At 37.8% G+C, this 144,179-nt stretch overlaps 1 protein-coding gene across 2 annotated transcripts; it reads right to left on the bottom strand.

Annotated features, from left to right (window-relative positions):
* Positions 1-84,449: 84,449 nt before the first annotated feature.
* Positions 84,450-142,858, bottom strand: phf2 (PHD finger protein 2). Of its 2 annotated transcripts, none has more exons than XM_084726818.1 (22): positions 142,429-142,858; positions 120,450-120,535; positions 118,779-118,893; positions 118,212-118,372; positions 115,205-115,346; positions 113,020-113,206; positions 112,652-112,814; positions 110,410-110,497; positions 109,994-110,100; positions 106,280-106,371; positions 106,109-106,198; positions 104,191-104,544; positions 103,084-103,200; positions 100,133-100,248; positions 99,738-99,916; positions 97,557-97,624; positions 95,290-95,456; positions 93,149-93,462; positions 91,504-91,599; positions 91,310-91,419; positions 89,939-90,257; positions 84,450-86,788 (listed from the first exon to the last, which is right to left on the bottom strand). In XM_084726818.1, the coding sequence occupies exons 1-22, from the start codon at positions 142,524-142,526 to the stop codon at positions 86,700-86,702; spliced, it is 3,258 nt and encodes a 1,085-aa protein (XP_084582944.1). In that variant the 5' UTR covers positions 142,527-142,858; the 3' UTR covers positions 84,450-86,699. The 2 variants fall into 2 exon arrangements, with proteins under 2 accessions (XP_084582944.1, XP_084582937.1); XM_084726811.1 differs by having other exon boundaries at positions 93,149-93,483; positions 142,429-142,857.
* Positions 142,859-144,179: the final 1,321 nt, after the last annotated feature.

Raw genomic sequence — 144,179 nt, 5'->3', positions numbered from 1 at the left:
AGGTCCAGTCACAGCTGAAAGTGGTACAACAAAGTTGCCTACATGCTTTTAATATAGGAGTGACCAGCCTGTTCTCATTCCAAACTCATCAAATACTGACTCATACAGATGTGATAGGTACATGTTAGCAGCTGGAAGAGACACACCAAACTTTTGGCATAGTATAAAGTGCAATAAAGTTTGCACAAGGAGGCAGTGCGGTGATTACGTGCATTATGCAGCTTTCATCGTGTGATTTTGTATTACAACTTCTTTCACTGACATCACATGATGTGTGTAACAATGAAATTAAACCCAGAAGAAAACCCATTTTTCTATACCTGCCCAAGTAGTTATTGTCGTATTTGCCCTGATTAAGGCCTTAAACGCTTAAACTACTAAAATAGCCGTGAGTCAACGAATACTTTTTAAATTTAAATTACTTTTAAACTTTGGATCACCTAGCTGAAAAGCATCAGAGAGACATTTTCCTCATCTGAGCAGCACACCATGCTGATTGTTTTGTGACCTACCCAAGCACTTTTTGTGCTTAAACCTACCCAAACTGCAACAGTTTCTTAACGTTAAACACATGTTAAAAAAGCTTTCTGCCAGTGTCTCATACAGCTGGAAAAGGGTACATTACCTTGTGCATTAGTAATAGATGTCAAAGGGCGTAACAAAACCGACTGTGTTTGATGAGCTTGGGTGAGAACAAGTTGGAGCTACTGCGGCTGGCAAGCTAATCGCAAACACTCTAGCCAGCCACTAATGCTAATGTCAACATGCTAACATGACAATAAGTTCTGAAAGCTTATTTGTGAAGCAGTTTATATTTATCCAAAGGAGGGTTTAAAAAATTGTATTAATTCCTAAAGGTCAGTGCCATAATATTGCTAGCAAAGTTCACCAGTTACCACCAGAATTTGCCGCGACTACAACTGAATAAATTGATTTTGCTGCTAAATTTGCAACAAAGAGATGTGATCTCATGCAATAATGTATAAATAGCATGCAACTTTAAAAGACATTTATTTAGGCTTGGGAAGAGATTGTGGTTTTGGCTAAAAGAAGTATGCTACCATATCTACATACATGAAGTTACATGTAAGTTGTATGTTACGTAAGTTAACATGTACTAAAGTCTTCTCCAGTCTTCTCTATGTAAGTCTTGTGTTGACTTGTCCACCCACCCCACCTCATCCACCTCAACAGTCACATGACTGATTTATGTAGCATGAGAACTGAGTACCTCACCATTTTTATTTAATTGTACTCATATTTGCTGTTGCACTAAGTTTTCTATTAATAACTGGTATGTTTCATTTGGTTTTCCACCCCAGTTAAAAAATAAATAAATAAATAAATAACTTCTCACTCTTTAGACTACATCACTATTATCCCCTGTCAGGCATAAGCCTAGAGGGGATCATGCAATTGCTTGTGTGCATGGTGCGTGTGAACAATGAACCTGGAAACTGTCCGCAACTGATCTCACTGATCAGTCTAATTACTTTTGTGAACATTCATGGCTGTTTGCTGAAGGACCTCTGTGATTCACAATTTTTGAAAATCCTTAAAAAAATTTTTTTTTTTTATGGCTCCACACTGGCGACACCTGGGCTACTGATTGAATTCTTCTTGGTTTGCCTGCACACCATTTCTGTACCAGTGGGGATAGTCAGTGACTTTTCGGCTCATTTTAAGTGTTACCTCAAAATAAATCCGAAACTACTGGCCTGTATGATTGTCCAGCCCATCCTCACTAGAAAAATGTGCGTGTTGGTCACATGTGTAAGCAGCTTCTTCAGATTATGTCTGTTCATTGTTAAGAGACACCCCCCCAGTGGACATTGCAAACATGACAGAAGAATTGTAGGAAGCAGCAGGATGGATGGATGGCTCAAAAAACATTGGACTTTCACCCAGAAGACTAGGGTTCGAGTACTGCCTGGAAAAAAGCAAACGTAAAGCTAATTAAGTTTTGAGTAATTTAAAATTTCGTTATGGATGTGACCATTGTATGAGTCATCCATCATGTGACATACAAAACAGTCATTTTAGTCCAAACTAGGACATTTCCTTAACCTTAAACAAGTAGCTTCATGGCCTAAACCTCATCAAACTGCAAACATTTTACAACACAAACCACGTGTAATATCATGTGAGTTATATCACATGACCTACAGAACATAGCTAATATATGCGGTTTTGGGAGTAACTGACATTCAACCTCCTCTGGCGTTCAGGTATGAGGACATGTTGGATTGTCCCACTGCTTGTCTCTCTTGCCTTGTTGGACTTTGTATGCTTGTTTCAACTTGTTTCCAGGTCTCAGTAATTAACTTGGTTAAGTACAGTAGAACTTTTTGTCATAACTCATAAAAAAGATGAACCAAGTAGCAAACCTATAACCCAATTTGTGATGATCTGGAATTCTTTAATACATGTAGACAGCCCACATGATGGTTTGGTATTCTGTATTAATTTCTTTGCTGCTCTAAAGCTCACATTGGTGTCAGATAATCAACTGCCTTTAATGGCTGCATAAATATTTTTAATAGAAACACAAAGACGTGAATGGTTGGATTGAAGACTGAAGCCAGTTAGAGGTTTAGAAAAGCTTTTCTGCTATATGTGAGAACGCTAACTGCTCTTTAATTTAGTGCCGCTGGAGCAACTCCTGCAGAAGCGTAATGTTTTTGCTGCAGGAATGAATGAATGAAAGTCGAACGTCCTGCTGCCAAACCACATTTCAAGAGTTTGAACCTTTCCTCGTGACACTCCACATGAAAAAAAAAAGGAAAAAAAAAGGCGGTTTTGTTCCAAGGCCACCCAAGCCAAAATGACACGTTTCTGTATTATTCAAGAGTTACTTTACTACAGTCGAATCAAAGATGGGTATTCAATCAATAATATCCCCGATCCCTCCCGCCTCCGCCCACAAGATTAACCAAATAACACAGCAGCCGCCAAGAACATCTCACCGAGCCATACACGGACTCATGTCTCTAACAAGGCAGGGGGAAAAAAGCCTGCCTGACAGTGTGGTGCTTAAATTGGCAAAAGATTCATGACCTGTTAACACACTGGGGGGCAGAGGCAGATATGCCAGTGCATCCCATTAAAGCCCGGCACAGTGTGCATTAAGGAGCTGGCTCTCTTAAACATACCGATCAAAATATTAATGGTACGCTATAAACACTGTGCCTTTATCTGACAGTGATTTACTTTACAAAGACCTTAATCCAAGAGCGCCGAGCGGCTCTGCTCATTAACAGTGGCCTTTAGCTCACACTCCGGGGTGACACACACAGGTGGACGCCGAGCCCGGAGTGACTATTGTGTTTATGTTATCTTTTCATAAGCTCTGTTTGAAATTTGTCAAACTGCATCACTGTTTAACTATGTGCCAGTCAGAATTCGCACTGCCAGATGGGTGCCTTTCTGCTAACCTTGCCCAAGGCTGCTCAGACACACGGCGTTTCTTTTCCTCTCCTGCACAGTCAAAATCTGACTACCATGACTCCAATTTCCTTCTAAATGAAAGCGTATGCAGGCTGCGAATAAAAGTTCATGTCCCCCATGATAACTGCAGACATGCGACAACGTAACAGTTTTGTGGTTACGGGCAGCACACACGTCCCATTATGAACCTACTTAGGTAGGTGTTAATGTTTATGGAAACAGTGAGGGAAAACTTTGACAGAAAACAAGCCGGTAATTAGCTGTAATTTAGATTTAGCAATGGGACCCACCACACATACACACACACACACACACACACACACACACACACACACACACACACACACACTGAGTGAAACAGAGCAGCTCACCCTCTGTGTGCACTCCTCACCTCGCCTGCAGGAGGGAAACTTCTCTAAAACATCTCAAATGTTTAAATGAAAATAAAAAGATATTATCTATGATGAAAAATATAAATAACAAACAAATAAAGTTGCTCCGTTACTTGTATTTGTGTTACCATTCCAGGCAGCTGTGGTTTACCACTCATTTAGTATAGTTCCTTTAAAAAAAACATTGATATAATAAATTCATACATTTGCTATAAATGTGTGTGTCATGTGTGCTGTTTAAAACAAAAAAATAAATGACCACTTTTTTCAAAAATCACATGCCTTTAAGAAATGTTAAATTGTAACAAAAAGTATCATTGTCATATCAAATTTTAAAAGTTTGGCATCACTCATCCTCACTTTTTATTTCTGAAAGGGGTGTCTGTCATGTGATTTCCTACCCCTGTTTTTTTTTTTTTTTTTTTTTTTTTAAAGCCATTATTTTGAAAAATCACATACCCATTTAAGAAATGATCAGTATCAGTAAAACTGGTATTGTACTGTATTTCTTGGTAAAGTTATTTAATTGTTGTGCAGAAATGTGATTAAAGAATAGATTGATGTAAAATATCTGTCCCTACCTCACAACAATAATTTAACAGTCATGTTTAATTATCAAGTTAAAGCAATAGTTTGGTGATATTCTTTATTTGTCTTAATGACACCAAACTGTAGAAAAAGACCAAAATCCCACTAACATGTATTTTCTAAAAAGTCTGAAATGCATGAAGACAAAATCAAAAATAAAGAAACAAACAAATAAATGCCTCAATAAAGAAATGAATGACATTAAATGCAAAATAAATAAAAAATAAAAATAAAATTGTCTGAAATCATTAGACATCCTAGCTAATGACCCGTAGTGAGCTTGTCCACTGGTGTGGGAGCAAAGTCAACCAAAACACAAAAACCAACCCCATGACACTCTTCAAATAACAGCCCCCATTTTGCATAATGAAGCAGAAATGCACAAAGACATGTAAAAAGAAAATACATAAATAAATCAGATTAGGGAAATAAATGGGCAGAAATGCAAAGGAAAAATGTTACATAAATAAATTCATTTAAAAATGAATAAATTAATAAATAAAGAGGAAAGTAAATAAAAGGCGAATCAATACAAAAGTAAATACATTCAGAGGCAAATTAAAACAGATATCAATTTATACTACATTTTATAAATTTCATACATTTGTTTAATATTATTTTTAGTGCAATTCTTGGCATACTAATTTATTCTTTGAGTCACTTAGCTATTTACTTTTTATTTAGGCAGTTTTGGTCCTCCATAGTAGAAGAATCTCTGGACCATAAAGGTACACTGAATAAGACTTTTATTCCCTCCTATTCCTGTCATGCTTTCTAAAAACTTTTTTATTTTGACAAAACAACACATTTGTGACTCTTATCCTTTGAGTAGAGTTCAAGACTCTGCTTTTTGATTCCCTTACATACAAAAATGAACAGAAACCAGTGGTGGCTTGAAACACTACAAAAAAATGACTAAAACTAGTCTGTTCATCTCCACATGATTTGTAGTTGCTAAAACATAGAAAACAGTGGTATGGCCCTTTAACAAACATGGTTTTGGTACTGTCAAACAATGACAAAAATGTGTGGTTTCAGATCTGCATTGTTTGGTTAAACTCTTCAGCTATTCATGGCTGATAAATGACTTTAAATACTGGATATCATTAGTAAAGCAAATTCCCTGCTCCATGATTTATTAATAAGCTGAAACATTATTACTCTTTGATCAGGTTCATCATTAGGATCACTCATCGCACTATTATTGAGCATAATGTAGAAATCCCACAATGAAATTAATATGTTAACAGATCAATTATTTTAGAATATAAATAAGGAAAAATGTTGCTGTCATTTTCAGAAAGCTCTCTCAGATTTCACGTGTGATTTGGAAGTGATATTTTTACTTTGCAAATCTGCATTTCTGGATATTTTTTTAGCCATATGACTTAAATAAACAAGCTAATATACAGAAGTAATCCAATAATCTGTAATTTTCCTTGTGTAGAATGTATTTATTTCTATTAAAAACAGCATAAATTTAGGAAGGGAAAGTTTTTTGTTGTCCTCTGCAGCCGTGCAGTTCGGAGGGGGCTGTTTGAGCAGATGTAAGGCAGAGTGAGTCAAGAATCTGTTTTGAACAATCATCCAAAGATTAAGGATGTTAAAAGCAATTGCGCGGCTTTGTTTTGACAAGCTAAAAATGTTCCCCCAACCTAATATTTACAGCAGACAAGCATCTTCGCACTAGACACTAGACTGCTGGATGAGCTCCGTAAGTGCTTTGCATCAATTTAGCCAGCTAATGTCCAAGTTGGATTGTGAGCTGTACTCTTGTCATCAAATGCCATAAATAAGAGGAAATCTAATGTGTTTCTGTGTTGCCTTCTCCTCTGTTATTGTAAGCGTTGTTGGATCTAATGATAGAGAGGCCCAGCTGGCCCTATCAGCCTCGGCTCCCAATCTAAACACAGTGACATAGTGCAGGTGTCGGCCGGCCCTCCTGGCACCTCGGTGGAAAGCATTAGATTGGAGCAGGGCTTCCTTTATAGCTTTTAAATGGAGGCGCAGGTCAAGGGCTCCCATACCGAGACCCCCGATCGATACCATGGCACCCCCCGCCCCCCTTCAGTTAGCCCGCTCCAGCCTGGAACAGAGAGGGAGAGGTGTAAACCAGACGCTGACCGATGACCCTCCTGCCAAACTACCTGCACCTACAAAGGAAGCCTCTGATGGATGGCGGCTGAAGATTGCTCTAGTTGCATGTTTGTATATAAGAATCGTCATTTCCCAGCTGCCTCTCGCCTTCTTAGTACACAGCAACTTCCCGCTGAGGGGTTTAAGGCAGTTTTTCAAAACCTCTACTTCAAACAAATTCCACAATTTGTTCAAATTAATGTGAACACAACCCACGTAGCTTAATCCAAAACTATGAACTAACAGAAATAATGGTGCATCCCGTTAACCTCTGGGCTGGGAACGACATGAAACCCAAGCTGACCATGTTTCAGTCCAACAAGTCAGAAAAAACTTTTTGCACTTGATAAAAACGCATTACACAGCATAAAAACAACGTCCACAGACACTGATGGACTCAAGAGGAGGGCTAAGGGAAGCAATCGTCCCCACTGGTACCCCTGTGTTTGAAAAAACGACGTAAAACTGTCCACTTGGACGTCCAGTTAATGATTAATAATATCCTGTAGAATTTGGCTCAGCAAATATCTGACTTATTTTATTTCTTTAGCTAAAAAGTTAACTAATTCAGTCAGTAATGTTGTTATGGTTTCAAGCAGTTTATCCAAAATCCAAGCACTTTTCAAACCTTGAAAACACCACATTAAAATTCATGTGTTTCCAAGGTTTTCCAGCACCTGTGCGAACGGTGTAATTTATGCTAAAACCTGTGCTTAGGCTTGGGAGGAGCTCAGCTTTCCTTCAGTACAAGAAGGGGGGGCTCCAAGGAAAAAAAGGTTGGAAACCTGCTGCTCCAAACTTGAAAAAATGCCCTCTAGGGTGTCTTCCTAGAGGACAAAATAAACATGTGATAAAACATGATAAAGTCCCATCTTTTAACACTAAATCAGTGTTTCTCAAACTTTTTAAACTGTGCACCATGTCAGAAAATACTGAGCTCCCCCAGGTACCACTTTACTTTTTATTTTGTGCCGTTTCTTGCTAGCAGGTTCTGTCGACACTTCATTTGTGCTTCTTAAGTAGCCACTAGCACGTGTACTTAGCTCGCAGTGTTTTTGAACCATTCATTTTTAGTCTCTTACCAACCAGTCACTATAAACTACTGGTAACCATGGCTGACACATGCACACGCTGCATGCATCATCATGATTACATAGTAGGCTGATATTGAAACAATAATTTAAACATTTGTAGGTTTTTTATGCCTTTAAGTGATGGGACAGCTGAAGATATGACAGGAAATGGCGAGAGAGAGAGTTGGGGAATGATACGCAGCAAAGGGCCACAGGTGGGATTCAAACCCACGGCCACTGCAGAGGACCCATAGCCTCAGTACATGGTGCGAACGCTCTACCAACAGAGTTACCCAGACACCCTAAAAATCTGTAGGATTTTGAAAACATGTCTTTTAAATTAAGTTTTTTAATTTTCAAAAATATATTTCTTGCATTACTCTGTGTACCACTAGAGGGAGTTTGTGTAGATGTACCACAGTTTAAGAATCTAGATTCTACCCAGGACACTCAGTTACAGCCACAACAGTATCTACGCATCTTAAAGAAAACTGATGTTGCACTGTTTAAAACTTCACAGGTTGCACCTGGCAGTTGTAATTAAATTGTGGTAGGTGCTACACCATCTGTTGCCTGATGGAGATCTCCAGTCTTCTTGTTTCCGTCGTGTGCAACCAATAGTATGGTGAGCAACAGCAACAATGCACTGTTTCACATAGACGGTGTACTTCAGGAACAGATCATCATAGATCAGTTACAACATCTTTCCACTATTCAAAGAGTAGGTTTTAGTAAAAAGTGACAGCTGGTTATCAGGCTGATGTCACAGCTCTTTAAAGCAAACATCTCCTCCTGTCATGCTGGAATTAATACCTGCTGATTTGTACGTAATGCTCTGTTGCTTCTCAATTACTGCAGACAGAGCAGTTCAGGTTCGCTTTCCTGAGTAACGGCCTGCTGATACAGCTGAGGTTCACATTTTTGCCAAATGGTGTGACAGATTGCATCTTATTAAGGAAAATCACTGAAAGGTTTTGGAGAGGAAACTGGGAGACATTAGTGAGAAAATGACTTTATTTTTTCATTTAGAAGTTTTCATTAACCCTCTAACGTTTCCACCACAGAGACGAGGCCGTCGTTGCTACAATGCTGAAAGTTGTTAATGTTCATTCAAGATGGCCGAGTAGCATTTCCACATAAACCCAGTCAGGTTTGGTTGTGCGTCATCAGGTTTCACTGAATGGATCGTGGCGTAATTCATCAGAAATTCATACCTTTCACTAAGACATTTGTCGCCATCTGTCAGAGTCATAAACTGAGACATTTTCCACGTCTTCAGCTTGAACACCACAGGGATTAACATCACAGAGACTGCACTTAAATAAAGGAGGCTATTCAACAAGTTGTCATTAATGACACTGACGGAATGTAACTAAGTACATCTACTCAAGTTCTGTATTTTAATTCAACTTTGAAATACTTGTACTTCATTCAAGCACTGTTTTTCAATTATAATTTTTACATTTTAGAGGGAAACATGGTATTATTGAAAGGATACATGAATTCATACATAGTTATGTGCATAAAATAACATGATTTCATGTAGTACTTAATGATCTTTCAGGAATGTACAAGAATTCACAGCATCTAATGCATGACTTACTGCAGGAACAGTATGTTAATTAAAACTGCAAGCAGCATTGAACAGGCCCTCGTACCCATCAGGATGTGCGCCCGCACCAGACCAGAACGGTCAACAAGGCTCTGCATTGTCATGTGTTTTGGACACCGCAGGAAGGAGTTTAATGCCACTTCCTGTCTCCACTAGGTGGCACTACAGAACAGCCACTAATTATATGTTATGTTCCAGTATATTAAGTGTAGACAACACTAAAAATTTCATGTAAATCAGATGATAACTGTCACACGATGTTCGCTTCCTGGTGCTACTAAGTGGCACACTGACAACAACTCCTGATTGGGATGTAAATGTGATCATGAAGGGACTCTTATCAAACATGTGAGGTGGCTGATTGGATCATTTGTACACAAATTGTAGTAACTTCCTGTTTCTTGGGAAGACATTAAAAATCTACACCATGCCACACCCTTCAACAATATCCAAATCTTTTAAGAACTTTTGATCACAAACTAGTCTCGATGGCACAAACCAATTTTGAAGTCAATCTGATTGAATCATTGAAATATTGTAGGGGGTGCAATGGAGCCATTTTGCAACACTGACTAAATATTGTCCTGTAGATGTATTTAAGCTGAGTATCTCATCAAACATGTTAAGATTGGGGTGGATTCCACTATGAAGTGCAAAGTTACAACAACTTGTTTTTATAACTTGATGCTACGCCACAGTGACGTCCTTCAGTGATACCCACATCTTTTAACAGAGGAGTACAGACTGATAGAGAGCTGAACATTAAGATGTCACAGTGAAGTTGACCTTTGACCTTTTGGAAGGTAAAGATTAAAAACCTGCAGTGAGGGGGCACCCAACCCAAGGCACCCTTGAGCTATTTGTTTGGCTCCTTGATTGGCTACATCCAACATGGCGGCCAGGCTCAGTTCATCACTCCAGAATCTTTCAGACCTCTTTCACAGCAACTGACACAAGTTAGGTGATATTTCTGATGTCAGTGAAACAAACAGCATTAGAGACACTTATGTAAATAATTTTGATTACAGTTATATTCTAATTGTTGTGTGAAGGATTTTTTTTTCACTTCCCCTAATTTTCATTTAATTATAAATGATTCAAGACTCAGAAGTGACATTATAAATTTGAGTTAATTTAAATAAAGATAAATTTACAATTTTTAAAGATAACTATTAACAATTTTACATTCACAGCAGCGTCTTTAAAAACAGTTAAATTTGCTGAATCTGCCTCACACATTTACCTCAGTCGACCTAAGTTACTACAGCATTCAAAGGAAAGTAGAAGAAACAAGAGAAATCAGTAGAAGCAGAAAGGAGGACATTTGGTCTCACTGGTTTCAACAGGACATTAATGTAGAAACCTGCTACAGGTGACGTGGACATTGTGGACTACAGGAAATGGTGGAACAAGTCATTTTATATTGGTTGAGACAAACATGAGACACTTAAAACTACACTTCAAATAAACTAAATGACAGTAGACATTAGAGGATGATGAAGTCTGTCTTGTGCAGACTGGACAAAAGCTTTTAATACACATGAGTTCAGACCAGAGAACCAATAACATACACATTTTGGTGAATTAATTAATTAATTATTGAACGTACCTGTGAGTCCAGTGAGAAGCCTCTTTCATGAAGTAGCTGTCTCTGTGGCCAATGAAGGAAGAAACTGTTGTCTTCTTCCTTCTTCTTCTTCTTCTTCTTCTTCAGTTTAAATGGTGGGCTGCACACCAACATTAAGTTTCATGCCGCCACATACTGTATTGGAGTGTGTAACATCATGACTTAAGTTCATTTCAAGAGTCAAAGAAAAAAAAAATCATATTCTGGATGTTAAACCTGTTTCATATATGTATGCCCTCTGAACCTGAGCCCTTTAGTGCTCCATTCCCTTCCCATTTTGACCACACTGTCCTTCAACCAGAAACTGTTGTGGAGGCAGCAGTGAACATATATAGTGACAAACTCAAACCAAATAGCACACAAGGGGAAAACAAGATGGATGCCAACTACAACTAATACAAGGCAAAAAACTAATTAAAGCCTGACCCCCCTCTGACCTGGCAGCACATGGTTTGGTCTGATGAACTGGCTTTCAGATTTAAGAGGCTCCACCCCTCAAACACACCTTTTGTTCAACCAGGAAGTGAACCAATGCCCCCAACAACCACAGCAAGTCAAAGACAAAGGGTGTATTTGACTGCAGATGAAGTGAACCTGTGCAGGTGAGTGGGAATGGCTGTTAGCATGTGTGGCTGTTAGCATGGCTGTTAGCATGTGTGGCTATTCGAATAAAAAAAAAAATCAAATACATTATTTGGTAAAGCACAAATAATGTAATGTAGTTGAAACAGCTATTCCCTTTAACTGAATGATATGTTAATATACATATATATTTTATACATGTATTTTTTTTATTTATAAAACAGTTGCTATACCCCCTAGTTAAAGGTGGTAGTGGTGGTTTCAGACAAGTCATAACATGAAGTTAAGCTAAAAATAAAGAGGAAGATAAATGAAAATTACAGTATGACGATGTGGATATACATATATGGATTCTTTGTGGGCACAATAATTGTGTTGCCATTTTATTAACATTAGGTTAGAAAATACAAAATTTGCCCTCACTAACGTGATTTCCAGTAAAAACCACATCCACCTCCAGTCTTCTATCCAAATACAGATACAGAGACAGATAATTTTGTTAGTTAAATATTTAAAGGTATCTCTGTGCACCTATACTGGTCCTTATTTGAAGAGCCATAAAGAACCAATGGTTAGTTAATCATGATTATAACACTTGGAACTCAACAGCATACATGAACACTGCTGTGATTGGTCAGTTTTTCACCCTGTCACTTAAACTACAGACTAATCTCTGAAGGACACATGAACGTCATCAATGACTCAAATGCTGATGAAACACCTCGGTTGTAGCATTAATAACTTACTGTTCCTGCATTAAGTCATGCATGACATACTGCTAATTTTTGTACATTCCTAATAGTTCATGGTGCACTACATGAATGAATTTATGCTTTTTATGCATAAAGACATGTATGAATTCAGAATAATTCAGGTACCCTTACTGTTGCACTGTAACTCACTCTCTAAAAAGTTAGTGTCCAGGCTGCCTTAAACATTTAAGTTGACTGAATTTGAAAAGGCAAGTTGAGGCAATTTTGTAATGATTCAAAGCAAACTTTTCTAGTCAAATAAACCTGGTATTTAATCAGTTGTATTTGAGAAAACATGTTCAATAAACTTATGATATTAGAGCTACTTCAAAGAACTACAAAAGGCAAGGCAAGGCAAGAAAAACTACTACATTAACTACAAAAACATATTTTGTAGATTTTGGAGGCCCCTATTGACAAAAGCTGTAGTGTTTCCGCTGTAATAACTACAAAATATGACATCAAAAATAAAATTAAACAATGCTCTCCTTCTGTTTTTTAACTGGCTAACATGCTATTCAATCATTAATATTTCACAGTATTAGACCTTTATTAGAATTTATTAGAGGGTAATTAGGGGCACATTACAACAGAACTGCACTGCACTAAATTATATTTAATCATATTATCTGCCTACAGTATTATAATAAGTATGTGCAGTCATCTATAGACAAAATATTCAGCTACCTTGAAAATTTGGCCTTTACTTGGTAGATTTGATTCACATATTGTTTTAAAATGTAAAACGAGCATATATGGGATTTCAGTTTAGTTTAAAGACGTTCTGTTGCAAATCATCCCTAATTACCCTCAAGTAAAGGTCTAATAAAGGGTCTAATATAGTCCAAAAGGAACATATTTCTATTTTTTTGTCTGATTTAATTTCATTTAATACAAATGCCAAAAAGGTTTATGATTAACTGTATACACATCGCAGATCTTCTCATGTATTGTCTTGTTAATTTATGTAGGTCATACAGAGGCATCGGTAATAAATTGAGACTGTTTCATAACCAGTTAAAATTTCCTTGTAGTAGCTTTAAGTAAAGGATCTGACCACTTTTTCCATTGCTGATTAATTATAATTGGGACGCTGCCTTTTTAAACTGAAAAGAAAACATTTCCATGTGTGTTAAGAGCTCCAGTTTAGTCCCATTTAATCACAGCTCTGTTCAGTATTTTGTGCAGAATGTCACTTTGTTAATGACGATGACATTTAGGTAATGGAATAAATATCAGGCTACAGTTTATAAAACACAATAACAGGAGACCACACATGGATACGATGCATACTCTGTGTTTTGTCTTCCATACTAATCACCGCGATCCGCGATGCCTTTGTAATTGTAATTCTGTGCTTTGCAGTCATCAGGAACGAAATGTAATATTTCACAGCGATGTTATGATAGCCTAATTCCTCTGGTCTGCCCTCGGCCTGTGAAACGCAGCATAAACTGACATACAAGTGCAAACAGCAGAGCAAACCGCAGGTGTTAAAACACCATATAGAGCGAGGGGGTAATTTTGACATGTTTTTGTTTCATTAACACTGTATTAATCCAACTGAGCGTCCAGTACACCTGTGCTGTGAACACGGATACCGAAGCATTCCTCAGTGACAGCTCGACCTGTCACGCCTCTCCCTCTCCACGTCCCCACCTGTGGTAGTCACAACAATTTACCCCTCCAGCCCCTCCGTGCTCCGCCTGACTCAACCGTGTTGTTTTGACAGACAGTGTGGAAAAAGCAGCTGCTGGAAGTGTACGGCAAAGCCTCAACCGTCATGTAAAAAGGTCGCCCAAGTGTTGGCTGACACAATCAAAATGCGATCCATTAGGAGCTCCGGGATAATAGCAGCAGCAGTTTGTAACTCATCAGCTTTGTTAATGGCCTGTCTTAATGTTCACTGTTAGCTGATGTCATCGCACGCCAGTTGAGCCTGAATACATAAGTAGGAATGTGTTCTGTCGTGACACGCAGCGATCACGGCAAACAGGATCATTTTATTAGCACGTCCCGATGACTCACTTCAATGTGCCTCATAAGGTTTGAAGTGAGAAGTGACAACTTGGATGAATACACAAACAACTCAAACTGTTTCTACATCTGAAACAAGTTTCTATGTGCAGCTTTTTCTGATAGAAGAACAAGAATCCAAAAATGTAACATGTGTGTGGAAAACAAAAGTAAAAAAAAAAGTTGAAAGAGTTTAAAAGATGCTTAGGCTACCCTGAAAAATCTTAAGAAAAAAAAGCCTAATTAAAAAAACATAATTCTGTCTCCCATTCAAACAGACGAGGCCATGAGGTCGAGTAAAACCGCAGGTGTTGAATGTCATAAACTATTGCTCTGAAATGTAAGTCATTATTCATTCTTTGACATAACAAAACAGAAAATGCCTACAACTCCTAATCAAGGTTTCCATATTGTCATATCTTTTGGGTCGCTAACAGCTACCAAGGTTAGAAACTTGGCTACCTGTAGCTACGCTCCAGGCTACAAGCCATAGATTGTATGAAAGAAATGGATGTGGCCTCTGTGACCTCATCCATCCGTTTTGAAGCCTCAAGTTTTGTATTTTTTGATCTTTTGACACTGTGTTTTTTCAGAGCCAGAAGTGACCATATTTGGACGAGAGGGTGGAGCTGGGGAGGAGCGAGGGTAAGTTATCAGTTAATGCTAGAACTAGGTTGCTAGCTTGGTTAGCCAGGTGCATCTCTTATTGACATTCCCTGTGATATTAATTGCTAATTTTGGCTTGCCTTGCATGAACTTACCAGAAATAAATTAACTCCTATTGACCAAGTTGAATGTCATAAAATGTTGCTCTGAAATGTGTTTTTATTCATTCATGACATGCAGTAACATAAGAACAGAATCAAAGTTTCCATATTGTTATTTCAGTTGCTAGTACCTAACAGCTACCAAAGCTAGAAACTTGGCTACCCATAGCTTCACCCCAGGTTATGAGCCATAGACTGTATGACAGAAGTGTACCAGCCACCGTGACATCATCCATGCTTTTGTGGACTACCATTTTGAACCCTCAAGTTTGGTGTTTTGGCCATTTGCATTGTGTTTTTTCAGAGCCAGAAATGACCCTATTTAGATGAGAGGGTGGAGTTGGGAAGACGCAAGGGTAAGTTATCAGCCAACACTAGAACTAGTTCACTAGCTTGATTAGCAGGGTGACTCTGTTATTCACATTACCTGTGATATTAATTGCTAATTTTGGCTAGTGAAAAGAAGCCTGAAAACAAAATGCACTGCAAAAAATAAACTCCTTTTGAGTAATTGAATGTCGTAAAATGTTGCTCTGAAATATTCATTTTTGACACAACAACACAGAAAATGTCTATGAGTTTCTAGCAAAGTATCGATTTTGTCATTTCTTTTGCAAATAGCCAACAGCTACCAAGGCTAGAAGCTTGGCTATCTGTAGCTATCCTCCAGAATTTGTGTGAGTCATAGACTGAAATAAAATACATGACGTTTATGTAGCCACTGGGACGTCACCCATTGGTTTGATGACTATGTTATGAGGCCTTGAGTGTGGCATTTTGGTCATCGCCATTTTGGGTGTTTTGGAGCCAGAAGTTACCAGTTATGACTAGCTTGGTTAGCAAGATGCACCCATTATTTACGTTACCTATGATATTAATTGCTAATTTTGGCTAGTGAAAAACAGGCTTAAAACAAAATGTCAAAAATGAAAACATGAACTATGATCAAAAGTGTACTATTAACTTTCATGAACTGAAAACGCACTGTGAAAGGATTAAAGTTCAAAGACAACAACGATGTTCATGACTATTTAAATGTACACGGTACTATGGCTACACATGCATGGGTGCACTGCTACACTTCCAAATTAGGACCTCATCAGGAAACTGTTTACTGAGGTCATGAATCAGGTGAGAAGCAGGCTCATTTTCTCAGACTTCTACACAACCTGACTTCTTGCAGGTTTAAGTCACTTCTGCACAGGCTTCACTTTTCAGACCTGGAAGCTCCATCCAACTTTTTTTTTTTCACGCAGTCTGTGATTCAAGCCAGTAATAGGATTTTTTAGATGCTATCTAAGCTAGCAATCCCTGCTACTATTATTTATTAATTAATTGGAGCTTTTAATATCACAGCTGTTACTTTTTTCACTTTTAAACAGAAAAAATTGCCCCATCAGCAGAAATAGCCTACAAAATGCATACAAGTCAAAAGTACTAGTAGAATTATATAATTAAAAAACACCCATTCATGCATATATAGGACAGAACAGATTCTGAACTTTGTATAAAAATATTGTATTTGACACAAAAATATATGAAACTTTTTCTGTTAGTGCCTGTATGAAAATGCGCCTGTGTCTGTAGATTCAAGCTGGGTTTTTCCTCACTACTGTTGTCTTAGTTCTTGCTCGTGGTGGCAGCTATTTGGCCTTTTACAGTGGATTAAATGGACTACAGCTATGACTGGAAAATGATGTACTTTGATCAACTATGATCACTTTTCATATCATAGTTTACCATGTAAAATGTCTTATAAGTCACCCAGCAGAACATAAAGTTGTTAAAATTAGTTCTACCTTGACCAGGTACAATATTAAAATGCTGCTAACCTGTTCATGCATCAATAATGTTAATATTGAAAAAAAAAATACTAATAATACTATTTTACTGATAATACTCCTGTTAAGTACATTTTGAATGCAAATCAGAGTTTTTTTTTTGGTTTTTTTTTACATTGTGGTCTTACTACTTTTTCTTAAGCAAAGGATTTTAGTTCTTCTTTCACCACTGGACGTTTTGCAAGTAAATGAAAAATTTCATAGTTATATTGCAAAACTAGGGTCAACATCTGTTTCCCTGTCAGTCACGGTAATAAGGATGAATGTAGTGTAATTGGTTGTTTCCACCAGTGAAAAGACAGATGCACATTTGTTGGAAATAACCTCTCCCTTTGTGTCAGCGCTGCTCCCTCTCATGTGTTATTGTGTCAGTATCATAGCAATGAGGCTGTATTTGACTTTGGGAGGTTCAGTCGTGGCGGCTGAGTGACGTGAACCCTCACTGGCCCCTCTTAGAGAGGACATGCTGATTAGGTAATCACCTGTGTACACAAAGCCTGCACACTCCTCTCCCTCCATATCCTCTCTGACAGATGTGAGGGGATGACACAGTTCTGCTTTCACACCCCTTTTCATCACGGTGTGGATAACAGCCCTGCTGCAGCCTGCGAGATGGTAAAACATATTTACTGTTTCAACACAGAGTCACCAGGTGAGGTCTGGCCCGCTCTATTGTACAATCAGAGAAGAAAAGGAAATGATGAAAAGTTAATCTTTTAATGCAGGCCAGGTAGAGGCTTATTACCCGCTCAGTTCTGGATCCTCAACCTGAAGTGGCTTGCCACTACAAGACAGGATGTTATTGTAGTTTATTAAACGTTACAAATATTTCACCCATTCTTGAGAACTGGGACAAATCATGTCCGAACAAAACAAAACAAAAAATATTTAAAATTAATCACTACCAATGCTCAAATTCCAGTTTTTGGTGAATATTTATTCTTTAAGGGTTTAGATATATGAAATGAATGGAATTTATGAAATGTTTTGGTTTGCTTCAACATTTCTAATTTCTAAACTTCTTCTGTGCGAGAAAACACTCTTGTCCAAGACAAGAATTCAACTTCAAAACTTCAAACATTTTGAAAATGTGTCAAAAGCCTTCAAATCTAAAATTAAAAATACCTACTGATAATGTAGGTATATAAAAATGTGCAGTTGTGATCATCTTTATTTTAGAATTGATTTTTTATGAAAACGTTGGCACTCTAAATTTGTGTCACCAATTTATTTATTTATTTATTTTTTTTTTACAAAAATGTGATTTAATCAGGCATTAAAAGAGTTATCTATACTCTAAGAATCCTTGTCTCACTTCCTGATCACCTGGTTATCACCAGGAGGTTGGCCCATTGCAGGCCAAGAGTTTTTTCTTAAGGCACATATATGCTCCCTTTACATAAGAAAATAGGTACGTCTGTTTCAAACAATACAACTATCACTGCCCACATACTTCCATGCTTCATTATATTAGCATGGAAGTTAAGCAATACACCCATTAAAAGTTATCCTGAAGAATAAGAAGAGTCAGAAGTTTATGACAACAATAAACATGGTGTCGCTGGAGGAGGCTGTAATAATTAACATTTTGAGAAAGAGTCAGCAGCAGAAGCAGCATTGATGGCGGTGGTCTGTGCACTCAGTAAAGACATTATGACATATGGTCAGAGATTTCTATTTACTAACTAACTGATGATGAATATCATTTCCACAGATTTTTAAATCTTCTTCATTGGGCCCTGTGGTCGTGCTGCACTTGAGCTATTGGCTGCACTGCTTCACCGCCCCCCCAAGTACAGACAGAGGGCTCCATCCATATCTGTGAGTCTGTTATGTTGAGCCCAAATGAGCATTTAATTAGCCATAGGTCATCAGCAACTGCTAGGATAAAAACAAGGCTTACTTAGATTGTTGTGGCTCAAAAAGTGACACAGATAAAAAAAAAAGTTTGGTCTGATCTCAAAGTTGAGTATCTGCAGATTAATTCAATACCTTAAGTTAGATACAATAAGAGATCAACTAATTCCTGTTATTATTTTCATCACCATCTCTCACTATGCTTATGTGTGGTTGCTATAGTGGTGCATTCAAGGTCCTGTAGTACATGAAAGCAATGTGTAAAATTGACTAACTCTCATAAGCCTGAAGCGATTTTCATTAAATTTGGTTTGCTCTAGACGTGAGAAGTTGAACATGATACTTGTTGGAATTAAAGTCAGTCACTGGAGGCGATCTAATCAGCTTAAACAAAATATTAATTTTGTGAATAGCCACAACTTCCACTGGGAGATGCAGCATCAGGTCTATGAATAGACTTTTTTTTTTAGAATTTCAAATTTTGTGAGAAATATGCAGATTTCTATATTGATTATGTTGTTGTGAAGGTACCTTGTTACTTGTAAATAAATAACCATGTTTAAACATAGAAGTTTGGACATATTATCCTGCTTATCCCTTAAATAGGCAGGCACATTAATATTGGGAAATTTTTCAAACCGTGACCCCTATTACCAGTTTACACCCTGCATCTCCTGAGATACATACCCTATTCAGAGTATAAATTGAACATTTTCTCATTAAAAAAGAAAATGAGCCAACTTTTAAAACATTTTATAATCAATTATTTAGCTACTTTCTTTCATGTTTTGAATAAAAAGTTTTAAATCACCGGAACACTAGAAACAAATCTAAATTTCTAATAAACAATGAGTTATTAATGTTTATAATTAAAAACATCTTATCTTGTTTTTATACTACTGTCTTCCCTGTCGTGCTACTAGACTAGTAATATCCTATCAGCAAGCAAAAACATGTGTGCACTGGCCTCAAAACATAAGTATATCTGTTAGTGATTATCACTTTTCAATTCATCCAAAACTTCAAAACTATACTATACCATACAAAAAACTTTCTTCAAAAACTTTGCAAGTCTCTACTGGTTGTGTCTGGCAGTTGTGCTGTCATTGCAGTAGGTGCTTCACCATCTGTTGCCTGTTGGAGGTCTGCACTCTCTTGAGTGCACTGTTGTAGTTTTTCATTGTTGCAACAAACTGCTGTACACAAATGTTATCTCAGGGCACACTGCTGCTGCCTGTGTTGCCATTCATGAAACTCTGTCCTAATTAGCTTAGCGTCGCTAACAGATGAGTTGGCCTGGTAAGAAGAGAAGGGGCCTGGTGGACCGGCTGGCCTCGGAGGCCCAACGTGGCTCGGACCTGTCACTGCTCGGCAAATTGATTCAGTGGCACGCTCCGCGCTGAATAAAGGAGCGGTGGGTGGGGGGTAGTGAGAGACTAGCAGTCCATTCATTAATCACTGAGGTAAACAGGCCATCCAGTGACACCTGGTCGGGTTAATGCCCGGGACCCCAGAGTAATTACCACTCCCCTCCCCAGCCGGCCCCGGCCAGCCACTCACATGAAAGCTTGTGATTATAAAGGAAATGGGAATTAGCAGAAACATTTCAGAGAGGCGGTCCTCAGTTCACTGGTAGCGGAGAGAGCTCGCAGAAGAAGAGGGAGGGGGGGTGGGAGGAAAAAAAAGTTGGTGGAGATGTGGGCTGATTGGAGTTTTCCCCACGGGGCATGGGGGTGGGAGCGGGGGGATGGTGGGTGGAGGGGGTGCAGGGGTCAGGCCCACACCAAATTAGTAGTGTCTGTTATTTGAAACCAAAATAAAGCAGGAGCAGCAGTAAATGATTTCCCCCCCAATGCTGGAGTGCCTTTCTGGGCTCTCTTGTTGAAATTACCGAGAGGCCACGTCGCAATTAGTGGTTTGTTTCTTTTAGACTGAAATATGGCCATAATTCATAGCTTTCAACCCATTTCATTGGGAAGATGTATTGGCTGGCCAAACTGAGGAGGTAATTGTAACACATGATATGGCAATTTGTTACCCAAGCAGCAAGTACACAAGGTATTTGCATGGACATGTATAATACTGTGTTGGTATTCAGGGGAATAAAAGCCATTTGTTTCCAATAGGATGTAATTGAAAACTGCCTGTTGGAGTTATTACACATCTATTCATTAGAGAAGTATGAGGCATAACACTCCAGCGTGTTGCTCAGCTTGTAATGGTTCCAGTTAGTGTCTTTAACGTCAAAATGAGCTAGGACGGAACATAGCTTACATTTCCTCTTAAGTGAATGTTCTCCAGAGTTTTGGCGCAGTCAGAGCGAAGGCCTTCGCCTCGACAACGCTTTGTTTTCTATTAAAAAAAGCAGGTATCGGTTACACTGTGTTTACAATTGCAGGCATGAAACTTTATTTGATAATTCTGGATGTTTTTCTGCATGCTCCGTGTCCTCCAGGCCCCTTTGTTTCCTGGAGATTAACAAGCTAATCTTCTTGCAATGACTCATTACGCTCCGTATGTAATAATTACTGTGTGAAGTAATGATCTAAATACAAGTGTTTCCACTCATAATGACTCTTTCATTTTCCAGAATGTTGACCTGGCTCGGCAGCAGTGCTCAAGTCTTTTTTTGCCAAAGTGGATGCAGAACATTAAACCCCTTTTTCCTCGTTTTTTTTTTTTTTTTCTTCCCCCCTCGCCGGCCGTCACAACATTTACAGTAAAACTTCATACTTCCCCAGTGATTGTACAGAGTTCAGATTTTCACTCCATTCTGGGCAAAGACCACAATGGAAGTGAGTGTGTGGCTTTAATGCAGTTTCATATAAAGATATTATGTTGTAATAACCTGCGGATTAACAAGTAAAGTATAGTATAGTTTGATATTTCCAGTCCCGTGCAGACTGCAGCAGGCGTGGAGCTGGATTCCTCTCCAGCCCTCCACCAGCACCAGAGGGGCTATTACACAAGTCCCTTAATGACACTTAATGATTTAATTGTGTAGAAATCATGGAAACAAAGTGATACATGACTTACTCATGTTGACATTTAGCAGACCCAAATCCATGTGTTCTCTCGCTGAAGGGAGGTTCTACATGCTGCCCCCACCTCCCTCACAAAAGCTGTCCTTCTCACCTATCTTCAGCCACTTCATACCACAGCTGTTTAAAACTATAATATGCAACAGTTCTGCAAATGTCTCAAATCACCAGACATGTTATATTTTGTTGAGTTGTGTATTCACATTATGGTCAAGCCCAGAAGCACTGATTTTTATTCACGTTAACGCAGCGTTTCCTGCTAGCCATTGCTAGCTAGTTGCTATAACTTCCAGTGAAATACGAGATACTGCGGATACATAAAAGAGGCAAGACAAAATGTAACATGAATAAAACATATATTAGCTTGTCCATGATTTCTGCCTGAGCTAAACATATTTTCATCAGCTATGGTCATTGTCTAAATGTTATGACAACTCCCATGATCCTCAGCACTTCACAACATCATCAAACGACTTCTGTTATTGTTTTAATTTGAGAGACCCCTAGCAGCAGAATTGAGCATTTAAATCAAACTTGACAATATTGATTTCTTTGGTAGTGGATGAAGTGTGGGCTCGAGTCATATGACTTGGACTTGAGTCAGACTTGAGTCACAAATTTGATGACTTTAGACTCAATTTGACAAAATCAAAAATGGCTCATAACTCGACGTGGACTTCACTTGGATTAGAGCCAAAACAAGTCTTAAAAAGTGAAGCCACAAATTAGTTCATATACCTTCATTTCCTGGAATAACTAACGCTATTCACTCTCAGTAAGTCCACTCCAAAAAACGAACCGAATGCAAAGTTACAGATAGTGACACAATGACCTCTAACATTAGACATTTGAAGTTGCATGAAGAACGCAAAGTCCTAATATTAACATAATTAGTGAGCGAATGCTGAGCTAACATAGTTTAACAACTACGCGACTTTGTCAATCAATGAGACTGTAAACTCACTGTTACACAGATTGCCGTAGTAATGGCATCCTAAAACCTGGAAATGAGTTGCATATTAGAACTTCTGGTTTCCTTGTCTCAAAGTCAATAAGTTTCTTAAAAGGGTTTTTGGTTAGATGCCTGAAATAAGGTCTATGGAGAGGTTGTCACGGACATTAACTGTCATTAAACTGGACACTAGTCAATGAGTGGGGGTTTTGTGAAGTCAAAGAACTGTGATGTAGCTTGTTTATAGCCTCATGGTAGCTTTTTACTTCCTGGAGAATGCATTTACTTTTCCAAAATCATAAAAGTGGTGTTTGTGAAGATTATCTTGCTGAACAAAACAAGAATCAGAAACTTTTGTTTGCCACAGAGCTTATTTTCTGTACTTATCTGAATTCCAGTGGAAAAATCCTATTGTCTTTTTGTGGAGGGAAGCCGATGCAATGCTAAAATACGTGTTGGCCTACAAAAATGTGTCTTCCCTGCAGCACTCTATTTTGACATGTTTAAGAATCAGTCTTGATTAGGACTTGACGTGGGGCTTGAGTGAAAAGGCTTGAAATATGAGGCTTGCAAAAAAATGACTTGCTCTCACTTCTGGCAGATGATATCTATAATAGGTGTTCCTGGTCTTCATCATACTGGAAAAATGTGGTAATATCCTCTAAAAGTAAAAGCCAAAGCTGTTTAATTAACCCTAATATGATTTTTATTAGAACATTTTATGCCCATTTATGCTGTCACTGTGCTTAGCCTCTTCCTGCATGCTCTCCTGTGGTCCACGGAAGAACTCCGGATCTGTCCGATGAACCGTCCCAAAGAAGAACTGGTAAAAATGGTAAGCAGATTAGCAATTAATCGCATCGTTGAAATTCTTAAGGATGAGAGTGCTCTCTCACTGTGGCACGCTAATGTCTTGAGAGAAAGTCTGCTCTGGCAGGGCCAGATCCTGCGCACATCTGCCTGGCTGCTCCCCAGCCATTGATAAATGGAAAACTACACTTAACATCCTCAATAGACACGCTTTTTTTTCTTCTTCTTCTTTTGGAAATGGGAAAGTTTACAAGTGCTCTGCAATAAATGAGGCCTCAAGTGCACTTAAAGTGACAGCAAGTGTGGATTTAAACGTCTGCGCTACTTTGAGCCCGGGTATACAGCTGCTGAAGAAGAACTACACCCAGCAACTGCAGCCTGTGCTCAGACGGAGCCTTAATGGTGGAGCTAAATCCTCGATCTGGACCAGTATCAACAGTCCAGTATCAACAAATGACTTTTTAATTCAAACGTGGCTGAAAAGCCGGTATGTTTAATGTATTGGAGGGTAAATGTGATCACATGTTAGATAGAACAGCATTTACGGAGATGGAAGTTGATATTTTTAAGCACAGGCCCCAGTTAACACCACCCTAAATTTGGTGGCCAAGGTGTATTTTTGGTGGCCCAAATGTAAACTTATGTAAAAGGAGAAAAAGCAATTATGCAATTATGTTGTTTGTATGTAGTTTTTACTCACAAATTGTGTTTTTTCCTGAAGGCATGTTTTCAATGAAAACAAGCTAACCCTCTCAGATAGTTGAGGAAACTGGCGCCACATACTGCAGTGCAATACTCAGTCCATACGATCTTAAATTTTTTTGCTTCTTTTTTTTTGCCATAGTCCACCTTTTGTGGTTCTGCTTCTTCTATAAGGTTTGTGTTAGCAGCTAGAGTGGGCTTAATAAACCCGCAATTCAGTAGCCTCAACATATCAGTAGCTAGTGGGGTACTGTTTGTCATTTTCGTAGAATGTTGAACTAAAAGTTGAACTAAAATTTGAAATTGTAACGTTGTGTAGGCTGGTAGTATGCGGATAAAACTTGGTGGTCGCTTAAAGCGAACTACATGAAATATTTGGTGGCCACAGACTCACTTTTTGTGGTCACAGGCCATTGGGGCATGGTTTATGTCTAAAGCAGTGTTACAGCAATGTTACTGGGGAAAATGATGCATGTCAAAACATATCTACCCCCAGAGTGCAACAGTGAGGTTCTGAAAGTGAAAATCACGTTCATTTTTTGAATAGAGGATTTAGATTATTAGACATCACATAGTGATGTTCCTGTAGAAGCCACAAATCTGTTGGATATCAACCTTGTTTTTAGAAAAATATGCTTTATTCACAATATCATGGAGTAGTACTACAATACCCACAATCCTAAAGTGGCGATTTATGGGATGAGTAGTTCCTTCACTCTTAAAATAATTATGCAGTCTTGTATGTTTGTCTTTTTTAGTTTTCCAATCTTGTGTTTGCTCTGAATCTAATGTTTTATGGTCACAATTCATCTCCTTGTTGGTTGGTTTGGTTCCAGGCTTGGAAGTCTTTATATCAGAATTTCTGAAACATCAGTGAAATGAATGAATGGGAAATTCATTGTGTGGGGACGGGTGTTGTAACTGAGCTAGCAGCTCAACTATGAGAGGCTGTCCGAGATGTGTTTGTGTGGAGTGTCAGTATAGTCATGGCCATGTTGTTTACTGCGGTGAACGTTACTGTTTGTCAGCTCTAAATATCTTGTTAAGCTCTGAGTACAGCACAGTTATTAGTGGGCTCGTGTGTTGTGTTTACTGCCCAGACAGAGGAATGAATCTCTAAAGATTTATGCTCAGGCTTGCTCATGCTAATGCTAACGCAAACACCACAGTATGTTTGAGAAGTATACATTGGGACAATGGTCAGCCAGTGTTTCACTATTTACACTCGGTGCAGACAACTACAAGGTAATTTTGAGTAGAAAAGGCATGTTTTTCACACAATATGCATTTGTTGGAAAAATCACCAGTCTTAACATTATGCTAAATAGAATCTATGTTCTTATGTAAACAGGTCAAAGAGAAAAAGCATGTGGAGTTCCACTTCAAGAATTTTAATTTGAAATCCACTTGCGTTACAGTTAATGTATCAGTGAGAAAAAAAAAATAATGCTCAATTACTGACACGTAGCTTACCACAAGTTGGGATGGTTAGCTTATTAATGAACACATCTTTTATTTTCAGCCCCAGGCTAACAGCACTTGTGATCTGCTAGCTTATTAGCTATCATTTGCCAAGTTATGAGGAAAACACCCTCCAGAAATTAAAAAGTTGTCTTACCTTGTTTTATGTCTTCTTATCTGACTAGCTTGTCACTGGAAAGTTACACTTAGAATTGAGCTGGGTTGGTTCGGAGTCGTAAAATGGTAAAACTGATGGGAAGGGACCTCTGGAGCTAAGCTAGCAGTCTTGATAAGACAGCTTACAGTAATGACATGAAACAAAGGTCTACAGTTGGAACAGAAAAATGTCATAGTTGTAGTAGTCTACGTCAAAGCTAGGGTTGGTAATGGTAGAGAAACCAGCAAGAGTAAACTAAATTTTTAAAGTAACCAACCGCTACTTCACCAAAATACATGAATGCACACTGCCTGGCTACTCCTGAACAACGAGCCACTAACCAAGCACCTAACAGTATAACAGTATAACACAGCTGTTGTTAGTACTCACAGCTGTCAAGCTAGCATGTTAGTGTTGGCATATTTTGGCTGCACTTTTTCTGCCGTTGTTTTGCGATTAGCTCACTGTAGCTTTAGCAATATAGTGCGGTAGGCAGGTACATAGGTAGACAGGCAGGTAGACCATCCAATCATTTCATTTGAGCTGAATGAAGTGTTTGGCTGGGCATATTACAGATCTACTATGGCTACAGATATATATGATATAACTAAAAGTTCTTCTAAAATATACTATATACCCCAGCTTTAACAGGACCTCAAGGGTGCCCTAAACAAAAGGGAAAAAAGTGTTTCTTTTACAATTACATAATTTGAAACAGTATTTAGATCTACGTGTAACAACATAACATTTTCCAAGACATGTAACATAACAAACAGGAAATTTTGACTCATGACCTTAGTATTGCACAAAATCCTGGCTACAGCCCTGCTGCACATGAATAGCTGTTTTAAAAAAAAATTAATCAGAGATGTACAAAAGCCTTTTCAGACGGTGCTTATTTTTGTTTTTGCAGACAAACCACATAATCAGCATATAAACCCCTGAAAGCTGTGAGGGAAAAACTGGATTTTCATGGCAGACCTTGCAACACAGGGTTTCTTTAGCGCAGTTGCTTTTGGCTAGCTCAACCAGCAAAACAAATGTGGAATTCCCCTATGAGTTGAGACACAGGGGTAGGAGGAGGGCAAAGGCCGGTTGGGACACATGGTCAGAGCAAATCATAGAGTCCAATCTCACACTAATAATATACAAAATCTCCAGTGTAGTTTGATCATTTTTGTAGTATTACTGAGAAAGTTAAAGCTCAGTTTGCACTTATTACAGTCAATTTTGTGCACTCTTAGAAATAAGGGCTCCAAAAGAGGTCTTCTGTAAGGGCCAAGGTTCTACGCAAAACCATTTGCCTTTGAAGAACCTTTTTTTTTTTTTATTAAAAGGGACAAAGAGTTCCATGAAGTACCATTTTCATCTAAAGAATCCTTTCTGGAATAAAGTGTTCTTCAAGGATTGTTGAAGAAAGTTGGAATATAAAAAAAAAAAGTTCTAAAAAAAGTAGGGATTGGTTCTTGTTTGCACCCTGGATAGAGTCTGGATAGAACCCCCAGAGAGGGTTCTGGGTGGAAGCATTACACCATAGAAGACTCCTCTTTGTAAAACTAGGGGTTCCATTAAGAACACTTAAGAAATAGTTCTTTAAGGATTCTTAAAAGCCTTGAAGCCTTTCATAAAGACTTATTTGTTCCATGATATAAAAGGGTTCTCAGTAGAATCTTGGTAAATGAAACGCTTGGAAAATAAAAGTTTTCTTGGTAGAACTCCCTAGTAAGTTTTTTCTACCAGCACACAACCAGCCCTGTTCCAGTACAAGCATCTAATTCAGAACTGTTGTGAGCATTTCCACCAAAAATAAACTGGTTCAGAACTAAAAAGTTGGTTCCCAGCTGGAACCAAACATTAGCAAGTTTTCCTTGGGAACCAAAGTGGGTGTGTCATATTCTACAGGTCGTTGTGCAGCGCCCTCTACTGATGACATTCTTGATTACAAAATGTTCCGCTCAGAACTGCTGGAAAGGCGGGCTGGTTCACTAGATAGCACCAAGGTTCCAAGAATCTTGAATGGAACCTGTTTAAGAACCACAGCTTATTTGGTGGAAAAGGGCCCTGAATGGGTTCTAGATGAAACCCTTGGAAAATAAAACGGTTCATGGTAGAAGTCCCTGGTAGGCCTTTTCTATCAACAGGGAACCAGCCTTTTTCTAGTTCATGTTTGGTTCTACATAAAACCCTTTGAATATGAAAGGTTTCTCAGCAGAACCCCTTCGGTGGGTTCTTGCTAGCACCCTTAGAAGGAGAAAAGAGTCTGGATAGAATCTCCAGAGAGGGTTCTAGGTGGGAAAATTATACCATACAAAGGCTCCTCCTCTTTGTAAGTCTACGGGTTCCATTAAGGGCACTTTTTTGAAGAAAGAGTTCTAAACCCCTGGAATATAAAAGGATTCTCAGTAGAACCATCTGGGTGGGTTCCAGATGAAACGCTTGGAACAGAAAAGGGTTCTTGGTAGAACCCCCTGGTGGGCTTCTTTTTTTTTAACCAACACAGGAAGTGCCAGCCCCAGTTCAAGCATCTAATTTAGAACTGTTCTGAGCATTTCCACCTAAATATACTGGTTCAGAACCTGAAAAAGTTAGTTCCCAGCTACAGGCAGTTTTCCTTGTAACCAAAGTGGGCGTGTCATATTCTACAGGTCATGCAGCGCCCTCTATTGATGACATCCTTGATTACAATGGTTCTACTCAGAACTGGTTTAAATATGGGCTGGTTCACTAGATAGGGCCAAGGTTCCAAAGATCTTGAACTAAACCTGATTTAGAACCAAAGCTTATTTGGTGGGTTCTAGGTAAAACCCTTTGAATATCAAAGATTTCTCAGCAGAACCCCCTGGGTCGGTCATTTTAGCACTTTTAGGAGGTAGAAAGAATAAACACAGAACTCACAGAGGATTCTGGGTGGAACCATTGAATAATTCTTCTATAGAACCTCTCATAGGGGGTTCTGGGTGAATTTTTTCACAGATTGCTCTAGGTATAACCCTTTATGTTGGGTTCTAATGAGAACACTCTGAAAGGGTCTCTGGTTAAAAGCTCTATCAGGGACTAAAAAGATTTCTCCTATTGGGACAAGCCGAAAAACCCTTTACGGTTCTATGTAGCACCTTTATTTCGAGTGTATGCTACTTGTGTTCTCATGATTTAAGAAGAACTGATGATTCTGCTATTTATAAGTGTTTTAACATGCAAAGTCACTTTGGCATCAGGGGGAATTTTCTGTCAGACTTCCATGGCTACACAGCAAAAACAGGTAACTTTACTCCCCCTGTCCCATGGCCTTTACACTCCTCGGTGCCTCATCTCAGTCGAAGTTTGACTTAAGTCATTCATAGTTTAATCGAAGGCATTTCAACGTGTCTGTGCGATTTCCTGCACAGCGTGACAGTTCTCCATTAAGACGAAAATGAGATTTAAGGGCAACTGTTTTCACTTGAGAAAAAGTTAAGCACAAAAGCACGGTGTCGCTGCAGTTTAAATGTTTTGAAATCATCACACTTGGCTCTCGCAGCTCTATTTGAAGATGGATGAAATGGCTTTTAAAGAGTCGGAGTGAAGAAGTGCAGATACCTTGATGAAATATGTCTTGTATACAAAAGAGATTTTATTACTCCATCGTTCAGACAAAGCCATCAGCACAGTGCACTTTTCCACTGGGTGCCTAATGTAAATTCCTGCTCAGTGTTTATAATTTCCACAGCAGGTGATTCACTCAATCAAAGCGGGAGCTCCAGTTTCCACAGACCCCCGGACTAAATCTGGAATTACATGCAACATCAGAAAAATACAAGCTTGACGCTGGAGCGTAAAGAATCATACCTCAAGAGCATGATCATTATTTATTTTAATCCCCAAATAAACTTGATTGAGCAGATGAGGTTAAAGCAGTTATCCAGCTGCAGAGAGCGCGCGGCCTCGTGTGCTGAATTAACAAAGGTTTCTGCATCGATAATCGTCAATCTTCCATGTCAGGAGAGGGTCTTCGGCGCAGGTCAGAGGCTGCCACATGTAATCAGGGAAGATCAGAAAGTCTCCGGGGGAACTGCGCAGATTTACCAATCCCAGATGGGATTGTACTCGCCCTCACCGTGGCACGTGGACGTCAGGCATTACCTCAGCAGCATCATGCTATAGACAGCAGAGCTAACAAACATGCTGCAACGCTCTGCATTGACTTCAGTGCGAAACTGTAGGCTGTAATGCTCCACATGACACAATCAGGTATTTCCTGCCTGATGTCAGAGTTCTGACATTGAAATAGACTGTAGTGACATTTTCAACTTCTCAGAGGAAAAAGAAGTTTTATATATGACAGGGAAGAGTATTAGGGCCAGACATAAAGGGAAAAATGAGAGGAGGAAGTTTTTTTTTAATTTTGTATTTCAAGACTAAAGTTCAACTTTAGGTATTAGTGTCAGGAATAAGAATAAGTAAATCAGAGGAGGAAGTTTAGGTTTTTTTATTTTACATTTTAAGAATAAATGTTGAATGTTGAGAATAAAGTTGAATTAGGATCAATTTTATTCTCAACATTTCAGTGTTATTCTTGACAATTCAACTTTACTCAACCTCTCATTTTTATTACCAACATTTCAACTTTGTTCTGTATTTTGACTTAATTCTCCACATATCAGCTTTATTTTTCAACTTTATTCTCAACATTTTGATTTAATTGTCAATATGACAACTTTATTCTTGACATTTCAACTTTATTTTTCTACTTAATTCTCAATTCTCATTTTCACGTCATTTTTCTACTTTTTTCTCAACATTTTGACTTTATTCTCGACTTTCCAACTTTATTCACATTTCAACTTTATTTTTCAACATTATTCTCAAAGTTTCGACTTTATTCTCAACATTTTGACTGTATGACATTTCAACTTTATTCTGAATTTTTCAACTTTATTTTTCAACATTATTTTCAAAATTTCAACTTTATTCTCAACACGTCATTTTTATTCTCCACATTTTGACTTTATTCTCCAGATACAGGCATTATTCCCCATATATTGGACCTAACAATCTTCCACAGGATGTATTGGAAAGGTAATTTGTTTTTTATATCATTTCTACTTTAATGGGTTTTTTTTTTACATGTCTTTAAAACTACACACCGTCCATTCTTCAAATCTCTAATCAGATAAATGTTCTATAAATTAAGTTACTTCCTTGACTTCATCATATTAAACTCCTGAAACATTATTTCATGATGTGTTTATGTTTCCTTTACATTTTAATATGTTGTACTGTGTATCCTCAGTCCTGCCGCTGTTACTTTTTGCTGTCATTCTTCAAATGATGTCCATGTTTAAGTGGTGAACTGTTTATATGAGCCTCTTTTAAAGTATGAATTTTCTTTCTATATATACTCTGTGTTTCTTTGCTGTATCCTGTTACTACTCCCACTGCAACGGTCCTATTTCCTCATGGGGGTCATTTAAAATGAATCTAAATAGTGTTTTAAAACAGTTTTCTTATTTTAGCAGCAATTAAACTACAGACTGAACTTTTTGTCATCACTGTTACTGATGTGATTTTGTCATGTGAACAGGCAAAAAAAGGCTGTTTCAAAATAAGAGGCAGAAGTAATATTCAGATCTTTTATTTTAGTAAAAGTAGCAATGTAAACATAACTGTACATTACAAGTCCTGCATTTAAAGTTGTGATCTAAGTATCAGAAAATTGTACTCATAATGTAGAATGGCTGCTTTCAGATTATATAATTGTGAACAAAATATTTAGCCCTGAAGTGTTTATAGTTTTTCACAGCTGCTGAAACACTAAACTTCTCTGAACCAAAGGATCAATGCCCTAAAACCATTTATCGAATCATTCACTCTTCTGACAGAACTCTTCATACATTCTCACTCTCTAAAACAGATTTTGCACTGTGATGTAGTTGTGTTGCAAAATGGTAAACACAGACAGCAGAAGCTGAACACAACTGTTATCATGTACACAATACTTTTTTGTAAAAATGTCCTCATAGTTCTCTACAGAGGCACAACATTCAAAATTACAGCTAACTCTTTTCTGTTCCTTTGGAAAGCACCGCCAATCAAAATGACAAGCTTTATTTACAATGGCAACAGCCGCTCCGCACACACACACTCATAACTTACAGTAACTGGTCGACTAGAATAGATTCCAGATACATGAGTGGTTCAACATCAACCAGCGGTTCATGACGGAAACCCCTCTACCAGGAAACATTTTGTACAGGTGACTTGGCCCGCAGTGATTGGCTTACTGTCAAGTCTTGATCTGGCACAGAGGGGTTTCCCCCCTGTTGTCCAGCAAGGAGAGAATGTCCTCTGGCCTGTCCTGCATAAAGACGTGATGCTGAGGCAGAATGAATCTATCGCCTGCATCACCTGTATGTCTTGTACCTATAGTGTACAATATTTTCTGTACAAAGCTGTGAATGTACTTTTTTTTTTACATACAAAAAAGTTTTCCTGTAGCTACATGCTCTGAACACTGTTCTCCACTTTGTGTGTAGTAACTGTTGGTTGTGTCTATGATCTGAAAACATTGTTTGATTTTACCAGAAGAGTCATATTGTTTTTGTGAGGGTAGTTTGAATGTTTGGTTTTGTGTTTAGAGTTATGAGAAAATGGTTGAAGGTTTCAATTTGTCTTAGCAGTTATGAAAAACTGTAAGGAGCATTTTAATGTAGTTGAGTGAAATTTATTTTTTTTTATATAGTTTAATCCATAATAGGAGTGAAATAATTAGTTGATTCACCACACTACATATCAGTCACAGTACTTACAAGTTTTTACAATTGCTGAGGGGCTCATTTTGTCAAAACACTACACATAAATCACAGATCTTTTACAAAATGAAACATTTCATTCAACGTAATGTATGTAATGTACGTAATTCATGTAACGTAATTGTATCCTCATCCAGATGCTGCCTGCTATTATCACCCATAATCGGACACTTCTGGTGCTGCTTGTTTATAGCGAGGACACACGGGTGTCCAAATGGGGACAACAGCTAAAATACCAGCGATTGTCAAGATGTCTTACTGCCAGAAAGGTAAGAAGTTAAACTTCTCTTTATCAGTATTATTTTGGCTGAAAACATTATGTGATTATTTATATTCATAGTCACAGGGAAATTGTTGCAAACAGGTGTCCGGTTGTGGACACAGTTTTATTACAATAATTTGTAAAAACATAACTTTGTCCACTTATGGCACACACAAAGTTAGTCACTAATATGCTCAGTCTAAAACACAATTAACATTTCAACTTTTTAAATGAAATAGTCTGTTTTGTTTTTTTTTTTTAGAGATATTGTTAGGGTATAGTACATGAATATATGGATCAAACAACGACAACAACAAAAAAAAAAAAAAACACTGATGAAATAATTATTTCTCTCCACGTTCTAAAAGTCAATACACCCATGCATTTCAAAAGTTTACATTTGCACTGAAAACGTGTGTGGAGACAAAATAGAAAGCATGAATCACACTCAGGATCTGGGATACATTGTACTGATTTTAGAGTTTTAGAGTTGTTGGTTTTTTTTCACCTGTGCTCATGTGGAAATGTCCAAACAGCAGAGGTTGAGCTGAACTCTGTCCAGCTTCTCTCAGTGTCAACCCAAAGTTTACAACATGGTCAACCAAAGTTGCTCAGATGACATCTGATAAATCTGGTCCTCACCTTCTTTATTCGCATCCTCCATCTGTGCTGAGGACAGGAAAACTCACCTGTTGCCTGTTTGCAGTTCTCACGCCTGATAGGTGAGTTTGCAATTAAGCAGCTGTTACGACCCCCAAGTTGGTCAAGGGGATGAGGGGTGTAACAATAAATAAAGAGAACCGGAAGAAAAAGGAATGAAGGAAAACTGACACAAATAATGCAAAGGTTCTTTTATTAACAAATTGTGTGTAAAATTCAGATAAATTCAGATTAAAATTCAGACAAATTAAATAAAACAAAAGGGTAAACCTACTAACTCAAACTACAAATACACACAAGACAGTGAGTGTCTTTGCTAGCCAGGGTGGCTAACAAAGTTTTTTCCGAACGCTTACACACTAAGATTTTAAATAACACACAGTTAATGAAACCTGACATTGAAGGAGCAAAACCTCAGCTCACATCTGCAAAACTACGAGCACATCATCAGACTCACACTTTTTGCAAAACACTAAACACACTTTTCTACATTAGACACAGAAATCTAACATGATGTCACTTCTTTGCCCGTTCAAAGCTCTGCCTTTAAAAATACCACACAATTCAAACAGTCGATCAAACACGGCGGTCAGGTGCATGATGATAAACTCTCCAACCAGGCATGAGAAATATAAAAAGGAAACAGGTGAGTGTGAAAACAGAAGACAAGCACCAAATTTGTAAGATGTGATTGATTGTCAGATGTTGCAACAGTAGTTTGGAGATTCAACATAAGCACAGATGAAAAAACAACTTTTCTCTCTTCTCTAAGTGTAATTCATACTTTCTTTTTTTCGTCTCCAGAAATGTTGTTGCTGTGTTTATGTACTTTATCCTGTTTACAATGTTCTTTGCTGATTTTCAGTGCAAGATGCAAACTTTGGAAATGGATGGATGTGATGATTGATTTTACAGTGTGGAGAGAAATAAGCGTGCAGCACTGGTTTTTGTGTTGTTTGATCCATATATTGATGTACTTTACCCTGACAATATATCTAAAAAACCCAAACTATTTCATTTAAGTGTGTTTTAGATTGAGCGCAGCAGTGTGTAACTGCTTCAAACAAAACCAGGTGATATGAAGCATGTGTGCGCTGTACGGTGACAAAGTTGGGTTTTTACAAATGATTGTGTATTTTTAAATTAAGTGTTTCATTTAGCAAAAGATCCGAGGTGTTCTGCTATTTGCGTGTGTGTGTGGTTGTGTGAATCCCGTGCAAGTGTTTTGAAAAAAAAAAAGAGCCCTGTTTTCAATATTGTGCTGAAGCAGTCGTAAAAAATAACTGTATTAGATTTGTGTGTCTAATGCAGAAAAGTGTGTTTAATGATTCGAAAAACACTGTGTTTAGTGTTTTGCAAAAAAAAAAGCGTGAGGATGAAAATGTGCTTACAGTCGTGCAGATCTGGGCTGAGGTTTTTGTTTCTTGGGTGTCAGGTTTCCCCAGCTGTGTGTTATTTTTACTTTTAGTGTGTAAGCAATCATAAAAAAAACCTGCAAGAACATCAGCAGATGTTTTATATCTTAGTAGAGTAAAAGTGAGCTATAAAGTTGCTAAAAATTTAAAACCTCAAAATTATACTCCCTGGAATCACAGTTCCTTGAGTAAATGTACTTATTTACTTTTCACCACTGCTTCCTATAAATGTATACTCATTTTGAAACACAAATCATACAGTGTACTATGCAGAGCCTAACAATAATGGAAATTGTACATGAACACACACAATATCCATCTTACCACTTGTATGACACTGTATTTGACATTAGTTGGCTGTATTTGCATTAAGATCTGGACCTGTAAACTGTGTCCTCAGATTTAATGGAAGACTGTTGACAGACATTGGACATTTGGACATGAATTTATCATATTTCTCTATATCTTTTATCAAAACACTTCATCATATTTTCCATTTGGCTGTCATTTAATGCTGTGTAGTCCTATATGTTCTCAGCTATTCATTACACTTAGTGCTTGTTATCTTGAAAAACATTCGATCAAATTCAATATGCTGTAGTTTTCGGTCTGTATGAGATGCAGATTTATGGCATGTTTTGTAATACTATGTCTCAAATGGTTTCAGTGCATGTAAAATACTGTGCGTTTAATTACATTTATCACTGAGCAGCCATTAATTCTTCTCCACTTGCCCTCAGAAATGAAAACAAATGCGCTCGTGCCAACTCTGAAATATGAGGGTTCCACACGGGGTCCCTGTGATGTGGACGTAAACTCACAAACCACGTCCACGCTGTGTTGAAACACAAGCTGATGTTACCGACGCCGGCATCAGGACGGAGACGCAGTTCCCACTTAAACGGGCACCGACAGATGCGGACAGTTTCTGCGCACGTTTCATGAGGTTTTCGTTGACCATAACTCATGTGGCAGTGCTACATGTGCTGCGGTCGAAGTTATGATTTACAATAGCTGAGGAACAAATTCACAGAGACTAAAACAGCACATAAGTCATTTGCACCATAAAAATCCTAAATCTAGGCACTCGTAAGTGTTTTTGAGTAATGTGATGGAAATATTACATCTTTCTCCCTCAGCTTTTTCTTTTTTCTTAACACTTTAACACAACAAAACAAATGAATTGATGGGATTTAGAGCAATTCTTTTTCCAGAAACACTTTAAAGGGATAGTTCACTCAAAAATGAAAATTAAATCATTATCTACTCACCCTTATGCCGATTGAAGGTTGGGTTTACTTTACTTTAGGGAGACTTGGATTATACCAGATGAGCAGTATGGAGACATTTTATGGTTTTCTGTTTTTTTTGTTTTGTTTTTGATTTTGTTCTACAACACCCAAATAAATAATCAGGATAAAATCATGTTTGGAGGCACGGTTCAAGACAAAATGAGGGAATGCACCTTTATGATTCAGCTGACCTACTTGAAAAGTATGTTGGCATTTAGCAGGGTTCAGTTTCAGTTGGCACGTTTTGCTTGCATGACTTTTCTTGCTGTCATCTCACGATCACAAATTAATTACCCTGTTACCTTGATATGGAACTGTAACATATTTGCCTCAACGGCAGCTTTAATCCCAGCGCTGCCTCCTGTTTGAAAGACAGACGTAATAAGGCTGATAATGGAGCTGAGGGCTAAACTGACTCAAGTGGAACTGACAGCCTGAAGAAGAGATAATGAGTGATCAACATCTGCAGACAAGGTCTGACACGGACAGGCGCTACGCTCCCAAAGACATAATTAGGCTCTGATCTGATGAAAAACAAAATCAAAGGAAGGTGCACTTCTTCACTTTAGTTTCCTACTGTAGGCCTACTTGAATCTGTCAAGAATAAAAGTGTTGAGATGTCTTTATCCAGATTAATCAGGACACTGTTAATCAAAACTCATCTTGCTGTCGAAACTTTTAATTGGCCGGTTTGGTGACAGGGAGTACAGTACCAAGGTGGTTTTCTAGCTGGGTTTCGCTCCTAGCACCCAGGGGCTGAGTCAACTAGCTGCACAGCTAAACAAGCTAACAGCAGTTTGAAGTTAGCTGCTTTCACAACAAGAAAAGCTCTCTCCACCAGGAAAGTCCATAAATTACCTCAGTACTGTATTCCCTGACGGTCTGGAGGTTCTTTGATTCCAGACATTGTTCATTGTGGGGCTGTTGTTACCAATTTGCATTGTCTGCTGACAGCAGCCAACATTTACAGTTTAGCAGCCATTAGCAGTTAGCTACTTTACCAACAAGTTAGCTAAAGTGCGGCTAACTGCAGCTAAAGTAGCTAACTATGGCTACCTGTTCATCAGGAAGTTGAAGGTGAGCAGCCAGAGGACACCAGAGGGAAAACCAGAAAATATTTTCTTCACAAAATATGAACCAGTTTCATCCATTTTATTTTGATTCTCTGCAGCTGTTTTCTGTTACTAAATTCCAGTAAAATAACCAAAATTGCATTATCATGTTTTCTGATCTGTGGTTTAATCTTTGTTTTGTTTTTGTTCGCTTATTGGGAATAAACCTGCAGGTTATGATGAGTAAATATGAAAATGTCATCCTCAGCTCAGCGTCCTCCTGTTGTGTGCGTGTGTGTACGTGCGTGTGTGTGTGTGTGTGCGTGTGTGTGTGTGTGAGTGAGTGTGTGTGTGTCTGTGTCACAGGCTTTGTAGCATTTAATCTGTTTATCCAGACCAATGACAGCAGGTTAGAATTTGTGGGCAGATTAAATGCTTGAAGAGGAGGATACACTGGAAAGTGATCTTCTTAAAGTTGAGTGATCCTCTTCTTAAAGGAGAAATATGTAATATATTTACTGTAATAAATAATAAATGATCAGGATGTGTCATCACAGATAAAGGAAACATGCTGAAATGCTCTCTTTGCTTGAAAACACTGCTTTGAAATTCCCATTCCAGACTGGAAAAATTGTTTTGTATGTCCATTTCACATTAATCAGAGTTCAAATTAATGCAGAATTTTCACTGAATCAGTAAATGTCTGTTTATGAGTTGTAAGAAATCATTAATAATCTTATAGCAGGCGTAGATAGTGTACTAAACAGGGTTATAGCCTATTTCATTCATAGTCTATGACTCCACCTCACTGTTTGGACTGCTGTATTCATTTTTGCAGGTGCAATAACTACAAATTGCTCCTTTAATAATGATGAGGATCTTCCTATAAGGCTCTAAACTGCACCTCTTGTATCAGAGTGTGAAGAGTGAATATTTCAATGGCTACAGAAACTGGCGTCACGCTAAATTAACCATCCTGGCAATCACACAGCCTCACGTCTGTCTCAAAGTGTCCACATGATTCTCCAGTTGACTTTTGGCCACGCGTTTAAAAAGGCAGAAAGATTGATGCTGATAAGCCAGCACATGTCAGATGGGCAGCAGCTTGTCTGAAATCGTACGTCCCAGAGCTGAAATCATTGTGTGTGAGGGTTTGTTGAGTGGAGCTGGGTGGAGTTTGAGACGAAGCATTCCACATCGCCAAGGCCTGATGAGACGTTTGCTGGACTTGACATGCTTTCAAAGTGATATCATTCTTTTATTCTTTAGTTTTATATTGATCCTCAGTTTGAGTCTCGATTTTGAAAATCTGGCCTATTAACCCGGCTGAAATGATGATGTCAGATTATGGATGTTCTTCTTCTTCTGTATCTTTGATGAAATCATCACAGACCTGCTGGTTTGATGAGAACAGTCCAGCTGTGTGCAGCAGACAGACAATACCTTCAGTGAAAAGAGGTTCATTATACTTCCTGAAAAATTTGAAGACACCAAAGTGCAGACTTTAGATTTGTTCACATTGTGCATTCACAGCTAACATCTTCTATTTGTATTACATGTATTGTGCAGTTTTTTAAATTAATTTAAAGCAAGACTATGAGCTGCAACTTCTGCTTCCGTTGAGGCCATAAATAGCGATTGCAAACATTTTTTTATCATGGAGGACATTTTGTCTTCTTATAATTGCACATAAATGACTAATAAAAAATAAATACTGGCTAAATATCTTTAAAGTGATAGTTCACCCAAAAATTAAATCCAGTTTACAAAACACTCCTGGAGCTTCAGTGGAAAACAGCGTTGCAGCCAAATCCAGTACAATTGAAGTGAACGGTGACCAGTTTTAAAATATAAAAAAAAATACACACAAAAAAAGCACAAACTGTCTCCACACTGCTCGTGTGGTGTAATCCAAGTGTCCATGAGCTGCGACATTAAAATTTGACCCAAAAAGACGCCATTCACACCATGTTTTTAGCCTAAATGTCAACTGTAGCCTCTCAGACCTGATCCATGTGCACATGTCTGAAGCGAGTACACAAGCTCTCGCCCAAGTGGCGCGGCTGCGAAATGATGTTCCTCTTCTATGTTGAAGTCCTCTGATATTTCTGAGCAGATCTCTCTCTGTTGTCTGAGTTGCTTCCAGGTAGCATGTAAACACAGATGTGAAGGTGTCGCGAGATCTCGTATGTCTCATGTCATGCTGCTTGGGCGAGAGCTTGTGTACTCACTTCAGATGTGTCCATGTGACCAAATGTGATTTTGCACATGTGAAATTCAATTGTTTCACATATAACACCATGAAAATGTTCCCATGTGCCAAGAACATGTTTAACATGTGAAAATCACATGTTCCACATATTTCACATGTGATTTTGGGTTACTTGGGGGTGATTAAGGGTTAGTGCAGTATCTTACATCTTACCTTTCTGCACTCAGACATTTCTCAGTGGTAAAACTTTACCTTTCGCACTAACCTGACACACCAGCTAGTTTGTTTGAATCATCTGGGAAGTCATCCTTAGAAACTGTTTGGAAAAGGGCAGGCACTTTCAAAAAAACATTCTGCGGTGATTGGATGAACCATCTGTTCCACAGAGAGGAGCCTTCAGTGTTGTTGTTTACTATTCTTTCAATGAAGAAATACTCTCCTGTTCTGATATAACTGATGCTATCACAGTATCTACACTAACGTCTACAGGAGCCGCCATTGTTTGTTCCAGATGAGTCATTTTCATGGACATTTCTCACTGTCGTCACACCTAAAACCACACCTATAGTGGCCATTAATCCCTCCTAGAACGCTGATTGGCTGCACCACTTTCAGATAACTTGACCTAGCAAAATGGATTCTATCACAAGGTAACTCTTGCACTGCTGTAAGAATAATTGTTGTCATTATCAGAGCCACATCATCTAATGATGTATCAGGACATTGTTTTCTAGTTGCAGTCTATAGGGTTGTTGGAATTGAATATTTTGTTAATTTAAAGGGATAATGTGTAAATTTTAGGGGTATTTATTGGCACATTATGGCAAAAATGGAATACAATATTGATAAGTATGTTTTCATTTCATAAAGTCACTTGGAAAAAAGAATCATTGCATTGCATTTTCATTAGCATGAAGTCTGCCATGTTGCCCCACCATGATTCTACAGTATCCTGGAATGGACAAACCAATTGCTGCTGTAGGTTGTCTTACATGCTTGGAAGGGGAGTGTGAGGTGAGGGTTTGCTCACCACGAGATGCCATTAAATTCTACACACTAATCCCTTAATGATCACCAGTATATGGACCACATAACTAATGAAAACAATTACCAATACTCGCTGCTGGTGCTCCATGACGAACAATTAAAGGAGGAGGAGGAAGTGTTTGGAGGCGAATCTTTCCTGCAATATTTCTGACCAATGAGAGAACAGCTTGCTTGCATGAGGCATTTATTTACAGCTTTTAAAGCTGTGGTAGGCAACATTTTTTTGGCACCAATGAGCAATAACATGCTTTCAGCATATTGTAAATCATGTGGTCTGGGACAGAACTAGACTCTTGCACCTCCTCTTGACTCTGTTTTCAGGTAGATTTAAACCAATCACAGGTCATTTCAGAGACCAGGCGTTCCTACTGGCCATTCTTACTCATGCAGCTACGTGTGCGCCTTCCTTCAGTGAGACCCTGAATGAATGGCAAAAACTCTTGCAGGAAAAGTCGCTATAAAACTGAATTATCAGGAAGAGAATCTTAAAAAGAATCCAGGTAATGAGCAACTTGCTCAGCCCAGGAATTTGTCAGCTCACTCGGTTACTTTGACTTCACCCTCAGTTGTGTTCATTCACATCTATCCCAGGTCTTTTGCCATCGGCTGAGAGCACCAGGCGGAGCTGAGACACAGAGCCGACCATTTTTAGGCTAATCACAGCAGCTTTAAACGCTCTTGAATTGAATATAAAATATGTATTCATGTTTTTGAAAGTAGTCACTTATGCTCCTCTGAGGCCTTAATAGTCTTAATACCAGATGCTGTTGTGTGTGAGATCAATGAATTCTTACCCTCTGACCTCCATGACAAACACGTTAAAGCATTTTAGTAACAGCCTGTGATTGAAATGTGATTATATCGTCATTCATCATGGCTCTGAAAGGTTTATCCAAGGGGAGGATACGTCTTTTGAACAAGTCCTTTTCACAGGACATGATTCATAAAGACAGACAATGGGCAGTCAGCTCAGGAATGATGGTGCTTGTGTGAAGCAAATGGTCCGTGCTGAAGTTCAAACACTGACGCTGGAATTAAACTAGTTTGTAAATGTGTCATAAATCTCCGAGACACCGTATGCGGTGACACTGTATCCACATTTCACACTTCAGACTTCACGCTGCTAAATAGCTGGTTATCATTCACCCTGTAAAGCAATTAACTCGTTATTGGCTGTGTTTACAGAAGCTCTGGTGTGAAGGAATTCCCCTGGATGTGGTGATTACTGCCTGATCTGGAAGTCATTTGAAGAGGAACCAAAACTTCAGCCATCGGGGTTAAGTTGTCTCATGATGTGATTTTTCTTGCCTATTTGTGATTTTAGCAGCGTGCAAAACATTTCATATGTGGCTTCGGCCTGCGCAGCATCCCACAGGGAGAGCAGTACAAACACAGCAATTAGAACCGTTCTCGAGAATCAACATTGACTGTAGTCCCCACCATGTGAGCAGTGCCAGAGGTTATTGTGTTCCCAGGCTTAATGATCCAAACCGCCGCTAATCTGAGCTGTAAAACATTTTGTCACTAAGACTGCAGCTTAAAAGGAGCCTACAATGTGCTGGTGAAATATAAATGTGATGGTTGCCTCTGGTGTGTTCTTTGTCTCATTACAATAACTCCCGCAGAGCTGAGTGGTGTAATGTGAGGACAATGCTCCCCCCGATTTTTCCCTGAAGGTGCTCTGTGGTTACAAACAGACCCTATTTTGTAATTTCCTTAAATCATCAGATCTTATAACCACAGCTGGAAACCAAAGCTTTTTGTTGAGCCTTTTTAAAAGTGTCTCATCATGTATTACTTTGAATAACTGCACTGTAAAAACAAAGTTAAAAAAGTCAGAATTTCAAGAAAAATTTCAACTAAAGTTTTGAGTTTTCAGTCTCTCCTAAAGGCCCTGTGTGAGATTCACAGGGAAAATTGGTCACAAGTATGTAGCATATAATCACCTGAAAATAAGAATCTTTGTTTTTTGTTACTCTGCAGTCAGCCCTTTATATCTACAGAGGGCGCGGGTCCTCTTCCATGGAGGCTGCCATGTTGAATCGCCATGTTTCTACAGTAGCTCAGAATAGACAAGCCAAACACTGGCTCTAGAAAAGACCAGTGACAAGTTTCGTGGCCACGTCATTGACTGCAAATAAAGATGGACTTTGCCTCTCCACGTCCTTCCACTGTACAAAAATGAGGCCAAAATATCCTGGATATGAGTGCAGAGTCTACTCTTTTATGGTATCAAACTCTCAATTAAAATCAGAAAAACATTTGAATGAACTTCAGCGTGATAAGAACAACCTCAGATGACAAAAACAAATTTATTTAATGTGCAGCTTTATGTTTTAGTTTGACCCATGTGCTGTCCACTACAATTGAGGGGGCAATCTAGATGTTTTGGTTTAACTTTCGGTCAGCTGTCAAGTTATCCATTTATATATATAAATATATATCAATGGTTGTCCTACACTATGGGAAGCGAAAGACGTGGCAGCGTGCTCTATCTGCAAGCTAACTGCTAGATGCGACTAGAGCCCACACACTACATATTTTGAAAGTTGAAGTTTTGAAATAAACTAAATTAAAATTTTGATGACCTGCAATCTTAAGTATGGAAAATTAATTTTTCTTCTTGAGTAAAACCTGAATCTTTCAAAATTGAAAAGCATTATTTGATTTGTTGCTTGAAAATTAAGTGGTTGCAATTTAAAATATTAATTATTAAAAATATTATTCATTTTAGTCACTTTAATGAGCTTTCACAACAGTTTTGAATACATTTTTTTGTACGACTTAAATATTCAAGCTTTTTTTTTTTTTAAAGGAAAGTAAAAAGATAGTATTTTATTTCAAGAGTTTGAGTTTGATTTAAAGGCAAAACATGTAAATTCTGCCACTAGGGGTCCCTCATACATTTAAACAATAACAAAAGATGTAGTTTGACAATGTCATGAAGAGGTGTGGGATAACTGAAGCTGCTTTCTTTACTTTTAAATAACTACAAAAGCTGATGAAAATATATCTGACATGATTCTGACAGAAATAGCGTTCATGGATGAGGTGATGTTTAAGTTTTATTCATATTACATTTAGACACAACTCTCTGACGTATCCTGTGTTGTCCCTGCTGTTATAGCTCCTAGCAACTAGCTAGCAACGACTAGCAAGAAACACACTGTTACCTTGTTAGAAACATTTGGGATAATGTGAGTTATAAAAAAAAAATCAGATTACAGCTTTAAAATAAAAAAAGACTTGAAATGAGTTTTTGACAGTGTGCATGAACATACATGCAATTATTATTATTTTTTTTAGAAAATAGTCTGTGGAGTTCTCCAAAAGAGATGACAGATCCAAACACTTCAGTGTGAGAGAGAACAGCATTTCTCAAGACAAGGTTACAGTCAAGCTTATGAATCGAGGCGGTCGAACATAAAGCTGAGTGAAGCTGTCATTGCAGGCCAATTATTAGCATACAGCGAGCATCTTGCTGCATGTTATTTTCCTGGTGGGTGGTCCCCGCTCTGCTAGATGTGGAAACTGAATTAGCGCCCGGCCAATTTTGCCTGCGATCTGGAAACATTCTTTACCTTCCAGAAATGAGCCTAATATAGAGCTGTAATAAAACACCTCCAGCCTCTGGCGTGTTGTTTTACCAAATAACATCTAACTGGCCATTACTCCCCATTAAGGCTAATGGTCACACTAATTAGGATAATTCCATAAAAGTCTCTGTGTTTAGACCAAACTGTGGACGAGCATTAACTTAATGACAGGACTGACCACTCTCAGACGCTGCCAGGCTGCACTTTTTTCAAGCAGGCTATTAGTCTGCAGCCTTTTGGATATAGCAGTGTTGAGAAGTGCTCTCTCAGCGCTATCGCCTGCAGTTCAGCAGGTTATGAGGTCATGTTACGCTTCATTTCTCTTCATAATATAACGCTCAATTAAATTGGTTTCAAACAGTAATGATGTTCGGGTAAACAGAGGGAATATTTAATGTCAGGATCTGACTGAAGTGATAGACACATGGGAGCTGTTACTCCACTGAGTCAGACCTCTTTAAAGCTGCCCTAACAGATATTTACTATATGAACAATAGGGCTAATTAAGATGAGCAATGTCAAAAGTATTGTGTGCAGTCACAGAGTCACAGAGAATTTCCCTCAGTGACTCATACTAACCCTTTAGCATCTGGATAAGACACAGCAGGCTTTCAAACAACTTTAATGTCATCGTAACAACTGCAACATTACAGTTACAAGTACAGTTGCACAGCACAGCAAAAAAGTCATGTTGTGATTATTTTGACTCTCTATCTCTGCAGCACTACAGTACTTCATTATAATGCTGTTTTCACACATTTTTCATTTTTCAAAAAACATTTGGTTCTGGTTCTGTGATTTGGATATTGCAGCTGCCATGTTGCAGTTTTGATAATATTGCAATTAATTCTGCAGCCCTAGTTTAAGTGCTACCATTGTTACATTGCTGCTACTTTGTAACAAGGTGACAGGTATTCCGTGATAGTTTTTGTTCGTTTGATAGTGTCTGTTCAACATCCTCTGCATGATGTTTTCTGTACTTTACATATTGGCATTGATGCAGTGTTGCTAAAACATCACAACATCTGCAGAAAGTGGTGGAAACACTGGGACAACATACCAGCGGCATTTCAAATAATCTGCTGGCAATGACTGGAATTTCACTTGGTGTGTTGCTACAGTGTCACATGTTGCAAAAGTTACATTGCAGCTACATTCCTGACACAACTTTGTGTTAGAAGGGATGGGCCAAACAACCACAGGACTTTTACCCAGGAGGCTGTGGTTTATGTCCCCCTAAACCAAAAGCCAACATTATCTAAAGTTACATAAAGATACATGCGTCACATGAATTCATGTAACGTAACATACTTATCTCAACCCAAACAATGATCTAAGACTGCAACTAACCATTATTTTCATAGTCGATTAATCAGACGATTATTTTCTTGTTTAATAGTAATAATAATAATAAATAGAGGGTGGCATGGTGGTGCAGTGGTTAGCACTGTCCTCTCACAGCAAGAATATTCTAAGTTTGAATCTCCCAGTCGGCTGGAAGGCTGGGGAGTTTATGACTGGGCCGGGGCAGAGTTTGCATGTTCTCTGTGTTCAGGTGGGTTCTCTCCAGGTACTCCGGCTTTCTCTCACAGTCTAAAGACATGCAGGTTAATTGGGTTAACTTGTGACTCTAAATTGACGATAGGTGTCAGCCCAGCTCTGTCAGCTGTGATAGGCCCCAGCCCTCTGCAACCCTTCAAGGATAAGCGGTTATGAATGATGAATTAATCGGTTAAAAGTTTGTTTTAACATGTCAAAAAATGGTGAAAATTTTCAATCAGTGTCTCCCAAAGCCAAAGATAAAGTCCTACACTGTCTTGTTTTACTCACAAACCAAAAATATTAAGTGAACTGTATGAGAGGAGTAAAGAAACCAAAAAATATTCACACTTAATAAGCTAAAATCAGAGAATTTTGACAATGAATTGATTAAATGTTGCAGCTCTACAATGACCTCTTCCTAAACCTTCTGATGCCTACACCAACCCAAACTGTGATAGTATGTGAGTATTTGTTGACCTGAGATGAGGATATGTTGGCTCTTCAGAGTGTTTTACCATCTTTCAGCTCATTGTTTTGGTTTTATGACCCTCAAATGTGATGTTTTGGTTCATTCTCAAACCTCTCATCCACTTTTTTTTAGCATCAGGATCAGCAGCTCTCATAGAGCCACTCTAGAATACCTGCAGTGGCTTATGATGGACTGTTTAGCAGGTAAACTAGATATTTTTCTCAGGAGACCAAAACAGACATAAAAAAAGAGTGAATATTTAAATTACATTGCATTAGTCACAAACACATCTCCCTTTAATTTTTGCACATTTTTGTTGGATGTGTACTGCTGGTTAGCATGTTAGCCATGACAACTTAACACATCATAATACACCCAGAAATCATTTTGTCCATTGTCAGACTACATTCAAACTAATTCATTTATTTTGCTCCAGGTTTCCACCTGGTTTGGAGCAAATAAAGCCGCCTCTGCATGCTTACTTTTGTCAGAAGTTGACAGTAGAAGAAAAAACAAAACCAGTTGCCTTTACCATCTCTGACAGAAAAACTGAGAGGTCTTCAGGAATTTCTTTCAGTTGGAAAGTTGTAATTATTCTTTCATGGGACAGTCAACGCAGACAAACAACTACTTCTTCTTCTTCTTCGCTCCAGACCAGAAACAGCTGATCAGTCATGTGAGTTAAATGTCGGCGATGTCAGAACTCATTTGGAAAAGGTGTTTCCATCTCCCATTAAGTGCATTAACTATTTTTCCTCTTCGAATGCAATACTTAAAAATGGAAACACGTCTCATGTCTCTGTCTCTTTACCAGATCTCAATTACTTTGGTGAGCATGTTGTCATGATTGATAGAGATGATCCAAAGCTATGAAAATAAGTTGTAATTTAATAACCACAATTATCCTGTAACATCTTCCCTGGCAGCTGAAAGTGAAATGAGCAGTCTACTCATCTCATATTCTTGTTATCCTGGGAATGAATAATTGTGTGAAGCTGTCATCTGTCTCATTACTGATGGTCATGATCAGTCAGGGAATCCTGCGCCTGGAATCCTCCCGAGCGATGTCGAGTGACACCGAACAAATTCCAGAGGACGTGTTTTGTCTGACTGAAACAGAGGAAAATAATTGACTTCAGTGGGGCAAAGAATGCTTTTAAAGCTGCTTGGGTTTTTTTTCTCCCTCTTTCATCTAGTTTCCATGCAAAGTCTTTGAAATCCTTTTAGCAATCAAGACGATTTTCTGTGGATGTACCGCACAGCTTCTCCCTCATGTTTAGAGCAGTTTAACGCTGTAATTTTTTGTTTTCATAAGTGAGGCGGCACGGCCGTGCAGAGAGCCAGCATACCGTATTAATTGTATTCTTGTGGGTACTGCTGATTGCCAGTCTGCGTTGCCGCTGATTAACACCGGCTCTGGAACGGCCGCTGTTGTCCCAGGTGCTCTGTGTTTGGAGAGCGAAAGCTTCCAACATTAAATACTTCACAGAGGAAGTCTCTCCCAGGGCCAAGGCTATGCAGCCAGACCACATTGAAACACTTTCTGTATGCTTTTACTTCCTCCGCTTTGTGTTGTTAAATGTTAGGATTTATGTAACGGTGATCACAGCGAGCGGGGCTGAAGTCACAAAATGAATTTGCAGGCTTACTCAGAGCTGAAATCACCAGGCAAGTCAGAACAATTAGCATTGTTTTCTTTAGCAGGAGCATCCAGGGGTGGTAGGCAAGGCAAAGCCTGCTCCAGACAGTTGTTTGGATCGCTGCTGCGGAGCTTTCAACATACAAGATTAACCTGAATTGTTGTCATCTGAGTGAATGGAAATTGGCGGATTAGTGCCATGTTGTTTAGACTGGAATTGTCATATACAATAGACACAACAGCTGCTGCAGAGTAACAGATCCCGCAGAATAATGTGGCATTTCCCTCTGCTCCTGCATTATCACATTTAGCTTAGTTTTATCTAGGGACAGACTGATACTGGATTTTTGGGGCAGAGTATTATTCAATAAAACTGAATATAGAACATACAGTATAAATGAACACTTTTTTTTTTGCCATGAAAAACTCTTTAAAAGTTTTTAACATTTGCAGATGTGGGAAGAAACTAGCCTACACTTGTACTTTCCAATACTTTCATTTTCAAAAAAGGTTCATTACTGTTGCTTTAATGCATTTTAAGAGGCATTATTGCTTATTTTTCTATTTTGCATCATTGCATGCTGCTTTCCCAACATCAAGACCAATTTCAACCTAAATGGATAGAACAAAAACACATAGAAAATACAATTTCCTGTCATATCCATCAATGCATATCACGCAAGACAGATGTAACAAGACAAAAACCAGCATAAAAGATGAAACAGAGAAGATATACAGTATATACTAAAAAAAAATCGGTACTTCTGCTTTTTAACACAGATATCTGTACTTCTGCTCGAGTACAGAATGTGTGTACTTTTACCATCTTTGAATACGTGACCAAAAAAGCAGTAATCTTTCACTGGTATTTTTAGTAATTATAAATAACTATAAATAAGAAAAAGAAATATAGAGAAAAATATATGTATATATTTTAAAGCTGGATTTAAAATATGCAGAAAATGTTGTCTATAAAGCTAACAAATTAAACCAGTCTACATTATGCTCTGTTAAATAAGTGCATTTCAGACAATATGCCTGATTGATATAGATAGTTAGCTGTGATAGACCCCTTTTATGTTGGTAAACATTATGACATTTTTGTGGGTGGAGCTTAGGTGGAGGCAAAACAATTCAACATGTTAGATACGATAGCTAGCAAGTTTTGCTGGCTTGTTTCTTAACAACAGCTGGAGAAAATACAAGCTCTTCTGACCACAAGCGTTACTTAAAAAAGTTCACAAATGTACACACTCACTCAATTGATGGACCATATTTCTACATATACAGAGTTGTTTTGCTAATTTAATGTTCTGCAGAGTTGCTAATCTGTGATACTGTCAGCAGCACAGTACACACCCACTGAGCTGGACAACAAGTGAGAGGAAAACAACCTGTAGAGTCAGAATATTTTCTATTTTTATCTGATGCAGTGATTTAAGGATTTATTTTGAGTAAACCAGAGTTGGTGATTGTTTGATTGATGCAAGATTTTCTCTTGGTTCTGTGGCCTACTACTCTGAGGTGATTTGTGTTTGTCTCTGTCTTGCCTTCAGCTAAAGCAGAGACACAATCATGATGTCGGCACTACAAGAGTCTGTATCTGACCGATAATATCGGTCAATATCGGTCAGGCTCTAGTTTTGTCTTTTGTTTCTTGCTCCGTTCAGAGCCAGAAATGGTGGACAACTTGTATGCATCTCTAACAGTGCTTTAACTCACTGTTTCCACACCTGCATTCATTTCAGCGTGTGTAAGATTGTTAAACGCTGCTGGCGCGGCTCCAGAAGGTCTAATAAAATAAGTGTTATTATTTCTGACTGGACTTTTGAATGGTGGAACAGCACCCACTCTGTGTGTATGTGTGTGTGTGTGTGTGTGTGTGTGTGTAGGCAGTGTGGTGCAGCCCCTTGCGGGTCGAGGAGCTGCTAAACGGAGTTGATTAGCGCAATTGGAGTATTGAAGAACAGAGCAGCTGCTTTGATTCGGCCTGATTGCTGTTTGAAGGAAATGGCCGAGAGAGGCACTGTTCTGTCAGGAACTGTTTGGCAGACTCCAGATGCCCCTCCCCTGCTCACACACACACACACACACACACACACACCACTCGCAGACCTCCCACTCGCATATTTTCGCTCCTATTCTGCGGCCTCCTCATCTCAGCTCCTGCCATCAGAATATTAGCCGTGTGTCAAACTAACCATGAAATAATGAGAGTAATGCTCCTGACATTAGCGATGTGACTCATGCTGGCTCCGAGCACTCAGCAACCAAAATGGCACCCAGAAAAGTTGAACACACAAGCAGGGCTTTTGGAGCCGAGACGTACTGTACTGTTAGGACGAAACCAAATTGTTTCCGTTTCAGATGGGAAAGGGGATACAAACATTTGGATGCTTGGCTCGGGAGTCTGGCAGTGACCGCTCACTTCTCGGCGTGTTAATGACAGGCTTTGTGTTCTCTCTCTCTCTCTCCCTGAGAGCGATGAGCCGTCCACGCAGAGCTGCAGCGCGACCAGCTGCCTGATGCAGCTGGAACGAATACAGCGGTGGCCCTCTCGGGGCTGCATTTTCCACCCAGGGCCCGAGCAGAGCCGCGTGCCAGCGAGGTTGAGTGATATCAGTCAGGGATACTGATAATGATCACCATCCAGGTCTGCAGGGGCTCTGGCTGCTCACTGGAAAGCTTTCTCACCGCCACTAATTCTGAGGTGATGAATGTTATATCCCCGATTAGCCTTTTCAAAAAAAAACTGCAGTCAAAGAGGTCACTCAGTAGAGTGCAGATCTCCACCAGGCAACAGATGCTGAAGCACCTACTGCAATACCACAACTGCCAGATGCAACTGAAGTTTTGAATAATTTTTTTGTACACTATAAGTTCTCATATCTAAGTCAGGCAGAGGCAGAGTTTTAGTATAGTATAGTGTAGTGTAAGATTTCATATGTAGATGGTGTAAAGTTTTAAATAAAGTTTTTTGTATAGTATAGTGTAAGGTTTCATATCTAGGTCCTGTAAAGTTTTAAATAAAGTTTCTCCGTTTTCTTTAAAGGCAAACTATGCATAATTTTCCCAAACACTTTGCAGTCTAAAAATAGTCCCTGTCAGTCACCACCAACAACCTTTTAGAAGTGTGTGGTGATGCTTGCATCCGCAGAGATCCCGCCCCTTCTTATTTCTTCATTATTTTGCTGAATTTGGGAAACTTAGCGACCCAAAATGTCAGTATTTTACATCCTGCAAATGAGACTCAACAATCAACTATCTTTCTGGTGCATTTCCAAACAGCAAGTGGAAAATCATACCTATTCTACCTTTAAGATGCATAGAATAGTGTATTGGCACTGCAACCAAGTGTCTTGAGTTCACCTACCTATGTAAATTTATCAAGAAAACAATAAACTATAAGATAAGTCCAAACTTCTCAATATAAACAATATCATAATATAGTAGATATAGAACATATAGAAGTAACTGAATTTAATTCCAACGTTTAACCAGTATCATGTTTGCTTTTTCAGGTTCATAATGAACTAAATTTCATGAAAATCAGTGCAGAATCAAAGCTATAATATCTAGCCCCTAGCTGCTATTACTACCAGGAAAACATGAAATATGTCAGCTATGTCAGAGAGTAAGAGAGGACGGCAGTAAACATGACTAACCTTAACAAATAAAACTTTAATATTACCTCGCCAAATAGATTTTCATCAGCTGTGGTGGTTGTTCAACAATGAAGACAACAACTCCCATAATCCCATGTTACTTCATGACATTAACACACAACATGTTTTGTGATTGTTTTAATGTGAGAGAAGATCCCTGGTGGTAGAAATTACACAACGTACGTTTAACAGTCGATTTTGTAATGAAAGCTGAATCTCCCTTTATTTTCTTTTTCTTTTTCTTTGCAGACCTTGAACAGTCAAATATGCAACTGTGCATACACATAGCAGAGATGATGGCAAAGCTAACAAAACAAGGATTTATTCATCTCGTATCGTGCCTAACTTTAGTGGGTCATAACATATTGGCAAGGGAATTAATGTTCAGATGCTCCCACTTAAGATGAAACCGTTGTTTTCTATGGATGTCAGTTTTTGAGTCATGACAAAGGCCAAAGACATAGGAAACAGGCTAGGTAAGCCTTGTTTTTAGCCTAGCAGTTGTTGATGATTTGCAGCCCCTACGAGAGGAGTCAATAAAATATATTTTTTTTTAAATTGTGAATCACTGCAACCATGAGAGGTCCTTGAGCATACAGTCAGAAATGTGCACAAAAAATATTAGGCCGATGAGTCGAGTAGGTTGTGAGATTAGCTGCAGACAAGCTCACACACATGTGAACACACACAACCTATTGCATGCCTGGGAGGGATAATAATCCAAGGCGAAAATGAGCAGAGGCTAAAATAAATCAGATTTTGCCATATTCAGGTGTGGCTGTTTCAAATTCCCACTAACTGTTTTCTTAATCTTTTCAAAACACGCCATCAAAGACAAATTCACATCCTGTGATGATTTTGTCACACTAAACTCCTGCTCGGATGTTTCAGCGACAGCCCTTCCAGGACCAGTGGAGTAGCTGTGGAGCTTCAGTACTGTATGTACTTTGTTCTGGCAGTCGCTCACTGAGCTGAAACACATTATTTCTCCTCCCATGCCAAGTCCGCAGTAATGAATGTACATACATGCTGCTGTTTCCTCTGCCTCCCCCGCTGCTGCTGAAACATGAATGACTCAAAAGAAGTTCAGGACATTTTTCACAAAACTGTCTTCTCCCCTCAGAACCACTCAATCAAATGCCATGTGCGTAGAGGGGTAACATGTGGTGAGGTAAACGCAGTGTTATTGTGTAATTTCGCTCACTTTTATTTGGAAATTACCTCCCCGCCCTTCAGTGAAGAAAATGTCAGGGGAGGAAACAGATTTTATACTGCAGAACTGACACTAATTTGCACTTAATAACAAAATATCCATTATTTCTTTTTCTGTTTTTTAGAAGGTCAAGTAAGAAAAGCCTTCTTGTTCATATAAATTCTTTGTGAAAGGAAAAATACACAAGGAGAAGTTTAAAGGGAGATGAATTCTTGGACTACTACCGTTAATAGGCCTTCCTACTTATTCACTTCTGCCACGACTCCTCTAAATACGAGGCCATTTCCAGCCCATTGCCAACGACAGGCGGTATTGTTGGGTTAAATATGTCTTCCTCTGTGCTCATTACATACATGTCAACCGCCCAGGACCTGCCTCCAATTTACATCATTAGGCCTCAAAATTATGGCTTCCTTCAGTCATGGCGGGAACACGATCTAGCAGCAAAAATGCAATTATCATGCCCAGAATGAGTCCTAGTGGAGAGGAAAAACGGCAGGCATGTTGATATCTTTTCATTGGTTGCTGACAGGAGTTTTTAACTTGATAGAATTGTAGGTTTTTATGGAACATGTTATACACTTGAAAAAAAGTCTTAAAGACAAAAAAAAAAAAAAAAAAGTCATTTTAATTTAAAAAGTTAGTGTTCGGGCTGCCTTGAAATTTTACATTGACTGAACAAGTTGAAGTATCATTGGTATATACGCTTGAGAAAAATCTGGCTCTTTAGCATCTAAATGTTGAGATAAGTTGAAGTAATTTGTATGATTCAAAAAAAGTGCTATCTACATCTTCTCTTCTTCTCTTTTATTTTTGTGAAATCAAGTAACCATAACTTACGTTAATTTAGTCAGTTTTAATTTTGATTTTTATACTAAAATGCTATTTAGTTTTAGTCTTATTTTAGTGATCTGGATTGTATTAATTTAGTTGACTAAGTATCATAAGATTTCAGTTGACTACATCTAAAGTAGATTTAACATATTCAGTTGTGTATCTATCAAAGAAATAGCTATTTGTTTGGGCTTTTAAGTTTTAAGACTGAATTTGAAAAAGTGGCACTGAGAATACTATCACCAAATGACCTTTGTTTATGATAGCAAGTCATCATCCATACACACCTCCAGCAGACAGATCAACATTTATATTCATGTTTCTAGCTACTTTTAGCTCGGTTTTGGTCTCCACCAACTCTTCAAGAAAATATCTTTAGCTCTTTAGCAACTAAATGTTGAGGTAAGTTGAAGTAATTTTTTAATGATTCAGAAAAAGTACTTTCTACTAACCTTCATCATGATTTGCAGTGTTTTCATTATTGTGAAAACAAGTAACCATGACTTATGTTGTATTAAATAATGTCGTAATTGTGATTTTGATACCATTTTGGTCATAATCTTTTGACTAAAAAGCCATTTAGTTTTAGTCATATTTTAGTAATCTGAATTTTATTAGTTTAGTCGACTAAGTAGCGTACAATTGCAGTTGATGGTCTGAATTGTTCTGTTATAAGTTTAATCAACTTGAATAAATAAAACTTGTTTATTTCCGTTCCATTATTAAGAAAAGATTAGTTGATTCCACTTAATTCCTGCATTATTTTTACGGTGTTGATATATGTGTCAGCAGGAATGCAGGGCCAGGGCGTCTAAGGCGGACCAGAGGTAAGTTGGGGCAGGACTGAAAAAGGTGGGGTAGTTGGGGTAGGTTGGTGGGTGGTTGGCTGTGAAGGGGACGGGCGGGGGGGGGGGGCCACATCTGAGAGCAATCGCACCGTGTGACAAAATGCAGACATAACAGTCCGCTCCGACACTTGTTACCAGCACATAAACACTTGCCTTGGTGAGATAGCGGGAGAGGACGGCGGCGGTGGAGGGCTTGTGTGTCGATCTGTCATTTATCAACCGCTAATTAACTGTTAATTTGCCAACCTTTGGGTTCAAGCATGCAGCCAATTCATCACGCCTAACAAACAGCGTGTCCCGCTGCTCCCGAGGGGTGGTCCCACTGCCTGCTCACACCATCCATCTGACGCCCTCGCTGAGCCCCGCGCTGACTGCATGAATCATCTGCTCCCTTTGTTCGGCTGCACCGTGATCTTTCCAAAGATGGAGGTGACCCTTGTAACAGGAAGTTGTAAAGACAGATATTCTTGTGTTTGTTGATTACTGCTACTCAACACATTCAGAGTTAACAATTTTTCTTCAAAGCACATAGCCTGCACCATAACATAAAGTATATACATGAAGTTAGACTGATGTAGCACTTTGCTGATATACAGCATAAAGCTTATGCAGTTGGACTGCATGACACCTAAAGAAAAATATTCATTCACTGCATCTAAATAAACTATGATATGTCTTGAGAATAGGGTTGCAGCAGGACATTGGTTTCATGCTATAGGCTATACTATGGTGTAAAAACTAACAGCTGTAATACTGTATAAATTTAAAAAATATTAGTTTCATTAAAAAAATTCCTACCAAGTTTAATGTCTGTCAGGACAGAATATTTTGCGAAAATATAAGAAAGTGTTTGTTCAACAATAAAAATCTGTTCTGTTGTCATTCCTTTAAGGGTCACTGTATAATCATATTATGTATAATGATAATAAGGTGTATGATACCGTGGCTATACCACTATACCATGAAACCATGATATATTCTGAGATGTTTATTATTCCGTGAACATCTCATACTGTTGCTATCCCACTTCTGTGTTATTTTATAGGCTACAAATTTTCCCAGAATTCTTCTGTGGTCTTGCTAACAGTTAAAATGCTAGCAACTGAATACTGTATACAGTATGTTGACAGTTATGCAAACAGTAGACATGTTACCATACTTGTTAATATGCTCATGTTAAACATGTAGCATTTAGCATATCATACTCTTACTTACAATGCTAACATGTCAGTGTTATGTTTAGCCTGGTAGCTTGTTTGTATATAAATATACTAAACACTTATTGAGTAGCTTTTAGCATGTTTGTCATGTATGCTAACCTGTGTACAACTAGCATGATATTCCAATATTTAGTAGGCATGTCAGTGTAACATACCAGTGTTTAAATGTTTGCATCATATATGTCTTTAATTTGAACATACTCAGATATTTTACTTTGTTGGGTTTTGATGCACCCATACACTAGGATCTATTGTCTTCATGCTATATGATTTGTCTTATATATTTATCAGTTTTTAGAAAACATAAAGGTATTTCGTTATAACCTTTTTTTCTATAGCTGAAATGACAAACAAGCAAATAAACCCATAACATGGCATATTTTAGAATGTTAGCATGGTGATTTTTAGTGTTTTTGGTGGCTCTTGCATTGCTACAGTATCAAATCTGAAGCTGACAGATATTCAGCCATATTTGTCCAAGTCAAGTAGGTGGCACAAATTGAAAAGTCAAGTGATCACCAATTCATAATGGGACGGTGGCATGTATCTGTGCAAAATTCAGTAGTAAGTCATTCAGCTGTGGAGGTTGTTGTCTGGATATGTTGGAAAAAAATGATCAGTCAGACAGATCGAGACCAACTGACAGACATTGTCATCTAAAGCAACGCTGCTAATATGACTAAAACTCATCATTAAACTGTTTCAGTGCAGGCAGTTGTGTCTCACGGTGGTCTGGGCTGTCTTTCCAACCTGGTTAATAACAGCATTTTACAGTAAGGGAAACCTCTTATTATTTGTTATTTAACATGTAAATGTTCTCCTAGCCTCTACAGTAAAGACACTGAACATTCAGCACAACCGACAACTTCAGTCTAACAGCACCCATGTTGGCCTTCAAATACCCGTATCAGTTAAAGCCAAATGTACTGTGCATGGCAGCAAAGACAACACACACTTACCACTTAAAGTGATATGTGATGAAAAATGTCTCAGACTTCAGAGCCAAGTCGTTAAGTTATTCCGGTGAAAAGCTGTCAGCAACTGAAATATTTCTAATCCGGTCCATCCTGATCGTTTTCTTGGCAGTGAGACGACAGGGTTGTGTGTAGGGGATATCTGATAGTGGGTGTTCTCCTGACTGAGTGTGTGTGTGCCCTTGCAAGAGAGTAAAACAAACATGTGTGTCTATGTGTGTGTACTGACAGCAGTGGCTGTTAGCGGGCAGATGGAAGTGTCTACCACACTGAGGTGACAGCACATGTCAGAGCGGCGGAGGAAATGCCCCCATAAAGCATCGCTGTTGACAGCTACGGCTCGGTCTGCCTGACACCCAACATGAAACTCTGCGCCTGGTCGGGGTCACGTCTGCTAACACACACATACACACACACCCAGACACAGCTCACAGATCAAACCACTCCACTGACATGAGAGATACTAGCTGGGAACAACTCAACGGGTCTGCTCTTCACAAGCTCTTCACAAAAGCTCTTCACAAAAGCTCTTCACAAAAGCTCAGCCTTCAGTCCGCACAGTGTGGCTGGTATGAGCTGCAGCTAATACATCATACTTGACAGCCGGCCAATGGTAACATCCTCATTTTCTCCACTGACAACAAGAAAAGGGAGATTACACTCTTGCTTGTTGTGCAAATAGCAAATAATTCCAATAATGAAACCAATTTTCCAACCCAATCTGCTGCCGTGCATGCTCCACTTAAGCACAATTACTCTGAAAGAGAATGCGTGGGGCTAATCCATTTAAAATGAATCACAAATTCAATGATAAATCTCAAGCTAACGTAAATAGAGCAGCCCAATTAGGGCTATTTGAAATCCTAACTTCTCTGGCTAATCACCTCTCGGAGCAAACATGGAGTGGGTTTGATTTCACTCGCAGTTGTTATTAGGGGAAGGTATGCCCAGAGATAGCAAACCCAAAGCTGGGGTCCCCCTCCCGGCCCCCACCTCTCAGCAATTACGCTCACTCAAGCATACAAGTTGAAGCCTTGTGCCAAATGAGGTCGTTTTGCAGCAATTTCACTTCCTTGAGCAAATCTCTGAGGCACTTTTGAGAAAGGACAGACTGTTTACAAACAGTCTCTGATTGCATGTGTTAGTCTGTGAGAGAAGAGCAGCACACCTGTCAGACAGCACACACACGTTACAGCTGATGCACTTTAAAGTCCAGATCAAATGAAAAATTCCCTTTTAACCCTTTTAAATCACATACCCATATTCTGCACCTATTTACGATATATGCTAAAAAAACAAAAAAAAAAAAAAAAAAAATGAATTTCTTTGTAATCTTATATCAAAATCCAATTATGTTTTCTTCCTGTAAAACAAAATATGAAATGCTTACATCAGCTTGAACCAACCAATAATATGACATCCATTTATCAGTCAGCAAAGAGCTAAGATTCATTATTTACGTATCTACCAACAACATGGTATATAGAGTTATGACACACACACTTTTCAACGTTCATATCAAAGTCCTTCTATCATTATATCCCACCTGCCTATAGAGAAGTGAGCTCCCTCCCTTTCCAATGGACCACCATGGGATCTGAATAAAAAAAAAAATCTGAATAATAAGACTACCTTTTTTTAAAATCCCATTAGAGGTATGAGACTGTGAAAATTAGGAAGAAGACTGAAGCTACAGTGCTTGTATGTTTTTGTACCGGTATATAGTAAGATAACATATGAGGGACGTAGTTCACTGAGCGATTTCACACAAAACTAAATTACAATAAACCTACGACAAACTGCGACTTTCTTGAATAAGGTCCATGGGGCACACAAAAGTCGCATACGTGATGTCATGACTTTCTCTCTCCATAAGCTAATATTAGCAGCTGAAGCGACGACACCTGCGTGATTTTGCACAAAACTAACCTACACCAAACCTACCTCAAACTGAGACTTTTTGCTTATAAAACTGACAAAAATCATATGTGTAATTCATGACATAATTCAAACTAGATTTTAAAAAAACTGCACACAAAGTAGTCATGTAGGTGATGTCATTATTTCCCCATTCCACAAGCTAATGTTAGCAGCTGAAGCTACAATGCTTGTGTATTTTCATACCAGTTTGTAGTCACTAATGCAACGGGTCTTGCCTTTTTTGTACCATATATAGTAAGATAACATATGAGGGACGTAGTTCACTGAGCGGTTTCACACAAAACTAAACTACAACAAACCTACCACAAACTGTCAATTAAAAAACAATTTTACAAGTCAATAAAGTCACAAACATCATATGTGTAAGACATGACACAATTCAAACTGGATCAAAAAATTATTTGCCTCTTGTCATGGACCACCTTTCATATTTTTTTTTCAAAATAAGGTCCCATGGGGCACACCGGGAGGGGAGGGACTTAGTCTTCCTATGTTGTTTCAATCGGAAATGAAGCTGGATACTCTTGAAATGCTGTTTCATGTGGACTTTAATAAATTCTCTTAACCATGTGAATGACAGTAAATCCAGCCGTGTGACACTGAATCAAGAGCAGCTCATAAAAAGGCAGCTTTATCCGCTCCATCTGTCAGCTCCCAGATGAAGGCGGTGGGTCTTTTCCGCACCTTATTTGCTCCTGCCTCACATTGCTATTTGATGATTAACGTCTGCATAAGTAATTAATCCTCGTTACATAGAATATTTGTGAAATAGGTAAATGAGGCCTCTTTTTCCAATTTGGCTAACATATTTATATTAGGATTAAAGCAGCAGCGTTTAGTGAAATACTGCCTCAGTGTGCTCTGCCTGCAGCTGCGTGCTCCTCAGCCGGGGCCTGCTCAGTCTTAATGTGCTCTGATAGTCCCACCAGAGGATTTCCTTACACCAACTCCCGGCCGCCGCTCGCTTGATCAGGCCCAGGCCTCAGTGCGCTCATTCATCCCGCGGCCCCCTGAGCATGTGTGTGTGTCAGTGTGTGTGTGGGTCAGCGTGTGAGAGCTCACCTCGGCGGTAATGACAGCCCACTGAAAGGGGACCTGTGGTGAGCCTGGGCCAGCCAGATCTTTTCAAGATGCCTGCAATCAGGCGCTCAGGACCGTGTCATTGCTCTGCCCTTCGCGCTCGCACACACACCGGTTCGAGCCCGCTGATGAGACTCCAGCTTGTGCCACGGTGAAAATATACGAGTGTGTGGCCTGGGCTGATTCAAAGCGAACATGTCCTCAGTCCACTCCTAGATGCTTTTTGGCCTCTTTGCAGAACTCCCACTTCGCAAACTGCTCACATTCAGCTTAATCGTAACTGAGAGCTGCTGGATATTGCTTTTCTGAGCGTTCAAAGCTTCAAATGCTAACTGCGGTATAAACATCAAACCCATTAAATCTGCTTTACATAATCTCAGGGCAACGGTGAGGCGTATCTCTCTGAAGTTTATTTCCTGTAACACATCATTTAGGTCCAAGTGTTCCCAACAGGTCATTAAAATCCCTATAAAAGGACAAAACTGCAAATGTTTGTGCCACAGGCTGGAAAAACAGCATTCAATCAAAGCACTTTAATTTTAATCATTCGTGTTTCCTTTGCAGTTTGGTGCCCACACTTTGAAACCGAAGAAACAAAAAATAAACACGCCGCTCCTGGTAAAGAAAACACGGACGAATTCAGCCCGCTTTGTCTTTCTGTCTGGGTTTGTCCCACATTTTCCCCCTGCAGAAACTCACTCACACCCACGCATGCACATCAGGTATGGGGAAAAAAACAGTCCACAGTTTTATTTACACGTTTTACAAGATTTACTTCTACATTAAATAGAAAAAACACATGCAAAAATCTTATTTATGCTTCTAAGTCTTGCAAAAATACAAGTTCATAATATATGCACTATTTTCTGTCTGTAGTCTGGTGTGCCATGTGAGGTGTTGCTGCAGACTCTGGCCCTGTGTGGACACTGTGCAGGCCAGTCTGCGGCCCAGTCACTCTCTGTATTATTACAGCTGTAAGTGTGCCAGCCGGGGGAAATTTGTCTGCAATTCACCTGAATTAGAAGCGCTAACCCAGCTCTCCCGCGGCACGGCCTAATGGTTTGTTTATTTTTGAGGTTTTGCTTTTAGCAAATCATTCCTTATCTGTCATTTGCTTATTGTCCCACTGAGTAGCTCCAAAAAGGGGCTTGTGGGGAGGAGGTCGCTGCCATATGGCCGTGGAAAGCCCCACCTTTACGCTCCTTAGTTAAACAGTCCAACTTTGTGCAGGTGAAATAGTCCATGGGCTCAGACCCAAAAGTTAATGTGCCGGTACCATCTGGGTGGGCAAATTCTGGTTGCGTTCTTTAAAATTCCTATACATCCCTAGATTATCTTTTAATATGACAGACCTCGTTCAGTGGCAGTTTATTAATGGTTGTTACAAACTTTTTTGCATTAGATTAGAATCAGATCTTTTTTGGATTGGATAGAGGAAGTAGCGTGGATTCATAAGACTTGGACTTGTGTCAACCTCGGTTGTGACTTCATTTGGACTCGGAGCCTCTTGACTTAATACCTTCCCTGAAGGCCAAAGATATATTATTCATAAAGTGTGCCAGGAATCAATTAATTTCCCATTTCCTGAACCAGCTAAAGTTAAAGCTATTCATTCTCAGCAAGTCGACACATAATTTTCCAGATTTCGTTTGAACCAACCCAACAGCATCAAATCAAGTTGCAAAATTTTATAGGCCTGCTAAAGATGATTTTGTTTGCATACAAAAACTACAGACAAATGCAACAATGAACAATTAACTTTTCTGAAGTCCCACCCCTTTTTAAATCTGCTTCAGTGACAGTTAAGTAAGCTTAGTACTCAGCGGAACCTTGGTCAACTTTTTCCTTTCCTGTTTCCTATCTGTGCAAGGCTTGTCTATGTTGAAAGGAAAACCAGATTTTAGTTTAATTTGGGTTAATCATATCTTATGTTAGCCAATGTTATATATATATATGTATATGTACGATCTATAATAGCTAGCCAATCTACAGCAATCTTTCGGTAGTTACACCTGATAGCTAAAATAAGCAAAATGCTTGCTTACTAGCTAGCTAATCTACATCAGTTTTTGGTTGTTACATGTGATAGCAAAAGATTAGCAAAATGCTTCTAGCTAGCTTATTTACATCCATAATTCATTATTACTTAGTATTTAGCTAACATTAGCACTTTTATGGTTTTTTCAGTAATGTCTTTTCAGCATCTTAAAAATTTGGTTATTCAACATAAACAAGCCTAACATATAGAATATCTAAATATAGCAAACGGGAAAAGAGAAGCTTGCTCAACTGTTCCTGGGGCACAGTGTGAAAAGGGGTGGGACTAAGGAAGGGTCAATCACAATATGTGAAACATAATGGAAGAAACATTTGACCAACAGTAAGCTGAGCTTCTGTTGTTAAAATGGCATCACATTTGATGAAGATTATGACTTGCTTGGGATTTGAAGCTCAAAGTACAAGACTTGAGACTTGACTTGGGACTTGCCTGTCTTGACTCAGTACTTTAGTTGGGAGTTAGACTTACTTGTGCCTTGCAAAACAATGCCTCGGTCCCACCTCTGGCCTTGTGTTTATCTGTCTTGTTTCAGATTTCCAGCAAAGAGAGCCTTTGAACAAATGCCACAGTTATTCTAAATGAAAGATTCAAAATGTCTAAAAATAGTTTGTGATTATAAAGAGTTTCTGTGTGCTCATGCTGACTGCAGCACACATTGTTTTAGCAGCACAGCTTGCTCTGTAATCAGCGAGGCGGGCTCTGCAAATCCTTCTCAGCAACCCACATGAATGAGGCCATCAAGATGTAAATTATCACATGATTGTCTATAAATCATGTCATATGGTGCACAAATATGGTAATGTGGTGAACATCTCGAGTCACCCAAAATGCTAAATTTTCTTCAGACGGCTCAAGCGAGCATGGGATAATGTTATGCTTATCAATTTTTCCATTACGCGCTTTATTTTTTCTCGTCAGTCAGAGTTTGCTTGTTTCTGTAAACAACTTTAAAGCACTCAGAGGGTCGAGGGCAAAGAAAAAAACAAGACGGAGATGTCTAAAATGGACCAAAGGGGAAAAGATAATTAACAGACAAACAAATTTCCATTCTGGGGGAAGTTTAGCAGGAGTGGCGCAGCGGCCAAGTGTTCCTTGATGTGCGGCTAAGTGTGTGTAATGGCCCTGCAGATGTCTTTAGCGTTCCTCCTCATTGAGATGTGGTCGGTGTGGGATGTGGAGTGGAGTTTTTTCGTTGCTGGGGTTGAGGGTTTACACAGAGCCGAGCGGGCAGCCTTACCGTCCTAAATCAGCCCGTCACACACCACTGCCTCGCTGTCAGAGGCCTATCTGCTACCACTTACTCAGAAATGCAACAAATTTACTTATAATTACTTAAAATTTTGTCGTGCTTGTAAACACTTGTGCTCTGACAGTTCATTTATTTTGTTTGATTGCTGCCGACTATTTATAGTGGAGGGCAGCCTGCATGCAGATTCCATGTGTCATCTAGATTCTGCAATAAGACAAAAGTGGCTGTGATGATTATGCACTAGTTTCAGGGTGTTTATTTACTCACTGAGGTTGAGGCCAATGTGGCTGTAATTGACGTGCATTCAGGCTTAGGATGGCAATCCTCAGACTCTGTAGGGGCGTGTCTGACAGCAGTAGAAGGCTCATTATCTGAGAAAGCTGTGTTCTCTGCAGAATGATTGCTTCCCATCGGAGTTTTGATGTCTCATGTGTGCAGGTTTTCGGGGAGCTGGTGCATGAACCCAAACCATGCAGCGGAACATTTCAGAGCCAGAGGAGGTGTTAACCACTCAGCAGTGACCAACAGCATCAAGATACAAGTTCATGGAAAGAGTCTAATAACACTTTTGTAACCTTGTAGCAACTTCACACCGTAGGAATGGTTTAATATAAAAGTTTTAACAGCTCATTGAGTCCATTTGTTTCCATCATTTTTTTCTAGCAAGCCCTTAAATACAAAGCCATGTCTGGTGTACTTGTGACCATTTGTCACAGGTTGTATGTCTATGAATTTAATTAAAGCTGCACTATCCAATAGTTTAATATTAACTGATGATGATGTGTAATGTGAGGGGTCACTTTATTTCACTTTAGTGTCTTTCAGCTCATTGTTTTGTCTTATTAACCTCATTTCCAGCTGCAGCTAGCAGCTGTTTTCAAAAGGCCAGGTAAACCAGTTGTATACTATGTATACTAGGTAATGGCTGTGTTCCCATTCAAATATATCTATATAACTGAATTCTGAATGAATCAGCAAAAGAAAATGTGAATGAATTCTTTTGATAGTAGTGTTATGTTATTATTAGGAGTTGGTTCTTCAAGATAAGCCACCAAGTACCCAATGTCATTTCAGTGTTGTCTTTTGGGCTAAATTGGGTCGGTCCGTTGTGGCGTTTATTTAGCACAAAAATAGACGTTGAAAATTGGGCCACATTTAGTCTGTCCGATTTGGTCCAAATCTAGTCCAAAAATAGATGTTTAAATTGACGGTGAAATTTGGGTCGTGTTTAGCCCATCTGATTTGCTTCAAATATAGCTGTGTTTAGTCTGTCTGTCTTTTCAACAACGACTTTTCACCTTTCCTTTTTAACTAAAACCGGACGTAGATGGTCGTCCTAAAATAGTCATCTTTTCACCGACACGAAAAAGACATCTTTTCTCTCCTCCTTCACTTTCAACCAAAATAAATTGTTTCTTAGATGATTGGCTGGGTGAGAAGCAGGAAGTGGCGCCATTCAGAAAATCATCATACCACTGCAGAAGAAGAGGGCGCAACAAGATGACTTAATTAAAAGAACACCAGTCGCAAATCAAATGGTGAAAAACAACGTAGAAAAAAGGTTGTAAATGTGACATTTCTGTTCATTTTCATTTTTTAATGTGAGGATGGTTCCCTCAGATCTGTGTGGAGCCATCATGGATATATTATAGAGACTATCCAAGCTCGTTTTTCAGAAAAAGTGTTAACTCCACCTCAAGCAAGTATAAAAACATTTTGCAAAACTGGGGAAGTCTTTTAGAATTTTGTGGTTTCCATCAAACTTTACTGATGCGATTTTTCAAAAAGCGCATAAAAACATGTTGATGGCAACACAGCTGCTGGTAGCGACTCACTAGTAGAGCATAGCTGCTAAAGAGCCAGATATTTTCCTCAAGAGTTGGTGGAGACCCAAACAGAGCTTAAAGTGACCAGAAATATGATTCTGAATGAATGTTAATACTGTTCTGTGTCTGCTGGAGGTTTGCTAACACGCTTTCCAGAATAAAGTTTAATCTTTAATAAAGTTTATGTGGTGGTGATATATCAGTGATATGTTCCTTTTAAGAACCTGTTAGATCATTTGATTTGAGTACATTTAAAGATTTTTAAACAAAAATACACAGTAAGATCAAACTCTTCCTTCCAGTCATGACCTCTGATAGATTTATTCTAACATTAGGTCAAAAAATTACAAAAAAGTGAGAATGTGCTAATGGGATGAGATTATTTTACCAGTTTTCAATGAAAACAAAAGTTGTTTCACAAGTTTTCAGAATTTGTAATTTTCCTGATACTCTGTTCTGTACTCAAACAGGAGAAACTGCACTGGGATCACATGGTATTTTATTTATCTACTGGCAGAGTACAAGTAAAGACAAATCTGAGGCTAATTGACTTGTTGGCAACACAAAAAGAACACCTTCGTCCCTCTTTGTCTGCTCTCTGACACCTCTCATCAACCTCTGGCCCACCAGTGACGATAACTGCCGCCTCATCCCTCACATCTCCGCTCCTCCAGCACATGCACAATTAAGCACAAAGGGGTGACAATGTGGCTGCCGTCCATCTCCTGCGAGCCTCCAGCGGCTGCCACGCTCCATTTGAGCTCCACAAACACACAGCGATGTTTTGCTGATTAAAGGCCTGATAGCGCGGCTGTGGATGAACGGCGGTTGCTCAGCAGTCAGACGGGGTCACTGATACTGTGGGAGTCATGAAGGCACGATTTGCTTTGACTGGATAACTTCCAATTTAATTGTCACAATCAGAAATATTAAAAGACGCTTCAATGATTGCACTTTATTGCGATTTCAGAGCCGCAATTTTCTTTGAAAAGGCCGACTTGTCAGAGAGATTGCACACCAGCTAGTTGTAATTTGTCATGAGTGATTTTGGCGTGTATTCCAGTTTGGATCAGTTCTGCTCATACGGGACACAAACACAGCTGCTAAACGGAGGCTGATAAAGCAGTGTTAATTTCACTGAACAATAATTTTTGTCACAGTTTTTGCTGACAAAAACAATAAATAAATAAATGAAAACTAATTTCGGATGACAAAACTATTACACTTTCATCAATAAATAAAACAAGATGAAAATGTCGTAAGGCGGTTACATGCATAACTAAATTGACTGCGCACTGTAAAAATCATACATGAACTTAGCATAAATACACAAGCTTTATTTATTTAAGTTGTTTGAACTTTTCTAGTATTCGTTTTCAGAAAAGTCGAAAACTTATAAACATGAGTTCTTTTAACTTGAAGAACTTGAAAACATGAGTTGAATGACTTCACGGTAAAAAGTTCAATCAAAGTTCAATTAAGTTCCTACAGAAACATGATCAGAGTATTAGCAGGCTTCCCAGCATGCAATTGTGTGAGAGTTAAGCCTCCCCCCGTGACCCTTCTTTTTATAGTTTGAAGAAAACATATACAATGACAACTTGCTGTGCTTCTCTGATTCATCTTAAATAAGTCATGGTTATTTTTCACAGCAATGAAAACATTGTGAAAAATGAAGGTTACTATTGAATTCTGAAAATTTATCAAAATCAATGTGAAATGAAAAACTGACTCTTCAAACTGAGAAAATGTAGTTGGTGCAACTCAATACCTTAAGCTTACTGAACATGTTTTCTCAAGAATAGCTGAATTAATATCAAGTTAATGTGAGTGAAAAGGTTTATTTGTTTTGAATCAGCACAAAATTATCTCAACTTGTACATGTAGGGCCAGATATTTTCCTCAAAAGTTGGTGGTGACCCAAACAGAGCTAAAAGTGGACAGAAACATGACTCCAAATAAATGTTACTGGTGTTCTGTCTGCTTGAGGTGTAAAGGCAAGATTATTTGGCGGTATTATGTCAGATACTTCAACTTGTCTTTTCATATTTAGTTAACTTCAACACATTTTAAGGCAGTCCAGACACTATTTATTTATTTATTTATTTATTTTTGTGTGTGTGTGTGTGTGTGTGTGTGTGTGTGTGTGTGTGTGTGTGTGTATGTGTGTGTGTGTGAGACCAATAATTTTCATCTTAGTTTTTTTGGACCACATTTGTCACTGACGAAAACAAGATGAAATGATAAAATGACAAACTGTATTGACACTTTTTTCAACAAATTAAAAAGATACCAGGGTGTTAGGGGAGGGACAAGTTGGGAAGACATCCAATCAGAACAAATCTCTTCATATGGTGGGGTGATTAGATGCTTGACTAAATCAACTAAATCTACTGTACACTGTAAAAAAATCATACTTTTCTAAATAACAACATAAATACACAAATTTTATTTATTCATAGAGTTTAAGTTAAAACTTAAAATTTCCATTATTTGTTTTCAGAAAAGTCTTACTTATAAACATGACTTCAGTCAACTTTAAGTTCAATCAACACATTAAATAGCATTTTAGCAGACTTCCCAGCATGCATCATGTGAGAGTTAACACTCAAATCAAATTTGTTTGTAATGTTTGTCAGTGTGACTGAACAGTTGTTGGTTCATTTTTACAGTGAGTTGAATGTGATAAAATGATATTTAGTCGACTAAACTAGACTAAAGTAAAAAAAAAAAAAAACTAAAGAAAAGAATCAGTTGACTAAAATATGACTAGAACTAAGTGGCATTTTAGTGACCAAAATGGTCTAAAAATTTGCTGTCAAAATCAACACTGTAATAATGAACACAACATAGATTTGAAGAGAGAAAAAGTCTCTCACCACAGTCTAATCATTTCCAGTTTAAAGGCAGCAGAATCACGCAGACCTCTTTGAAAAATCATTTGAATATTTTATCACTGATGATTTGGATTAGCCTCATGTGCAGAGGTTGCACGGTAAATACCTCCTTCACCACGGTGGCCTTTAAACTTCACTCTGTCTCGTATTAAAGCCCAGAGTCTGCGAGATAACTGCGCGGCATTCATCTTCATAATGGAGCCTGGCTGGATTTGTCCCCCCGTAAGGAGCCCAACTTAGCTGGTTTAAAGGAAAGCATTACAGCCAGCAGGCATGTGACCGCATAATTTCAGCCAGAGAGGCCTACGCTTCCTCTGTTTGCTGTCATTATGCCCTCAGTAAGCCACATAAAGGCCCAGCCATCCTGTGGAGATCACTGCACTCCTCGCCGCTCCGCCTGATTGGCTATTATCTAAATGAACCAATGTTCTATATCAGGGCTTTTGACTGCATAACTACCCTGTTAATATTCAGAGGAAGTGCTGGAGGTCAGGGAGCTCTCAGCCGCTTGACCTCGGGGTCGCAGGAACCTGAGCCGCAGAGTGGCACATGGCAATGAATGAGGCCTAATGATTTAGATGGTATCTGTTACACAGCCCGGAGAAAGCCAATCTCTGCGGGCAATCTGGCCGTGGAGAAAAAGCAGAGGTTCAAAAATAAACCCCACTTGTTTCAGAGAGGGGTAACGCTGCCTCACCGGCGCAGCACGTCATTGGAATTCCCATGTAGAGATGATGAATAATTACACACAGATGACCACACGGCAGCGCCGGATCGGACGCCGCGAGATGCATTGTGCGTGCAGTTGTTTGGGGGAACAGAGTCCAGGAAATGCAGCGAATGATTTGGATTGTTTGTTTGTTTACTCGGTGCTTAAGTGACTTCAGCACCTTGTTAAAGAGGCCCTTTGACGGCGGGGGCCCGTCACAGGAGCCCTCTCCAGAGGATTAGGTGAGCGTTCGCTTCAGTCGGCCTTAAAAACGGGCCCTTTGTGTAGCCGTTTAAGACACTTGTTGATGCGTGGCGCGGCTTTGAGTTTCCTTAAAATACTCGGGTAAACATTGGGCTTATGCACAGCAACAAAACCATGACCTTAAAGAGCGCTTTCAAAAGCAATTTCCCTCCCCTACTACTGCGTGTAAACAGAGTAATTGTACTTGGGAGACTCCCAGTGCCAGCTGAGTGTAATTTATTTCCACGTCATACACAATGAAATCAGAACCACTATGATAACTGTTATGACAGCAATGCAAATGACATTTCTCTTCAATACTCTTTATTATTACTGCTAACACCACCGCTTAGGATATTTTTATTACAGCCAAACCCACTTTACAGGCTGATACTGGTATTTGAAAGTTTGTACAAGCTAGATAAAAGGTAGCTTAGGTTGATAAAAATCAAGACAAAGGGGAAGTTCACCCCAAAATCAAAACAAAATACTAGAAAAGTTCAAACAACTTAAATAAATAAAGCTTGTGTATTTATGCTAAGTTCATGTATGATTTTTACAGTGCGCAGTCAATTTAGTTATGCATGTAACCGCCTTACAACATTTTCATCTTGTTTTATTCACCTGTGGTGCTGTTTATCCATTTAATTTTTTTAATGTGAGTTGCAGAATTTTGGAGATAGCAGCTATAGAGATGTCTGCATTCACTTCAATATATTGGGAATAAATGGCACTCGGCTTGTGGTGCTTAAAGCAACAAAAAAAAAAAAAAAAAAGATTTCAAAAATTCTAAATCGTGGCCTGATTACTCTAGACAAGCCACAGACCTGTTTGTGATCAATTCCATGTAAGAAAATAGTAAAAAGAAAAAAAGTACTTCTGGTAGATTCTAAAGTAGTCCTAATAGATTCTACTGCAGAGAGAAAAGAGTTCTTACATGAAACTGCTCACAACAAGGTCTGTGGATTATCAACAGTAACTGGGTTATGATTTTTTAAAATTTATTATCGTTATTATTATTATTTTGGCACTTTGAGCATTACAAGCCAGGTGCCATCTAGTTCCATTATATTGGAGAGATGACAGACATCTCTACAGCTGATGTCTCCAAAATGCTGCAACTTACAAAAAAAAAAAAAAAAAAAAAAAATCTAGATGAATAAACGTGTAAGAGGAAAGATGCATACTTTTGATTTTGGGGTGAACTGTTCCTTTAAATGTGGTTATTAGAGTTCAGATCCATATGATGTGCTTTTAGCATTTTACAGTTACAAAAAAAGATTTGTCAAAAACTATAACACTAACAGCAAATATAACCATACATTTCAAAGCGTAAACTACACTACACAATCTATTATAAACTATGAATAGCAGCACAAATAGGGGAGACCAGGGGTAATTGTAACATGGGACAATTGCAATAACTCAATTACTCCAGTCAGAAAAAAGCTAGAGTGATGACACTTGCTCTGCTCATGCCCAATAGCTCACTGTTTAATAGAAATAAGAGTTACTTTTTGGATGTACAGTATTTTTCTTCTGCTGACTAAGGTTTCAGTGACTGTGAATTTAAACTTACATCAAAGTCTTTTATTTATCTTTGGGTTATTGGTTAAAGAATAACACGAACAAACTATGTTCATTTATTTATTATTAATTTGTTAAATGCTCAATTCTGATTGGTCAATTACAACATTATAAAGTATGTTATTTTCTTATAGTATACCATATGCAGTTCTTATCATAGACTCTGGAGGAGCAATAAGATGATTTTTAAATCCATAAAATAATTTTAATATTAATACTTTGTGTCAAAATATTGATTCTTTAAGTCGGTTACCATTTAATAAGCGGGATAATGTACAGTGAGCAGGTCATTATTATGAAATAAACCCCTCAGGGTGATCCAAGATGCATCAACCTGTCTGGGTTTATTTCACAGTAATGACCTGCTGAGTGTACATTATCACTTACATATGTATTGTTAGCTGGCAAACAAGATTTTAACATGGCTGTAGGATTGGGGGCAACTATAGCTCAATGTTGTCACATGGCCCAATGTAAGCAGCTTGTTTGTCTGTGTTGACATACTTTTCTATGAGAAAATGAACATATTTCAGTAAATTTAAATACTTAAACCCAATTCAAATAATTAAAATTACCACTAGAATAGTCACCAAGTCTTCTGCAAAAACAGAAATTGACTCTTGCTTTGAATGCATACAATGCCTGACATCTGAAAGAATTTGAACCTTATACAAAAAGTATTATCAGATACTACAACAGTAATGCGATACTTTAAGTATTTAAGTTTGCATTTGCCCCCACCCAGTTACAATTACCCCTAATTGTTACATTCTTTTGCACTAAATTTAATATCATAGTCTTGTCCTTATTACTGAAAACATATCAACTGTATTATTAATTAGTGGTATATATATTTTAAGTGGTCTGTGAGATATGAAGGAAAAGTTGTAATGGCCCCAGGTCTCCCCTAAAACAACAATATATTATTGATTTATCCCTCTTTCACAGATCCTCAGTTTCTGTTTATGATGCAAACTACAGGAAAGCTTTTCCAGCCTTTATTAATGTCAGCAGGTTGAACTCCAGTCAGAAAATGTACCATGTACCAAAAACTTTGACATTTCTGTCCTGCAGTTTCTTGTCAGTGATTGGCTGATGTATGCAGATGTTGATATAAACATCACTAACACTATGAGCTTCTTCAAACTGCAATAATACATCTGAAATTTAATGTCACCATAAACACAACACCTCTATCACTGTTACTTGTGCTATCATTAAGGATGATAATAATAATGTCAGCACTAACATTTTATTGGTACCATTTTACTGTATGCTGCCTGAGCTGGTTCTCATAAACAAAAAGCCTCTAAAAATAACTGCTCAGCTATGCTAACAGATGTTTGCATTCGTGTGTTGCCGAGTTAAATATGTTGCATCTGTTGTTTGGCTTCTCTGTTTACAGAGCTCTATCACAAAGTGCAGATCATAGATGTTTATGTCAGGAGGCCTTGGTGCAATGACAGTGTAAAACACTTCACTCACTCATTTGCTCTTTCCCCTCAGCAACACACACGCTCTCTGGAAAAGAGAGAGAGAAAAAAAAATGCATCCAGCTCTGAAGCGATCACATCTATTTACTGTGTGCAGCATACACGTGTCCCGGGGTCGAGCCAGCGGGTTGGAGTTTGATACGAAAATACAAATCATGTGAAATGAAAAAGATGCAGGAGGTCTGTTAATTAGAAAAGGGCAGGAAATGAAAGAGTAATTTACTCTCAAGGTTCTGTGGAGAGATGTTAATGTGCTGCAGCTACAAAAATATGTGTAACAAAACACATGGTGAAAACAAGACAAATGGTCAATGTTCAGAGAACGCTACAAATGTGGTCTTACTGCTCACTTTGTCCTTTTGAACAACTTAGTTGATTAAATGTCCTCCTACTGTTAATAGATATAATTAATTAATCTTTCAGTTTATTACATTCAAATATACATTCAAAGAGTCAGAGGATGAGTTTGCAGTTGCTGCCACTAGCAAGCTAACAGGACTCTTGTAGCTAGCTTACATAAGTCCATACATCAAACTGGGCCTGTGTGATACAGCTGAAAAACTTAGTCAGTATCAAAAATTATTGATCATGTAGGTTGTGACTGACAACAGAGTGGACGCAGCGAAGGCTAAGGTGAAAATAAGTTTGTTGTATTTTTGATGGATGATACGGCCAAAAATCAACTATCAATGTTACAGCCGTTCAATATTAGGACCCAAAAAACAAGCACAGCCTGGAGACTGAGAGAGGTTTAAGCAGTTTATTGTGGATAGTTGAGGGCGGTCTGAAGGCTTGGCTGAAATGGACTGGATGCAGGCTGCAAAGTATGGCTGAGCAGGGCGGGGAAAGGAGCCGATGGTTGAATAATCCAAACTGGTGGCAGAAGACGGAGACAAGACTGGTTGGAACTGGTGTTCTGGTGGAGTTGGTGTGGAGGATCTGAAGCACAGAGAAAAATTGAGTTAACTGACATCCAGGAAAACACCTAAAAAAATTACAACGAGCAAACTCCTCTGAAAAAGGGCCTAGGTGTCTATACCACAAGGAGACTGAACGATCTGGCAGAGTCTGGATGTCTGAGCCGGGGTTATATACTGCAGTGGCTTCATTAGTGGATTGGGTCCAGGTTAGCAGGACAGCAGCTGCAGGGGATCAGATGGACAGGCAGGAGGAGGGAACCAGGCGTCCACACCCAGCAACACAGAGACAGACTGAGACAAAAATGACACACTAGAGAGGGAAAACAGGACACACGAGGGAAGGGAGAGGCAAAGCCCCAAAGTCTAACAATCACAATATTTTTCACCAAAAATTGTGATAATATTGTAGAGAAGTGAATGATGTGCTTTCACTAAATATTAACACAATGAGATTTTTTGATAAACAATCATCAGTAATGTGGATATAATTATGTGTAACATAATTTTAATGTAATGCAGCCTTTAAAATCAGCAGAAGACAACACTTACACCATATCACGATATAACGATATCCAAAATCTATCATGATATGTAGTCTCATATCACGATATGATATAATATTGGTATATTGTCCAGCCCTACAGCTTGGGCTTTTTGCCTCTATTGGGATAGGACAGCTGAAGATATGACAGGAAAGGGGGTAGAGGGAGAGAGAGTGGATGACATGCAACAAATGGGCTGCAGACGGGAATTGAACCAGCAGCTGCTACAGAGGACTGACAACCTCAATACTGGGTGTGTATGCTCTACCAACTGAGCTATGGGGCACCCTACTACAAGGACTTTAACAAGTTATAAAACAGTCTCAATTAACTGGCCTATGTCTTGAGACCATCAGCGTGAGGACAACTGTTCTCCTCTCCTCTCTTTACAGGGATTGTTCACCCAAAAAATTAAAATTCATTTAATTATCTACTCACCTTCATGCCGTTTGAAGGTCAGGTTTAGTTTTTTAGTCCACAAAACACTGCTGGAGTTTCACAGGAAAACAGTGTTGCAGAATCTCCCAAACAATGGAAGTGAATGGTGACCAGTTTTCAAACGGAAAAAACAACTGGAAAAAAAAAACTGTTTCCATACTGCTTGTCTGGTGTAATCCAAGTCTCATAAAGCCCCAGCATGCCTAGCTGATTTAAAAGACGCCATTTACACCATGTATTTAACCTGAATTTTCACTGTAGATCTTTGGCTTGGAACCACGTTCAACATGTGCATGCACAAGTGAATAACATGTCAAGGCTTTATTCGAGACTGTCGAGGCTTGGATTACAGCAGATGAGCAGCATGGAGGCATTTTCTGTTTCTTTTTTTCTCTGTTTTTTTCCTATTTGAAGACTGGTCACCATTCACTTCAACTGTTTGAGAGATTCTGCAGCCCTGTTTTCCTGTGAAGCTCCAGCAGTGTTTTGTGGATTAAAAACCTAAACCTGACCTTCAATTAGCATGAGTAGATAACTGAATTTTCATTTTTGTGAGAATTATCCCTTTAAGTGACTTCAGCTAACAGTTGCTGTGGCTATTTCTCAAGCTAATTATCTTGTTAACTAGTTAGCTATCTCTTGGCAGGGATTATGACATGTGAATGTCATATCATTCAGACAGCAGCCGACAGGGAAAGAAACATTCATGTCTGCCACCTAATTGAAATTCCAAAGAAACATCAGGTATTAACTGTTCATGTCAGACCTGGTCAAAAGAACTAGAGAAGTCTCAACAAACTGGCAGCAAAGTAGCTGCAAAGCTAGTGTCACTGGTATTTACTTCAAACTATAACACGAAACAAACTCTTATTCACTCAATTCAGCCACTGCAACAAAACTCCAGTTATTTGTATCTGGTAGAAGATGTTAACAATCTACTAGATATATGTAACACAATAAAATGTCCAAATCAGGCTGTTTATAAGGAGCGAGTTAAAGGATGACAAACAACTAATGCTGAACTCAAAAGCACAGTATGGCATTTCTGCCAACACGGGTCTCTCCCACATCTAAACAAGACAAACAAAACACAACAGTTTGAAGGCATGGTGAAGCAGCATGGGATCATGGGAGCTGTCTTCATTGTTAACGAGAAATCTGTAATATATTTACTGTAGTAAATCATAAAAGGACCATGATGTGTCATGAGAGATCAAAGAAACGTTAACTTGAAATACACTACCCCTTTGAAATTTCCACTCCGGAACACAATAACTGTATCTGTTTCACGTTAATTAGAGTCCAAATTAATGCCAAATTTTTGCAGAATGAGTAAGCATCTGTTTATGAGTCATAAGAAATCCTTAATAATCTTGTAGAAGATGTAGATGTTTATAACTGTTAAATTGAGCAAAATGTTAATGGAGTTTGACAGGCAGTGAGAGATGGTCACATAACTGATCATCCATTGTGTGTTATTTCAGAGCAGTGGGCTTTTGTTTTCAGGATAACCGGATTAACTTCACATTGATCACAACCGGCATTTATAAACAGCTGATCAACTTACGGTGGAGGACTCGTTGTTGCTTGTTATTGTCATTTTACAATGTTGCAAGCGTCCAGCACTCCTGCAGTGTTCCTGCAGTGTTCCTGCAGCCTGCCTGAGCTTCCTCAAGTCTGTGGAGGAGGCAGTGGGGTGAAACAACTTGCTTTAACCAGAGATCATATACTCAACATAATTTCAACCTATTTAATATACAATCTATGGCTCCAACTTGGTATTTGGACTGCTGTAACCATTTTTGCACGCACAATGGCTACATATTGCTTCTTTAAACAACTACCATTGCTGATGAAAATCTGATGTGTTGATGTAAGGTTGTATTCACATTTTGTTTAGTCACTTCCTTTCTGACTCTCCCATTTCCTTGGAAGCTATAGCAATAGGCGACCAAATTAAACGCGCCATTACCTTGGGTTTGAACATTGTTGGAAACATTTGGGGTAATGTAAGAACACATCTCAACAAAACATAACACAGACCTAGCAGTAGACATTCTGATGTGGAAATATTTCATATTATAGCTTTACGTTGGATTAATATGAAGTTTTCCCACTCTGTTAACATCATGTGAATGCAGCATCACAAAGCCAAGATGCAGGAACTGTGGTCGGGCTTAGTTTGTATTTCCACCTTGCAGTTACTGGAAATTTTGCATGTTGTTTTTCATGGAAATTATACATTTTTATGGTTTCATATTTTGATACGGTATAACAAATATCAGAAAAGTGACATTCTGATCACATTGGATCAAAACGTATTTGAACATGATATATTTCCAACATAGTTCAATATGTAGATGGTGTGTTTTAGTATTGTAAGGAAGAACCGTCGAGAATACTCTTTACCATGATGTACATCTTATATTTTAATGAATGCATAACAAAACTTTGGGGTGCAACTGACATATAAATGAAGTAAAAATCCTGTCTGCTGTTCTGTGTCTGTTGCTACTGCAGCTGTCCCTGTGAGCAGTCAGTCAGAGAATAAAACAAGCTTTGCACCGGGGCCTCGATCACGCTCACATTAATAATACTCTCGTTTGGGTGGGCTCCGCTTCACTCGTGACACTCGTTTCCTTGATGGGCGTCAAAAATTAACGATGAAGTGTTGTTTTCCAGTTCCAAAATTTCAGGCCTGCCAAAGGTTAAGGAAACACGCCACCATAAAACAGAGCCTCTGTGTTTGTCTTGAAACCGGGCAGCGTTTACTTGCACTTCTCAAGCTGTCGGACGCTCGTTTTTATGCTGAGGCAACGGCGTGTTTTGTTTGACAACGGTTTTTAAGTTTTAGCTTCCTCTCACTCCATTACTGAGGGATCTTTAAGCCCTCAAACAGAAGACTTTCACAATATTAACCCTTTGTACGCTCGCTGGAGCAGTCCTGGAAGTTAAAGAGGCCAAAAAAGTCTCAACTTTGAGCCGAGTACAAATCCTACCTGCTGACTCCAGTGCAAATATGCAGCATGATAATAAGCTGTCACTCATTCTTGAGAATTGGAACAAAACTGTATTTTGAGGGCCTTTTAATTTTTAATCTTCAATTATGCTTCAAATATTTTGAAAGATCAAACTCTTGGCTAATCACAAGACACATTTTAAAACCACCATTTAAAGGGGCTGTGGAGTTGATCTTGTCAATCATTTGTTTAAGTAAGTTTACCAGAGCTTGAGCAATATTCCCACCTTTTTTAAACCAGGAAGTGAGACAGGGGTCCTTAGTGTATAAGCTAACCCTTTTTATGCCTGATTAAACTGTTTTTGTAAAAATCTGACGGAGTTGACAGAATTTTAATTTTCTTCATTTCACAGCAGAGTCATAGTGAGCAGTCATTTTCTTTTTTAAAGTGTCTCAGAGTTCTCTTAATGTTTATCAAAATACACATAAAATAACCATAATTCTTATTTAGCTTTGATTTAGAAGGGTTACAGAGTTGACATGTTATGGTTGAGACACACCTGATGGCAATATTATCTAATGAATTTGCTGAAAAATAGAAAGCTTATTACTGCTTGAGCAGTATTCCCGCCTTTTTAAAACCAGGAAGTGAGACAAGGGTCCTTAATGTATGGCTAACCATTTTTATGCCTGATTAAAATATGTTTTTGTAAAAATCTGACGGAGTTGATGGAAATCTGGGACACAACTTTAAGGGACAACCTTTTCATTAAAAAACTATTTTAAAACAAAGACAATTATAATAGCACATTTTTATACCTCTGTTATCAGTAGGTGTCATTAATTTTAGATTTTGAAGGTTTTTGACACATTTTTAAAACAAGGACAAGGCTGTTTTCTGTCACAGAGGAAGTTTAGATATTTAAAAAATCAAACAAACCAAAACATTTCAGAAAATACATATATTTCATGTATATAAATCCTTAAAGAATAAATTTTCACCAAAAAAAACTGGAAGTGTTAGCATGTGTATGTTTTATTTAAATCAAGAACAGGCGCTGTCAAAAATTTTTAAGAGTAATTTCACTGATACTTTTTGGGCATCAAACCAAAACACACAGGACATGGAGTGCGTCTCCGTGTGTGTCGGCAGAAGCCAAACGTCTCTCTGCACTTTTGAGTTCCTGGTGAAACACCAGCAGAGGAGTTCCTGTTGGCTGACAGAGCAGTTAATCCACGCAGAGGGGAGCAGCTCCAAACAACTGCACAGAAACACCAGTCTGCCACTTTTCATCACCGCCACAAAAACAGGCAACCTAAGACTCTTTGTGAGGAGGAGATGGCTCCGGGGCCCCTGCGCACAGTTGCAGATCTCTATAGCTTTACCAATCTGTTGGCAGAGGAATCAGCCCGCATTATTACTAATGACAGCCCTGAACTCAGGAGAACGGGACGAATAAAAGGCAGAGCGATGGAGGGGAAGAAAGAAAAAAGTTCCTCCTGCAACTTGCATCATTGCTCGGCCACACAAAGGCAAAGCTTAACCTGACATTCCTGTGTAATTAAGACATCTCTCACATGGCACGTTTCTCTTGACCACTGGGGACTCCGGTGCGGGACCGGAGGGTTTTCAAAGCAGCCGAGGGCAACTCATTCACATCTGTGATCACTAAGAGAGCGCGGTGTGGCCATGAATGCAGTTAGACTGTAACACTCTGCAGGCATTGTTTTTAATACACTGACATTTAAATTGTGATCCCACTTGCCCTTTCCCGGAGACCAAGTGCACCGGAGGAGCTGACAAAGAACCAGGAAGGAGGGCAGAGAGTGTTCACGGACCAGAACTTTGAAAAGTCAGTCAGATATGAAGCGAATTGTTTTACATTTTCAGTGTTACGTTTTCTCTATTTTGAGTCAACTATGCACACAAATCTCCTTGAATAAATGAATAAATAAAACATTTTTCCTCCTGATTCCCAACACTGCGTATTGGCCAGTACCATTGGCAAGTACCTATTCAAACTGCATTATAAAAAAAATATATATATATATATATTTATTTCATTTTAAGAGCTGTGTACCACTAAGCCTGTATGGATGTGATAAGATTGCTATCATCTTTGTATGGCCTGGCTCAGCTTTAAAAGATCTGGTATTTTGGGGCCAATCAGATCAGTGCGTGGACTCGGGTATTCGCCAATATCCGATCCAGAACTTTAGTCTTTCCGATAGAGTTCTTCCGATACTAATACCAACATTGGAAAGACCTTTAATACAGCCTAAAATGCTGGATCAGGTGGTGGCAAGTAAACTAGTCTATGCACTGATCTGATATCACATAATTTATTTGCCTCAAAAGGAGACCCTTCTGCATCTCACCAGTGTCCCGTACACCAAATGTTTTTAACCAGAGCCAGGCCATACAACAATAACAGCAATCATATCATACGGATCATATGAATACATAGCTGTATATAGCTGTTAATAAGTACTAAAATATTTTTTACACAGTTATTGGATAAGTGCTTTGTAGTGACTGATACACAAATATACTGGAATCGGTTTAAGGATGGACAAATGGTATTTAAACATCTCAACTGGAATAACCCTACTCAAAACTTTTTTTTTTTTTTCACATTAACATTATGTCATTATTATTATCATTATTATTGTTCAAAATAATATGTTGCATCTGGTCCAGGAGCTGATAAACACAGTCTCAGGAGAATAAAATAAGAATCTTTCTATCATACCTATAGTTCAGGGCAAAAAGACACATAAACACGAGTTAAAAGTTCAAGTTTGCAGTAAAATGGGTCATTATACATTACTAAAGACATACAAATTCTATAAGTTTTATATAAGCTCTCTCAATTTACCATCTTTGTGGAAAGTCTTCTCCCTGTTAGAGCAAAAATGACATTTACTCTACTTCCTGTTAAGGTAAGTAAGTTTTAATTTCAGTTCTGTTCCTGTAAATTGTTGTACAAGTGAAAAAAATATCCAGTGCAGTAACTACTTTCAAATGTAATACAGTTTGAATCAACTTGTTTCAGGTATTTTCTAAAATTCCATGTAACTTTTTTTTCATTCTGGTGCAGCAGTTTGCCTAATTTCCACAATGTTTTTTAAACAAATTCATTTATATTGGAAAGAAATGAAAATATTCTTCCTGGTCACTTTGTTCACTTGTTTTGAATCAACAAGGCAGCGATGCATGATTAAAATCAGGCCCAATAAATCATGGACCAATACTGGGTCATTTATATTTATTATTTTGTTTATTAAATTATAGTTGGCTATAATAATACGCTGTTTGTCAGATTATGTCAAAGCCTTTAATTTGGATTAAATGCCCAATAAAAACCAAAGCGTATTTGTGAAGTTTTTTTGATGAACTTTACTAGAAAAACATTTGAAGAATCAGAACCGTTCTTTGTTTTTCTTGTATTAGTGATGTCAGTCAGTCAGATTTGTTTCGGTCTGAGCTGTGGAACATTAAATCATCTACTACTGCACTCACTACATCGGAGTCTTTCTTTTCCTCAGGTGTACATAAACTATGAACTTCTTTTTAAAACACAAAACCTAGTAGTTGTCTTATCTGTATCCGCTGTGAGAAGCAGCTAATTTTCCATTTGTGATGCCCTTAAAATAAGATTTTTTTAGACCTCCGATATGGACAGAAATTACTGGATGAGATGGGGATTTCTTTGTTTGCACTAAATTGACTTTGAGTTTACTTTTGTATGTTACACTCACATTTTGTCCAAATAATCTTAATCTTAGCTGTTTATATTATTAAGTAAACTACACAAAACGCATCAGAAGTTAATAATCTTTAAGAAATACAATTTTAAATGAGAATTCCATTTTTTGCTCCAGCTTATATCACTGCATGACGACTTTGCAAAAGTTATTTTATTCTTTAAAGTTATGTGGATCCCCTGTAGTTTTGGCTCCCTGTCATTTTATCTTCCCTGTAACGTCATTGTGCGGTGCTTTTGTGTGAGCTTTGTTTCGTGTCAGTGTGTGAAAATGATCCTGAGAGGACAAATTATGTGATTGTTTCATTTGCTGATGTCGGAGCACTTCACGTTCTTGTGTTAACAATTAGCTAACAATAACAACTCACTTTGATGCTAACCAGGGTGGAAACGGGGTCACGACCTTTAACAGCCGTGCCGCTTCACCGCTGCACCCCCACATTTCTCTCTCTCTCTCTCACACACACACAAAGATCTGACTGAGAAATTAAATCAAACATCAGTGTGGGGATAAATGCAGATTCCCATGAAGATCACCGCACACACATTTTATTTTTGTCAGATCAATTGTGTCCAGATGTGTTATTAGGCCCGGATTAAAACAAAGGAAAACAAGCAGTATAATGTATGAAGCCTTCACATAACTTCCCTATTTATCTAATCAGCCTTTAATTACACTAAGTAAAAGTTAATTGACTTATTTTTGTTGGAGACATTAATTTTAAATGTGCTGTAACTAATTTTTGTATAATCTCCTCATTGATGTTCACATCCCTTCTTCAAAACTAATTCTCCTTTGTTTTGTGTAATTGCGCTGATAAAATCTGGATGTAATTGAGATAAAACTCTGGACAGAATCAAACCGTGTATTAAAAACCTGAGGAAAATAATCTAAATATGTCGGTCGTAATGAAACAAAACTGCTCCTCAACAGCTCAATCCTGAATTTGTGGTCTGCCTGAACATTATTGCGTTAAGTTGAGGTAAAAACGTTAAATTCATGTACTTTTTAACTCCATCTACACTGTAAAAACATAAAACGTTGGATCAGCTCAAAAAAAAATTGAAATAATCAATCTCACAAAATATTTGAGATTGAGATAATGGACATAATTAGCTTAATTTTTTTTTTTTTTTTTTTTTTTTACTCCATGCAAACTATTTTCTGAAGTTGGAGCAAAGCAATTATTTCAACTTGTCCTAAAAAAAAAAAAAAAAAAAAAGATGCCTTTATTGTCTTAGTGTAAATAATTCATTCAGTTTAACTTGAAACTCCAACTCCATGCAAACTATTTTCTGAAGAAAACTTTCTTCTTTGTCATTATGCTCATAAAATCTAGATGTAATTGAGATGAAAACTTTGGACAGAATCAAAATGTGCATTAAAGCTTATTGAACGGTCAAACCTCAAAGGAAAATAATCTGAATATGCAAATCATAATAAAACACAGCTGCTTCTCAACAGCTGAATCTCGCACTTGTGGTCTGCTTGAATATTATTGCATTACATATCAGTTGTTATGTTCATATTTTTTAAGTCCATCTACACTGTAAAAACAACAAAACTCTGAATTAACTTAAAAAAATAAAGGCATCAGTCACACAGAATATTCAGTGCTCACTAAGTGAATAAAGTTTGCTTAGTTAACCTGTATTTTTAACTCCATGCAAACTATTTTCTGAAGGTGGAGCAAACAGATTATTCCAAGTTGTGCTAAAGTTAAAAAAAAAAAAAAAAAAGTTTGAGAATTGAGAAAAAACTCTGGACTGAATCAAACTGTGTATTAAACGCTTACTGAATGGTCAGATTTGAGGAAAAAGAGTTTAAATGCAGATCATACAGCTGATCCTCCACAGCTGAATCCTGCATTTGTGGTCTGTTTGGACATTATTGCATTAGGCTGATTTAAAAACATGCATTGCTTCTTACATTCATATTTTTTTGACTCCAGCTACACTGAAAAAAATGGATCAACTTAAAAATACTAAAGTAATCTATCACAAATATATTATGTTGACACAATGATTAGAATTTATTCAGTTAAACCTGTATTTTTTTTTTACTCCATGCAAACCAAGTAAACCAACTATTTCAAGTCATCCTGAATTTAAAATAATAATAATCATTCTTATTATATTAAATGAACTTAATGTAAATAATCCAGTAAAAAAAAAAATCATGTTTTACTTTATATTTTTAACTCCATGAAAACCATCTCCTGAAGGTTCTTCAGCACTTTCTTCTTTGTAATTATGCTGATAAAATCTAGATGTAATGGAGATTTAAAAAAATAATAAAAATCTGTATAGAATCAAAATGAGCATTAAAGCTCACTGAATGGTTGAAGGAAAATAGTCTAAATAGAAACGTGTTTGTGGTTTGCTTTAACACCAATGCATTAAGTTAATGTAAAAACATGTATCAGTATATTTCTGTTTTTGGACTCCATCTACACTGAAAAAAATAAAACGTTGGTTCAAATTAAAAAACTGATGTTATCAGTCACATGAAATATTTGATGTTGATTCAGTGTAAATAATTAACTTAGTTTAACCTACAGTTTTTACTTATCACAAACTTTTTTCTGAAGGTAGAGCAAACCAAAAGTTTTCTTGAATTAAAAAAAAAAAAGTCATCTTTATTGACTTAATAATCCTGACCTGGACATTTTAAACTCTATGCAGACGTTTTCTGAATGCTCTTTCCTTTTTGTCATGCTAATAAGATGTGGATGTAATTAAAATAAAACCTCTGGACACAACCAAACTGTGTATTACAGCTCACTGAATGGTCAAAGCTTTGAGGGAAAGAGTTTAAATGCAGATCACACTAAAACACAACTGCTCCTCAACAGCTGAATTTATGGTGTGCTTGAACATTATTGCACTGCGCTGATTTAAAAACATGCATCAGTTGTTACTGTCATGTATTTTTTTGACTCCATCTAGTGGTGCAGACCTGCTGTTGCTGAAGAGCTGAGCACAAACCCTCGGCTGTCTGAGCTCAGATTTAAGAGCCGCATCAGATCCAGAGAGGCAGCAAACAGGAGGAACTATTCTGTCTTTATCCTGCATGAATTTGTGTGCACAGTGTTTAGAAGCTGCAGCACCTGCTCAGGATTCTGGAAGTGAATCCTCCAGTGAAAAAGAGTCAGCGCTTTAACGTTAATACAGTTTTAATGGTGTTGACTTTGGCTTGGTTTTAATTAATGACTTGGCTAAAGCAGCTGCTTAAAGCTCCGGGAGTCCAGACGCTGAAAACTTGAGATGTTTTTTTAAGTTAAAAAAAAAAAAATCTTGGGATGCTTGATAAATATACATTTTGTCTGATATACACTGATATGAACGTTTTCTTTCTAAATAGAACATAATGTAGATTGGTTTAATTTTTTGTTTAATATTCAGCACATTATCTATATGTGATGCTTTTATTCAAATTCAATTCAAGTTTAATCTCTTTACATATTTTATACAGATATATTAAACATATATTTGTGTTTTTTTGCTTATAGTTATGTAGCCAATAAATATTAGCCATAATAATATCTGATTTCATTATTTCAAAGGATTTCATTTGAATTCTTCGGCAAAATGCTCTATTAAAGTCAAAATCTTCTTCTGATTTACTTCTTAGTAATAATAACTAAACATCTGAACAGTCAGAACTGTTGTTTGTTTTTGTTGTCATAGCGATGTCTGCTAGATTTGGTTCAGTCTGAGTTGTGGAATATTAAATCATCCGTCTTTGCTCACCACATCTGAGTTTTTCTTACCTTCAGCGATGCAGAAACTACAGATTATATGAACTAGAGGCTGACGTTTTTTCCCCACAGGATGGGAGTCAATTTCACTGCTATTCACAGGACCAGGATGAGATAAGAAAGAAAGTCAAAGGGAGCGGAAATTATAATAATAATACTAGGGCTAGTGTAATGTAATGTGTGGACTGTGGAGTGACGAGAAGGCGATGGAGTGGGAATCATTGTTCCTGGATTGGGAACGGACCAGAATTAAAATCCACTCCTCTGATATGAACTTCTTTTTAAAATATTAAAATGTGAAATTATCAGTTATCTTATCAGTATCTGCCACGAGAGGCAGCTAATTATCAGCTGAAAAAACAAACCCCGATGAAACACAAAGCTGGATCAGTTTGTGATCAGTGTGGTTTTGGTGCGACTACAAAGCATGGACAATGTGAAGCAGGAAAAAACATGTTTTTAGTCGTCACCACAGAAGCCGTCACATTGCAAGTGGGAGAGGAACACATTACAAAGGAGGTTTTCCACAGTAACTGTATTGCAAAAGTAAACAAGGCTGACAATCATATCATTCAACAACAATATGCTTGTTCCTCGGAATCTGCCATTTCTCCATGTCTTTAAAAAAGTGAGCCATGATCTCAAACAGAATCGTCTAAATACAGAAAAATATAGATTCAGGTCAAAAAGGATTGTAAATACTTACTAGTACTGTAAAGAACAGTAAGGGAAGACAGCTACAACAGGTATCATTCACTGTCCTGGCACAGTGGATGCATTTAATAAGTCGGACATACAAAAATAAACCACAACAAAGCAACACACATATTGTACAAATAAAAACCTGAAAATATGTCCCACTGACAGAGTTTGATCGGAGCGCATGTCATACTGGATCTGAGAAGTGGACGCATGTTTACATCTGTGACTAAAACACTGCTGCTATAGATTATAGCACATTGGACTGTGTCCGAAAATGTCCTGACCAAAAGAAAACCGTGTGATGGAGGCGTGGACGCTTATGATTTTCATATTAACAATAATAATAATAATAATATGTCACATTGAAAATGTTGACCATGATATCATGATAACATTGACATTGAGTGGAGACAGGATGGAGATTAAAAAATGCTAATTCTAGTGTGTAAAATGTCCGTGATGCCCCCCAAACACACACACGCACACACATCCGGAAAAAAAAACAAAAAAACAAAAAAGAAAAGAAAAAAAAATCTGCTAAGGGTCATTTCACAAGTCGATGAAATATTCAAAAACAAAAAAAAAACTCTTAAGAATTGTACAAGTATAAAAAAGCTACAAACATTAATAAATTACATCACTGACACATAAACACTTCACAAGGTGCTAGTAAAATAATTCCGAAACCCTTCAGGATACTAGAACTCGAACAAGAGGCTGGTCATAGAAACTTTAAGTATGTTTTTTTTTTTTTTTTGTCCTTTTGTCGTATAATTTTTCCTCAAAGCTTCGTCTCTTGTTCAAACAGAATCACAATACAATTAGCTTTGTGTATGTAAGGCCATATGACAATAAAATGTATTATTTCTTCAGTTGTTTTCCAGGCAACACCTTTAAATCTAACAAAAACAAAAAGTTAAAAATGAATCTCTGCCTTTAAAAAACAAAACAAAATAAAAGTTCAAAAAAATTAGGACTATACTGTATATCCATATATATATTTTTATTCATTTATTCATAATTAGCAAAACCGGTAAAAATGTAGAATTAAGCCTTAAGGGGAAAGGATACAAAAAGTAGGAATTTAAAAGGCTATGTACAAGCTACATTCTATATACTGTACTGTGTGAAGCCGTAAAAATGCAGAGATGAGTCTAAAAGTTGTCGGTGCTGCCTGAGAAAGCAAAAGAAGAGAGAAAGTATCCCCATGTAACTGCAGACCGGACATGGATGAGGCTTATCATCAGCTACAGGTCCCACGTAGTGTCAGAAATCCTATGATTTACACGCCCAAACGCGCCATTTGTAGTCCTATGTTAGCCTGACACCGCCGCCGCTGTTTGATACACTTTGTGCTTTACAGTTGTCCCACTTCCTGTCTATGACCCGACACAAATAAATAAATACCGCCGCTGATAGTGCTCTGCAAAATTAAGTGTTAAAGTAAAGAGATAAATGCTCGACTTGACTCTAATCAAAACACGGAGGATCTCTGTGGGAAGAAGAGAGGAGGTGGATGTTTTTTTTCCCGCTCCTACCCGTCGATCGTCGGTGGCAATGATAAGCTGCATCCATATCGTAGGAATTAATGTGTAAAATCCCCCAAACCCCTGACCCAAGCGCACATGCAACTGAATACATGCAAGGGATACTTTCAAAAATCTTGGAATGACTGCAATGTACTTCTACTTCATGTTTTTTAGCAACCCCTGATAAACTGACAGCTGTAGTAAAATGAGACATGTTCTCTTAAAAAATATTTATAGTAGGTTCTGTACACTTTAATATCTGAAAGTTATAAAGTATAAGTAGAGGCAAAAACCTATTTGAGTGATGTTCTTCTTAGAAATTGAAAAATGCATGATCTTCTTTTTTTTTTTTTTTTTTTTTCTTCTTCTGTCGTTGGCTTTACTCAGTGAACAGGGGGTGAGGTTGGGATGGGACCCAGCTCATGAATTCCCAGTCCGACAGCAGTCTGCTGCGTGCTACAGGAGGAGCTTTCCATTTCGATGGATCTTTAAAATCTTTCCGAGTCTCTGTTTGGCCGTTGCCATGCCTTTCTTTAGCCGCTTCGCTGTGAAAAGGAAGAGAAAAGACAGAAGATAAGAGAGAATGTCCAGCTCCTGCTGCAGAAATAACTTCTATCGGAATCAAGTCAATACAGAAAATCTTTACTCCTTCATGAAATAAGAAAACAATATATAGTAAAAACTGCCTGTATGTTTGCTAGCTAGCAACAACCCATGTTATGTCGCCAGCTGATAACAGATATCTGTATATCTGGATAGCAGATAACAGATATTCGGGCCAAGACTTTGTCTTCTGTGTGCTGTCATTGTTTACAGTCTGATGAGCAGGAGCTGAGACACCGTCAACCACTAAACTGTTTCACAAGTATGAATGCAAACAAATTTTAACACACAATGTGTGCATTCCAGAGATGAAGTAACTAAGTACAGATTTTTCAGATATCTGTACTTTACTTGAGTATTTCTTTTTATTTTCACCCCTACGTTTGAACACAAATATCTGCACTCTCTGCTCCATACATCAAAACAGGCTCAACAGTTTAGTTTTAATGCCAGACGGAACAACATAAGCAGACAAAAATGAGGTAAAAGACATAACAAGACAAAAACAACATATAAGGTGTCACAAGACTTAATAAGACAAATTCAGTGTAACAATGAAAATGATGCAGAAGACAAAAATGACATAGGAAGACATAAGAATATGAAAAAGACATAATAAGATGTAACAAGAAAAAATGATAAATTAAGACATTAAGCCAAAAACAACGTAAAAAACGTAACGACAAAAATCACGTAAAAGGCGTAATAAGGCAAAAACGACGTAAGAAGAAGACATAACAACATGAAAATGACGTAAAAGACATAACAAGAAAAAAAATGTAAAAGACGTAACAGGGCTAAAATGCCGTAAAAGACATAAGACAAAAGTGATGTAAAAGATGTAATAAGACAAAAATGACGTAAAAGACGTAATAAAATAAAAACGATGTGAGGAGAAGACATAACAAGACAAAAACATTGTGACAAGATGCAACAGAAAAGATGCAACAAAATGTAACCAGAGGCAAACGACATAGCAAGACGAAAAAGATGTAACGACGAAAACAACACGACAAGATGAAAACAACTTAACAAGACGAAAATGACGTGAAAGACGGAAAAACTACATAACAAGACAAAAACAAGATAAAAGAAAGGACAGGATGTAAAAGAACGAAAACGATGTAAAAGGCGTAACGTGACAAAAAAAAAAAAAAACTAAACATAACAAGATGAAACAGACAGAACACTCAGCTGCAGAGAAAAAGTGAGGTTCAGTTAGCTTTTAACATTAATGGTCTTGTTGCTTGTCTGCATTGAGTTATCTGTTTTTTTAGAGATTAGCTAACTAGCTAGGAGTCGTCTTTGCTGCCTTCATGCAGGAGAACTGATGTGATTATTGACCCATTATTTCCACTACCTGTTGATCGGTGGAATATTGTGAAAATATTGGCAGGAATGTGTACAGAATGTGCGACCTGTGTGTTCCTATGGGAAACACTCATAAAAACATGGTTCCATAGTGCAACTGGTGGTCAAAAGCTCCACACGGTACTTTTAAGATAAAACATAATGACAGTCATTTGTGTTCCTCTCTGCTGCCAGTAGGGGTCCATCATTCTCACAGATGTGTTAACCTTCCTTTAATCTCTACAAACAGATTGTGCATAAGAATGCAGAATCTGTAGTCAAGGGACAAGTTGTTGCAGATATGTTTATAGAGATTAGGCACAACTCCATTCTCTGCTCTCAAGCTGCTAATTGGAGTGTAAACAGTGACCGACACACAGAAGAGGAAGTGCTGGCCTGGATATCTGTTATCTGGATATTCACTGACTGCTCCAGAAGCCACGAAACCCAGAGGCTGAATCATTGTCAGATGATCACCTATTGGATCCTAGACTGAGATTCCAAGATTAAAAGAACAGTTGGAGTTATTTGAGGTCATCTGATTATAAAAACTGATCATCACATGTAAATTAAAGTTGGATGGCCGTGCTTTAACCACAGTGAGTTCATCCTGGTCTGTCCACGCACACGTCTCAAAGGCCTTTCTCAGAGTACCTTGACAACAGTGAGGGAGTAGAACTGCGTTGCACTGAAGAGCGGCCATGTCTGCATCCATCTGCAGCACCGATCACTTACCCGACAACAAAATCTACAGCTCATATGACTGTCTGACCAGATTCATACAATTAAGACATTAGCTGCCAAACCAAACTGTTAACTGCTAATCAGTATTCATTCCACTCCAGTAGTACTTTATTTCCTAAACATTTCATAAAGGTTTCTGAAAAAGAACTGTGATTTTATACTGATTATAGGGCACATATTAACTTCTCTGAATAAACTGCTCCAAGTAAACTACAGATGTTCTGATACCATTTTTTCCCTTTCCCTGATACAGATCGGCCGATACTGAGTATCTACTCATTCAATGTCTTTTCTTTATTTTAATTAATTTATTTAATTATTTTATTTATTTTTTAAATTATTTTTCTACATTGTAGATTAATGTCAGAGACATCAAAACTATGAACTAAGGAAATATAAGGCCTTATGTAGTGAGCAAAAAATGTGAAAACAGGGCAAGGCAGTCACAACAGGCCTTATCAATTCTGTGAAGGTTCCTGATCATTCTTAACGCCATTTTCACATCATCCTATATTATCTTAACACTTTGTTGAAAACATACACACGTTAAAACTTTACAAATGAGAAAAATATTCATTTAGGCTGAGTTAACAGGTCGTCTTTGTTTTTATTTCCTCTTATCACAAAAGAACACAGGACATTTTGGCCTCTTTTATAAATGTTCACATTTAAATGCTTTATGAAAGCTGTACTGCAGATATAAACCTTAAATCTGCACAATTTCCTCGATAGTCTTCTATTTATTTGGGGACCCAAATAAAGTCTCCTGTGACCCACCTGTGGGTCCCGACCCAGTCTTTGGGAATGACTGATCTAAAATACTTCTGCACTTGTAATCAAATACAAGTGTGCACAAGTTTTTTGCTCGTTGGTATTTTAGATTCTGCAAACTGTCGGAACAACCCTAAATTAAACCAAAGTAAATATTACTTGAATATTCAATTCTGTATACATATATATAATTGTACATAGATTCTGAAGCTTGTTGTACGACTGACCTTTGGCGTCTGCTGAGCCCACGCGGTCCCCCTTCGCCATGCTGCTGCTGCTGTTGGTGCTCGTGGAGTTGGTGCTGTTGTTGGGAGAGGACATGGACGGTCGCCTCTGGCTGAGGAAGACCCCCGGCGCCATGGGCTGCGGGCCCCCCGGCGACTTCACCGTCCCAGTGTTGAACTCATGGTCTGTCAGGCTGCCATCTTGGGAGTCCAGATTGTGCTCCGGCGAGCTACTGTCCTGAGAGAGTTTCGGGGGCTCCTCGATTACTATTGCCTTCTTTTTGGTGCTTTTCTTCTTCTTCTTTGTTTTCTGCTGCTCCTCCTATTGACACACGGTTGTTGTTGATCAATATTTGCAGGAAAAGTTACTATAATTACAAGGGGTCGACTGATTACTGACCTAGCCAACTTCTGGATCAGAATTTTTACGATTGTCTTTTTTTTTTTGTTTTTTTTAAATCTGAAAGTGCAATATTTTATAATAATGTTGAAAACTTCTGCTACAATTAAACATTTGCCTTCATATAATTTCAGGACAAATTTCAATGTACCTTTTGTTTTAAGATAATTTTGAAAATATCTCTTTAAATTAAACATATTTTTAACAGAAATGGGAAGTAATTAAGTACCAGTACTGTACTTAAGTAGATCTTTAAGGTATCTGTACTTTACTTGAGTATTTCTTTTTCTGACAACTTTTCACTTTTACTCCCTACATTTAAACACAAGTATCTGTACTTTCTACTCTTTACATTTTCAAAACAGGCTTGTTATTTTAGTTTTAATGCCAGACGAAAACAACGTAAAAAGAAGAAAATGAAGCAAAAGACATAACAAGACAAAAGAACATGTAAGGTGTAACAAGACAAATACGATGTACCAAGACTTAACAAGACCACAGTGATGTAAAAGACAAAGACATATGAATATGAACAAGATGTAACAATACCAAAATTATGACATAAAAGATGTAACAAGACAAAAACAATGTAAAAGACATAAGACGAAAATGGCGTAAAAGACACAACAACAAAGAGAAGGTAAAAGACATGACAGGACATAATAAGACAAAAACAAGACAGTTTAAAATAAGACAGATGAAACGGGAAGAGAGGGTCACAAAGTGGACAAAAGGTGAGGTTCAGTTAGATTTGTACAGAAACATCTGGTAGAGATGTCCTTCAAGGGACGACTTTTTACTTTTATACCCTGACTACACTTCAGAGCCTGTACTTTTTCACTGGTACTCTAAGTGTTGACACCAAGAATTTTCCCATCAAATCTATATCAGTTATCGGTTTCCCTAATGACTAATAATTCGTAACATTACAGTCAACCCCTAATCATGATGTTTAACACACTGTCATGTCGTACCTGATGAGAAAGCTTCGCTGCAGCTGCAGCCAGTCCCGTCTCTATGGAGGCCACTCGAGCTCCGTCTCTCGCCGGCCGCTCCTGTCGTGGAACTGAGGGCCCTACCCGGGCTGTGATGACATCCACGTAAAGGTTTACAACACATTCGCTTCATAGAACTTCATAAAACTTTCATTAGTCATGCCAGTATTTACCTGTCGGGCTGTATGGAGTGTCGTCACTGCTTTTCCGTTTTTTCGATCTGGATTTGAAGACGGGATTATCCTCTTCAGACTCCAGCGAGGGGTAAACTGAAATCAGAAGATGTAACAGATTATGAACACGTCATGCATGTAAACTTCTCAATGAGCGGATGAAGAAAATTAAACTTCACCAGCCAATTATTGTCACATATGTAAAGCATAGAATGTGACTTAAGTGCACTTATTTCTACTTTCCATGCATCTAAAATGGAAGTTTCCAGTGACAGCATGCAGGCCAGCTGTGAGACAGCTGTGGACGGCCTCCTCCTCTCCTCCTGCTCGCAGCACAGCCATTCCAATCGAGACTTTCTAATATCTGATAATTGGATGATCAAGATAAAAAACGGCCTGTTTACAGAGGGAGAGTGCCCAGTGTGTGAAAAAACCTTCATGAAGATTTCAGAGCGAGAACGTTCGTGCTACGAACATCTAATTAGACATTAATTAGAAGTTCAAAAAGCATGTAAAATAACAATTGGGAACTCGTGTTAATGGCTTATTAACAAGCTGGGAGGGTCCAAACAGCTGTGTTTGGACACGGTTCACAAAGAAAATGTTTCAGAGGAAAAAAAAAGACACAAATTGGAGCGACACGAAAGGGCGGCTCTGGAAAGGATGCATGAAAAATAAACATAAAGCCTATCATCTACTCCTAATGAAAAGTCCCAGGCCAAATTTAGATTTAAAGAGCCACATGTTGATCCATCAGGGCTCAATGTGTTTCTAACAGCACCTGTTAGCAGCACAGACAATCAGCCGTGGCAGATAATTATTTTCTCATTTGTTTGCTCAAAAAATAACCCCGTAACACCGGCCTGACCTCAGAGGCTGCAGGCAGCTGGAGTGATTTTAAAATTCACAATAAACTGGAAGAAGGGGACAGAGCCCGACAGATATATCGACGTTGTTGGACCGATATTTTCCAATCACAGCAATATATATCTGTATCACTATCTGTCTTTTTTTTTTTAAAATCACATAAAACAAGAACAAGGGGAATGAGCCAGACAGATATATCATTATGATCAGACCGATACTGGCCTATCACAGCAATATCAGTCTATATCAGTATCTGTCTGTTTTTAAAATTCAAATAGAACGGGGACAATGGGATAGAACCAGACAAATATATCTTAGAGTCCAACTGATATATCAGTCGGCTCAATATTGGCCTATATCAGTCTATATCAGTATTGCTATATATGCTGTTTCACATGTGCCTATATGATTTTTTTTTTTACAGAATATAATGCAGATTGTTTTTATTTCATAGATTAATAAGCAGCATTGTATGTATATTTGATTGTTTTTCTTAATTAAGGTGCAATATATGCTTATATTTTCTTTGATTTGTTTTGTTATTATTTATAGTTATTTATAATTATTTAAAATATTGGTGAAAGTTTAAATAAAGTCTTAACCACTTTTGAGGAGTCACTTCAAAAAATGTGTTTTTATTTATCCAGTATCGTACATACATTATATGCATGAACAGAATATCAGCCTATATATTGATATAAGAATGTTTAATATCGGTTTTGGTATTGGCCCCAAATATTCAGTATCTGTCGGGGATGATTTGCCCATTGATGCTCACCATAATCTGAGTCTTTGAAACAGGCGTCCATGTGGTCCTGGTCGTCGTCGTAGTCCAGACTCTCAATACTGCTGCTTTTCCTGGGTTTCTTCGGGAGCCGTTTGGTGGGCCGCTTGCTGCCGTTGTTGCTGCCGCCGCCTCCTCCTCCCCCTCCTCCTCCTCCTCCGCTGGCCTTCTTGGCGGCCTGCGTGCTGTGCGAGTTGCTCTTCGACTGGCTATTGTTTTTGGACTGGCTGTTGCTCCACGGCTGCTGCAAGCTGTCTGAAGACGACAGGTTGGCCATGGACAGCATGCCCTGAATGGCCTCCTGTGTGCTGGGAGATGCAGGTGGCTGACTGTAAGTACGTCAATAAAAAATACACAACAACACAGCCATTACACAGCAGTCAACACGCTGGCAGAGGAGAAGAGAGACTGAGAGAAATCATTGAAAATCTCCATGTAAATGTCACCACTTGTACTATTAAGCATCATTAGCATCTCACACCTGCAAAATATTATAAATTGTACTGGACCTGGAAAGAGCACAGGAAAACTGTCAAAACTGTCATTTTCCACAGTACAGAAGCCCCGAGAAGCAAAGAAGGAAAAACTCTGGATCTAAATAGTTTTCTCTCCTGAGGTCATGACTGAAGAACAGGTGGGAAAAAAGTTTTGCCAGGATAAAAGTTACTTTTTTTTTTTTCATCTGGGAAACGGGTGAACAGGTGCAAATTTTTTGGCACAGATAAAAATACTATTATCTATTTGCTGGCCAAAAAAAAGTCATGACAGTAATGTTTCATAACTAGCACACAATATATGTATGTAAACATTCACTTGCTATTTTTTTTTCACCTGTTTCAAAGATGAAAAAGAAAAATTAAGGAACTGGGATGCACCAACAAAGATTAGATTAATTAAATCTAAGATTAGATAAGCATTACGTTATTTGTTAGCTAGCTAAAAGGTTAACAAAAGGTTGCACTGTTTGCTAGCTAGCCAAAAAGTTGGTGAAGCATTACATTGTTTGCTAGCTAGCTAAAAAGCTACACAAAATCTTACATTGTTTACTAGCTAGCTAAAAAGTTGGCAAAACATTACACTGTTTGCTAGCTAGCTAAAGAGTTAACAAAACAGTACACTGTTTGATAGCTAGCTAAAAAGTTAGCAAAACATTACATGGTTTACTAGCTAGCTAAAGAGTTAACTAAATGCCAGCAAACAGGCTGGCTAACTAAAACATTAGTTAGCCTTGTTAGCCTACTCATGATGGCTCTGCAGAGAAGCCCTAATTTCTCCTTTGAGATAAACCTGCTAGCTGAATTAATGAAGCAGTATGGCTAAATAAACAAAACTGGAGTGAAGGGAAGAGGAGATGCATCATAAAACTTAATTAGGTTGAGTCTTTCCTATTCAGTTTAGACTTAGAAAATGGATCACCAGAATTTTTTCCCTCTCTTGCCTCTCAGGGTTTTCATACTGCAGACCTGTGATCACTTTAAGAAGCAGCGATGAAAACACTTCCATACACCTATTAAGCTATTAGCTGCTGCGCAGAGCGACTATCAAACACAGCTAGAATGAACTGTGTTCTTCATTCCCTGCACTCACCCTGCTCCCTCTTCAAAGCACCAAAACAATTTGAGAAATTAACATATTTCAGCCCATGTTTTCATTCTTTCTTTCATTGCTCATTTGTAGCTTTCAATGTGGTGGAAATAGACCATCAAGAGCCGACCAAAACAGCAAACAGCAACAGGCGAGGGGAAGAGCCTGCAGCCACGCGGAGTTTGATAGATGAAGGCGGGATGAAACAAACTCTGACTTAACACAAACTGCTGACAGAATCTGCGTAAATTGTTGCTCCAGTCGCTAGTTGATTTTTCAGCTCGAAGCGAAGTTATAAAATTCAGCTTTTTCATCCAATTAAATCGTCGTAGAGCGGGTCGTTTGTTTGTCAGTGGGTTGCCCCATTAAGGAACGTTAGACCTAAAATTCATTTAGTGAGAGGAAAAAAAGGTCCAGTGGGAGCCATTAGGGCGTAACACTGCCTGTGTATGTACTGTAACCAGAGTGTGTTTAGATGTAAAAGTTTCATTGGTGTTGAAGGAAATGGAGTGAAGAGCCAGAGAACAGTGACATCAGGGAGGTCCGTCTACCTGTTGGTGCTGTAGTCTATCCCACCCACTTGCTTGCTCGCCTGCAGCAGGTCAAGAATCCCCGCAGCGCTGCCGCCCTTTTTCTTGACCTTAGAGTTGCGGCTCTTGACCTCAGGCTTGGCCTCTGTGTCTATGTGCAGCGTCTCCTCGTCTGAGGAGTCGACACTCTGATTCAGGACAAAGAGGACACAAAGAAAGAGACATGAGAGACCCAGCAACAGCATGTGCATTTGTTTTCTCCAGATTTGAGCTATTTTGTTCTCCATTTTAACTTGTTATTCGTCATGACTGTTTTCCCTGCAGTCTCATTGTCTATTTTCTGAAATGTTTTGCTTTGCTTTATTTTTTTTAATTTCTAATCTTACTCTGTGCCAGAAAACAACCCTGTCCCTGACAACTTACAACAATTTAAAAATGTGTAAAAAAAATACAAAATATAAAACTAACAACACCTACTGATACTGATACTTATTTTTTTTATTTGTAGTTATTTATAATTATTTAAAACACAAGTTAAAGTTACTGTTTCAATGCCCTGATACCAGTTTGGACATTAAAGTTTATTGTTAAACTGTAAAATATGCTCCAGATTTGAGCTATTTTGGTTCTCATGTTTTAACTTTTTATTCATAATGACTTTTTTCTGACAGTTTCATCGTCTATTATAGAAGTGTTTTTCAAACTTTCTGTAGATTAATCTGTTGATTATTTTCTCAATTAATTGATTGATTGTTTGGTCAATACATTTTTTAAGTTCAGTGTTTCCCAAATGATGTTCTCAAAAGTCATGTATCCACAATGTCATTAATAGTAAAAGAAACCAGAAAATATTCACATTTAAGAAACTGAAATCATAAAGTTTTGACTTTTCTCCAAAAAAAAAAAAAAAATGCTCAAACCAATTACTCATTGATCAAAACAGTTGGTGACTAATTTAATAATTGATTACCTGATTAATTGTTGCAAGTCTAATTCATATCAATGCAAAATGATCATCCTAACCAACAAAGGCAATCAGTTGCCGACTAACCAATCAGAGCGTTCAAGTGTTTTATGTTTAACACAACCACCATCCCAGCATTTGTTTAGAGATACACATCATGTGTTGAAGAATTAATGAGTAAAGGCAACTTTCAACAACTTTTGACAACTTTAATTCCTGCTGCACAACTGAGCCTAAAGTGTAGATGAGAGGCCTCAGTGCTTTCAGATTAGAATGTGTTCTGTTTTGTCTGAGGAGTGTCAGCCTGTCTGCTACACAGAGAAACTCCTAACAGCTTTTATGACACTGACATTGTTGCTTTCGTAATGTAGCATCCTCCTGTCTAGCGTCCTGATGATACATGATTCTATACGACGTGAGACATGCTGTCTAAAACTGAGCCTTTCTATTGTATTTTTAAGCTTTTGGTGTGAGCTGTCCTCATGTGTGCATGTTGTCCCAAGATCTTCTCTGTGCACAGACATGAATTTCTATTCAAGAGCAGCTTAGGCTCCTCAAGTTTATTCTTTTGTTCATCAAAGTGTAATCTGATCACAACTATAAGTTTTTCTTCTGACACATGTAAACAAAACATGTAATAATACAGACCTGCCTTTGGGTCTTTGTAGTTTCATTTGATAATCCAAAACTAATTTGGATTTAATAAAATTACCACAAAACAAGAGACACAAAATCAAACTGGATCCGGGGGCAGTCACCCACTTTACCCATTTAGTCATCCAGCCGTGGATCTGACTGAAGTTAACCGTTAAGACTACAGTATGTGATGTTACAGTTCGGTTTCCAGCGACCTCTCATCAGTAAACACACCAGCATCTGGCAGAAGGCGGTTTCTTCCTCTTCCGCCCTTCGCGCCACAGCTATTTCCCTCATCAGTGTGTGGTGGTCCACAGCTTAGGGAGCTGCTTCTTCTCATTTACCCAGAACATTGAACGTTTAACCCAAATTATTATTATTTTTTACATTCTCTCTTTTATTTTTTTCTTATTAAATCGAGCTTTACAGGAGCATTGCAGCATGTTCTCATGCATGAAATCCCCCAGAACATGATTGGCTTTTAAATAATTCAGCTGAAAAATATCAGCGCTCGTGGGAGGAGGTAGTTGGCTGAGTCCAGTGTTTCAACAACTATCAGTCACTGTCTCTTCATGTACATACAGTAGTATAATAAGATTACAACAGCTGGAATATTAGCCTCTTAATGTCACAACATTTGATTATCATCAGCTCATTGGTCAGAGGTCATGTGACATGTGAAACGTACCTTGGTCACCAAGGGTTGGAACTTTGGTTTCTTGGCTGGCTGGATGGGTTCTCTGATGTCCGACAAAACTGGAAAAACAGAAATTCATCATTGAGCAACAGCTAAAATATGCATGTTTTTTTTTTTTTATAACAGTAGACAGTAGGCCTGGTGTCAATCTAAAATCTGTTGGTATATTTAAACATGTTGTAATCCAGCCTGATAATTAGACTGAAGTGCAGTTTCATTCTATTCATTTAGTTGTAGGGACAGTATAGTACAAAAATATCACTTTCACAGTATCACGGTATGTGGTATTGCACTATTATTACTCTTATTATTGTTATTATTATTATGGTCAGTTACAATTCCTTTGAAAGGAATTTTTTTTAGCTTAACAAATGTTTTAATATAATTTCATGAAATATTATGACTTATATTTTATTAATAACACTACTATGGTAGAATTCATTGCCATAGAGAAGCAAATGTACATAGTATGATAAACATATTCATTGACTCTGGAGGAACAATAAAATCATTGTTAAATCACTAAAAATCATTTTAAAATGAATATTTTGTGTCAAACTATTGATTATTTGGAACATAACCATGTAACAAGCAGGATAACGTACAGTGAGCAGGTCACTGTTGTGAAATAAAACCATAAAATCATTTTAACATTAATATTTTGAGTCACATAAATGTGCGCCAAAGATTTTTTGAGGTAAATAACCATGTAATAAGAAAAATTTTTCACAGCTGTCAGTTATTAATCCCATCTACAGAACTTTGATTGGTCAATTGTTTTTCTAGCCAAGGAAATCTGTGGTCAGTGAACACAACAGTGATCTATTTTTATCACTGAACAAGTCAGACGCTGGAACAGGGCAGGTTGTTTTATATTCAAACATATGCCAAACTATGGAAGCCCATTTCTGCCAATAAGATGAAAAAATCTGTAAGTCATTCTAATGAGAAACTCTCTCAACTTTCAACTTTCAACTTTGTTGAAATAACGACTAGGTAACTCAAACCAGCAGCTCTGGAGCTGCATGTGGCTCTTTTGCTCCTCTCCAGTGGCTCCCTGTGACTTTGACAAAAGTTATAAGGAAATTAATTTTAACATTTCATTTTTATTTACCATTGTTGAAAGACTAAAGTGATTCTTAGATCCTTCAGCTGTAAAAATGTGCAGCCTACACTGTAAAAAAAAAAAAAACTCATCGTTTTAAGGCTCCTACCTCCACAGAATTTTGAGTTTTTAATCAAACTTATGTTTTGAAATAAACCAAACAAATGTTTGCTATCCTATAATCTATAATAAGTGTTGAGATCATTTAGTTTTCTTTACTTTTCTTTACATAAACTTAAACTTGGAGTAAAACACTGCATTTCAAAAATTGTGATTTGTCATTATTTGGGCACTTAAAAATTAAATTCAGTGCAGTTGAAAATATTAAATTATTAACCATCATCTACTTTCACTTCAATTAATTTACGCAACAATTTCTGATATACAATTTTTGGTGGGTTTTCAAAACTTAAGAGTTTGCGTTGGACCCCAAACTTCTAAAAAAGTTGCCTTGAAATTTTGAGTTTTCTCAACTTTTTAATTTGACTTAAAAAAAAAAGTTTTAATATTTTGTCAACTAAAATGTGTGTCATAGCATCTTCTGCTTGGTGCCTTTTCCACTAAATATTGACTACTCTTGAGTCTCCTGAGGCTAGATACAGAAGCCAAATCCAAAAAATGAAACTTAAGAAGAATTTAAGAATTAATTTAATAGTTGCAGCGGCAGACAGATTTTTTTTCTCTTATTGGCCAAGAGTGGTTCTTTAGGGAGTAGGGAGGGTTACAGACCTCTGACTTAGAGGTCATCACATCACATAAGGTTCTCCTTATAATGACTTATGAGTTTTTTTGTTTTTTTTTAAATCACCTTGGCAGTAATGGGCTTCTATACAAAACTGCTTAATGCATCAGTACTAAAAATTAAAAATTCCCTGATTTAGACCAAAAAATAATAGATGAAAAAATAAGTGAAAATAATAATTTGACCAATGCCAATTCTCTTTCGATACCTAATGCCAGGGACACATTTAAGTTAACACTCACTAAATGTTGAGGTTTGATACCCAGCCCTGGTTGATAGTTTATATAAAGTGAAACACTACACGATTTAAGTCCCAGATACTCACAGGAGTGATCTCTCTTAACGGTGTTCTTTTTCCGCCTGATGGGGAACTCGTCAATCTTCAGCTCCCCCTCGTCTGAGACGTACTCGTACTCGTCTCTCACTGGCTTGGCTTTGTCCTCTTTTAGGTTTTGTAATGATCCAAAAACACTTGAGTTGGTCTGAGGTTTCAGCGTCTTGGAGCTGAAAAGGAAACCACAGGACAATAAGGCGGTGATGCGGGGCTCAGCCAGGCACTCACAGTGAGAAGTCCTTGAATTAGCTCTAATGGATCTGGTGCTGATAGCCACATAGCTCTATAATCATCATAATACACCACATGAGAGGGTTAACGTGCTCGCCTCTCCAAAGACCTTTCATGAAACGTTTATGTGGCAATCACAGCCATTCCATACATACCCGAGCATTTTCTTGTGAGACATAGTAAAGCTGAATTTGTCTTTATTGCTTGACAGCGGTGTTCTGTCAAATTTACACTCCTCCTCCATTTTCAGCAGGGAGTCTGGTTTACTGTTCTGTGAAGTGAAAAAGGAAAATAATGTCTCACAGCACATAAACAACACATCACCATGATGTTAAATGACACACACATAGGTTTTTATATTGACAGATATTAGCATATTACCAATATATTGGTATCTGCATTTAAGTGACAAGACTGAAATATTAAAGTTTAAAAATGAATTTAAAGTTGCAGTTATTAATATTTACATAATAACAATTCAAGCCTAACCCACACTGGATTTTTAGGGCTCATGCCGATATTTGAGAGTAAAAACTTATATCTTATATCATTCGGTTATGTAAAAAAAAACAAAAAAAACAACAACAACAAAGTTTTAATATTGGACAACATATTCACAGACATCAATATATCTGTGACAAACCAATATCAGCTCCCCTCAGCTCTGCAGAGCATTTTAGCCTTTTAGCTCTTTAATTTTTGGGGCCCATGCAGGTTAGGGTTAGGACCACTATCAGCTGACCAATATATCAGTCGTGCTCTATGTAAAATGACTTAAATGACTGAGTGTAATGTAAAAGAGATTAACAACAGAGAACTATGTTTGCCAAACATGACTCCAAATAAGCATTAATGTTGCCCCACTGCTGTGTATATATGCACGTTATTTTTTGCAAACATACTGGCCACAAGAGTTTTATAAGGTGATAATGTATCACAGTTGTGTTTACAGCTTTTTTCATTGCACCCCAGTGGAAAATAAATAACTAATTGCAGCTTTAACAGTCAGAATACAGGCCTGCCAACACTACACATTAATTCATTTATGTTTATTATAGTTTGGCAAAGTTTATTTAATAGTTAAGTTTATAGAGTTTATAGTTCAGATTTTAGTCTAAGATTTACAGGTAATTTTTTCTTCTATCTGACATACATGCTGGTGTATTTGTTGTCTTATATGGTTGTTATTAGTACTAATTTAGTTGTGAAGTTAAGACTGTACTGTTTATTTTTCTCTAAAAATGTTCAGTACATATCTGTGTCAGAACCAAATTTAAAGAAACCTGGTCAAAAGTGATCAAAACAAACATGGGATCAGATTTTTTAAATTCTATCTAATATCGATATTGCTAATGGCTTCAAAAATCCCCAATTTTTCACGCTCTAATAAGGATCACAATTTCATTCCTGCAGGCTTATTTGAATATGCCCTTAACTTGTATCTGCTTTCTTTCAGAACTGTGCATCTGGTTGCGTAGAAGTCACAGTCTCCTTCATAACAATTATTTTTTGCCCAAAATGAATAAAATTCTGTCTTTTTGTCTGTATGTCAGATTTTATTGTCTTTTGCCAACCATTTAAATTTAACCAATAGTACATTCAGGATCTGCATGAATTACATATTAATACACATTAATAAACATTGTTACATTGTAATAACACATTGTTATCTTATTCCCTTTTTCTTGTAATAACTTCCTTTCTTTTTATATATGTAATACCTTTTTATCTTATATGTTTTTGTCATGTATGATTTTCTTTTTTATTTTGAATCATATTGAGTCTAGGCCTGTCTACATTGTATTAGATGTTCTATATAAATAAACTTCAGCATGTTGACGCCTTGAATGGGATACGGAAAAATACTGTAGCTGTCACCAAATGGATACTGCAATTATCTGAAATCCAAGCGCTTAAATTTTCAGATGTTAACATATCAAGTGAACACACCCAGCTCATTTTGTTTGGATTTAACGTCTGTTATTTGACTCCAAAATGAAACGACTCAAACTAGAGAACGTATTATCACCACTTATCTAAATACAACACAGTTACTGTTCTGTAAAATAGTAGAGGGGAGTAATTTGATTTAAATAATTTTAAGGAACGGTTAAGAAGACTGAAGTCATCTTGATGTTAATCTTAGATCTTATTCACTTATGACATTTTCTGACCCAACTTAAACTGAACCAAATCGACAGAGAGGAATGCAAAACTGCTGCCATCAAAATCACCACCGAGCAGACTATGTAATTAACTGAAATCCAAGAATATACATTTTCAAATATTCACCCCTCAACAATTTTGACTCCTAAATTAAAGGCATGTGACGAGGCGGTGCAACCTGAAACTGACATTTCAACTTGTCTAATGTGCGTCTTTTAATTGACAATAACATATACAGTATGGGCTTAATTGCCCCGTGCACACAGAGGAGCTGCGGACTTCTCCATGAATCAGCGGCGATCACGCTGAAGATGCGGTCTCCAGTGACCTTGGTAAACATCTAACAGGGTCTCTGCTCCATCTGCAAGTGTTTGGCCTGATGTGGAGGAGCACTTGGATGGAGATCCTTGGAGGGACGGCAAACATTCCACAGCAGTTTGGCATTGAATTTTCCATGAAACTAAAGCCCTTGAACGTCTTCCGTTCAACAAAATTACACTTTTGCTCCCCTGTTGTTCAGTAATGACACAACAAACTTTTTTTTTTGTTAAAAGATGAGGGCATATGTAAATACTTAGATGGAACACAGTGGATATGGACGTGGCGTAATTCCATTAGGTAAACTGTGGGAGGGTGGATGTTTCTGGAGCAGCTCTGATGAGCTGCAGGCCTCAAATGTGCGACTTAGGCCACATCATTATTTTTACTGATTGCTTTGAAGTGAAGTGTGCAAATCACTTTTGGATGATCCTGCATTTTTTTTTTTTGTTCAGCTGCTCAGCTTGTAACCTTCACAATTGCTCGAGTCTTCTTTTCTAAAAGGCGCCAAGCCTTCAGTTTATTTGAACTTTGAAAGGTCTGTGATATTATTTGCTTTGGCCTGTAACAGACAGGCATTAGTTTAAATCATGGCAAAACATGTCAGCTGAAATATTCTTACCTTATACTTCCATTTTGCCTCAGTCTTGTTTTTATTCTGCTCTCTTATTTCAAACTTCTCCACATTGTTCTGCTTCGATATTTCCTTCTCTGACATACTCAGGACGTTCTTAACAGCCTGTGAAATGGACAGATTTATACAAAAAAACAATTATTAACAGAAAAAAATCCATCCATCCAACAATAATTATGGGTTGCTTTCGTTCCCCTGCATATATGATTAAATTTGACAAGCAGGGGGTGTCTATTTGCACCCAGGTGAGAAAAGGCATGCAGCAGCCACTCAGCTATTCACCCCCATAAAAAGTAAAAAACTCTTTATGAATTAGAGGTTGCCAATGGTAGCCGAAGTGGCTATTTACACTATGGGTGTAACATTGTTGGCTCTGTATCCGGGTGCATGTATTTGCCGTGTCAGGCTATATACATGCGGGAGCAACCAGGGTGCAAATAGTACACCTCAGATGCAAATAGCACTGTTGGATACAGACCCCTGGGTGCTTGTCTCTGCCATACTAGGCTGTATACAACCGTGTATAAATAGCCACACTGGCTATTCCACCTTGCATGCAAATAGCACTGTTGGCTATGGACACAAGGGTGTGTCTCTCTGCCATGCTAGGCTATATACACGCAGGTGAAAATAGCTACATTGGCTATTCCACCCCAAGTGAAACCCTGCATGAAAATAGCATTGTTAGCAACCACCACCTGGGTGCGTCTCTATGCCATGCTAAGCTATATACACCCTGATGCAAACAGCCACATTAGTTATTCCTCCTGGGTGCAAACAGCATCTGTCATTTTTAAATTACTCTGGCATTACCACCTGCTCACTTTTGTCTCCTTGGTTAGATTTAAGAAACAGAACTACTTGGTTAGGTTTAGGAAAACATTGCTGCTTGTCTCTGCCATGCAGGTGTAAATAGTCACATTGGATATTTACACTGCAGGTGCAAATAGCACTTTTGATAGAGACACCTGGGTGCTTGTCTGTGTCATGCTAGGCTATATAAACTCAGGTGTAAATAGTCATGTTGGCTATTCCACCCTGGGTGCAAATAGCATCTGTCATTTTCATATTACACTAACATTAAAATCTGCTCACCTTCGTCTTTTTCGGCTGGTCCATTTTACTCAAGATGTCTTTTGCGTGGGACTCTAGAGCTGCGAAGCTGGAGGGTTTAGGAGGCGGCGACGACTCCTTCGCCTTCTTTGCCTTCTTCTTCCCTCCTTCCTTGACCTTTGGCACCTTTGGAGGCTTGGGGGCCTTGGGCATCTTTGGGGGTTTGGGAGGCTTGGGAGGTTTGGGGGGTTTCGAAGCTTTCTTTCTGGCCTTCTCTCTGCTGGGCGAGGGGACGTGGGCTGGGGAGACGGGCTCTTCGGGCTCGGAGTGGGTGGATGGTGGCTCCTCCACTGGTACCTTGATGCTGGGCTCACTCTTAATGGCTTTTGTTGCATTCTAGACATAAAGGCAGGGAATTGTGAAGTGAACTATTAGTAGATCAACTGAAAAAAAATCTCTGACAATTTCAATAGTTAAATTAGGCATTATTTATTTATTAATTAATTAAAAAATACTGATCCAATGACTGTTTTAAGGCATCAGTCATGCCACACTGGTACATTGTGATGACCATTTGTCATGATCTGTCATGCCATTTTAGTTTCATTTATTTTCCAAATTTAAGTTCCTCATCTCGCGGGACCTGGGATCTGTGAGCACACATGAAGAGAGTAGACACTACAATGAGGTACATCTCCACAATAATTCAGATTATTCACCATAATTCAGATTATTATGCTTGTGTGAGATACTTATCCATAGTCAGTATTTAACCTACAGTAGATGGCAGTCCAAACGCTCCCAATTTGGAGAAGCAGAAAGGTGTACCAACACAGACGCTAAGCAAAGAACTGACACTGTTTTAACTTGCCATCAGACAGTGTTTTTTGATGGGAAACTGCTGTTATATAAGTCAAACATGCCCCCCTTTAAACCAACCAAATTCCATTGGTGAAATCAGTCATTTTACCCACAGAACATGAGAGTTGCTGGTCTACCGCTAACTTGTTTGGTTAGCTTGTTTGTTATTGTGTGACTCTGGTGAATCTGAATTAACCTTTTAAAACACCAAAGTCGCACCAACAAACTAAAAGATCGAGGCAGCAGTAGATGAGTAATTCCAGTGTTCTGTGAGGTAAAATGACTGATTTTGCCAATGGAGTTTGGTTGTTTTGGAGAGAGTGGTATTTGCCTTATATAACAGTTCCAGTAGTTTCCTGCCTAAAAAGTCTGTCTGACAGCAGTGTAAAGCAGTGAAAACATTCTAAATATAGCGTACAGTTCTGATATTGATTTTTTTATGTGTCACTGCTGAACCTGTCCACAGCAGTACATTGATTAGCTTCCTACACTGGTACTCCTGTTGCCTCTGCATGTCTGGGCCCATGTCAGCTACCATCTACTGTAGTAAGTGTAATACACTGAGTAAACTCCTCATTCAGCCCCACTTCGAATAATCTGAACTATCCCTTTAATGTAATTCTAGGACTATAAAGTCATGTCTCAGATATTATACAATACAACTGTAATATATCCTCTGGAATAAAACTGAAAATATAAAGCTTTCTAGTGATGTTGATGCCAGCGTTTGATTTTTGTGAACTTCCCTTTGCGCAAAAACTCAAACTGCCTTCAAAGCTAATACAAAAGGTACAAAAAAATCTATTATTTTTTTCCCTTATATAATATCAGAGAATTCCTTTCCACTCAGCATGAGAAGAAAACAGTAACATTTAATGTTAGCATGAAATTGGATTAAATTGCAGTCTAAACAGTAGTGACTGAGATATCTTTGGACAAAGACTCTCAGATCGCACATCAACAACATAATTTTCTTGATGTAAAAATTGAAACCGTTGTCTCCCACAGCCACATGGGGCCACCGAAGTGTAAAACTAGCTGGAACTTTGAGAGAATGGTTTGATCACATCAGGTTTATGCTGAAATAAAATCCAAGTACCTCTGACAGCCTGATCTCTTTTGCAAGATCTTTGATGAGCTGTGATGGTTTCATGTTCTCTGGAAGCTCATCTTCATGTTCCAGCAGGGCCTGTGGGGACGGAAACACTGTCAGTCCTGCTCACAAAATCTTAGATGGACATCTGACACACACATACTCATGTGTCCTTACCTGTTTTTTAGTCCAAGCTCTGAAGGCTCCATTAATGATTTTGGCACCATGGATCAGGTACGGGGCTGGCTGCTTATTTGCTTTATGTAAACCTGAAGAGGGAAAAAAAAAAACATGCAAATGTTATCGTGAATGAATGATGACTTTGAAACATACAGAGATTTACAGGATGTAAGTGAAGAAGCCGCTCACAAACACAAGAACAGATGAGCTGACACTTCAGTGTTATTGCACAGGGGAGGGATTCTGGTGACTGTGTTTAGACAAACTGTTCTGTTACCAGAATGAACCAGAGCTGAGCCCCAGGACAAGTCCACCTCCCTGCTCACTCGCCCTGGATCACTGTGCATCTGCTAAATCACCAGAGTGTCAAATGGAACTACTGTCTGTACATTCTGTGGCTGGTGATTCTTAACATAAAGCTCAATATTCTGTGTCACCTCTTCAAGTGCAGTGAAATAAAGCTTATTTAAAGTACTACACAGAGTGTACTGCTACTGTTTTATGAGTGTTTGATGTCAAAGTTACACTGTAAAGCCGTGCTTACTGCCTTACAACATGATCATAATGTCCCTTTATGTTCAGTGTGATGTATCGCACAATTTAAGCCAGTTTCAAGTGTTTACTACAAGATATTTGCACCTTACAAAACAAATGGAAACCAGTGGCTGCCTGAATCTGCAGGAACAAGATACACTTTGTCTCTGTATTTCAGTTTTTGTGACATGTTCTGGCGTACATACTTGCACCTTAGAAGCTAGAAGCTACAATAGTGAACTACAAGTCCTAGTAGTATACAAGTATACTTGCATGAACAAGCTCCAGTGTGCCCTGTAATATGAGCTGAGATTCCCTTTTGTCAAAGCTTTTTTCTTTTAGCAAAATCAGCAAAAATATAAAGAAAACATAATTTGTAGTTGAACTGTTAAAGTGACAGCTCACCACAGAATCAATAATACCTATTTTACCCTGCCCTGTAGTGCTATTTATCCATTTATCCGTTTTTACTGTGAGTTGCAGAGTTTTGTAGATACTGGCTGTAGAGATGTCTGCTTTCTCTCCAGTGGGACTAAATGGCACTCGGCTTGTAGTGATCAAAGTGAAAAAAATGAGAAAAATTAAAAACCTGTGTCTCTTATCCAAAAATCACGATCCCTCTAGTAGAAAAGAAAGTAGTCCCAGTAGATTCTAAAGCAGAAAGAAAGTAGTTCCTACATGAAACTGCCCACAACAAGGTCTGTGGATTATCTTGAGTAACTGGGTCATGATTTTTGGAACATTTCTGCAACTCACACCAAAACTATCGAGCTGGATAAACAGCACTACAGACCAGGGGAAAAATATGTATTTTTGATTTGGGGGGTGAACTGTCCCTTTAAAACTACCAGACTATGTATGCGTATAGTACAGTATATCACAATATACCTGCCAATATTTATCTTTTACACCACACGACCCGCTGGCAGGTTTGAAAGGCATATTTTCTTTTAAAAAAAAAAGCCAAGATTGCAGCATATCATAATAAAAAATAGAAATAATTGTTAGATTTTCACATTTTTGACAATCCTCGAACAACTTTTGCCAGTTTTTGCCACTTTTGCCCTAACCTGATCCTATAAAAACTGTCAAACTATTCCTGGGAAGACTTGGATAACTAGGCTGCCAGGCTGAGGCTGACATGCTTAACTTGACTAAATTGGTTCTAACTTTTGCCAACTAGTCTAGATATTCATCAGTCTAGAGCTGCAACTATTAATTGATTACCTCATTGTTAAATCATGGATAATCAATTAATTGGTTTGAGCTAATTTTTTAGAAAAAAGGTAGAAAATCTCTGATCACAGCTTCTTAAATGTGAACATTTTCTGGTTTCTTCACTCCTCTCTGACAGGACAGAATATCTGTTGGGTTGTGGAAAAAACAAGATATTTGAGAACGTTTGATGGCTGTAAGAATCACTAATCGACATTTTTCATAACTTTATAGACTAAACAACTAAACAATTGATTGAGAAAATAATCGACAGATTCATCTACAATGAAAATAAATGATTGCTGCAGCTCTGCACCAGTCTAGATTAAACCGTGACAGATACAACCTTGATTTATGTGAACTTATGGAAATTAAGCTTTTATGTTGATTCCTGTTTAATTTCAGTTTAAAGCGTAAAGTTTTGGAACTGGTCCAGTAGATCACCTCAGCCAGCAGCTGCAAAACAGGCTGCAATGTAATCCACTGGGGCAAAAGCTCCTGTACGTCCACTGAAAGCGCTTGATTTTGGCCCTTACAGGCTCAGATTGTTATTCTAATTGTCTGACAAAATTATGGAGAGGATCCCTGCAGAGACAGGCCTTTTTGATAAAGAGTAAGATATATTTTGCTTAACCAGAAACAGATGTTACATCACTCTGTTTAAAGCCTCAAACTCCACTGACAAAAACATTTTCATTTGCAAACTTTGCTGCCTAAGTAAGTTTGTTTGTGTTATTGTGTGACTTTGGTGCACGTTAACATGTGTTAAAACTCCAAAGTCACACATTAATACAAACAAAATGTTTTGCCCCAGAATGTAAAAACAGAGCCTAGGTTTAAAGGGACAGTTCACCCAAAAAGTCTAAATTACATAGTTTTCTCATGAATGTGCTGTTTATCCATGTAGATTTTTTGGGTGAGAGTTGCAAAGTTTTGGAAATATCAGCTGTAGAGATGTCTGCCTTCTCTCCATTATAATGGGACTAAATGGCACTCAGCTTGTGGTGCTCAAAGAGCCAAAAAAATATATTTGAAAAATTCAAAACCAGCATCTCTTTCCAAAAATCATGACCCGGTTACTTGAGATAATTTACAGACCTTGTTATGAGCAGTTTCATGTAGGAACTACTTTCTCTTTTTCAGTAAAAAGATAGAAAGCAACATTGCTGTTGGACTAGTGCCATTTAGTTCCACTATATTGGAGAGAAGGTAGACTTCTCTTTGGCTGATATCTCCAAAACTCTGCAACTCACACCAAAACAGTATAGAGGGATAAACAGCACTACAGGCCAGAAGAAGAATGTGTATTTCTTAATTTTGGGGTGAAGTGTCCCTTTAAAAACACCAGAATTATCCTTTAATGGCAGAAAAGCACCATTTGAATATCTAAGTAGCTCTATTAACAGAAGTGGATTTTACAGGCAAAACAGGAACTTATCAATAACATTAAGGCAAAACAGCAGCAGCAGTGAAGTGAGTCTTTTCCTGCTCTCAAAGAGCTGACCTTGAAGTTAAAAAGAATAATGGCGTATTAATGGCAAAGCCTTGTGGGTAAGAAGCAGTGCGCTGCACACACACAATACACACATACACAGAAAATGGTGGAAACATAAACAGTTGGCCCAGGCCAGCTGAGGGGAGTTTAAACACAGGCTTGTAATGGAGCAAGTGATTCTAGCTGGGCCAAACCTTTTGAAGCTAATCATCTGTGAACTCTGCGATTCACCGATTTAATGACTGAAATAATATTAGAGCATCCAGCTCCTCATCTGTGCAGCAGACACACAGCCATACGGCGAGCGTGCGGCTCGGAAAAAAGGCCTTTCTGACAGTGTTTGTGTTTTCTCTGCTTTCATGCATTCTTCTGCAGGAACGGCCGCTTAAATGAGGATGTAAGTTTACATTTGAATCCCACATATTGGAGCAAAAAATTACGTCTATAAATGCATCAAGCTGATTTACCTTTGAATCGCTCAAGGAGATGTCGTCCCACATACCAGCACGCCGTCTCAAAGTTGGGGAAGGGGGTGAGAGTTTTGACCTTTAGCCGCTTCTCGATTTCATACGCTCTGCGGAGAATAAACCGACATGTTTCAGCTAAACATCGCCGTGCATTACCAACAGGTTTGTTGTTGCAGGTTAATGTGGGGAATTCATAAACAGACTAGTGGAATGTGGAGCTAAAACCATGTCCTAAATGAGGACCCAGCGGAAACTAGTGTGTCAGATCAGCCAAGGTCTTCACGTCAGACTAAATCCCCCCCAAATGAGGACATGACTGCCTGCAGGAGGCACGGCAGATCACAGCAATTAAAACAAAACAAAACAAAAAAATAAGATAGCTTAAAGGCTGGATATAATAAGACAAGTGTCCAAACCTCATCTGCATCTCCACACTCAGGTTGTGGACAAAGTGTCCAGAGAACGCCAGGCAGTCGACCGGAGTCAGTATTGCATTGATCCAACCTGAGGAGGAAAAACATCCAGTGGTTGTAAATCATATAAAATATTCTTGTTTCTACTCAAAGAATGCAGAAAAATCATTACTATATATTATTACCTGTTTCAATTAACTATTTAATCCACCTCCCATCATCTACTACATTATTTTACAACTGTATCCATCATTATCTTTTACCATAGTTATTATTATTAGATTTATTTAAGTTTCTGCAACTTTTCAAGATGTTTTTGATTGATTATTGCTGCACCACATGTGTAAGGCTTACCAAACACCTTACAGCAACAAGAGTCAGTATGATTATGTAACTGTTAAATGATCATATTGATTCTCAAAGTGGCGTCTATGGCACACAAGGTGTTGGATTTAAAGGAGCAATATGTAGCCACTGCATGTGCAAAAATGAGCACAGCAGTTCAAATAATGAGTCGGAGTCATAGACTGTATATTAAATAGGTTGTAATCATGTTTAATATGATATACGGTTGACTCGAGTCGTTTCTACCTGCTCCTTCTGACAGGCGAGCTGCAGGAGCTCTGCAGGAGCACAGGATGCATACAACCTTGTAAAGTGACAATAACAAGCAAGGATGAGTCCTCCGCTGTAAGCTGATCAGCTGTTTACTGTCAGTTGTCTGTCAATGTAAAGTTAAGCCTGTTCTCCTGAAAACAAAAGCCCACTGCTCTGAAAATACACACTCTGGATGAGACTGGATGGATTAAGTGGCTGCCTGTCTCACTGCTGCCAAACTCCATTAACATTTTGCTCAATTTAACAGTTATAAACATCCACTAATTCTACAAGATTATAAATGATTTCGTACAAGTCATGAACAAACATTTAATCATTTGGCAAAGATTCTGCATTAATTTGAACTCTGATTAATGTTATTCCGGTGTAAAATGGAAATTTCAAAGGAGCTGTATCGTTCATGTCAAATGAAGCGAGGATTTCAACTTAACATGTTTCCTTGATCTCTGATAACACATTGTCCTCATTTTATGACTTATTACAGTAAATATGTTACAAGTTCCTCCTTTAAATTGATATCTTTATTTAGCTTAATACTTAAACAAATATTATTTTAATTTTAAAATTAAAATAGTTCATAGATTATGTTCAAGACTATAACTCTAGGAATCTTTATTCCTTCCAGCAAAGCAGACATCACCCAAACAGAGATTTTTTAACAACTGTCTACGGTAACAAATAAAGTGAATGAATGGAAATATGATGACGAGCATCTCAAATATGACTTTACTGAATTAAAGGGACAGACAAAATGTCTCACATGCCTGCAGTGCCATGTCAGTAAGGTGATACAGCTTCCAAACTGCATTTTATTTAGGCATTAAGAGTAAAACACTTTCTCTAAATGTGTATATATTTTAATTAAACACACACACTCAGTATTTTCATCTCTTGATTTCTTGAGTTAAGTAGATTTAAATTTTAAGAACTACCACTATTAATTTGTCAATACTTATTTAAAATAACGGATTACTCTCTTAAAGCAAAAAAAAAGAAATCCCAGAATCCTACTGTCTTTAAATTCATTGTCCTGCCCAACTAAAACTCCAGCTGCTGTATTTTCTTATGAAAATATGTCAAACATCTTTGATTCCAGCTTTTTAAATGTGAAGATTTTCTGCATTCTTTCCTCTTCTGTGACAGTAATTGGAATATTTTTGGCTCGCAGAGGAAACAAGACATTTGAGGACATCATCTTGGGCTTTGGGAAACACTGATCAACATTTTTCACAACTATTAATCGAGAAAATAATCAACCGATTAATCGACTATGAAAATAATAATTAGTTGCAGCCCCATCTAAAATCTAGAGATAGTCACTTTACGGTTATACAAAAACTGAAAAGAAGCGGAAACCAGAGTCAGTTCAGCATTTTTGCTTGGAAAAATACTTATTTCAGTACGAAACATTATTTAACATAAACTATAAACATTCCACATGTTTTCTCCTACACACATGGTTCATCTCTGGAACCTCAATTAGAATTTAAAATAAAGTTCTGTATGTCTAAACATGCTTGGAAAGCTTTTCAGTCTTGCAGGTTTTATGTAGCAAGTGAACATAAAACCCAGATGAAGCAGTATGATTCAGACTCAGTTATACTGATGACCCGAGTGCGGCTCTGACCTGATGGGATGAACAGAGTCTGGCCTTGCTTCAGAGTACATTTGTAACATTTGTCCACCTGGTCGGCGAAGAACATTTCGCTGTGATTGGACGACGATCTCCAGCGCTCGTACAGAGACAGGTTGGCAGAGGTGGGCTTGATGAGGAAGAAGATCTTTTCTCCCTGCAAACACAAACACAATCATATTTTCTGGCATCATCATAGTCTAATGTTTTCCACATTTCCTCTTGAGAGGATAAATTCAGAGCGGCAGAAAATCAGCGCAGCAGAAACTGATTCTCATCACATCATCGACTGCCTCCTATCTATTTTGTTACAAGGCCAGTTCTGACTCAACATTGCTGGTCTAACCATCAGTGTGACAGACCTTTAGGACGTGGTACCAGACGGAGGCGCCACCGCACTCGATGTGGAAGTCTGTGTAGCTGTCTTTGACACAGATGAGACAGTATTTGGTGACTTTTGGCTTCCCGAGCAGAGCGTCATCAGGCCAGTAGTTTTCTACCCAAGACAACCGCCGCACAATCTGTGGACTCTCCACGATGCTGTTCATCCTGTCCCAGAAAAACACACAGAAATTAGTCCCAGCAGTTTTCCAGACTGGCATCTTTATGAGCCAGATCTCACTTTAGACTCTTCACTTCAAACAGGGCTGGTGCAGCTTTTTGAGAGTCAGATTCAAGCACTTTTCAAGCACTTTCAAGGTACCTAAACCTCAAACTTCTCTGGAAGACTTTATTGTCTAATTGTTACAATAAAAAGTTCCTGGACACCCACAGCAATCAATTCATGTTGTCACTTTGTTTATTTGACCAGCTGTTCATATTGACTGGGGATGAAACGATAATCAGGTTCATGATAAACCATGAGAAACTTCCTGACAATCAGTATGACCATTTCAGATTTGAATTTTAATTCATTGTGATAATAGTATTTGATCACCATTACCAGACGCAGGTGGAGCAACAGTATGGGTTTGTTTTGTATCATATAAACACTGACAACACAAATTGTTGACAGATTTTCAAAATAAAACTCTGTACTTTTTAAATCATTTCAGAACATTTAAAACAAGACCACAACACTACTGATTACCACAATAATTTTGGTCACTATAATTGTGACATGAAATTGTCACACAGTTTCATCCCTAATATTAACTCGTTTGTTTTAATCAGAATTATTTAATACTCACTAATTTCCAGATAAAGGGATCAACAGAGGATTTTTCTAGTTACGAATGACAAATACGATTTTTCATTTACTTGTATTGAAGTTCAAGTGTATTCCTTTAGCTTGAAAACATAACTGTTAAAATTAAGTATTTCCAAAACTTTCAAAGACTTTTCATTTTTGTGATATGTCCGTTTTGGATGTTGTTGTTTGTTTTTGTTTTGTTTTTCCAGCATTCCTTATCTTTTCTTACATATTTGTACCTTCAGATGTTAGCCTATGTCAATGTCTTCTCTGATAAATGGAAAAAAAATCTCTGTAAAGTCAGAATAAAGTGGAAAAAATGTCCCCAGAGTCCAAAGTGGTGTCTTTAAATTCATTGCAATCCAAAGATTTCCAGACTCTCAAAGCCTTGATATCACATCTAAAATGCTAAAATAAATGCAGTTGCAAATTCCTTTAAACCCACAGAAATCAAAGTATAGTTTTTGTTTACCAGCTGTTCATATTAAGTTTGCTTTTATATTTTGATCCTGATTATTTAACGCTCACTTCACTCACTTCCAGAAAAAGATCCACACAGGACTTGTCTATCTATAAATGATGACGGGATCATTTCATCTCGGATATTAAAATATTTTTGGTTTACATGAGTGACTCTGTTGATGAAACACCAGACTTTGTGGTGACTCAAGCATTTTTGAAGGAATATATTATTATTATAAATTTAAGTATATTCTTAACCTTGAAAACATAATGTTGAAAGTGAAGCAGTTTCCAAACTTTATTTGTTCTGTGATCTGACTGTTTTAAATACTGCTGATGGTTTTGAGCCTTGAGATGTTAGCCTCTGCTACTGCCTTCTCAGATAAATGGAGGAAATCTTTGGAATAAAGTGAAAAAAAGTCCATCATAAGTCTCCAGATTCAAAAGCATTGTCTTAAAATAAAAACTGGAAATGTTGCAGATGTTTTTCCATCATTTTATACACATGTGCTGTCTCTGGAATTCAATTCAGCTCTTTCCCAGCACTTTCAGTGTACCTAAATCAAAAACGTCTATCATCCCATCTAAATTATTACTATAAATGCAACTGCAGGTTCCTTTACACCCACAGCAATCAATTTATACTGTCACTTTTGTTTATTTTACCAGCTGTTCAGATTAACTTTGATTGCATTTTGATCAGGATTATTTGATGGTTACTAATTTCCAGATGGATTGTTTCATTTCACAAATGAAAAGATCTGGTTTACTTGAGTGATTGAGTCGATAAAACACCAGATTATGCTAAAAATCTGGTGTTTCTCAAGGAATATATTCTAATCCAAATATATTCCTAAATATAATGATGAATGAACCTTGTACGCTGTTTGTACCTCGTGTCAGAGAATTCCAGGTTGATGACATTTAACACTTTCTTTCTGTTTGTGCTGTAGTAATAATCGACAAACTCTTTGAGCTTCATCTTGCAGTCGGTCTGTTTGGTGACGTCCACGACGTCCACGCCGACATCAGGACCTGAGACAATAACAGAGGACACAGACAGAAGACGTGATTAAAACAAGCCAAGGAAAAAAAACAAAACCGCCTACAAGCTAAACATTTTCTTTAAACAGGAAACTGGTTTACAAAATATGTCTGGAGCAAGTACACTGTTGAGATGTAACAAGTGAGCTCATCACTGAGCTCCAGAGAACAGAGCAAATGAAGAACAACTGCGCCCCCTATTGGAATTTCACTGCAGGTCACCCAGGTCAACACAATTAAAGGGACGACTGTTACTTTGAATAAAGACTCTCAGGATGTGTGTGAAAACTGAACACAAACTGTATATGTTCCCTCTACTACTGCTCATGCTCTTATTTTGAAAGCACTGCCTAAAAAATGATCTGCTGAGTAAATGAAGATACTCTGAGATATTTATAGTACTACAGAAGTTGTGTATTTTATAGTAGTAATAGATGCACTGGAGTAGTGGTAAAGCAGTACAAGTTATTGTAGTAATACAGGGATGCTAATATTACTGCAAATAATACTGTGAGTGTAGCAGTGATAGTTGTAGTAGAAGAAGTGATAGAATGAATTAAAGCAGTGCTACAGTCGATCAGTTGTAGTACTTGTCAGTGATGGAGTGGAACTAAGTACATTTACTCAAGCAAGATAAGATAAGATAAGATTTTCCTTCATTAGTCCCACAACAGGGAACGTAACAGTGCTACAGCAGCAAAGTTGATAGCAAAAATATAAAGAAGCATCAATAAAAAAAATATATATATATATATATAAAAATAAAATATAAAAATATACTATATATAATACAACAAATATGAACAATTTAAACAGAGGAAATATACCAATAAAAGTAGTAATAATATAAACAGGGGAAACCACCACTGCACAGAGGGAATATTCATATTACACATAGACTGATGATAATACACCTGATTACTGCACACTGGAATGAAAAATTCACCTGAGTATAATACTGATGTAAGTACTGGAAGTACTGTACAAAAGTGACATGCATATACTTTACTTGATCTAGTATAACACGCTACTTTGTACTTCTACTCCACTACATTTCAGAAGTAAATGCTGTACTTTTTACTTCACAGCAGTTATCTGACACTTGTAGCTACTGGTTACTTTTTTACTGAAAAAAAAAAAAACATGAGATGATATACAGTACTACAGTATAGTACTAATCTTCCCAGCAGTATACAAAGTATCTAAAACTGGCTGCACATTGATGAACTACATTGAAATGCCCTTACATGTATTTGTTAGTGATGAAAACAGAATAATAAAGTAGACTATAATAAAACACTGTGAGAGGAACCATTCTGCATGAGGACTTTTACTTTTGAAACTTTTAGAGCATTTTGCTGATAATATTTCTGTGCTTTTACTTTGGTGATTTTTTTTACTTTTTTTTACTTGCAATGGAGTATTTTTTTTACTTGCTGATTGAATGTTAAAAGAAAAGCTGTATCACAGTGATAAACACGCTCCTGTCACAAATGTTTTGGAACATGTTGCAGACATCAAATTCAGGATGAGTGTATATATTATAAAAAATAATCAAGTTAATCAGTTTGAACATTAAATATCTTGTATTTGTACTGCATTAAACTGAATATAAGTTGGATAGTTTTTGCTTATCACTGCATTCTGTTTTAATTTACATTTTCCACAACATCCCAATGTTTTTTTAGAATTGGGGTTGTGCTAGTTGTAGTAGTGATAGTATTAGTTAAAGCAGTACTACATTTATACTACATTTATAATTAAAAACAGTAGCAGCAGTGGTACAAAAGCAGTAGTATCAGCAGCAGGCATAATTATAATAGTATTATAATAGCAATAGTTGCTGTAGGATATAATATATACCATGTAAAAACTTTAAATTTCAAGGCAATGGAGTGCAATAGATTTTTGAGTTTTGAGCCCAGCTCAATTTCATAAAGGGATAGTTCACCCAAAAATGACAATTCAGTCATTATCTACTCGCCCTCATGCTGCTTGAGGGTCGGGTTTATTTTGTTCATCCACAAAACACTGCTGGAGTTTCACAGGAAAACTGCTGTTAAAAACAACTGGGGAAAAATGACTCCATACTGCTCATCTGGTATAATCCAAGTCTCCTAAAGTCCTGACATGCCGCCTGCACACTGTCACCACACACACACAGTTCAGACAGTGTGCATGTGAACGTGGCTCCAAGGATCTTCTCAGGATCTACAGTGAAGATTCAGGCTAAAAACATGTTGGAAATAACATTTTTTAGTCAATTTAGCATGTTGGGGCTTCAGGAGACTTGGATTACACCAGACGAGCAGCATGGAGGCATTTTATGTTTTTATTTTCTTCTTTTGTTCCATTTAAAAACTTAAAAACTTAAAAACTTTTAATTTTCATTTTTGGATGAACTATCCCTTTAAGTTTTGAAAAAGTTTTACCAACTACTGATCTTTTGTTGAGATAATTTACTTTTCTTCTTTAGATAAACTTACAGCTTGGAATTTTAGAAACTCAAAATATTGTATTTAAATAAATATTGAGTAAATTCACTGAAGTGAAAGAAAATGTTCCAATTTTAATATTTTCAATTAAAACTATTTAATTTTTCAGACACCAAAAAAAGACAAAAGGTTCGCAAAGTTTATTTCAAAATTTAAGTTGAGTTGGCCTCAAAACTCAAAAATCTATTGCAGTGCATTATCCTGAAATTTTAAGTAGCCTCAACTTTTTTCTTTTTTTTTTACAGTGTATAAGAGTAGCAGTAGTTGCAGTACAAACAATGACTGCAGGAGTAGTAACCAGTAGTAGTAAGACCAGTAGTAGTAGTAACAGCAGCGACGTGAGAGTCAGTGAGCTCCTTACCGACGTAGTTCTCCACATCACTGATGTAGAAGGTGGGGGCGGGCATGGACATGCCCAGGCCGTCCTTCTTCTGAGCCAGGATTGGCTCGTTGAAGCCGTTCTCCTCCAGGTACTCCATGGTCAGCTGACTGCCGCTGAGCTTCACCACCACATCGTCAGCACTGAACACACACACACACACACACACACACACACACAGGCAGAGGGAGAGAGGGAGCAGTGTGTGACGTGTGTGTGTGTTGAAGTGTTTTCAGAATCTATCTGTAGGCAGATCTTGAACAGTAATCAGACAGTGCCCTCTAGTGGGATTATTAATATGAGGAATGATATTGACAGGATCATAATATTTAATAGCCCCTGATGACATTTCACGAGGTCTAATCAATATGAGGAATCATTTCATTTCATTATAATTGAATTCATTAAATTAAATGTGATCCCAATTAGAGTGTGATATTTCAATTGTTTAGCAGATTTAATTGTCACCACTTTATCTCTCATTATTAGCCCGCCTGTGCTGTTAGCAGTAGTTATGTTACACTTCAATAATGAGAAAAAAGGATTTACCTGGGAAACGTCCGACTGCGGAGCTCCTTGATGAAAACCTGACTGCCGTTCTGAACAGCTTTGATATCTGTGCTTTGCCCCGTGTCATGTTTGCTCCAGTTCTTTTTCTTTTTCACTGGAGAAGAGGGAAACGAACATCGAGAATTCAGAACCGCACGGCAGAAAATGACTCGAGCAAATAATTTAATTCTATATTCAGACAGACAGTTTCGTTTTCTTGAAAAAAAAACACAACAGTTGTTCAGACAGTTTGATCTGTTCTGAGAGCGACAGGAAGCTGAGGAGTGAAATGATCACATCACTGAGGCAGTTTTGCTTTTCCTTTGTTGAGAGGAATAACATTTCAGTCAGCAACAGTCAATCAGTGTCAGTGTCACTGATGAACAATGTTTGTCATTTGCAACACTTTTTTTCTTTGATGAGACAATAGCAAAATAGAAACCAATTTAGAATGACAATCTAATCTAATAAAAATGAGACAAAAATATTAGGGAGGAACAAGTTGGGGAGACAGCCAATCAGAAGTGATCTTTCTGTGTGGTACAGAGGTTGGATCTACCTGGGAGGTCAACTAGCATGCACCTGCTGCACTTGTCCCATAAACTTGAAGAAATGAAAACTTTCAGGAGAAAGAGAAGCACAGAGGTGTGGATACAGAGCTGTTATTTCATCAGCTAACCTGAGATGGTGTGTTTTCTAGGGCTGACACCGTCGACTGGTTGGTCGTTATGCTTATATATGCAGAGCTCGAAATAAACTTTTTTCCTCAGTGTCCTGCAATTGTCCTGAATTCTACTTTCAGCTGTCCCTGGCCTAATAACCATTGTCCAAAATTGTCCCAAAAAGTTTTTTAAAATATGTATTAAGAAAAAAAGAAAAAAAATGTTCTGAAGTCTGCTTTCAATTGTACATAACCTAACAACCACTGTCCAAAATTGTCCCAACAATCTATTCAGAAGAAAGAAAAATCATCCCCAACTGTACTTTCAGTTGTTTCTGAACCAACAACCATTGTCCCAAGTTGTCCCAAGATGTTTTAAAAAACATATATTAAGAAAAAAATATTTTCTCTTAATACATATAGTTTAATAATTTTCTTTCAGTAACTTGCATCTCTTCATTGACTCACTCTGGTCTGATCTATCTGTGACCTGACTTCACACTTTAAAACAAAAAAAAAAGTTTTGTCCTGATTTATGTTTGCATTAGCATGTTGCTAATGTGGCTACTCTCACAGGCTGGAGCGACATTGGACTAATGTTGTAACATTAAGGGACAGTTAAGGGAAACTGTGTGAACAAAACAACAAAAACTTGAAACGTTTACGTTACTGATTAAAGAAGTTTCTCTTAACTGTCCCTCAATATTACAACAATAGTCCAACATGGCTCCAGCCTGTGAAAATAGCCACATTAGCGACATGCTAACACCAAATTCCACAGGATAACCTACAAATTAAAAACTAAAACAACATAAAACAGGACAAAACTTTATTACTTTATTAAAGAAGTGAATGACCCAGATGAAATCAATTGCATTTTTTAATATATTTAGTCAACTAAAATGAGACTAAAACTACAACGGTTCAGATGACTGAAATCTGACTAATACTAAATGGCATTTTATTCACAAGACTATGACTACAACTAAATGAAGTCCCCTGCTACTCACATGTGGATTTGCCGTGGGTCTTCTCGCAGTTCGGACAGTGATATATGTCGATATCTGGAGCGTCATCTTCATCAACCCCAACACAGCTGAAACGACACAAGAAACACTTTTTAATATTTAGGAATGTCACGTTCTTGCAAAGCATGTAGCGGGTTGTAAAGCCTTGTTTGGTTTCTCTCTGTTTCCTGCAGTGTAACAACAGTCAGCCTGCCTGAAAGAGACATGAAACTTGGCTGAGTTTCATAATCAGTCACAGCGACACTATGCATGCTTTTATTTTGGTCAAACTTACAAAGCTGTCACTGCAGTGACAGCAGGGCAGCAAATAATATTTTAAAAATAGGTATTTTCATGATCAGTTTTTCCCACAATTATTTTCTCAGTTAATCAGATGATAAATGAAAAATCAGACAATTGAAAAAAAAAATACCTATCACACTTAAACCCTAAAACCAAAGATCCAAACAGTCCAAAACATGAAACACAGAAAAACTTCAAATCTTCTCATTTGAGAAGCTACAACCTGAGAATATTTTAGAGTTGTAGCTTGAACTGTAATAAAACAATTGATTATTAAAATAGATGATTAATTTTCTGTTAATTGACAAATTTATTTATTGACTGATTTTTCAGCTGAAAATCAAAGTGCTAATTTATCAAAAACTTTAAAAAACTTAAAAAAAAAAGTTTCTAAAAACAAAAAATATTGTTCTTGCGTTGTAGTGACATGAACAGAAACCAGTGTCAGTCAGGAAGAAAAAACATACTTCAAATCTAAAACACATCCTGGCTTTGAGCAACTTTCAGTGTTTGTTGTAATTTTTAGTAAAATGAAACATTAACCATTAAAAAAAAACACCAGAACAGTCCTTTAAAATGATTTATGGTGCACAGCAGAAGGGCATCAGGTCCTAACATACAGTACACTTCAGGACAAAGGAACAGTGGAGGACGGCACAATGTGTACGTATCAGACAGTGGAGCTATAAATACCTCTACACATTGTATATGCATTCTATATTTTCACTGTGAAGTTCACAGGAAAAGGAAGTGTTGGTTGAATTAGCATGAGACAGTTTTTACCTCCATTTGTGCATTAATCCTTTCTACACTTGACAGTTAACACTTCTGTCGTGACATGAGAAACATTTTAAAAAGTTTTACTACTATTCAGAAAACTTTGTTTTGACTCAAATGCAGCGTATGACACTTACTATCTATGGTATTGAACTCCCCCATATTTCCGTACTTCAATTTTAAAAAGTGGTTTCAAGTTTCATGTCTGTTAGTATATTCCCTGAAATTATAATTAAGTTTTTGTATAGTAAAGTGATTGTTCAACCCCCCAAAAAATTCCGTTTTTTTGTTCTTTTGTGGGTCATTGTAACTGAGAATAATAATAATGCTAATAATAATTATAATAATAATGATGTAAAGTGTGATACTATAATATCTAGAGTTGGGTAAAGGAACTAGGTGTCATTATGGCATCAGTTCCTATAAAATCAGTGCCTACTAGACGCTGAAATTTTTTGTCCCGTGTCCTGCAGGATGGGAGACAATTTCATTACTCATCATGAAACTGGTATGGGACAGGAAAAAATTTTTGACGTGAGCCAGCAAGAGCAGGAAGCATAATAACAACAGGTCAGTTTTTCATATATAGAAATATGGATATTGGTACTACTACTAATGGACTACTTTTGCAGGAGTCCACTCCTGTGTCACCCTCGACCGAATCACAACACAGATTACGGTGCCTCATTTTGGTGCCACACACCTGAGCTTCTAATTTGAACAGTCGGCCTCTGGTGGCGACGTTACGGACACATCACCAAACTGCGAGTTAACATTACAGCAATGCTCTCTCTACACTGTGGCAGCAGGTCACGAGACATACAATAAATGTTAGAAACAACTGCGTGTCACATCCTTGAAAGCAGAAGGACACACCATGCTCCACTATTAAAGTCAACTTTAAACTGTCAACAGTTAATATATATTGTTCAATCTCAAGCAGCAACAAAAGAAGTTGTTTTATTAATGTTGTCGATGATTATTGTGTGTTTCTTTTTTTACAAGTATTGGTTCAGGCACTGCTTAGGCACCGCTACCATTTTAAAAGTTTAATTTTAGCACCAGTATTGGTGAGAAACCACAAAATACCCAACCCTAATGATATTATACTGTACGTTTCAACCGGACTCAAATATAATCATCAATGCACAAGTCTCTTATGGGAAAAATTAAATGGCAAGAGAGATACGAACTTGAGGCTAGAGGTCCTCGAGTGAAGAGAAAGTATCAATATATGACCACAAGGTGGGGGTAAGTCACACGTGTGCAAGTCAAACACAATCAAATCAATTAAAAGCCAATGGTCATGAAAGGAAGTTTATTTCCATCATTAACTGAAACTGTTGCAGCGTTTTGTGGCGATCACTAACAATCCTCCACATGGGGGCATTATTTATCATGGTGACTCACTACTGCTAATAATATTACTATTTCAAGTCCTGAATACCAAGTCAAGGTCAAGTTCAGTCTTGCAGCAACGTTCACGCAAGTCTCCAGTCCTCAAATTTGCGACTTAAGTCTCCCCACCTTTGCCACAATGTAACACATGTAGTGCCTCAGGTGGTTAAGTTGAATCTCATACAAAGTTGTCATTTTAAACATCATTATTTATTTATGAGAATTGGGAGAAAACTTGTATATAGAAGGGGCAATTATGCTGGAAAAATATAAATAATTAAAGCTTGTGACAGGCCAAACTCCTAGTGATGTATTTATTTTGTTAATGTAGACATTGGATGGAAAACTTAAGTCTTCCAGCGTTGACAAAATGTTCACAGCAGAGTCGTAGTGAGCAGCCATTTTATTTTTTAAAGTGTGTCAGAGTTCTCTTAATGTTAATCAAAATACACATTTTTAAACCATAATTCTTATTTAGCTTTGATTTAGAAGGACTACAGAGTTGACATGTTATGGTTGAAACACAACTGATAGCAATATTCTTGAATGAATTTGTCAAAAAATAGAAAGTTTACCAGCGCTTGAGCAGTATTCCCACCTGTTTCAAACCAGGAAGTGAGACAGGGGTCCTTAAAGTATAGCTGACGGCTTTTACTCCTGATTTAATTCATGTTTTTGTAAAAATCTGACAGAGACATTTTCATTTAAAAATCTATGTTGTTACTTTTAGAATTGTATTTTTTTTAAATTTGTGAATTCTTGTCTGGGACATATCTGTTTTCTGGCACAGAGCAAGTTCAGAAATGTCAAAAATTAAAGCAAACCGATTTAAAAAGTTGAAATATATTTCTTATATATAAATCCTTAAAGAATAAATGTTCACCAAATGGAATTGGAGTGTTGTATTAATATTTTTATTTTTCTTAGGTGAGAGATGATTTGTCTCAGGGTGATATAATACTAAAATACAACTACACTCAATACCTCTTTTGCCATGGCAAAAAAGAAAAAAAAAGTCCTGGGAAAAATATGATCATCTGTTTGTTTTTTGTAACAACCAGCACACGGTGCTGGTACAGAAAAAGTCAATGAACACTGTCTGGTTTTGATACACTGCAGCCAAATATGAGGCAGGACAATAAAGGCTGAACTGAACTGAGGCCTTGAATGAGCACTGAGATCATTCTTTTAAATAGCTCTGAAACTTTGGATACTATCGAATGTGTAATCAACAGAGATTGTGTTGTTTTAAGCATGTGGTATCAAAAAACTACTGACAACTACAACACAAAGGCTCCAGCAGTGATGAAGAACTGCAGATGAGAGATAAAAAGACAAAGAGTGAAGCCCAGCTCCTCTCAGTGTTTCAGACAGAAGCGGTCATGCTCTTCTGCACAAGCAAATTCCACCCATTTGGAGCCGCTGCTCCCAAACTCAAACGAACTGGGAGTTTCCCAGAATGTTTCCTTTTTTCCCCCGTGAACTCCACAGCTTTACTACACCGCCCACTCGCTTTCACTGAAGGCAAAATACAATGTGGGTGGGTGTGCTGTGGACGCAGTGGAAATGCCTCTTCATGACATCCTCAACTCGGTGGCTTGGAGGAGAAACTGCGACAAACAGATGTTTAGACACTTTCACTGGCAGCTTTCTGTGGTATCAAATAATGCATCAAGAATTCATGGTGTGTGTTTTTCCAGTTTTTAGTAGTAGAACATTTCACATCAGGGCTGTTAAATTGAGAAGACTTGTGATCTACTGGTGTAAATCTCAAAGCACTTGGTTGAGACATGTTTTTACCAACTTAAGAGCAGGCTTGAGGCTGGTTTTGTGTTTCAGTATCACTGAGAATTACATAAACATCTCACCTTGACTGCAGTGAAGCTGTGGCACAGCTCCAGGTTTGTGTCTGAGACTAAACGCACGTCAAAGAATCAGGTTACCTCCACTTTAACTTCTCAGCAATGTTGCTGTGTTGGTTTCAGAATTGATTTTATGACTATAGGATTATAGGATTTATTTTTAAACCTAGACCAGACGTAAACCACATCCGACTTCTGTCACCAGCCAACTTCATGAGCTGCGGCGTCCTTGAACACTTCTGTAACTGCTCACGACCCTTTAACTTCCTCTGTGGGGTGCAAGAGAAAGGACGACTACTAAACACAGACTAACAGAGTATCATACAATACGTTTCTATGCTTTAAAAAATGTATGTTTATTAGGGCTGAATGATTTTGAAAAAATATTTAATTATGATTATTTTGACTGATATTGCAATTGCTATTTGATTTGCGATATTAGAGGTAATGACATCATTATTCTTATTTTGATTGAAAAATATGTTAAAATGACTGTGGTGTGATTTTTGGCAGGAATCTGGACCACATGTAGATGTTTTTTTAAGTCTGCAGAACCTGACACACATTTTGCATTTAACAAATATTGCACCTCCTGTGATTTGAAAATTGCTGAAAGCCGTATTGTGATTTCGATAAAAAAAAATTTGATTAGTTGTGCAGCCCTAATGTTTATCACTTTAATGTCACTAAGATCTACTAGGACTTCATGTCATACACTCTGAAACACTGTTTTGTCATAATACAGCTCACTGTAGAGATATCGCTTTTTCAAAAAAATCTAATTTTAACAAATTTTAAGAAAAACCCATTTTTTTCAAAATGAATTCCACTGTGCTCTCATAGCCAGTGCATTCTAAATTATGTTACAGTGCTGATGTCTAACAGGGGTGTAAAAAAATATTGATACCATTGAGTATCGCAATATTAAATTTTGTGATACTGTATTGTTTCTTAAAGCTGTATCATGATAGATGCAATTTTCTTGGCAGCTGTTAATTTTGCGTTGTGTGTAAACCCCCGACTGCTAGATGGCAGTTTTGTTCTTGATCTTCACTGTTCTGATTCCATAAAGTGGAAGTAAACTTCTTTCTTAAATCAGATTTTTTGCATATGGTGGTGTGGTGGTTTTCCTAAAATCTGATTTTAAAAAAGCAATATATCACCTTGCTTAAAGTATCGCAATATATCACGATATATTGAATTGTAACCCCTGTATCGTGATTCGTATCATAGCGCCAGGTTCTTGCCAATAACTGTCTAATGGTGTCTCCGCTGACTCACTTCAATAATCAAGCTAGCTTTACATTAAAGACGGTATTACACTTTCTGTGTCCATGTGATGTAAATGTCTTCATCAGAGGGTGTACGCAAAGGTTCTGTGTGGACATCCGCATACCTTAGGGATGTAACGATAATAAAAACTCAAGGTACGATACTACCACGATAAAAAGCCCATGATACCATATATATCGCGATATATATAAAAAAAAGAACAAGGCCGACTTGAAAAAAATGTACTGAAAAAAAAAAATATTTGGATGTGTACATTTTTTGTTTGTGTAAAATTTGTTTTTCCTTATAACTTCTGCTTTCTTTCTTTAATGAAATAAAAATGAAAGTAGCCAGCCATGACCTAAGCATGTGCTTAAACCCTGGCATTAACTGTCTTTGGCGATGAATGTTTGAATTATACATGTACAAGTGCAAAACAAAAAACTATGCAACAGTCAGTAGCAGCAGTTGTATGAAGTAAAATAAAATAATATAATAAAATAATTAACCAGTGTAATGTCACGGTATGTATTGTCACAGTCTGGTACAGTATTGAGGCATTTTATTATTGCAGTACTGCAATATTCAATGTATTGTTACATTAGTGTACCAGCACTTTGTTGTTACTGCACAGACTTGTCCACAGACTCACCCATGCGGCCTACTGCGCGTGTGTGGAACGTGTCCTCCTACCGCGTCCGTTCAGGACACGTGTTCAGGACAATCATAAAGCCCTGTGGGCAGGAGCAAGCTGACAAACAGTATAACCATAATTCACAATTTTTCAATCTATGTTGTCAAATCTGAAATGCCTCCTCACATTACTTCTCAGATGGATCAGACTCACTGTTATCCATTCAAAACAGGAACTTTCCTGTCCTTTTTGTGTTAGCGAAATATACATATATATACGTAACAATGGCTCAGATTAAGCAAGGAATTTGAAAGACATTAGTGTTCACCAAGCAGGGAGGGAGGATTCTGAGAAAAAGACATGGGTAGGATCGATGAATTTTTTAGCTTGATCCATACAAGAGTCGGATGGACGAGGAAGAGGCGGGTAAAAAAAATAAATACTGTTTTTAAGTTCACAACAAACAAGTGGAAATATGAGGAAGCATACAGTAATGATAGGGCTATGTATTGGCAAGAATTGGCAGTACGATACGTATCATGATACAGGGGTTACAATTCAATATATCACTAAAAGCAAGGTGATATATTGCTATTCTTTTAATCTGATTTTAGGAAAACTCATAATAAAAACTGCACACTTTTATATGCATAACATGTCTCATTTGTCACTTAAAAAGTTTTGAATGCAGTCAGAACAGCTTCATAAGAACGCTGCTATTTAGTGGTTGTGGGTTTAAACACAGCACAAAATTAACTACTGCCAGGCATCTACATGATTTAGAATCAGTACAGTATCACAAAACACAGTATTGTGATACTCGATATTTTCAATATTTTCCTAGTAATGGATGATGTTGATCAACTGAAACCGATCAACTGAAGTAATAGGGGGGGTGGTGGAACAAAGCAACAGAGATCTATCTATCTATCTGTAGATTAAAGCAATTAGGACAATAAATAATAAAATTTCATTTAATCCCACGTTTTTGAAGTTAAATTAAGCAAAGAGTCCACCTGATACCAACAGGGAGTGAGCAGAGAGAGCAAGACCATCAATTAACGTCTGAGAAGTAAAAACGTGAAAGAAAGTGTTTTGGATTTGGGAGACTTTCATTACTCACACGCTACAACCACATATCTGTGGACAGCGTGGTCACTATAATTACACTGTCATGAACACAATGACGACATTGACTGCGCACACTACATAGTTCTGTGTGTATAAACACTTTGTGTGTGCAATGTGTTTACACTTCATACCAGCGTGTGAAATTAAATTAAATGGATGCTCACAGCTGATAAAATTAAAACATTATGAGGATTCAACTCCCATTGGGGCTGGGAAAAGATTTTCAATACCAGTACTGATACAATACTTTCTTCAAGACCAAATACATTTTAACAGAAAAAATAAAGAAATATATAAAATTTAAAAATTCCACATTACAGTACAGTTAGTCACTTTTTTTTTACTCTGAACATGTTATGCAACCTGCATAACTCACAAAACTCCTTAGGTATTGAAATTCGGTTTTGAATGTCAAAGTAATTTTCAATACTGGATAGAACTGAAGCAATTTGGTCGGTGCCATGAAAGAATTGAAGTTCAGTAGCTTCCTCACAATGGTGATCTAACTAATTATAGCTTTCGTTGGTGTTTACACAACGGCAACGGAACAGAATACCGCCTCTGAGACCAAGTGTTGCCAGTTTGAGGACAGGGATTAGTACAGAGGAGACAGGACAGGAGAGGTATGAAGCATGGAGGACCGAGAGGGGAGGTCGGTCATCAGAGAGGTGGCGGGGAGCGAGTATTTTCACATCTAACACAGTAGATTAAGGAACTATTTCAACCAGTCCAGAGTTAGTGATTGTTGAACAGTGGAAAGACTAACTGAGACTTTTTTGGTGGGTTTTAATTTTTTTTCTGATGATGGTGCGCAGTTGTATTTTTCTAATAGAGATGTAGCAAATATATAAAATTTTGTGATACTCCATAATATTACAAGGCTAATTATTCTATTTTATTATTTTTACGTAATTTTATAAAAATACAACTAGTGACTTCTGTATTGCTTTTGTTTTCCAATTTGCACATACTGTACATAATTTTTTGCAGTTTGTACATACCTAATTAAAGCATTCCTTGCCAAAGACAATTAATGTTTAGGTCAAGACTGCCACTTTTATTTTATTTAATTAAAGAATAAAAGCAGAAGTGCTTTAAATTAAAAGAAGCATTGCAAATTATGGGCATTTTCTTTAACTGATACTTTTAACTAGTTATAATTGTGTTTTTTTTTCTTTTTTTCATTTTGAAGTTTCCTGTTTCAATAATTGGCTCTGCTGACAAAACGATGTCACAAGAGTCAAGTCTCAAGACTAATACCTGTCGAGGTACAACATGATATTAGGAAACAGGATGGGCTGGGGCTAGCTGGTTAGCATGCTAACTTCAGTAGATATCTCTGTAACACTAGATGCCTTTAACATAGAGTCAAAACAGTTCAGATCCTGTTGATAATGTATATTTTTCAAAGGTTTTAAGATAAAATTCTGGCCATATCTTACACATCGCCACATTAAATGTGAGAAAAACCAGTGGCCTTTGATTTACCTGCGTTGTATTGGTGTGGTAAGAGAAATCTCAGACAGATGTCTCAACCGCTCAGCCGTGACCATTAACACAGTAGCTGAAAAACAGCCAGACCCAAAACGGTGTGATGTCAGTGTGGTGAAAGAAAGCCAGGAGCTAATCCACTGACAGTCAGGCTTTGTGGACTTAAAGTCAAGTCAAGACAGATTCATAAGTGCTTTTGACAAACTAGAAAAACAGATAGAATTAGTGTTTAAAATATGTATGCGAGTATCTCGAGCGCCTGTCTTTGTATCAATCGCCAAGATGGTCCACAGAGGTGAGTCACAGACTGCAGTGAAGTAGAAAACTGACAGTGGGAGAGTGGAACAGTGGGAGAAAAGGCAGATCTTCAGCTACACTGAACACATTACATTACAACAGGAGAGAAACAGGAGGACTGAGCAGTAAGAAGCTTTTTTCAGAGGGGACGGTTCCTCGAGGACGAGGCCAAAGGTACAAAGATGATCAAAGATGATAATCTCTGATACGATCCAACAAATTATAACTAAGATAAAATTGACACGCATCTCCATTTTTGTGTTTATACATGGATGCACATGGAGTCCAGTCATAAATCAGCAGTGTTACATCATCCTCAACAGTGTGTCCACTGACCGTCAGAAGAGAAAAGTCAAGATCCTGTTTTCTCTTTGCCTGAAGGCAGATCTGACACCAGCCTGCTTCTATAGGAGGTCATGTTTACAGTACCAGCGCTTCATGATATTGACTGCTGAGGATTACAGAACTGATGATGATGTCATTAGGGTTCATTAATTTAGTTTCGGGGTTTTTCTAAAAACAATATCTGTGAATTTATTGGTGATTTTTTTCTTTTTTTTTTTAAAGTTGTAACTTCTCACAGCAGCATCCACTGCAGCTCATTTTTAAAAATGTGAGTAATCACCAGCAAAAATCTGTAAAGATGTTAACACTGAACCTTAAATTTAATGCAACGCAATGTGTCTTTAACAGATATTTATGTTGGCCAGTCCCTGGCATCACAGCTTGTCTTTTGAATAATTATTTTAACATTTATTGATTTATATTAATAGATTGAAAAGCATTATGTGTTGTTACCATAGGTCAATCTGGAAGAAAGATTTTTTTTATGTTTTTAAAATGTGTTAATCCTGAAGATGTGTTTTAAGGGACAGTTCCCCAAAATCAAAAATACAGAGTTTCCCCCTGGCCTGTAGTGCTATTTATGCATTTAGTCTGAAAACTTTAAAACCACAGTCTCTTTCCAGAAATCATGACCCGATTACTCAATCCACAGACCGTGTTGTGAGCAGTTTCATGTAGGAACTACTTTCTGTTTTCTTTCTGTTAGAAAGAAAGTTCCAGTAGATTCTACTGCAGAGAAAAAGTACTTCCTTCATGAAACTGCTCATAACAAGGTGTCTGGATTGTTGGTCAACCAGGTTATTAGTTTTTCAATTGTATTTTTTGGCAATTTGAGCACCAGAAACCGAGTGACATTTAGTCCCATTATATTGGAGAGAAGGCAGACATTTCTTCAGCTCTCCAAAACTCTGCAACTTACACCAAAAAAATCTAGAAGGATAACCAGCACCACAGGTAAGATTTTGGAGGTGAACTGTCCCATTAATGCTGTTAGGGAGTCTTCACCAAGACCAAACAGCGATGTTAACTGACCAAAACAGAGCTGTGTTGAAATCATGGTGGACTGATTGGTTCATTAGATGGTGGTGCAAGTAACTAAAAAGAAAGTGCAAAATTCATACGTTCATCTTTCAGTAGTTTTGTACCTCTTGTGGAGTCGGTTAACGCTGGTTGAAGGTTCCACTCCTCCTCTATTCTTTCTGCATTAACTGACTGTTTAGTGATCAGCTCTTCTGTTCTGTGCTGCAAGAGCTGTACTGAAGTCTCAGGTACTTTCACAGCAGAAAGTCTGAACCCAGGTGTGAGCCAAGGTTCATGGTTTTCTTCTACAGTATACATTTGCTACGGTTACTTTTGGTATACTACATCCTGTACCTACATCTATATACTATACGTACATCCTGTTGTCAGCACCTATGTGAGCTTCACTTACTTGTAACTGATTGGTTGGTGTCAGTTCAACTCCTCTCCCTCATCCTCTTTGAAAAAAAGCCAGAATTTTTGTGAATTTTTTCCAGTTGACTCCTCTAAAAGTCGCCAAACCAAATGTGAATTAAACATTCGTTCTCCTCCTCCTCTCCCTATGTGCTACTGCAGTTCATTTTGTTTTGTTTTTCCTTTGTCTGGTTCTGAAGCCTGCCAGAACTTCCTGTGATTGGTCCAAAAGTACAACCATCCAATAAAAATGTTACTAGAAATGAACTTAACCATGGTTCAGTTTGATTCGGACTGAGACCACTTCTTTCAGTCACCAGCCAAATGGTTAGTGAATATTCACCATTGTGTTTCTCTTTTGTTTTTTTGTTTCTTTTGCTGGTGAGTGAAGCAACTCTACCATCCGCTCGCATATTTTACCAGCAGTTGGCTGGTAGCTGCTGCTAATTTCGTACCCTGCGCCCACAACCAAGTGTGGTCAGAAAGGGCTTCCCCCTGTGGCAGTGTGGGAAAACACCAACTGCAGCTGAGGTTCTACGTAATCGCCAGAGCCAACCGTGGTCACAGTAAGAGTTTTCCTTGATCAACCACAGGGGGCAGTAATGAATCCATTTTGACAAAGAAGATGTCATGTCAAGATGTAAACATACCTGGACAAGCTTGGACAGAAGACCAAAACAGAGATAAATGAAATGTGAATATTGAAATTTCATTTCTCTGGTGGTCAGAGTCATGATTTCAACGGGATGATAATCTTGCTCAGATTAATCGTTTCTAGTCATATTTTAATAATAAATGTACAAATTCTCTGATTTTAGTTTCTCAAATGTTAATACTTTATGATTTCTTTAGTTCTGTCGGACAGTAAACTGAATATCTTTGTGTTTTGGATAAAACAAGACATTTGAGGACGTCATCTTGGGCTTTGGAAAACACTGATCAACAGTTAACACCATTTTCTTACATTCTACAGACCAAACGACTATCAATTAATAATCGATTAATTGAGAAAATAATTGTCAGATTAACCGATGATGAAAATAATTGTTAGCTGCAGCCCTAATAAGAACTCAACTCTGCTAACATGTTAGCCGATGCAAGATATTACAGAGAGCCTAAGACCTTCCCTGGGTTTACTATTCATATTCTACAATCCAGTACAGCAAATCAGGGCTGGGCAATATATCAATATTGTATGAACATAGAATTGAATTTATATAGCACCTTTCTAGTCTTCCAAACGCTAAAAGTGACGTACAAGACACATCACATTCACCCACACACTTCAGATTAGTGGACAACACACTATACCACTAAGCCACAGCCACCTAATACCAGTATAGTGATATGAGACTAGATATCATCTTAGACTTTGGATATTGTTACATGGTGAAGTGACAAAAGTGTTGCTTACTGGTTTTAAAGGCTGCATTACAATAAAGTGATGTCAGTGTCTGAACTTACCAAATTGTTGTAGCTGTTCTATTATTTGTCTTTACCCTCTTAGTCATTAAATCCATATTCCTGATGGCTATTTATCAAACATCTCATTGTGTAAATATTTTGTAAAAGCATCATCATCCCTACAATATTGTCACAATATCAACAGTGAGGTATTTGGTCAAGAATATTGAGATCTTCCCAGCTGTTTAGCCAGGGAAAAACTGACTTTTACTGACAAGGTTAAAGTTCAGAGATTTGTCATAGGTAGGTGGCAGGTGACTTCAAATTTTTAACCTTGTTAACACGTCCATGTGGTGTTTTTTATGTGTTACAAGACATGTCAGGAGTGGAATAAGCAGTAAACGTCACATCTGAGTATTTCTTGCTTTGAAAGTGCAGTGAGCTAGGGCAGTCTAAAAAAAAAAAAACGATTCAATCAGAGTGGATGTATGATGTCATAAACCTAAGGAACCAATCCTGTTAATTGAGGGGGTGGTGCTATACATATCATTAGTTGGGGGGCAGGATGAAGCTAGTTACTGTGATTAGCTAGCAGACAGAAGAGAAGCCAGGTGCGACTACTTAGGGGTAGGGTGAGGGGTTGGGGGGTGTGGAGAGGGTGGGGACTATTTGCATATTTATGATTCCTTTACTTCTAAATAAAGGTAAGGTGTACAGTTATATGGAAGCCATTTTAACAAGGTGTTTAAACTTACTTTAATGTTTTAAAACAATTGATTACTTCTTGCAGATACTTTTATATCATTTAAAACATGAGTGGAGGGGGGTTTTGAATATCTTGAAAGTCACCTACCAAAATATTTGCTGAGTACTTGAAAAAAATTTTTTTGTTTGTTTGTTTGTTTTTGCTTTCTTATTTGTATGTAGACTTTTACATTTGTCTGTTGTGTTAATTTTGAAAACCCAATAAATATATTTAAAAAAATAACAATACCCAGCCCCAATTTACATTATTATATTTTAAAGAAAATGTGTACGACTATATAGAGCCGTAGACTGTATATCATGAAACCGCCTAATAATCCTGTATTATTTTTAAGTCCTACCACCCAGTCTTACAGCAAAGTTATTCAAAATTGAGCCATCACGATTTTAACAAAGTTAAATGACGATTAATTTTTTAGTATTCAAAAAACTACAGCTGCAATGACATTTTTCCAGTGAAGTTAATTTATATAAACTAGAAGCACAGCAGGTAGGGCAGAACAAAGTTTTAAAGTTAATAAAACATTGACAAGTAAATGCAGTGACATTATATTGCATATACTACATAATTTTAAATACCTAAAAGCACACTTACTATTTACAACCATGTATATTTTCAGACACTTGGGTATGTGACATTACCTAATAGGCTGAACAAACTCTGATTGTCTCTACAGATAAGTGACAGCAAACTGCTGCAGGGCAGGTATGATATTTAAGTCAGACAAAGCTCAAAGTGAGTGGTGAGACCTGCTTTCACTCTGGGGACTGCTTATCTCTCAGACAAAAACTACTGATGTTTAAAGAAAGACAGACTGATCTTTGGTGGATTGGTGGTCTTTGAAAAGTCCGGTGTGTGACAGTGGTGTTTAAATCATCAAATACAGAACAATAATTATTTGCTAAGAAGGAAATAATTATTTTGGGAAATCGTCAAGTAATTGCTTGCAATTAATATACTGAATACTAAAAGGAAAACAGACAATTGTGGTTATAATATAGTAATAATATCAAATTGTAGTGTAATGAAAACCAGTGTGTATAAGTGCTGGTTTAATATTTAAGATGTTCATGGCAAAATAATTGTAGACCAGTGTGAGCACATCTATGGTACGTGACTTTGTGGTACGAACAAACAAGGCAGCACTAAAAACAATCCTGAATTTTAAAAATGGCATAAATACTGTACTTCACAATGGTACTAAGACAGAGATTATAATATCAAGCAGTCAAGAAACGTTGTAATGCGGTTAAATTTGTAATCATTATTTCCAGTGTTGGAAGCTTCAGGCCACTGATGCTCGCTGACACTATAATGTGTCACCATTGTATTTTAGTCACTGCTGCAGACATCAAAGGAACAGCATAACATGTGCTGAGACTGATGACAAGACGATCTTAATCAGTGTGTTCAGTACAAAGTTATGTTTGGGATGTGTTAGCCAAGTGTTTAGCGCTGACTTAGACTAGACGCTGCCAACTGCTGGCTCCATTGATCACTTTTTCACCACTAGGGGGCAAATGAACCCCAAAACTAACTGAAAGACATGTCCTAACTAATTAAGTTGTTATTGCTGACAAAGAATTGTGACCAAGATATGTATGCCATGGGACACTTTAGAGAACAGTAAAATACAAAATAGACTTTGTAACCATGCCACAGTGACAGCCTTTCAAAATTTTGTTGTTGCAGCAAACATATTTCTGTACCGCAATTTTTTTCACTCATCAGTCAGCATGTGTGCCCATATCAATATAGGGGATGTGCTTGATTTGTCGACTCAAAGTTAAACAATGCTACCCTCGCTAGTCGGCACCAGAAATACTAGTCGGTTACACTAAATAATGATACTTTAATAATGTACAATGCCAGTTAACTAATGCATCTAAGATGTTACACTACTTGAGGCTGCAGCCCCTGCAGACAGCAGCTCCCCGTGCTAAAGCTCAGACGTTGTAAACCAGTAAGGTTGAGGGTTTGACAGAGGTAGGCTATATCAGAGGAAACTGTCATGTAACCACTCGACCAGAGCAATGCACAACCACATTTAGCACTGGCATGTCACGTGGACGTTAACGTGCAAGGAGAGCAGGCTGCTGGTGTTAGCAGTGCTAACATTAGCCACACTCGGCAAACCAATAGTAAGGTGAAGTCTCTCCCTTTTCGGTGGACCACCATGGGACCTTTTTTCAGAAAAAAAATTTAAAGAAATTAACTGTAGTCAAGAGAGACGGATTTTTTATTCTGTTTGAATTGTGCCATATCTCAAAAATGTTTGTCAGATTAAAATATAATTTTACATGTCAAGAAAGTCAATGTTTGTTGTAAACCTGCAGAAGTATGAGACTGAGTTAGAATGCAATGTTAGCCACTGAAGCTACGATTCCTGTGTTTTCATACGTAGTTGAGGATGTAGTCACATGAGCAACGGATCTTGCTTGTTCTTTTATTTCACTGATAAAAGGACCAGGAATCACTGGATAAAAGATAACATTACAAGGGACAGCAATGTTGGTGTTGCTGACGTATATTTTGCAAGACGAGTGACATCAAATTGTGACTTAATTATCTTGTAAAATTATGTTTTAAATTGACATTATCATCATCATATGTGCAATTAATACACAATTCCCATGGAACAAAATATTATTTGTGTATGCAATCAGGAACCGCCCATGTTATATTTCAAAGTAAGATCCCATGGGGCATGCTGGGAAGAGGGGGGACTTCGCCTAACATTGTTTACCCACAAACCCTCTGATACCACTCAGTCCGGAAAGACAATATAGCTTATCATGGAAATGACTTAGCAAGATATACTTCCACTCAACTTCCGAAAGTTAATGAAACACATTGAGCTTGAAAACATGGTTGCAGGGCGCAAAATGATCACATTGACCATTAAAAATATGATTTAGGCTAGTTATTAAAGAATCTGACTAAATGTTTCAAACAGCTCTTAAATCATGCAATATTTCTTTAGACAAAGTCTTAAATAACAATTGATAAATTGTGCTTGAGTGTTTTATTATTAGACTAATTGACTAGTCTAAATTAACATTTCCCTTAAATCAACAGGAAAATTAGTCAGTGGGTATCAATCTGTGCTGATCTGTTTTGGTCTCCACCAACTCCTGAGAAGCTAGCTAGCTCTTGAACTGCAAGATGTCTGACTTTCTTCACCAGCTAGCCTAGTCGCTGACTGCACATAGTAGGTTGATCAGAGCTGATCTGTTAAAACAGCTTCTTTTCTTACTGCTTTTGTACAAATTGTTGATGAGATTGGTGTGACTGAACCCTGCAAGTAATCGGAGGTACATTCAATCAAAAATAATGAGCTAAAAGGGCCCAAAAGCTCAGTGGAGCTGCAGAGTTGGGCAATATTTCCCTATGGGTTTACCACATTTATTACAATGTTCATATAAAAAATAGGGACTAATGCAACTTTAGAAATCCAACAACTCCAAAGCTGACTTTTGTGCACATGTGGTCAACATGGGACCAAACAGAAATGTTCAGTGAAAACGAGACATTGCGGTTTTGGGGAGCTGTTAGCGTTTGAACTATTTCCTGATCAACAACAGCTGGTCATAATAACTGCAAGCAGCATCTCAAAAGCCCTCTCCCTGTCACCGCTGTGACTCAAACACGGACGATACCAAGATGACTCCTGGATGTGTAGTAAGTAAGACAGATAAGAAGCTGTAGGAAAGTGTTGTTTTTCAGTTTTGATGGAGCTGGGCAGGAGTCCCCCCCTGCTGTGTGTCTCTGTGAAGCTTAACACACCTCAGACCAGCACTGGACAAACTGATACTGAACCAGTCGTCCTATCCGACTCTATGACACCAAATAAGCATTTCATGTTCAATACTACATATCTGTGCTGTTACTAGTACTATTACATATTCTTACAACTAGTGTAATCTTAATTCCACACCACAAAAACTATCCACATGGTTCTTTTATAGCTTGACAATATAATTACCAATTATTACCTCCTCTTGCCACTACATGTCAGATAACAGTGTACAATAAAGTGCCACCCTTTTCCACCTCCAAGGCAAATATACTGTATCTCCAGCTCATCACTACACAGTGTTCAGATATCCGAGCTCAGCTGCAGTATACTGTATTATTACAACTATACAATTAACAATACAATTATTGCTTTCACTGCTTTTCAGTTTGCTCATTTTGCACCATATGGAGACACTGGGTATCATAATTACGCTCATGACACACAAGATTAAGACCATAACATCCACTATAACTGTATAACTGCATCTCAAAACTGATTACTGATTACTGTTAGAACATAATATAACATAGGTGCATAAAATATAACTCTAAATTCACACAATTATTATAGTGCTGTTTTTTTTTATCATCTATTTATTAATCAGCTCTATACATTGCTTACTTTGGTATAAAGTTTAATTTGATGACACACTATCTTGGTTCTGTAAATAGTATTTTTTGTGGTTTTGAGAATTGTAATTTGATTTAAATAAACTTATGGATCCCTTAAAGGGATAGTTTGAATTATCTGAAATGAAGTATGAGGTATTTAGGCTAATTATAGTCAGAGCAGTAACTACAGTAGATGGTGGTCAACACACAAGTGAGAAGCGGAGAGGAGTACTGGTAAGGAAGCTAAGCAATGTACTGCTGTGGACAGGGTCAGCAGCAAAATGTATTTTAGCCACCTAAAAAAATCAATGAGTTTAAGTGTACACTATATTTAGAATATTTCACTGCTAAACTTTGCTGTCAGACAGACTTTTCCACTGGGAAACCATTGTTATATAAGCCAAACACTGCTTTTTCTCGCTCAACCAGAGTTCTTTGACGGAAACGGTCATTTTACCTCGCAGAATATGGGAGTTCTACCACCGTTTCGATCATTAAGTTTGTTGGTGCTATCATGTGACTTTAAACTAATCTTCTAAAACACAGAGGTTACATAATAACACCAACAAACTAAACGATTGAGGCAGCGGTAGAACAGCAACTCTGGTATACTGTGAGGTAAAATTACTGTTTTTGCCAGTGGAGTTTGGTTGGTTTGGAGAATCTGATATTTAAGGACTGCCCCCTCATAGTCAACTAAACTGTGAGTCAGTGAGAAGAATCATAGGCAGCAACGTCTTTATTTATCAGTTAGTTGCAGGAAAAAATGCAAATATAAGAAAATTCAAATTCCATCTGGGAGCTGTGCCTCGCCTGGGGGATTGTTGAGACATGTGCCTTTTCTCTTTTAACGCTGTAGTCTCTGGTGCACTGCTGCTAACTGTGCTGTAGCTGCCATTAGCTAGTTAGCTCAGTTAGCGGTCCTAGACTGGGACACAGAATGAACATACTATATAAAGGAGAACTGGTTATCGTGTTGGACGCAGGCCTCCGTTCATTCCTACGAGAGCTGCTCAGTGGTGCGTAAAGCCAACTTCCATACCGGAGCTTTTGCATGTGTTTCCACATCTATCGCCTATGGCATTAAAAGAGAGGCTGCCTATCACGCGGCTCTTCTAGACTTTCCAAACATTAATGGACCTGACGATATGATATTGAAACGAGTTAACAGGGTTTGTGATCCTCAAAAATTTTTTGCCACTGTTTTACAGCTGCTTAGTTCACAATGTACGTTTATGGGGACTAGTCTTTTTGGACCGCAGAGCATCACACGACATTGTCATTAAATGGTTTGACCACTACGTCAAATTGGCTTCAATACCTGATACTCTTCCTAGAGGGCATAGGACACAGCCTCCGAGGCCGACAGCGACCATGATGATGTACAGTGACTCACACTCCAGAGACGATGAAGACACAGCGTGTTCAGGTGGAGACAGGAGGCATGAAGCATCTCAGAAGCAAATTTGTAGCAAGTTAATTAGTAAGTCTACAGCATCCATCATGTTGATAAGTATTTGTCTTTGTGAAGATGGAAGTAATTTAGTTAATTTTTGTGTTTTAAACAAGACTTACAATTAGGGCTGTGTATTGGCAAGAATCTGGCAATACAATACCTATGATGATACAAGGGTTATGGTTCAATATATTGGGCTATATTGTGATACTGTATGCAATGTAATATATTGCTGTTTCTAAATTAAATTTTAGGAAAACTTGTAGAAAGGAGACACCGCCATATGCATAAAATCTGAGTTAAAAAGTTAACATTTTTATGTAACCAGAACAGTGAAGATAGATAACAACACTGACAACACAACACAACACGAACTACTGCCATGCACCTTTGCATGTATAGTGATATACTATACAGTATCACAAAACATAACATATAGTATTGTCTTACACCCCTGGTTATACTGTGTTGAAATAAATGAAAAAGTCAGTCTTGTTGATGGTTGTTCTGACACATTTACAATCATTAGCTTACCACTTTTGCTGTTGGCATTTAACAAGAAGCTAGCTTCATGCCACAAAATATATATTTAAAAAATTACATAATTTAAAAAAATAAGCTAATAAACATGCAACTACTATTCAACTATCTGCTTTAACTAACAACTACTAGTTGACAAGAAAAATCTTTAGTCAGGTGCAGTCCTAGATATTTGACTTGTATAATGATGGTTTGCCGTAGGAAAAGGCTGCCTGATGGCAAGATAAAACGTTGAGAATATTCTAAATATACTATACACTTACACTAATATTGACTTTTTTAGGTGGCTAAAATATGTTTTCCTGCTGACCCTGTCCACAGCAGTACATTGTGTCACTTCCTACAGCGGTATTCCTGCTGCTTCTACAAACTGTAGGCGTGTCAACCACCGTCAACTGTAGCTAATTATTTTTTGATCCCATTTGAATTGTGCCATGAATTACACTGAATTTCAATTTAAAAGCTAAAATTATAAATAAAGAAAGTTGCCGTTTGTTGTGAAACTGTTGAAGAATAAAATTATAAAGGTACACAATTAGAGAGACTAATAATAGTTATGCAAGTGACGTCATGACTTTCTCTCTCCAAAACCGCTAACCGTTAAAACTGTAAAACCGTTAACCGCTAAAGCTATGATGCCTGTGTGTTTTCGTACTGGGATGTGGTTCTCAAACAACGGATCTCGCTCATTCTTTTGCCTCCCGGCTGATAAAAGGACAAGGAGTTGCTGGATAAATGTAAGACAACACTAGAAGGGACAGCTATATTCGTGTTGATGACATATATTGTGTGAGACAAGGTATGTAGTTCACTGAACTGTTTTACATAACATTAAACTAAACTACAACAAACCTACCACAAACTGTGACTTTCTTGTCTTATACAATTAGGTCTACATTTTTTAAAACACCAAAAAATAATTTGTCTCTCACTCTTGACTAGTGTTCAAATTTCTTTCCAAAGTATGTTTCCATGGTGGTCCATCATAAGGGCCGTGACTTCACCTCTCTGTGCTCTGACTATAGGTAAGTATCTCATAAAACCCCACTTTAAATAATCCAACCTATCCCTTTATGGAGGTCAAACTCAAGAGCCTTGATAACTGTATTTTTTATAAGCAGGAGGAAAACACTGCAACACACCTTCTTTTGTTCACAAAATACAGATTCTCTCTTTTTAACCAGGACATAAACCTTTAGGACTTAAACAGAACTCCCTCCTGTGTATAATGTATGTGACATAGTAAGCAGCAATCTGGTGTAAGGCATGTAGTTAAATATGAAAATTGTATGCTTTTCAAGGTGAAAAAGGTCTTTTTTCATTATACTGGCCATTGGCTTATGCTGATGCGTGACTGGAGGTCATGGCTTATTTATCCCCAGCACTTAATTCACCACTACTATATAATGTGATAAAGCTTCATACAGCGCAGGCAGCAGCAGCAGCGGCGGCAGCAGCCAGGGGGAGCATTAAAGGGTTAACGTTCAGGCGCGTAAATACTGTTCATTGCTCTCTGAAGGGCTTGTTCACCAAACGAAACACGATTAACAAATGTCCTATTCCTTAAAAGACACCCAGAGTGTAGCCGAACAGCGTGAAACATGCCGAAACAAAGGACAGCGCAGGGACAGAGTCGTGCAACAACAACTAGGACGACAAGAGGGAAATATAACATGATGAGAACAGGGTTTGGCGGAGGGATCATTACAGCTTATGTACGGCGGGGAAAGTGATGAGCGGCGGAGACGATACGTCTCCGTGTAATGTCAGCGAAACAATACAGCAGTTAGCTTTAGCTCAAAGTAGTGACAAAGCAGCTGTGTGAATGTTGAAAATGTAGTTGTATTCCCCCGCTTAAAGCTTAAGGGCATGTAATACGGGCTATTGTCAGCCATAGCTGCTGCCTGGCAGGAAGGCTGTACGGGGCTGAGCTCCGACTCGGGTCGTGATTTCCAGCCGTGTTCTGTGAAAACAGTCGGTTAAAGCTGGGAGGACGGTTCTAATGTAGCAACATTATAGATAATATGAGCGAAATGTCGGCTACGAAGAGAGGCAGAGGGGGGAGGAATGAGCGGCGAGTCTGCCGAGGCTTCCCCCGCTGCCTCTGCCTCAGCCGCCCGCTCATTACAGCGGGGACGCTTCAGTTCGAGGCGCTGCGGGGATGTTAAATCCCCATTAAGTGCAGTTATTAGACGAAGCCCACACCGAAATGACTCTATAAAGCACCGTAACTTTTTATAAGGGGATTCTGTTAAGTGTTATTCGCGAAAAAATGTCACAACCCCGGTCGGCTATATTTAACTCCGCCTTCTTCTTCTTCTCCAAGCGGCCTCTCTTCAGATGTAGACGGGCGACTGAGAGCCACAAAGCTGTCAAACGCACCGAGACCTCGCCATTTTTGTTTGTTTTCCACAAATGCAAACGGCCACAAAAACACAGCAAGGTGAACAATCCGGCCTTACCTGCCGTGGAACCAGTCCTTGCAAGCATCGCACTCGATCATAAACTGGGTCACGTCGTAAGGTAATCTGCAGATGCAATATACTGGTACAGTCGCCATGTTCAATTCACACAACTACGTCGGGATAGACTGGGGGGGCTGCAGGAGGAACAACGTCCTGCAAACAATATGATCCAATATGATCTTCCCCAGAAAAAAAGCCAGGGGCAGAGCCGCCGGACACATGAAGCTAAGCGCACATCTCCATCACACCGCGGCCGTGTGCTGCAGACGGTGGAGGCTGGTCGTAGCAGCAGGCTTTCCTCAAATGCATTATTATTATTATTACTATGTGCATGCCCCCTGGTGACTGTACGGCTGCACCGAGGCGGTCATATTAGGAGCCAGAAGAAAATGTAGCCTCGATGTCGTTGCGAAATAAATAAATAAATAAATAACTGGTGAAGTTACGTCAGGGAGCTGGTTTAAATCAGCGGAGCTCACAGCAGATGAATGAATGTCCTGATCTAACAACATTGCAGCGATCAGGATATGGATGTTTTTTTTTTGTTTTTTTTTTTAATGCAGCAGCCGCCATCCGACACATGCAGGCAAAATAAAAGCCTTTTATTATCACAAGCACATCGATAATTGATAATAGATCGATGCAAATTTTAAAAAATATCACATGATTCAGCCATCAGCGGGGTATTCTTTAGCTATTACATAATTAATGAATATACGTGATAAATAGATAACCAAATAAAAAAAAACATTTAACTGCAAATTAATAGATGAAAAGGAAATACTAATCTATTGTATTATATTATACTAGATTATATTATGTCATTAAGTATAATAGAACATTTTTGTCAAATATCGTGATATGGTAAATACATTTTTTACTATGTGGACATTTATGTTTATTCTACAATTACACAGTAATGACATTTGAAAGTGCAAAATGAAAAAATAAAAGGTATTATAAAGGATATTGTATTATATTATGTCAGATATATTATTGAGCATAATATAATATTGATTCTCTTGTCATTTTTGTCACGTATGAAAATATCATGTAATATCAATATGGTAATATAAGTTTTCAAAACATTTGGACATGTATTGGTTAATTACACAATAATGACATTTAAAAGTGCAAAATAATAAATAAAAAAGTATGATAATGTATATTGTATTAAATCAGATTATATTATTAAGCAAAACATGTTACTTATTTTCTAGAAATTGTCAAATATCATGATATAAGCAAATCTAAGTTTTCTTTTTGTCTAATTTGGACATTTATGTGTTACCATATAATTACACAATAATGACATTTAAAAGTGCAAAATTAAAATAAAAAACGAATATTATATTATATTAAATTCTATTATATTATGAAGCATAATATAATATTGATTATCTTTTCATTTTTGTCAAATATGAAAACATCATGATATACTGTAGTAAATCTAAGTTTTCTGTCTCATATATATTTGGACATGTATTGGTTACTTGATTACACAAAAATGACATTTAAAATGTGCCAAATAATAAATAAAAAGGTATGATAAAGTATATTGTATTATATCAGATTATATTATTAAACATAATCTAATGTTTATTTTCTAGTAGTTTTGTTATTGAAGAATATTGCTGCCAAGTGAAAGAAAGAAAAATGAATTAGTATTTTCTTATAAAGTGATACTGTTATAACCAATGTGATGAGATATTTTTACGTTATTAGACAAACTTATCACCTTGTAACAA

The sequence above is a fragment of the Lutjanus erythropterus genome, chromosome 2 (assembly GCF_056507025.1).
Source record: "Lutjanus erythropterus isolate fLutEry1 chromosome 2, fLutEry1.hap2, whole genome shotgun sequence".
Taxonomy (NCBI): Eukaryota; Metazoa; Chordata; class Actinopteri; order Lutjaniformes; family Lutjanidae; genus Lutjanus; species Lutjanus erythropterus.
Note: the sequence above shows the minus strand (reverse complement) of the source record. Positions and strands in the feature narration are given on the sequence as shown.

What these genes read in the sequence shown, in the direction of transcription:
- phf2 (XM_084726811.1), bottom strand. Translation starts at nt 142,526, where the DNA reads ATGGCGACTGTACCAGTATATTGCATCTGCAGATTACCTTACGACGTG. An exon ending in TGATGTGGAGAACTACGTCG is followed by an intron (nt 115,347 to 118,211) that starts GTAAGGAGCTCA and finishes TTATTGTCTCAG; the next exon opens with GTCCTGATGTCGGCGTGGAC. An exon ending in CTGGAATTCTCTGACACGAG is followed by an intron (nt 113,207 to 115,204) that starts GTACAAACAGCG and finishes TTTCTGGGACAG; the next exon opens with GATGAACAGCATCGTGGAGA.